This window comes from Sminthopsis crassicaudata, chromosome 3 (genome assembly GCF_048593235.1).
Source record: "Sminthopsis crassicaudata isolate SCR6 chromosome 3, ASM4859323v1, whole genome shotgun sequence".
NCBI classification, from domain to species: domain Eukaryota; kingdom Metazoa; phylum Chordata; class Mammalia; order Dasyuromorphia; family Dasyuridae; genus Sminthopsis; species Sminthopsis crassicaudata.
In genome coordinates, this window is record NC_133619.1 from 345680539 (window position 1) to 345824717 (window position 144179).

The 144179-nt window shown below is 34.9% G+C and overlaps 1 protein-coding gene and 1 long non-coding RNA gene across 4 annotated transcripts; one reads left to right on the top strand and one right to left on the bottom strand.

Moving 5' to 3' along the window:
• The first annotated feature begins 14936 nt into the window (after nt 1-14936).
• LOC141559550 (uncharacterized) lies at nt 14937-27647 on the top strand. Its single transcript, XR_012487477.1, has 3 exons — nt 14937-15095; nt 16470-16569; nt 25629-27647. It is a non-coding gene; the product is annotated as an uncharacterized LOC141559550 (long non-coding RNA).
• Nucleotides 27648-64140: 36493 nt separating this feature from the next.
• Nucleotides 64141-116045, bottom strand: RBP2 (retinol binding protein 2). 3 transcript variants are annotated; one of them, XM_074301660.1, is made up of 5 exons: nt 116024-116045; nt 88161-88292; nt 75071-75249; nt 67811-67912; nt 64141-64400 (listed from the first exon to the last, which is right to left on the bottom strand). In XM_074301660.1, exons 2-5 carry the CDS (start codon nt 88231-88233, stop codon nt 64350-64352), a joined length of 405 nt encoding a protein of 134 aa, XP_074157761.1. In that variant the 5' UTR covers nt 88234-88292; nt 116024-116045; the 3' UTR covers nt 64141-64349. The 3 variants fall into 3 exon arrangements, with proteins under 3 accessions (XP_074157761.1, XP_074157759.1, XP_074157758.1); XM_074301658.1 differs by lacking the exon at nt 116024-116045 and adding an exon at nt 100601-100731; XM_074301657.1 differs by lacking the exon at nt 116024-116045 and adding an exon at nt 92637-92792.
• Nucleotides 116046-144179: the final 28134 nt, after the last annotated feature.

Below are 144179 nucleotides of genomic sequence, written 5' to 3' on the forward strand. Positions count from 1 at the left end.
TTCTGGGGGACATACCCAAGTTAATTCTAGTAATGGAGATCTTAGAGGAGCAAGATAAATTCCTTATCATTAAATTGTCATGAGAGATACAAAATTAACAGGAACTGTAATACATAGTAAGAGTTTAATGTGTCAAAATGAAAACATTTTGAATTGTAACAAGTCTGCATTTATAGAAATTCTGAACTACTTCTCTTCCCACAAGACTCATAGTAGAGAATTGTTTACCTAGGAAAGAGAATGATTGATCCCAACTGTTAGGAGCTATATAGAACTATGGGAAAATCAATGTGTTATAGAGGTATTTGGTCCATTTTTATTTTAAGACAGTTTATTACTTGAGTAAAGCTTGCCATTTCTCTTGTAAACTATTTATTCTACTTCCAATTCTTTCCTCCAGAGCTGTAATTTCATTTTTTATTCATCAAAAATTGTTAAGCACTATACTAGATTCTATACCAGGTATTTTACTAGGTGCTGAGGATACAAATACAAGGAATAAACAATCCCTACTTAGGATATTTTTTCTCTCCAAAGATATATTTATGAAGTTATTTTCTTTTTCTGGGATTCTCTTAGTCCAAAGCCTTTCTTTATTTGTTTGCTATTTTAGTCTGTTTATTCATATCTCTAGTCTCATTGTCTGGTAAGGGAACTTTGCTTGGGTCAACATTAGCACTTGTATCCTAGAAGATATAGATATGCTCTACTTGATCTTGACTCTAGAGGCTAATATTTCTGTAGGAATTATCTGACCTTGTCTCTTGCTGCCATTTGGACCCAGACTACTTGGATGCTAACTTGGGCAAAGGTTGCCTTGGTGGTAGATGAGGTGCAGATTAGGAGTCTTTATCCATCTGGGGTTCCAAGATTATCCTCACTGCTCACTGTTTTTATGATTGAACTCTACAGTTGCCATGAGTGTGGGGCTGAAATGCCTCTTGATATACCTTTTACCTGCCCTGGCTTATCTCCATTTATGGCTTCCAAAGGATTCTGGTAGTCTTTTTGCATAGTTCTTGACTGGATAGAGAAATTTGTAGCTAATTTTCTTTGGCCTCCTTTATCATTATTTTCCTGGTGCTTGTGAAGGATTTGTGTTCTTCTAGTACCTATATGTCACCAACTTTCCTCTCAATTTCTACTCTTTCATGTCATTTATTCTAGGTATTCATGTTGTTCTTATGGAAAATCCATTCCTCCCCCCACTTTGAATCTCTGCTTGAAGCTGATCAGGACTTCTTTCTCTTTCTAGGTTGAGTCTTTCCATCGGTTCTAATTTTTCACAGTGATCTGTATCTTCTTATATTTATTCATCTTTCCATTTTTAGTTTCTGAATTGGTGCTTTATGCTAGGTAGGTGATAGGTCATCTCTGTTGTGTCTCAACCTTGGTGCCCCACATTCCTATAAAGTCTTGTAGACACATCCCTCGCTCTGAATCTTTGGGGTTCAAAGTTGGATCCAGAGAAGTTTATGGCATCTTGTAGGGGGCTGGAACTCTGAAAAGGTGTACTTGAATCAAGGTTAGCATGGTACTTATAGTTAAGTACATATTCAATGTGAGATAATGGTTCTCCAAGTGATGTAATGGTTGTGCTTGCTCAGTATGTTAAATACTGAAGTATTTAAGGGCTGGGACAGATCTCTGCCACAGACACAAGAGAAGATGTCAGATTCCTGACTCCATCTTTGACCAGCCATGTGGCCCTGCCTCCTTCACTCCTCCACTAAGACCAATGACTCGGGCTAGACCCAAAGTCCTCCAAAGAGCTAGTCTGGACTTTACAACATTTTAGGATAGAGTGCCAGATATCAGAGATGCACCCCCTTCATATCTCCATTTCCAATCATTTTGAGGAACCTCACAGGTCGATTCTGACTACCCTAGGCAAAGGCAAAGGCAAAGGCAAAGGCAAAGGCAAAGGCAAAGGCAAAGGCAAAGGCAAAGGCAAAGGCAAAGGCAAAGGCAAAGGCAAAGGCAAAGGCACCTTTCTTGCAGCAGCTTCTAATTTCATTGTTTCCTAATCCCATTAGGATGTAGAACCTTATAGGCTACATAACCTTTGAAAACGAAAATCCAGAGGTGATTTAAATAGTGTTCATAATTCAAATGAATTATATTAGAGAGAATTTGATCTTAAAGATTTCATCATTTTTTTGCTTTGTTTCAATTTACATTTTGAAGGGGACAATCAAGTCCCAAGTCACATGCATGTATACTTTAATGACTATTAGGGGAAAAGAATTCCATGAGCCCTGCAGTGCCAAGAGAGTGTAAGATCCACATTCACTCATTCTTATTTTTACTCAGGTCATTCCTAAAACATTGCTTTGAGCAGACATTGTTAGGACTATCAGATCACTCCTAAAGTACATCATCATTCCCAGATCTCCCCTATAAACTCTTCCTCTCTAAGTTTCACCTTCCAAAATATATCATGGAGGTTCTCATACTCTACACTGTTTCCCTACACACTTAGGACAACTGTCACTGCTTCTCCTCTCCCTTGCTAACAACCCTCAGGCGAGCTTCCAATCAATTTCCTGCTCAATATGCCACCAGTCTGGTTACTGATACTTCAACTATTTCACATGGAATTATACTGAAGGCTTTACTTTCCAGCAGCCCCTGTCAATACCTAGGATTGGAGACAAATTCACTGAACTCAAATAACAATCTGTATATCTATCTTCCACTATTAGTACCCCGAATAAGTACTATTAAGTACTATATGTAGTACATACACACTCACACATACACACACACACAAACACACACACACATATATATGTATACATATATATATACTATATATACTGTATAGGGTACTAAATAGAGTACACGGTACCCTAAACACCTGAAAATATTAATACAGTAATCAGTTTGTAAATAGAACTACTTAACCAACTGAATCTGTTGAACATACTATTACCCAACCTATAACTCTTTATCTTATCCATAAAGATCATGCATGCAAGAGTTTCTTTTGCTCTCAAGAATGCTTTCTCTACAGCTTTTTCCGGATCAAGTCATTCAGTCTAGTGACCTAATCAAGAAAAAGAGAGGAAGGAAGGAAGGAAGGAAGGAAGGAAGGAAGGAAGGAAGGAAGGAAGGAAGGAAGGAAGGAAGGAAGGAAGGAAGGAAGGAAGGAAGGAAGGAAGGAAGGAAGGAAGGAAGGAAGGAAGGAAGGAAGAAGGAAGGAAGGAAGGAAGGAAGGAAGGAAGGAAGAAGAAAGAAAGAAAGAAAGAAAGAAAGAAAGAAAAGAAAGAAAAGAAAGAAAGAAAGAAAGAAAGAAAGAAAGAAAGAAAGAAAGAAGAAAGAAAGAAAGAAAGAAAGAAAGAAAGAAAGAAAGAAAGAAAGAAAGAAAGAAAGAAAGAAAGGAAGAAAGAAAGGAAGGAAGAAAGAAAGGAAGAAAGAAAGGAAGGAAGGAAGGAAGGAAGGAAGGAAGGAAGGAAGGAAGGAAGAAAGGAAGAAAGAAAGAAAGAAAGAAAGAAAGAAAGAAAGAAAGAAAGAAAGAAAGAAAGAAAGAAAGAAAGAAAGAAAGAAAGAAAGAAAGAAAGAAAGAAAGAAAGAAAGAAAGAAAGGAAGGAAGGAAGAAAGAAAGGAAGAAAGAAAGGAAGGAAGGAAGGAAGGAAGAAAGAAAGAAGAAAGAAGAGAAAGAAAGAAAGAAAGAAAGAAAGAAAAGAAAGAAGAAAGAAAGAAAGAAAGAAAGAAAGAAAGAAAGAAAGAAAGAAAGAAAGAAAGAAAGAAAGCAAAAAAGGGATGGAGGGAGGGAGGAAAGAGAAAAAATAGAAAGAAGCAAAGGAAGAAAGAAAAAGGAAAATTCAAAGCTTCATTATGACAAATAAGCTCCCTTCAATATTTTTTCATCTCTACCTAAAACCTACATGAATCAATTGATAATAAACAAGATAACTATATCAACCTATGCTTGAATTTGATTTGTTGAAACTCTACATTATATATTAAATGCAAATTTCATTTTACCCCGTAGATAAACTTCTGAGCAGTTGTATGTAAATCAAGTCATATTTACAATCCATTAAGATCACTTTTTGCTGGAATCTTGCAGGGAAACACTTTTGTAAATTGGAAAATTCTTTCACAATGTAATTATTGCTTTCTAGTTAAAAAATTCTGTAACAGATAGAATACTTTGGAAAGTAAGAAATATACTTATCATTAATCAGCTTAATTCTTCAACACAGTGTCAGAATTTGGAAATCCTTCCAAGGATTTATATATTGAATAGAAATGTGCTTATCATTATAAAGCAGTCATAAAAGAAGAAGTCTTGTTTTGCACTTAAATGAATCAGGAGAGAATTAGAGTAAAGAAGGAGTACAATTTATTATTACAACTCAATTCTTCAACAATCTTCCTTACTTGTATTGATCTATGATCTTATTAATATAAGTATCCCTTTTTATGATGAAGATTGTAACCTATTCACAACTTTTTATCCATCTCTTTCTTTAAATCCTCCATTAGTCAGGACTTTACAGGTATTTCTCTAGTTCTCCTAATGTTTAGGGCTGCCAATTCAAAACTAGGGAAGGCTTATCTATCCCTCACTCTCTCTGTACATGGTTGGATCACATTAGGATCATAGGGTGACTGGATTTAGAGATGGATGAGATCTCAGAGATTAGCTAGTCAAGAACTCTCATTTTACACTTGTTTTAGAGTCAGAAAGCCCTCATTTCTATTCATTTTATTCAGTAGTCTTTTCAATATCTGTGCAATCCTAGGCAACTCATTTTAAAAATTTTAGCCTCATTTCCTAAACTGGAAAAATAGGGATAAGAAGATCACCTGTTTAGCAGGTTTGTTGTAGGATGCTGTAAACATGTTAATGATTATTGTCAGATATAATTTAGCTGAGACCCATAAAGGTGATAAGATTTGTCCCAAGATCATAGTTCTAAGGTCCAAACTTGTCCAAAAAGAAATTGAGGCAAAGTCACTTTGATAAAGTTGTTAATTGTTTCTAGTAGTTTTTTAATTGAGTCTCTAAAATTCTCTAAGTATACCATCATCTCATCTGCAAAGAAGTGATAATTTTGTTTCATTACCTGCTCTAATTCTTTCAATTTCTTTTTCTTCTCTTATTACTAAAGCTAACATTTCTAATACTATATTGACTAGTAATGGTGATAGTGAGCAACTTTGTTTCACTCCTGATTTTATTGGTAATTCTTTAGTTTATATCCATTATATATAATGCTTGCTGATGATTTTAGATAGATGCTGCTGATCATTTTAAGGAAAACTCCATTTATTCCTATACTCTCTAATGTTTTTAATAGGAATGGGTGTTGTATTTTATCAAACTGATAAACCTCATTCATATGTTTCCTCTTCCATAAAATCTTCCCTCACTGGTCTGACAGGAATCTTTCTCTCTTCTGTATTTATTGTCCATTCAATTAATTTTGAATTTAATCATGTTCTAACTAGGGACAACTTCATTTTGGTCTTGATAAGTTTTATGTTGATCTTTCCACTGAGCTCATAATACAAGTTCCATAGCCTTAAGAACTACACTTCATATTTTTTGAATTCCCCAGTGTTTATTAAACACTTTTTAAAAAATTGATTAAATTATCAATGATGCTGAGGTCATGAATTTGAGGATCATCTAGTTGGTTCCTTTTGTTCTGTTCCATGACCATTATTAACACTTGTTTAGCTCTGATCAGTGCTTGCTATTGGTCACAAGAAAAATCACATAAGAGTGCAGATGAGCTTACACAGGTCCATCATCATTAATGAAAATGCAACTCAAAGAATATACTTCATTAGTGGTTCATGGATGGTATATCTCCAAATATATCTTTACAAGAAAACAAAAAAGAATTTCGAATTGCTGCTATTATACCTATAGTGTCCCTGCATAAACTCGATAAGCCACTAGGGAGCACTGTCATTCTGTCTGTGCTAACATTTCTGAACCACCTCAGAAAATCTGCATTTTCTTCTATGATTGTGCAGCAAAATGTACAAATCTTCCCTTAGCTGAATCAGACATATTGTGGGTCTGTGGGAAACTAACATTCTCTTGTTCTTCCGTAGAGATTAATTACTTTGAAACATTTATTTGATTATACAAAAAAAGAAAAAAAAGATGCATTTAAACTAGCACTCTTTAAAATTCTGAAGATAGACATTATGGACACAAATAATTTTACATGGGGAGGGGGAGAATCAGCTTATTTAGTAGTAGGAAGAGTGTGAAATAGATACTAACTAAGTCTGAAGTTTCATGTTAATGGAAGGAACAATCACAAAACAGGCCATGGTAAAATTGGCCCAAAGAGAAAAGAGGCAGACAGATTTTGGCAGGGGGGAATCTTTTGACAGTAGGTGGTCCTAGCACTTCTGCAGCATCATTGCACTCTCAGTGCCTTATTTCTCTAGGTCAAGACTATTACAGTACATTCTTTTTCTCTTTACTTTCCCTTAGCTGTGGATTTAAACTATGATTTAGACTAATATGAAATTAAGAACTGATTGTTCCTAAAACAGAATCAAACTTCATGCCTTTTTAAAGTCCTCTAAGTTGCTTCTAAGTTACCCATTTCTGTATTATAATACTTGGATTTTGATTATTTTTGTGATAATAGTTTTTTCTCCCAAATACATGCAAAAATAGTTTTCAACATTGACCCTTGCCTAACCTTGTGTTCTAAATTTTTCTCCCTCCCCCCTCCCCTAGACAGCAAGTAATCTAATATAGATTAAACATGTACAATTCTTCTAAGCATATTTCCACATTAATCATGCTGTACAAAAAAAATTGGATTTTAATTCTTAAAGCATCTCTATCCACACAGATTTCAATACCTCCATGTCTTAATTTTTATTGTTGTTCAGTTTTGTTAGATTTTTTGTGATTCTTTTTGGCAGATATTGAAGAGGTTTGACATTTCCTTCACAAGCTCATTTTACAAATGAGGAAACTGAAGCAAATAGTATTAAATGACTTGCTTAGAGTCACACAGCTAATAAGTATCTGAAGCCAGATTTGAATTGAAATCTTTTTTATTCCAGGTCTGGCATTCTATCCACTCTCACCCAGTTGCTCCCTTCCATACTTTCGATGTGTAAACTGCTCTTCCCATCTTCAACCCCCATATGAATTCAGTGAGAATCAGCCATACATGACAGACCCACTTCCTCCTTCAGACCTGTACTCAGAGCCCTAACAGATTGTTAGGACTTTAGGATGATAGGGTTTTTCCCCCCTTTTAATAGTATTTTATTTTTCCAAATACTAGAAAAGATAGTTTTCAACATTCATTTTTGTAAGATTTTCTCCCTTCCTTCCTTACCTCCCTCCTCCCTAAGACAACAAATAATCTGACATCGGTTATACATATATACTACTTTTAAACATATTTCCATATTGGTCATGTTATACAAGAAGAATCAGACTATAAGGGAGAAAACAACAAGAAAGAAAACTCAAACAAACTAAAAGGTGAAAACACTATGCTTTAATCCACATTAATATCCATAGTTTTCTCTCTGAATGCAGATGGCACATTCCATCATGTCTATTGGAATTTCCTTGGATCATCACATTGCTAAAAGGCATTCAATGTTCTCCTGGTTCTGCTCACTTCACTCAGCATCAGTTCATGTCTTTGCAGGCTTTTCTGAAATCACTCTGCTCATCATTTCTTATAGGACAACAATATTCCATTACATTCATATGCTATAACTTATTCATTCTCCAACTGATGGGCATCCACTCAATATCCAATTCCTTGCCACTTACAAAAAGAACTGTTATAAACATTTTTACACATGCAAGTCCCTTTCCCTCATTTATGATCTTTTTTGGGATGCAGACCCTCTAGTGGCATTGCTGGATCAAGGGGTATACAGTTTTATAGCTCTTTGGGCATAGTTACAAATTGTTCTTCAGAATGGCTGTATCAGTTCACAACTATACCAACAATGCATTAATGTCCCAGTTTTCCCAACATTTATCATTATCTTTTCCTGTTACCTTAACCAATCAGATAGGTGTGAAATGGTCCTCAGAATTGTTTTAATTTTAATTTTTCTCATCAATAGTGATTTAAAGCATTTTTATATGAGTATAAATGACTTTAATTTCTTCATCTGAAAATTGTCTGTTCATATTCTTTGACCATTGATCAATAGTGAAATAACTTGTATTTTTTGAGTCAGTTCTCTATAAATTTCAAAAATCAATTTTTATCAGAAACACTGTAAAAATTATTTCCCAGCTTTTTGCTTCCCTTCTAATCTTGAATGTATTGGTTTTGTTTGAGCAAAACCTTTTTATTAAGGGAATCAAAATTTGCATTTCATAATGTTCTCTATTTTTTGTTTGGTCATAAATTCCTCTCTTTTTCACAAATATGACAGGTAAACTATCTCTTGCTCTTCTTATTTGCTTATAATATACTTCTTTATGTCTAAATCATGAACCCATTTTTTACTTTATCTTGGTTTAGGATGAAATTTTGGTCTTTGTCTAGTTCTGCCATACAATTTTCCATTTTCCCAGAAATTTTTGTCAAATAGTGAGTTCTTATCCCAGAATCTAGAGTCTTTGGAGTCATCAAATAGTAGATTACTACGGTCATTGACTATTGTGTATTGTGTACTTAATCTATTCCATTGATCCACTACTCTGTTTCTTATCCAGTATCAAATGGTTTTAATAATTGCTGCTTTATAACATAATTTTAGATCTGTTACAGCTAAGCCACTTTTCTTTGCATTTTTTTCATTAATTTTCTTCATATTCTTGACCTTTTGTTCTTCCAAATGAATGTGGTTGTTATTTTTTCTAGCTTTATAAAATAATTTTTGGCAGTTTAATTGACATAAGATTGAATAAGCAGATTAATTTAGGTAGAAGTCATTTTTATTATATTAGCTTTGCCTACCCATGAACAATTGATATTTTTCCAATTGCTTAGATCTGACTTTATTTGTGTGAGAAATGTTTTGTAATTGTATTCATATAGTTCTGGAGTTTGTCGGGACAAACAGACTCCCAAATATTTTATATTGTCTACAATTATTTTAAATGGGATATCTCTTTCTGTCTCTTGTTGCTGGGCTTTGTAGGTAACATATATAAATGCTGATGATTTATGTGGGTTTACTTTATACAGGATAATAGTTTTAAAGCTTCAAAAAACCTCAAGAATCATTTAGTCCAACACTTTCATATTTCATATGAAGAGTCTAAGGTTAAGAGAAGCTAAAACAACTTGTACAGGGTAACACATTGTAGTAATCCAAGTGGCAAAATCACATTTCCAGTAATAATTTTTATGTATAAATAGTGACAAACATGGAGAAAAAGAAAATGCATTTTGAGACAAAACTAGAAAAGATACCTGAGATCGCAGGTATTGCTATTGCCTTTCCTTTGCTATCCTAACCTTTGAAGACCAAGACCCCATCCTCATCACAGGCAGCACCAGAGCAGGATTGTAGGATGACTGACAATAGCGCCTGAGACTCTCATCTCAGCAACATAACTTGATAATTAATTATGATCAGCTTTTCTGACAGTCATTTAGCCCATACATTTATAGCAAAAGAAGTAGAGATAGTGTCTCCTTGGGCACTGAATTTCTTCGGCTCAAGGCCACATCCTCATTGAATTAGAATTTTCTGTACTAAAATGGACGTGTCAGAGTGAAGAAAAAAGAAAAAAGGCCTGTTTCAAATATACTTCCTGACTGGAGCCAGGTCTCCCACACCCTAAGAATGGTCAGAAAAAATGGTGAACTTAATCACCAAGCATAATGTTAAAGGAATCTCCTAGGAGACGAGCCCATCAAAATTCAACCCTTAGTCACCAGAGCCAGCCTGCCAACTCCTGGGCTTGTTTGTTACTTTAAAATGTTACATGATGATAATAATAAGAGTGTGCATTTATATAACATTTTACAATTTTAAAAGTTCTTTCCTCAAAATTCTGTAAGGCAGATAGTTGAGGTATTACTGTCCCTATTTTGTTTTTGATTTGTTTCATGAATTGTCATGGTCAAAGAAATGATTATCAAACCACAAGCTAACTTATAATGAGCCTCTCCTTACATAGACAATGATCCTCAGGAATCAGACAATCTGTAAAATCTCCATTTCATAGATGAGAAAATTCAGACTTAGAAGGTGACTTTTCCAAGATCAAATATGTGGAAGGTACCAGAATCAGTGGAAAAACAAGAAAAAAGCAGTGCTTTTGTTTCTTCTCACCTCCCCCAGAAGAGGAAAGCAGTATGGGGAGGGAAGGAGAAAAGAACTAATTCATAATAAAACATTAATGACTCACAACTCTCATTCATCCCATAATGATAAACACTTTGAAAAAATGTGTACTCTTGGGTCTAACAATACCTTAAACCCAAAATTTGATCTCCAGTTTTACAATTTCTAGCTTCGTGCCAAGCAGTGAAAAGTTACTTTGGTATAGGAAGTTTCCTGATGTGACAGCATTAAAGGACCATCTATTTTGCCTACACATTGCCTATAATGCTGACAAAAGAATTAGCCAGATCTATGACTTATATGGAAATAAATTAAAAATGATTTTACACATAAAACCTATATTAGATTGCTTGTTGTCTTGAAGAAAGAGGAGGTAAGAGAAGAAGAAGAAATAATTGTCCTGACTCCAGAATTTGGTACTCTGTCCCCTGCACTACATAGCTACCCTTCAGCTTTTAATCTTTTATAATACATGTTACTATTGCAGACTAGTTTAGGGACTAGAACAAAGAGGAGAGAATGCTGGGTTTTGGAGTCAGAAGGGATCCAAAATGCAAATTTTTACTTAATCCTGACCCTGGGCAAATCATGTCATCTTTCAGAACAAGTTTCAGTTTTCTAATCTAAACAAGCAAGAAAAGAATTTTTACATTTCCTGGCTCCCTCTTCAATTGTGAGAAAAGTAATTTTATTGTAGTAATTTTATTTATTTTTAATATACATAGCTTTATGAATTATGTTGAGAGAAAAATCAGAGTAAAAGGGAAAAACCATGGGAGATATTAAAAAAAAAACAACAGAAAAAAGAAGTGAATATAGCATGTACCGATTTACATTCAGTGTCCTTAGTTCTTTTTCTAGATGTAGATGGCATTTTCTGTCCAAAGTCTATTGGGATTGCTTTGGATTACTGAACCAGTGAGAAGAAGCAAGCCTTTCATAGTTTATCATCCCATATTCTTGCTGTTATTGTGTGCAATTTATTCTTGCTTATGCTTGTTTCATTCAGCATCAGTTCATGTAAATCTTTCCAGGTCTTTCTATAATCAATTCATCATTTTTTAAAGAACAATAATATTCCATTACCTTCATATACCATAGTTTGTTCAACCACTCCCCAGCTGATGGGCATCTGCTCCTTTTCCATTTCCTTGCTATCACAAAAAGAGTTACTACAAACATTTTTGCTCATGTGGGTCCTTTTCCTTCCCTTATGATTTCTTTGGGATACAGACCCAATAATGGCACTGCTGGGTGAAAAAGTATGCACAGTTTGATAGCCCTTTGAGCATAGATCCAAATTGCTCTCCAGAAAGACTGGAACCATTCACAGTTCCACCAACAATGTATTAATGTCACAGGTTTCCCACATTCCCTCCAGCATCTATCATTACCTTTTCCTGTCATCTTAGCCAATTTGAGAGGTGTGAGGAAGTACCTCAGAGTTTTAATTTGCATTTCTGAGAAAAGTATTTTGTAATGTGTTAAAAAGCTATGCAAATGTGGGCTGTGATTATTAGGAATTTGGACTTAATGACTCAACCTCCTCTCAACTGTTGGGTTTCACAAGCTCTCATTTTTTATATTCTCTGACTCAGGAAGGAGCTCTTTTCCCAGCCCTAATTGCCTCTTTAAATGAAGAAAGTGCATTTAAATTTCTCTTCAGATATATTTTGCTTAAATTTGTATAAAGTCATGGAATTCAGTGGAGTGGGACAAAGAGTTCATTAACTAACTGAAGATAATGGGAGGAGAAAGAGCGCACATTCAACATGCATTTGTAAAAAAAAAAAAAGAATCATAATATTTTGAAAGAAATTCATTTTATCCTTTGCAAGCTCATATGAGTTCTGCAATTAACATTTATTCAAAATGTTACCAAGTAGGGGCCATGTAAGTGGTTGAAAGAACAACTAGATGACACAGTGGATGGAGTGCCAGGCCTGGAGTCAGGAAGTCTCATTCATCTTCCTGAGAAGAAATCTGGCCTCAGACACTTACTAGATTGTGACCCTGAGCAAGTGGCTTAACCCGTCTTGCTTCAATTTCCTCATCTAAAAAATGAGTTGGAAAAGGAAATAGCAAACCACTCTAGGATCTTTACTAAACCTTTGCTAAGGTCACAAAGAGTGGGACATGACCAAAAAAAATCATATTATTTCTAACATGTATTATTATATTAATATAATATATTATATTATATAACATATCACTTATATATTATATTATACGATATACTACATAATAATCTTGTATAATATGTAACCTATATACATATACAAGTATATATAAAATATATAATATATGTATTTATCTATTAATGTAATTGTACATATAACATACATGTAAATTTATATACATAGATACCATATATATCATATAGAATTAAAATCATTTATAATTTGTATATTATATGCATATGTACAATTAAAATATATATGGGATATGTATGTATATATGTGTATATATCCAAAATTTCTCCATTTGCTGTAACTGATGGTTCCACATATGGATGGGGTGGTGCTGGCTGATTTTTGTTTTTTGGGGTGTTAATTATTAAGCCAAAATTAGCACAAGGAGCAGAGAATAAATTCATACTTTGTTACCTCTCAGATTTAGAGACTGCATTGAGTGCACAATGAGCTGCAAATTAAAAAGCATTTACTAATGCTCCCTTTACTTTAGTTTTGGCTTGTAGTCTTTGCAATTTGAAAATTTTACCATCAATGTAATAACTGACCTTGATGCCCTATTTGTCTTCAATGAAGGTATTTGGTAACATGGCTGAAAACCATCATGCTAAAAATCATAAGAGCAAGCACACATCTTTGCTTTACTCCACTGGTAAATGGGAAAGCATGGGAGCATTGTCCATTGTCCAAAACCTGGGCAACAATGCCATTGTGAAATTGGTATACTATACTGATGAAATTTTCTGGGCAAATCATTGATGGCAAGATTCTTCTCAACATCCTCCTTAATAGGTTGCTCTACACCTGGAAGAAGGTCATCTACCTGAGAGCCACTGTAGCTTCAGAAGGGATCTAGGAACAGTTGCTCACTGACAACACCAGGAGAAATTCCAGAAGCAGAACAGAGATCCGTATGAAACATTGGTGGATCTGACTAAGGCCTTTGACACTGTCAATTGTGAGAGATTATGGAAAATTATGTCAAAATTTGGTTCTTCCAGGAAAAAAAAAGTATATCATCCATGTTATGGTTGTTCTTCATTTTCAAATTAAAAAGACATCACCATGTTAGAGTTGAGTTACAGTGTGTCCGACTATGATTGCTCAGACCAATAAGAGCTCGGGATGCTCTGCCACAGAAAGGACACAAATAGTCCCTATGAACATTTTGGGGTAGATTCTCTAGTTCTGAGTATTTTGCATTTTCTTTGGGCTTTACTTTACACAGCACCTTCTCTAATGAGTCTGTGGGTGTGTGAGAGAGAGAAGAAAAAGAGAATGGGAGAGAGACAGAGTTGAATCTGTGAAAAGAGGCTATTGTAATACCCAGTCTCTAAAGATATTTATAGCTGGTTTAAAATCTATGATGCAATGCTGGAGAACTTTAAATGACAACTCAAAGAATTGGGATTTGTATTGACCACTAATAGGGATCCATAGAATGTTTCTGAGTAGACTAGTTATATTTTTGTAAAAATAAACTAGTGGTAGGGAGAGACTGAAGCCAGGGAGACCAATGGGCAAGTTATTGTAATAGCCCAAGTATGGTGTCTAGCTAGACTGAATAGTGGCACTGGATATAGGAAAGAAGAATGGATCTGTGAGTCTCCAGGAAGAATCAAAAGGACTTGATGATTCAACTGATACCTGCCTTGAATTTCTCATAGCAGTTTGGATTTCTCCTTTGACCATTTCATTATTGTTTTAAATGATAGCTAATTGTATATGTGTTTAATGCCTTTTGTTATAAGATTAGAATATCCTTGAAGAGAGACTGTCTTTTTTCCCAAAGTGTTTCATATATAATATGAACTTAAATCAAAGTTGCTGAATAGAATAGAATTTACAAGTTGTATGTTATAAAAGAGAGGAAAATTTTGAAGAAGATTTATATTTTTAGCTTGGGTAATTGGGAAAGTGGTAAAACAATTCATTTTCCACCCTCTTCTTCCAACATACACATTTACCCTAAACTTTTATCCTCTCAAAATGAGAATATTGACTCTTATATTGATTTAAAAAACAAAAACAAAAAATTGCTTTATTACAATTTATCATTTAGGGATCTTGAAGAGATTCTTAAGTCCAAAGAACTCTGCACTTCCTTTTTCTCATAATACATTAAACTTCTCAATATTTTTCCACATATAGTAGCTTTTGGCATTATCCTCATCTCAGTCCATTTCTAGTTTTCAGAGAGAAAAAAATGTTTCCTGATTTTAGTCAGGCTCCATTGCCAACTCAATGAAAAAAGGAAATCAAACTCTACAGCTACGTCTACAGCTAAGTCTTGCACATTCAAGACTTTTTTTTTTTTCTGTGTGGCAAATTTCCAGACAATCAGTTTGGACTTGGCACTTTTACTTATCTATATTGTCTTTGATGACTAAGCCATTTAAATACAGAAATATATCACTCATTTGGTGATCATTTTATATTGTGGAATTTGCCAAGCACAAATGTAAGGGGAGAACCACGCCATTCTTCATATGTGAACGCAGCCTGCCTGACACACCTGCAGGTTCTGCTTTTATTTGTTTTACAGATAAGCTACTCTGCTCCAGTAAGAGTAGAACTACACAAGATCAGAACAATGACATAATCTGCAAGAATGCTAGCCAAGAAGAAAAGGTAACTAACTCCCTGGTAGAAAATGTCTGGGCTTGCAAGCTGCTATGACCTTGGGCTTTTCAGGAAAAAGGTGGGGATCCACATTAGCATACTGCCCTACAGAACTGACAGAAAGAAACAAAAAGGGGACAGGTAGGTGGCGCAGTGGGTAGAGCCCCTGCCCTGAAGTCAGGAGGACCTGAATTCAAATTTAATTTTAGGCACTTTAACACTTCCTAGCTGTGTATCCCTGGGCAAGTCACTTACACTAATTGCTGAAAGAGAAGAAAGAAAAAGAAGAAAGAAAGAAAGAAAGAAAGAAAGAAAGAAAGAAAGAAAGAAAGAAAGAAAAGATAAGGAAGGAAGGAAGGAAGGAAGGAAGGAAGGAAGGAAGGAAGGAAGGAAGGAAGGAAGGAAGGAAGGAAGGAAGGAAGGAAGGAAGAAGAAGAAAGAAAGAAAGAAAGAAAGAAAGAAAGAAAGAAAGAAAGAAAGAAAGAAAGAAAGAAAGAAAGAAAGAAAGAAAGAAAGAAAGAAAGAAAGAAAGAAAGAAAGAAAAGAAGGAAGGAAGGAAGAAAGAGAAAGAAAGAAAGAAAGAAAGAAAGAAAGAAAGAAAGAAAGAAAGAAAGAAAGAAAGAAAGAAAGGAAGGAAGAAGAAGGAAGGAAGGAAGGAAGGAAGGAAGGAAGGAAGGAAGGAAGGAAGGAAGGAAGGAAGGAAGGAAGGAAGGAAGGAAGGAAGGAAGGAAGGAAGGAAGGAAGGAAGGAAGGAAGGAAGGAAGGAAGGAAGGAAGGGAGGAGGGAGGAAGGAAGGGAGGAGGGAGGAAGGAAGAGAGGGAGGGAGGAAGGGAGGGAGGGAGGGAGGAAGGGAGGGAGGAAGGAAGGGAGGGAGGGAGGAAGGGAGGGAGGAAGGAAGGGAGGGAGGGAGGGAGGAAATGGATGTGTGATGGAGTGGTAAGAACACAGAACTTGGAGACAAGAGATCTGGGTTCAGGTCCCAACTTGACATGTGGCAACAGGATTTAGAGCAGGAAGGGCTGCTTTTACAGATAAGGAAGAGAAGGCTGAACAAGGTAGAGTGATTGTCTAAGGTCACACAGCTAGCGAATGTCAGGAGGAGGGATTTGAAACCAGGTCCACATTGATTCCACATTCCACATTATCATGTAACCTTAAGTAGAAGGGTCCATATCTCTGAGCTTCCATTTTCTTGTAGGTAAAATGGGGTTAATAATCTTGTATTACTTCACAGGACTGTGGGGAAAGATTTTAATAAAGCACTCTAAAAACATGTTACTACTACTAATAATAATACTATGTTACTGTTATTGCTATTATTTTCATCATTATGACTTTTTCTGCTTTGACAGCCAGATGACCTAACTCATCTCTTAATTTTAGAAAGGAGATCAGAGGAATCTTCCCTTTGCCTAAGTCATAATATGTACTAAGATGAGCAGAATCTCTACATTGGGTCTTCCCTATGTTCCATCCAGCCCAGGTATCTATCTCTGATGGAAGAGGGTGGGGGGAAGGGTGGGAGTAAGGGTGGGAGTGGGGGTGGGGTGGGGTAGAGGTGGTAAGAGATTTTATAAAGATCAGTGTCATATTCTCTGACTGTTGTAGTCAGGAGAAGTGCCCAATATGGATCAATGATAAATATTGATATAAATCTATTTGTCAACTTTAATATGAAATCAAGAAAAAGTTTCTACTAATTAGAGCTGTTCAAAAGTTGAATGTCTTACCTCAAAAAGTAGTGAGCTCCCCCTTCTTGGAGCTTTTCAAGAAGGATCAAGAAGAACCTGATCAAATATGTCATAAAGGAATTTTTTTTCACATATGTTTTGGGCTAGATGGCTCTTACGTATCTTCTAACACTCAAATTCCATGATTCTGTTAGTATCAAAGGTTCAAGGCTTACTTTTAAGTGAGTAAGTAATAAGAAAACCCTACAACTCAGGTCCAGGATTGAAGCAGAGCCTGCAGAAGTATGAACTGCACCAATTTGTTTCCTAATAGTTAACGTGGAGTCTCTATGATCTCATTATATATGTATGTATGTGTATATACATTTATATTTGTATGTATATAAATATATACACATATATTTATATTTGCTATTTGATAAGTGTTATCCTGCCTTTGTTACTACAAACATTATTGCTAAAAAAAATGTACATAGGCATATTTGTATTAGTTTGCCTATCTATTTAGCTAATGGATTCAACATATTCCAGATATGAAACATAGAACTAAAGACTTTGAATAGAGTTTAACTTGTTTATTGTGTCTACCTACAGTATGCTTTAGAGTTGGGGAGGAGAACCTTTTTTTCTGCCAAGGCCCATTTGGGCAAATATGAAATTATCAACTTAAAAACTCAAGCAGTGGGAGGCTGTCATACCTAGCTTTCAGCTCATAATCTCCCACAGTTGCCTTGGCAGAGCCAGACCAAATAATTCCCCAGGTCCTATACAGCTTGCAGGCAGTATATTCTCTACCCCTGCTTTAGGGTCTGGACACTGGATCAGAAAACTGAAAAACAATTGGCAAATTTGTTCCTTTCATGAGCTAATGGCCACCTGTGCAAGGTGTAGACTTATGGATATGAAAACAGGTTCAAATTCAAATATGGGGATTGGTCCTCTCTTCTCTTTTCTTTTTTCCTTTTCCTTCATCCCTCCAAATAATTACTATGTTCAGAGAGCTTGAGGTTGAGATCTGAAAAATGAGTTAACAGATAACATTTTGCTTCCCCAACCATTAATGTTCTTAATCTCTTAGCAAGTAAAGCATCAACACCTTAAAGATGGTATCTTTATCCAACAAAAAGGAGAAGTTTAGAAACTACTTTTTAAGCTGCCTATTCTCCCCTTACCCCCAAATTAGATCATAGATGCAGCATTGGAATTTGTGGTACTCTCCTGCATGAGGCCTTAGTTAGCTACAAAGAACATCCTTCAATAAATCTCACTTTATACATTTTGTACATGGATCTTTTTTTCTTTTTCTCCTTTAGCATAGACAGATTTACTACAGAATCCCTAATGTGGCAGGGAATTTGCTGCCAACTATAGGAATTAAAATGAATAGATGGAACCAGATCATCTCTTCTTTTCATTTTAAGAGACAAATCCTACAAACCTAGAGAAACATCACTAAAACAATGAGGAATCATAGTTCAAATCAAGTGAGGCTAATGTAGGTCTTTCCAATCCCATGAGAACTCTCCTCTCCGAATATCCTGCAAACTGCTCTGGCTTGGTTTTTTACTTTGCATAATTTCTACCTCAGATTTTGGAGAAAGGCAGCCACCAAGATAAATGGTTTGTCAGACTTTTAAAATAATTCTGCAAAGGTGATTTAGGTCTCTCAATGTCACTGTCAAGACTGGATTCACTTTCTAGACCATTGCTTGCTAAAATCTTGTATCTGTGACCTTACCTTCTTTGGAATTTTTGTTTCAAAACTTCCTATTTCTTTGGAAGACCTATAGATCTGATTATTTGTTTTGGAACTTGATTTCTCGAGTATTATCTTATTTGATACAGAAAAACAAAGAAAACGTTGGTTTAATTACTATGAATAGAATGTGATTAAATAGTTATTGCAAAATCAGAGTAAAAAGGAAGACTCTGTACTAGATGAATTTAGCAATCAGTGAGGAAAGGTTGGATTGTAGGTTTGTAATCAGACTTGGAGATAGGGTTTGTACTTCTCCCTCAGGGTAATGGATTCATTGTTCCCAGGTTTGCACCTTTGTATTTCAGCTTAATTAAAGAGCTCAATCCCTTCACAGCCCAGAACTGAAATCCAAGTTTTATACACTGAGTTTATTCAAGTTTATTGAGAATTGCAATTTGTGTTATAAAAAAATAATTAAGCTGGGTTTACTAGACCTCCCAATGCTCTTTGAAGGGACAGCTTATTTCAGGGCACATTGAAAAGATCATCTTAGTCCTGATGCCAGCTTGTTGTATGGCATTAACAAAGCTGTTTAACCTCTTTGAGACACAATGGCCATCTCTCTTAGGAAAAATAATAGAGTCGCCCATACAGCTTTTAGAAAGAAAAAGAACAAATTAGAGTCTGGAAAACAAATGTATACACATACACACATATATTTATATATACACTCAGATATATGTGCATACATATATGCATTTATATATCTACATACAGATCTCTAGCTGTAGATTTATGTATATACATATGTAAGGAACTGATATTTATATAAAATCAACTTCGTGCCAGACACTATGCTAAGCAATTTGACAAATATTATCTCATTTGATCTTCAAAACAACCTGGCAAAGTAAGTGACAAACAAACAAATGAATAAATATAGAAAGATGATAGCTGATTAATACAAATATATAAAATTATATATATATAAACACATATATACATATATCCAGACACATAAGTACATACACACAAAGTCTCAGAGACTTTGAGTTCAAATTCTAATTCTTTTATTTGCTACCTGTGACCTACGATTAATTCCCTTTGCTCCTCTGGGCTAGTTTTCCATAAAATTAAGGAGCTGGATTAGAGCATGCCTAAGGTTCCTTCTATTTTTAAATCTGTGATTCTCATTCAAGGCATTAAGCATGTATAGTATCCTGTCAGTCTTTATTGAAATAAAGGAAGCAGAATTCATATATGTAGTAAAAGCAATTCCTCTCTATCTTCCCCCCTACTCTAATCATTTTAAAAATGCTTAACCAGTGGTTAATGTTTAAAATATATGGCCATAAAAACCTGGCAAAAAATGTGCTTAGTTAGATATAGAATCTGTGAACTTTGAAAGTATATAGAGTGCCCAACAGTAAAATAGTCAATGGATATGAATGAACAGTTTTTAAAAATTCAAAATTTTAATGACTGTATGAAACATCATGCCAAATCATTACTAAGAGAGATATAAATCAAAACACTCTAAGGTTTTAAAGCCTCACATTTAATAAATTGGCAAAAATGACACAAGATGGAAATAGTTGAGGAAAAGCAGACAGAGCAATAAACATGGTGAACCATGAATAGTTCCATTCTGGGAAAGCAATTTATAATTATGCTAAGAAAATTATTAAAACATTGGTACTCTTTAATCTAGAGATCACATGGCTGGGAGGTTGAAGAAAGATCCCATATGTACCAAAATTTTATAGCAAACATTTTTATGATAGCAAAAAAACGAAAAACAAATACATGTTCATTATTTGTGGAATGTCTTCTAAGCAAATTGTGGTACTTGATTGTAATGATATATCACTATTTTGTAAGAAATGACAAATATGAAGATTATAGAGAACTATGGAAAGATATATGAATTGTTATTAAATGAAGTAAACAGAACCAAGAAAAGAATATACCTAATGACTACAATAATATAAAAGGAAAGAATACACACACATACTATGTGGATTATCATGAGCAAGGTTAACCTGAAAGAAATTGGAAAACACATTTTCTCCCTTTCTTTGCATATGTGGATACTGTAGGTGCAGAACATTGTATATATTGTCAGACTTAGTTGATGTGTTAGTTTTGCTGAATTTTTTAAAAATCTTCCCCTCCCCCTCTTATTTTTTTGTGAGGAAAATGGAAAGGACTTATTTGGAAATGTTCACTCATTTTTCAGTCATGTCTAACTCTTTATGATCCCTTTTGGGATTTTTTTGACAAGGATACTAGTTTGCCATTTTCTCTTCCAGCTCATTTTACAGATGAAGAAACAGAGACAAACAGGGTTAAGTGACTCATAGCTAGGAAGTATCTGAGATCTTCCCCATTTTAGACCTGGAATTCTATCAACTATGCCACCTAGAAATGAGAGTGATATAAAAATATTTTTTAAAATGAAGCTATATTGCAACTTTTCCAAATTAAAATTTCCAACAACAACAAATTATTTCATTTTTGTCAGTAGAAGATTACATGAATACATAGGTTTCAAAAATCTAAATCCTTGGCATATATTGACATCTTACAAGTCCTAAGCCTTTCTTTGGTGAACCACACTGGAAGAAACTCCAAACATTTCATGTTCTCATTCACTCTAAGTTCCAACTAAACTTACTGTTCCCCAAACTTGATATTCATTCTGCTGCCTTAATGCCTTAGCAAAAGTTTTGTATCAATGCTCTCTCCCTCCACAGATTGATTTAGAGCTACTTTATACTTTTCTTGTAAGTCCATTTTATTTCCCCCTCAGTAAAATATGGGTTTCTAATATTCGGGGATGAGAGAGAGGTAGCACAATATTTTTTCCATGAAAAGGCTAAATAGAGTTATGAAAAGTCAGAAATGACTGAAGAACAACAAATGTTCTAAAAACTTTTTTTTTAATCTTTTGTCATTATATGCCCAGTGCCTAAAATGTGGTTATTTTGTCTAGAGCTGTGTGTTCATCCATGTGGGGAAATCCCTCTATTTGGAGACTATCTCTCCATATGATATAGATGAACAATTCATTTATAACCTATAATCTTAGCAGGATTCTTACCCTGCAATCCCTGAACATCTTTTTAAAATGCTTTGAGAATGCTACTTTAGTGCAATTGGTTTCTTTTGTGATTCTATGGATTTTATTCTATGCATTTAAAATCATTATTTTGAGAAGAGGTTCATAGGCTTCATCAGGCTTTTAAAGAGGACCCATGACACAAACAAGATTAAGAACCCACATTTTCTGGGGGCACTGAGAAGATAAATGATTTGTTCAATTCAAAGCTGTCAGTGTCAAAGGCTAGACTGGAACTTTGGTCTTCCTGAATCCAAGACCATGCTGAGAATGCTCCATCTTGCATAGAGTAGGTGTTTTGAAAGGGCTGGAAGGGAATTGTATTTGGTTTGAACCAAAAATCAATGATTCATTCTGTTTGTTAGAAGAATCACTTTATATACAGCTGCAAATAACCAAGAACATTAATAGCAACTCAGGTAAACAAGGGTTTTTATGTGTGTATGTGTATGTGTGTTAAGTGACCTAAAAGAACAGAGAGGAAAGATTCTGAACAATTGGACAATTAGCTGTCCTTGCAATTACACAAATTTGACATTTAGTTAAAGACTAAATCATGGTTTTAGATTAAATTGCCCATTTTGAAAGCTGCACTGTTGGATCAGTCACCATGCCAACTGGCTATTATTAAGGCTTGCCAGAATTTTCAAAAAGCAGGGCACAACTGAGCTTTACCCAGAGCAAGCCAGAGTCTTATTTCCTAATTTGTAAAGCAAGGCTGTCTGGAGGGAAGGATTCATTGTTTGGAGAGGTAGGAGGAGGAAAGGGTGTGTTTGGATAAAGGCTTTTTTCAAATTTTTTTGTTGGATGGAGAACTTCCAGAGTGTTAGGCATTTTTGGAGGAACTTTGAAAGAAGGAAACTTTCTTGAGTAGATCTGAAAAATCCTTGTGGGGTCATCTATGTCATCAAACACCATTCTCTTCTCAAAGCAGCAATGGTTATAAAGAAGGATAAAAGATATCTGAATGCACAAAGAGATTCTGTTCCACTATTGAGCATAGGCAACCTGAGATTTTTATCTAGTTTCCCCACTGGTATGTGGGTAATAGGAAGGATCAATATATTTCTGTTTTCTCTCTCTCTATTTCTTGTATGAGACCCCTACCCTTTTCCCATCCTGTTGATCCTTTGCTTGGCTCTCCTCAAGGGCAGCTATTGGTAGTATTCATCCTTCTGGAAGAGGATGATATTTAGAGTAGCAAGTGAATTGGATTTAAGTGAAGCAGGGCAGTGCAAAGTCATCAGTTCCCCTCTCTCCTTGAGAGTCATCTGGACTGCTGCTGGCTCAATGAATAGGATGTTGGACTTGAGTTCAAATCCCAGCCTCAGGCATGTACCTTGAGATCAATATAAATGATAAAGCCTTTGTTTCCCCCAGTATAAAATGGGAATAATAGTAGCACCTATCTCACTGGGTTGTTGTGAGGTCAAGTAAAATCATTAACACTGGTGCCCTCCTTTCCCTGTGTAGCTTCAGTTACTTATAATCATTCCCTATGTAAGACTTTCAATAGCTGACTTAATTATTGCTTTCAATTTCTTAGCATATGACTCCATATTTCTCCCCAGCAATCCATCACTGTCCTCTTTCACAGTTCTTTGTCCATTTTCTCATTGTTGCTCTCCACATATCACTAGTTTTTTTGCAGGTAACAATTCTTTCTTTCTTATGGAGTCCATCCCAGTATTTTGAGGAAACTTTCCTTAATTTCTCAATCCTTAAAGGAAATGTGAACTATAACTTGAACACAATAGCAGCAAAAGTCCTCTCTCTATGAAGTTAATGTTCCTCTTGGTCACTTCTGGGTGAGCCTTATTGAGTAATAGTTCAATCAATAAATATTTATTAATTATTTACTATGTGCCAGGCATGGTCCTAAACACTGCAGATACAGACAAAAATAAAAATATACTTCCTGCCCCCAAGGAATTTATAGTTATATATAATTATAATTCACTGAATAGAGTATAAACCTTGGAGCAGGAGGAATTCAGTTCAAATTCAGCCTCAGCAACTTAGTAGGTATGTGACCCTGGGCAAGTCACTTAACCCTGTTTACCTCATTTTCCTCAACTATAAAATGAGCTGAAGAAGGAAATAGCAACCTACTTCTGAATCTTTGCCAAGAAAATCCCAAATAGGGTCATGAAGAATCAGATATAACTAATTAAATAGCTTCAATAACTAGACAAAAGGGAAGCTGAAAAGCTAAAGAGAGTTGGGAAGAAGACACTCATCATGGAGTCATGATGGAGAAGTCTAAAGTCTTCCCAAAACAGTATAGCTGGTGGGGAATGAGAAATCTGTCCTGGTTCCCTCCCCTACCCCCAAACCTCTCTTGAATAGAGGTTTTGGAGTTCGTGGCTCCATCCTCCAACCAAAGGATCCAGACAGAGAGTACTGATGGGAAGTGAGTATCAAAGCGAGTTAGGTTTGGCTATAATGACTTCAAAATGTTATCTCCTCAATCCCCCCTAGACCCCAGTGTGTCTCCTACCTTGAATGAACATTCTCCATGAGTGTATAAGTTTGATGAAACACACACCCCAGTTTTCCCTCAATTGTCTCTTGATTTCCACTTCCCTCGGGGCAATTGAGTTATAAAAATTTCCTGAGCTGCTCTATTAAGGTAGAATAGATGGAGTGGAAGAAAACTGAGCATTGCCCTATGCATATGTAACTCATTTATACCTATTTGTTTGCTTTGCTGTCTCCCCCGTTAAAATGGAAGCTCTTTAAGGGCAAGAACTACCTTTTGCCTTTCTTTGTATCCCTAGTACTTAGGGTCTGGCATATAATAGTGAGGAGGTCAGGATAGCAATACCTAGTTCAAAATAAACATGGGACAAATTTACAATGGCCATTCTTTTTGCCAAAAGGAAGGTTTATTTAAGGGAAGAGTTTACAGACTAAATAGGAGATAAAATAGGTACCAGGAGTGGCAAATGTGAAATAGAGTTGGGAGAGCGTATAATTAGAAAGGCAAGGAATTTGGAAGAATCCATTAAGGAATATGCCATGAGACCTGGGGATGCCATGGACTGGCAAGTTAGATCCATGGAGTTGTTTAGCAGACTAACCAGAGTTAGAGTAAGTAGAAAGGCACCATTAAAGGGAAGGCACTATGAAGGAGAGAGAGACAGAGAGAGAGAGAGAGAGAGAGAGACAGAGAGAGAGACAGAGACAGAGAGACAGAGAGACAGAGAGAGACAGAGACAGAGACAGAGACAGAGACAGAGAGAGAGAGAGACAGAGAGAGAGAGAGAGAGAGAGAGAGACAGAGAGAGAGACAGAGACAGAGAGACAGAGAGACAGAGAGAGACAGAGACAGAGACAGAGACAGAGACAGAGAGAGAGAGAGAGAGAACCTCACAGGGGACTCAGTCCTGAAAAGAACTTAGCAAAGATCTTCATCATAAGCAGATCCATTTCAGGGGAAATACAGGCTTTTCAGGCAAGAACTCAGAAGGATCAAAGAGAGAGGAAGTGCCAGGTAAGGAGGTCAAGGAGCCAGATGGAATGCACCTGGCAGACCAGGTCCCAGACCTGTCTGAAGAAATGCTAATCAGTATTTCAAAGGTTATTTAAAGATGCTCAGTGCTTTGGTGGGATAGACAATAAAGCCTGATAAAGAGTTTCAGTCTTGTAATCACTGTATACAAACAGAATACTCTGGGAATTGGTTAAATCTGATAATAACTAGTTAGGCTTCTTCCTGACAAGGGAAAATAGTTTACATCAGTAAGTGCTTAATGGATGTTTAATAACTGATACTTGAACAATGAAGGAAAGAAAAAAAAAAGTACTTGGTACACTTAAATATAATGCTTTCATCATTCCCCCCTACTTGATCCCAATTATTATGAATGATATCAAGAAATCTATTTAATATGAAAACATATATTACTAAAAGCTTATGTGGTATTCTGCATAAAGTAAACAGCCAATTATAACTCAGATTTCCACAGCACTTTAAAGTTCATGCAAGTGTTTCCTCGTAACAACTCTACCTTGTCCTCATTTTACAGATGAAGACACTAACAGTCAGAAGAAATGACTTGGCTGCGGCTCATGAAGTCAACACCAGTTTTCAAACCTAAATCTTCAGATTTTAAGTCCAAGTTCTCTTAGCAAGTATTTTTTTAAAATGTGGTTGAAAATGCTGTTTCTTGATCAGTAGGATGCTTTTAGAGAAGCTTGGGGACACTTACATGAACTGATGCTAAGTGAAATGAGCAGAACCAGGAGATCATTGTATACAACAACATCAATATTATACAATAATTAATTCTGATGGACATGGCTCTTTCCAACAATGACATGATTCAGGCCAGTTCCAATGATCTTGTGATGAAGAGAGCCATCTATACCCAGAGAGAGGACCATGGAAACTGAGTGTGGATCACAGCATAACATTCTCACTCTCTCTGTTGCTGTTTGCTTCTATTTTGTTTCCTTTCTCAGGTGTTTTTTCCTCTTTGATTGATTTTTCTTGTGCAGCAAGATAATTGTATAAATATGTATGCATATATTGAATTTAACATATACTTTAACATATTTAACATGTATTGGACTACCTGCCATCTAGGGGTGGGATAGGGGGAAGAAGGGAAAAATTTGGAATACAAGGTTTTGCAAATGTAAATGCTGAAAAATTACCCATGCATGTGTTTTGTAAATAAAAAAAAACTTTAATTAAAAAAAAGGAATATGAAAAAAAATGTTTCTGCATCAGAGAAGAGGGGGAACATGAACCCAATTGTATATGTGTATGTGAGAGAGAACATGTAACTGGTTTTGTTAGTGATTACTTGCAGGAAATTATGACCAAATAAGGTAATGTCAAGAGGAGATGTAATTGGGGATGGACATTCCCGGTGGGGGACAGGAATTAGGTACTCTGGATAAGCTGTGACCTCTGTAGTACCCAGCCAATGGGGAATCAGGAGAGGGACTGAACTATGCCCAAATAAAGTGAATGCTAAGGAAGAAGTAATGATGTAATCAGGGTAGAGATTCACACTCACATGAGGGGATTAGGCCCTCTGGATAGGACGTGACCTCTGTAGTACCCAGCCAATGGGGAATCAGGAGAGGGACTGAACTATGCCCAAATAAAGTGAATGCTAAGGAAGAAGTAATGATGTAATCAGGGTAGAGATTCACACTCACATGAGGGGATTAGGCCCTCTGGATAGGACGTGACCTCTGTAGTACCCAGCCAATGGGGAATCAGGAGAGGGACTGGAGGTTCAGAGACAGCTTATAGAAAGTCATGCTTTAGTGATTTTTGAGATTCTGCTTCTAAACATCCATCCTTGCAAAGTTGTGAAGAAAAATTTTTTCCTGGCTTCATCAAACCGTCTGTAGAATATTTGGTAAGAGCTTGTCTCTTATATAGGCAGGCCATTCTTCATTCCCCTCCAGGTTCTGCTTCTAACCTTTCAGACTTTGTCATCATGTCTAAGTTTCCTTTTCATCCCAGAACTTCCCTCAGCATATGGGTTCTTCCCATTTTAAAACATCCTGCCACTATTCAATCTGTCTTCTTTTGTTGTGAATTCCTCATCATGCTTCCATTTTGGGGAGAGCCCCAGGGCAAACACCCTTCATTCCCTTCTTTGTTCTTCTTCTGACTCTTTGTATTTTGACTTTAAACTCTCATTTGGGTACCTCCCTCCACTTTTGCTTTCAGTCCCATTTGATTGCTCTTTCTCCCCCATTAGAATGTTACCTCCTTGAAGACAGACTTTCCTTTTGCCTTTATCTATATCCCCAATGCTTGGCACAATGCCTGAGACAAAGTATGCACTTAATAAATGGTTGTAGCCTTCCTGCCTGCCTGCCTGGTTCATCCAGAAATCTCACATGAAAATTTGCTGAAAGTGCCATTCTTTAATTGCCTTTTAATAATGGATTTGCAAAATGGGCATAGCATCATAAAAGGGATAGAAATTGAAGGGACTTCTTTTTTTTCTAGCATAATTTTCTCATTTCAAAGATGAGGAAATAAAAGCTTGATGCTCTGAGGTATTCCAAAATCCAGATGTGCCTTCTGATTCATTAAAAAATAATTAAATAATATTCAACAAAGCTTTTGTGTTAAGATCTATTTCATTCATTCATTCACTCATTCAGTATTTATTAAGCATCTGTTATGTACAAGGCACTAGAGACTACAAAGACAAGAAAAACCCAAACAAATCTAATTCTATCCCTCAAGGAACTTGTCTTCTACTAAAGAGATATAGTAGTCAGATGGTGAAGTATAAGATAAGTCAAGGGTAGAGGTGGCAGAGAGACTTAACCACTAGGAGTATTAGGGAAGGCACTCTGTCAGCTGTGGCAGCTGAGTTAAACATTGAAGGGATTTCATAGTACTCTAATTCTTCAAAATTTGGTATCATAATGTAGGATATATGGCAACTCTATGGGAAGCTGGATTAATCAAAACACCCATTTTCCCAAAGAGCAAAGTAACATAATGTCAACTGTGATGCTTCAATACTTCAAAAGATTTATGATTTCATTAGTGTGGGTTTGCACTTCATGGACACAGATTGCAACCTTTCCATGCTTTAGCAGATGTTCTCCATGAGTTTCTGAACATGAAAAAAAAATCAGCTAGAGATAAAGCTTCTGACTAGTCTCTGTGCACTTAGCTGGTCTGGTCATCTAATAAAAGTCCATTGTTGTCCCATAAGCTAGCTGTGCATAGCCTTCAAAAACCCAAAGATGACTTTATCATATAAAACAGTGATAATTGGAGAAGCTAGTAGTGTAGTAGATAGAGCACTAGCCCTGAGGACCTGAGTTCAAATCTGACCTCAGACACTTAACATTTCCTAGCTGTGTGATCCTGGGCCTCAGCAAAAAAACAAAAACAAAAACAAGCAAACAAACAAAAAACATACAAACAAACAACAAAAAAACAGATATAATTAAGTAAAACAAATATCGCTGAGCCCAGAATCAACTTTAATAATCCTGGACAGTCATCAAAGACAGAACTAGTACAGAGTTGAGTGAGTTTTTCACGTATCCATTTCTTCTCTGCTCTCCCAATCCCAAACTCCTTAAGAGTCAAGTAATCCATCCTTCAGGACACAAGATGGGGAAAAAGTTGGGTGAGGGTCTGCTGTGCCCCAGGGCCAAATTTCTTTCTCCAGAAATCATGTAGTTTATAAGGAGTGGGACCTTTTCTTTCTGAGACTAAGTTGGGGCCACCTTGGCATTAAAGCTCCCATATAAGGTAATTTAATCATCCTAAAGATGGTTGGGTTGAAAGTTTTTCCTCATTTATGATTTAGAATGTGAGGTCATTTGTCCTGGCTAATCAGGGCAAAGATCCAGCCTATAGGGAGTGTTAGCCCAGGCCCCTATATAATTCTTGTCCGTTAACTGGACCTTGACTTTCCTTGCCTGACTGCTTGTGGGGAGGGAGAGGGAATAAAATTCCTTTATGCTTTTGCCTTGAGAAATCCCTTTAATTTATTTGATTTATTTGAGCTGCTGGTCTTGTCCCACACATACAGGAGATTAAAAGGTATCTGTTACCTGGCCCCATTCTCCTTTTCACTTTCTTCCATTGGGTTTCTTGTTATTAGACTCACATCTCTTATCATAATTTAAAAGTAATTTGACTTTTTCTCCATTAAATTCTTCCTCTGTTCCTCAACTTGGTCAGAGTTGAAAGGAAACTCAGAAGCTATCTAGTTCAACTGAACACTGCTGGTGTAGCAGCATTTTGTGGATTGTAAACCTCTCTCCTTTGAAGAGGAACCTTGATAGCTATATTTCTGCTCTAGTTTGACTGCAGACCCTTAAATTTGATTTTCTACAGGAATAATGTAGCAATATTGGAACTATCACTGAACATAAGACTTGGATATCTTGCTCAAAAAGTGCTTCTGAAGATTATTTTTCTAAACATCAAAGTTTTGAAACTATATAAATCTGTCTGGAACATTGCAAACTCTTATTGGTAAAATGCTTCTGGGAGTTTCTTTCCAGTTACTCTTTGCATTGGAAATATGCAAAGCTTTGGGGAGGGTGGAGATATTTGCATGAATGTGTACATTCATTTTTTCATTTTTCCTTCTATTCCAAACAATGAAACATTCTCTCATCCCCCTTTGAGGCCTTCCCTAGAACTATTTCTTTTTTTTTTCTTCTCCTTAGAAAACCTTATATTAATTTTATGTTATATTTTCATTTATTTTGTTAAATATTTCCCAATTATATTTTCCCTTAAATTATTTTTAATAGTTTTTATTTACCAGATATATGCATGGGCAATTTTACAACATTGACAATTGCCAAACCCCTTGTTCTAATTTTTCCCCTCCTTCCCCCCTCCCCCCCAGGTGGCAGGTTGACCAATACATGTTAAATATGTTAAAGTATAAATTAAATGCAATATCTGTATACATGCCTGGGACTATTTCTTGTCTCTAGACCCCTGAGGTCTAGAAAGTCAAGTTTCTATAGTAGTTTCACAGCCTCAGTAGAAGAGGAATGGAAGGAAGTAAGAAAACAAATTTTTAATCACCTACTTATTATTAGCCAGGCATTGTGCTGAAGGGCTTTATAAATAAAATTTCATCTTTACAACCCTGTGAGTGTAGCACTATTACCCCCATTCTACAGTTGAAGAACTTGAGGCAGAAGTTAAGTTCTCAAGGTCACAGTTAGTAAATGTCTGAGGCTAGCTTGGAACTCAAGACTTTCCTACTTAGGGCTAATACCACTGACTACTTTTAAGTCTGACAGGATCCAAGTGAATGGTTTTGAACAGAAATGACAAAATACCTCTTGAGTGAAAATTGATGTGGGTGGTGTGGACACCAGATGACGGTAAGCACCAAAAGTTGGGGTTTGATCATGGGAAGAATCCACAATGGCCATTCTCTTTAGCAAAAGGTAAATTTATTTAGAGGAATAGGTTACAGGCAAAATGAAGGGATACAATAGACACCGGGAATGGTAAATGTAAAATAGAGTTAGGAGAACATATGAAAGACAAGTTCTTCAATAGAACTTACAATTAGTAGTAAGGGAGCACCCCATGAAGTTGGGGCACATCCTTAGCTGGCAGGCTAAATAATAACCTAAAAGAGTTAGTTAGTTGTAAGGAGAAGTGGGGTTGGGAAACATAGTGGAGTTAGGAGAGAGTTAGGAAAAGGGAAGGGAAAAGACGCCAGGGGCAGAGTACTGTGGTGGACGGATCCAAAGGAAGGCAGCAGCCGCGGGATGGCACATAAATAGATTTTATGAATATGCATCTTATTTTTCACCTAGTCTCTGTACTGTCCTCTTCTCTGTAGAAGTCTTCTGACAAGCTGGGCCAGGTTAGAGCTTACTCTTCTCTTGGGACCATTTCCTCTAAGAGTTCTACAGTAGTTGCCAATGTTTATTTATAAAATCTACAAGGACCCACATAAATAACTGTCTACTGGTCCATCTCAAAGATTCAAGATGCCTCAGTATATGAAATATTAAACAATATTATAAATAAATGTTAATCTATTGTATGCCTTAGAGTATGGAGATTGGATATGAGAATTTGATGTGAATCAGAAATTCAGGACATGAGCAAATATCACTTTCCAACTGAGGCCAGTAAGCCTGAACCAAAGGGATCAGGACTACTGAACCTCATGAATGTACAAGATAGAATTCAAACCTGGACGTGTTCACCTCAGGATTGATAACCTATTGTTCACCTTGATCAGGAAAGAACAGGCACAGAGGAGGTGCCCCAAACTCAAAATAAATCTACCTACGTAGGACATGTGCTTTAACTACCACATGCCCAGTGTTTGCTATTTCTACTGGGACTGGGGAGAGGTTCCTTCATTGGGAGATCTATTTGCTATGTAGAGAATCTAAAGACCAGCATCTAAGTAATTTCCTTATAAAGGTCTAATGAGAGTAGCTAGGTGGCGCAATGGATAGAGTACCAGCCTTGAATTCAGGAGGACCTGAGTTCAAATCTGGTCTCAGACACTTAATACTTCCTAGCTGTGTGCCCTGGACAAGTCACTAAAACCCAATTGTTGCAAGGAAAAAAAAAAAAAAAAGGGTCCCCTGAAGCACCAGCACTTTCTGCTTAGTAACCAATAAAAGGACTGCCTCATCATCCCAAAATTTCAAGCCATAGGCCAACAGAGTGCCCAGGAATGTTGTCGTTTCCAAAGCAATCAAGCACCAACTGAGCATATCTGGTCAGCTAGAACGAAGCTTCTTAAACTTCAGGTTGCCACCCCATATGAAGTAACAATGTGGAGGATGTGAACTTATGATTTATTATTAAGAAATATTTGATTTGTATATCTATTTTATATTCCTATATACCTGGGGTTATATAAAAATTTCTCAGGTAAAAAGGAATCTCAAGTGGCAAAATCTTAAGAAGTCCTGAGCCACATTTTCCACACAAATAAATTCAGATCTAACCAATTGGAAAAATATCAATGCTCATGGGTAGACTGAGCAAATAGAATAAAAATGACATACTATCTAAATTAATCTACTTATTTACTGCCATACTAATCAAACTCCCAAGAAATTATTTTACGGAACTAGAAAAATAATAACAAAGTTCATGTGGAAGATCAAAAGGTCAAGAATTTCAAGGGAATTGATGAAGAAAAATGGAAATGAAGGTGGCCGAGCTGTGCCAGGCCTAAAACTATATTATAAAGCAATGGTCATCAGAACCTTTTGGTACTAGCTAAGAAATAGATTAGTCGGTCAGTGAAATAGGTTAGGTTCACAGCACAAAATAATCAATAACTTTAATAACTTAGTGTTTGACAAATCCAAAGACCCCAGCTTTTGGGGTAAGAATTCACTATTTGACAAAAACTGCTGGGAAAATTAGAAACTAATATGGCAAAAACTCGGCATTGACCCACACTTAACCACCGTACACCAAGATAAGGTCAAAATGGGTTCATGATTTAGACATAAAGAGTGAATTAGAAGAATATAGGATAGTTTACTTCTCAGATCTGTGGAGAAGGAAGGAATTTGTGAATAAAGAACTAGAGTTCATTACTGAGCACAAAAATAGATAATTTTGATTATATTAAGTTTAAAAGTTTTTGGACAAACAAAACTAATGCAGACAAGATTAGAAGGGAAGCAATGAACTGAGAAAACATTTTTATATTTAAGGGTTCTGAAAAAGGCCTCATTTCTAAAATATATAGCGAATTGACTCAAATTTATAAGAATTCAAGCCATTCTCCAATTGATAAATGGTCAAAGGATATGGACAGACAATTTTCAGATGAAGAAATTGAAACCATTTTTCCTAATCATATGAAAAGATGCTCTAAATCCCTATTGATCAGAAAAATGTAAATTAAGACAACTCTAAGGTTCACTACACACCTGTCAGATTGGCTAAAATGACAGAAAAAGATAATGATGAATGTTGGAGGGGATGTAGGAAAACTGGGACACTGATGCATTGTTGGTGGAATTGTGAACAAATCCAACCATTCTGGAGAGCAATTTGGAATTTTGCCCAAAGGGTTATCAAATTGTGCATACCCTTTGATCCAGCAGTGTTTCTACTGGGCTAATATCCCAAAGAGATCTTTAAGGAGGGAAAGGGACTCACATGTACAAAACTGTTTGTAGCAGCCCTTTTTGTAGTGGCCAGAAACTGGAAACTGAGTGGATGCCCATCAGTTGAAGAATGACTAAGAAATGGCTGAATAATAAATTGTGGTATATGAATGTTATGGAATATTATTGTTCTGTAAGAAATGACCAGCAGGATGAATTCAGAAAGGCCTGGAGAGACTTACATGAACTGATGCTAAGTGAAATAAGCAGAACCAGGAGATCATTGTACACAACAACAACAAAATCATATGAAGATCAATTCTGATGAACGTAGATCTTTTCAATAGTGAGATGATTCAAGCCAGTTCCAATGATCTTGTGATGATGTGCCATTTAAAACCAGAGACAGGACTGTGGAAACTGAGAGTGGATTGCAACATAACATTTTCATTCTTTTTGTTGTGGTTTGCTTGAATTTTATTTTCTTTCTCATTTTTCCCTTTGATCTGATTTTTCTTGTGCAGTAAGATAATTGTATAAATATTTATGCCTATGTAGGGTTTAACATATATTTCTACCATGTTTAACATATATTGGATTATTTGCCATCTAGGAGAAAGGGGGAAAATTGCAACACAAGTTTTGTAAGGGGTCAATGTAGAAAAATTATCCTTGCATATGTTTTGAAAATAAAAAACTTCAATTAAAAAAAAAAAAAAAGAAAAGAAGTCCTGAACTAATAGAAGGAAGGGCTGCTCTTTACATGTTCCATGTTCAAACTTTGGCTAAATAAAGAGTTATTTATGCACATATTCCTTCTTTCCCCTTGACATTTGAAAGTAAAACACTTGAGGATATGAACTGCTTTTTTAATTTTTTTTTTATTTGCATTATCAGCACTTAGCATAGCAATTGGAACATTAAAAACTTAATAAATATCTATTGATTAATTGAGTTGGGTTAATCCCTTTCCCTCAAATATTTTGACCCCGGTAAAAATATTCCTAGTTGTGACTGATAAGAATATCAATAATTAAGGTTTTTTCCCAGTAAGCTGAAATGTTCTAGTTATATTCAATAAATTTGCCCAGAGTCCCTAAAGTGAGCAACCTTCACCTTTCACATTCATGAGAAAAATTCTTCTCTAGATAAGTCTTGTCCTAGCATTATTCACTATTCTATAGTCACTTGACTATCCATATCCACTTACAGAGAGCAAGGTTTTCACTGTATTTATTATAGTTCACTCAGCATTTCAATAGTACTTTGAAAATGATATCAAGTGCAAGGATTAATTTCATCTTTTTTCCACTTGAGTGAGGATTCCCTCATTCCTAGCAAACTGGCTCTGTTTTTCATGCAGTAAAAAGTTGTGTGGTTACCTCATGAAGCTATTAAAATTGGTCCCTTTCCCTTTTCAGAAGACATACATAATCACATTGCTTCAGAGAAACATGATTTTGCCTTATAGAATACACTGACTTAATCAATTTCTTGTTTTTCTTTGTTCTTCATCTTGGAAGAGGACCAATGATATCAGGAAGGTGATCTCTTGACATGCTCATGAACTGGATTTAAGTAAGGCAGAGCTGTGCAGTCATCAGCCTAACTCTATCCCAGAGCCATCAAAGTCCATGAGGACAGCTGCTTTAATTTGCCCTGGGGCAGTTTTGCTGATTGACTTTTGATGCTGGATAAACCTGGCTAGGTCCAGCATTCTTCAGGCACTCAGTGGTTTACAATTTGCCTTTTATAGCAAATCTGCCAAACCATTCCCTTGCAAACAGGACAGAGTAGCCTAAGAGACTCACAGAAGATTCCCAGGTAAGTGGAATCTACAACACTCTGACCCCCGCCTCAGCTCCTTCTGGGCTTGACAGACTGCCCCCCTGCCCGTTTGAAACAGACCTGTTCTAAAAATCTCCTAAGGTATCTTCTTCTGGTAATTTGTACTCCAAATATTTGTGCATTCTTTCACTCCACACCAGGCTAGAGGCTTAACCTGCTGTTGGTTTGAGAGAAGGTCAGAGGAGGTCCCAGAAAGTTGTGTCTGCTCTCTGCCATCTTGGCTCTGCCCCCTCAATCACTCAAATCTTCATCAAAAAGATATCAATTTCCATATCAGCTATCTTGATAATAGGGAGTTTCAATTTTCCCTGAGACCTAAGTAAACGTAATGAACAGGAATATGCCCATTAGCCCAAATTTAGAATCTCTTTTATTGTATTAGATATTGGCCTGGGTCAATCCCTAAGAGAGATTTCCCACAATTATTGGTTTCTGGATGAGGAAGTAACAAAGAGGAAAAACCTTGATCGTAATACTATAATTAATTATTAAATATGAGAGATATATGCATTTCTCATAGTAGATTAAGAGAAACAGAGGTTTACAGATTAGAGGTAATTGCGGTTAAGTGACTTACCAGGGGTCATATAGCTAGTAAGGGTCCGACACTCAGGTTTTCTTGACTTTAGGTCAAGTGCTCTATCTACTGGGCCACCTAATAACCTCCCCAAAGCACTTGTAGACTATATTGTTTATTCTGATTTTTAATCTCTGCTCAGTCTCTAATCATTCAACATGAAGCAATATGACACCATGGAAATTGCAGACCTCTTAGAGAAAGATGATCTTAATTTAGACCTTGGTTCTGCCACTTGGAACTTATATGACTTTGGGTCAGTCACAACCTATATGAGCCTCAAGGTCTTCATTTATAAAATGATGGTAAGGCTATAATTTGATGACCTCTACAATTCCTTCCAGCTCTCAGTCTGTTATTCCATTATCTATATTTCTAGATCCCATCTTTCTATATAAGCAAGCTCTTTGAAAGTCCGCACTATATCTTTAATGCAATTTTGGAATTTTCTGTCACCTCACTGTGCTGAATCCAGGACCCATCACATTGTAGATACTTTGTAAATACTTTGAATTGAGTTGAATGTTCATCCATTTCTCTACAACTCCAACAGGGCACTGACTCCCAATTTATTCCTGAATTTAATATGATAATCTTGTTCAAAATGTTTGTAGTAGATTTAAAAAGATAAAGACACAGTCCATTTTCAAAAAAGAATTTATAATCTAGCTTAAAAGACAAAGTATATATAATCATATAAAATCTATAAGGTCTCTGTTTACTCATCTGTTAACGAAGAGAATTGGACTAATTTACCATCGATGGTTCCTTCCAACTCTAAACTTACCATCCTGTAAGCATTGATTTCCCTTTAACCTTAAAATCCTATGGTATTGAATTTAAAATAATTACATCATAGTAAACTAGATTATCCATTTAGGATCCACTGACCAACTTGTTTAGATTGAGAAAGATTAATTCGGTTTATGAAGAGTAGCATTGCCATTATGAGCATATTTTTCCACCCAGTAGACTAGAAGGACCAGCATTCAATAGACCAAATTCATTGGTTGGATTTAAGCTGAATAGAGGATACCAATCATGGCCAAAGGCTAGAGGATATAAATAAAGGGTATAGTTTCCCTGTTTTTTTCAAGACTGCTCACACTATACCTTCTCCATATACTCCTCACCTCTTGTGTTTTCTCTTTAAAATTAATCTCCATTTGGACTCTATCTTCTATACAGAATTTTTTTTTACATGTTATTCCCCCATTAGAATGTAAGCTCCATGAGAGCAGAACCTTGTTTTTGCCTTTCTTTATATATCTTTATATCCCCAGCAATTAGCAGTTTCTGACACATATCAGAAGTCTAATAAACTGACATGTAGGAACCAGGAATACTAAAAGCAAAGCAAGGTTAGAGCTAGAGTGTCCACCAATTGGAAGGCACGGGAAGCTTCAGGGTTCATATCAGTAAACTAGGTTTGACTTTCAAAGGGTCAGGTCAGGCAAGGGCACAGGAATAAATGTCAGGAGACAATTCCAAAGATCCAGGGTGAGCAGGAAGGCACAGAGAGTAGAATTTGAGGTTTGAAGTTCCTAAGGCTCAGATCTGGCCCTAAATCTCCCCTGCTCCATAGCTTTGACATCTCCTTATTGACCCTAGGCCAAGATGACCCACATCCTTTTTCTTACCTATTCCTTCAAGCTTATTGAGTGATACTGAGTGACTGTTTTCCTAAACTCAACATCCTCTTTTGGTGTACATCTTCATAGCCCTATTCTACTGGAATGCATTCTCTCCTCATCTCAGCTTTAAGAAATCTTCAGTTCTCACTTCTCAATCGTGTTTTCCCTGAGCTTCCAGTTGCCAGTGCTCTCTCCTTCACTAAATTATCCTGTAACATACTTATAAATGTTTTTGTTGTGTTCACCCAGAAAAGTGTAAGCTTTTCTGAAGTCACAAGCTGTTTCACTTTTTTCTTTGTATCCTGTTTACTTAGCCAAGTACCTGTCTGTCACACAGTAAGTGCTTTAAAATGTTCATTAAATGGAATTGAACCTTGGAAGAAAGGAACAAAGAGAAAACAAATGTCAGTTTGGGAAAGTATTAGCTGGCACTTCTACTCTGATCTAGCTGATATACAGAACCAGTCAGTTAGCTAATCAGTCAAGAGCCATTTTTTTTAACACCTCTGTTCTGGGTCCTGTGCCCTCAAGGACTTCACATTCTAATGGAAAAGACCACTCATACATAAATAGGAACATTTAAGACACATACAAAATAAATGGAAATTATTTTTAGAAGGAAGATATTAGCAGGTAGAGGGTGGGGAGAAGCCTTTTGCAGATGGAGGGATATAGGTTGAATCTTGAAGGGACCTTGAAGGGACCTTAAGAGATGGAAGATAGAAGGGAAAATCTTAGCGACATGAGGAACAACTAATGCAAAAATATGAATTCTAGGGACTGACTTGACTAGAAGCTAATTTTAATCATAAGCCACTGACTGATTGGTAATTCAGCTACCAGAACTAAGCCCTGATTCTCTTTAGTTCCATTGAATAAGACATTGAGCACTAATTCTACAGATGAGAAAACGGATGTTCATAAAGATGAGAGACTTTTTTGAGATCACCTTGCTATTAAATATCAGAACCAGTGCCCAGACACAGTGTCTTGGTTCCCATTTTCAGGGATTTGCATAGACCAAAATAGTCTCACATTCAGGTACAATTGCCACAGCTCTAGTATAGGAACCATTGAATTAAAACACCAAAAATGAAGGACCACACCAGATCACTTTAGTAATTTGCCTTTAGAATATGAAATAGTGCTCAATACATCATGTGTGGGATAGTATAGACAATTGCAGGCTGGCTGCATTGTATACCAGAAAAAGATTAAGATGTAATTCAGAAATATTTAATAAAATAAATTAAAGAAATAAAAATGCAATAGAACATTCTTAACGTTAATATATGCTTTTCTAAGTCAATATATAGCCTGCAGGGAGTCTTATGTGCTGTTCACTGGCTCTATGTCTATTCCAATTTGACATCAATGATATACTCAATTAGCAACATGGGAGAATCTTGTATTGGTTCTTATACTCTGTGCTTGTTTATTCTATCTAACTTCACAGCCCTAAGTAGTAATAGTTGAGTCAAGGGGATTTTTTTTGGGGGGTGGGGGGGGAGAGGAAGTTGTAATATGGTGTAAAGGCCATAACTCCTGAGGAAGTTAGGGAGCTTGGGAATGGATTCAGTCTCTGGCCTAGAAAGCTTTCTGCTAGCTGCTACTGCAACACGGCAGTCGTGTAGTCGAATCAATACATTAGACAGGTCCACAAAACACAGAACCTGCAGCATGATGATAGCTCTGACTTTCAATATCCTTCCTGGCCTGGGCAAATAAGGACTAATGGGTGTATGCTGTTCCCCAGAGGAGGAAAGGCTCTGCAAGGGCTGATGTTGGTTGTTTGCCCTTAATTCTCAAATAGGGCCTTGCAAGTGAATTGGATTTAAGTGAGGGAGGGCTGAGCAAGGTCACCTGCCTCACTTTCCCCTCCAGAGCCATTTGATATTGGCAAAAGAGAGCAGATCCTCTGAAGAGCTAAGGTCAAACTTAACTTTCTTTGGGAAGTTTTCCTTGACAAGTCCAGTTCCTGGGTGGTCATCTTTCCTATATCCCATATACTACATAGTCAGTCCCTTAGCTTGGGTCTCTGCAACTTTATTCCCATCATTTTTTTTCTTCCTAAGCAAAGTTCTAGTTTTATTCCCAGTTTATTATCCTTTCATATATATTGTCTCCTAATAGTCCACAAGATGTACTATCCTTTAGGTCTCATTCTAATGGAAGTAGTTGTTGCTTGCAAGGCCCTGGAAGTCAAAGAGGGGAAAGAAGGCCAGGAAGGCAGCGGAAAAGCGAGAATTATCCAGGGTTTTCTAAAAACTCATCTTTCTTATAAGACTGGCCTTGACAGGAAATATATTGGAGCAGACCAAGAAACTTCATGTAGAGATCTTGACATCTGGTTCTCCACTTTTATGCAAAGGTGTTTATGACTTGTCAATCAAGAAGATTGTGCTTTCTTTTCAGGGTATCTCTTGTAGTCTTTAGGTGTAAAGGATTGAAAAGAAGTCATTTAGAGGGGCTCAAAAGTGTCTGAAATCTCTCCTAGCCTCCCCAGTCTCTTTTCACAGAATACTTCCAGCAGGGCGCTTCCCACGTAGCAAGCAGAGAGCCTGGAGTTCTCAGAAACGTCCCATGCTGAGAACTCTTGCCATTTCCAGGCCTTCCCTAGCATGAGAATTGTCAAGGTGTTGGACCTATTAATCAAGTGCTTGACTGGTCTTGTGACTTTTGTTGCCTGAAGGATTTTAGCATCTAGCAAGTAGCTAGCTCTGGGTTGTACATTTGCTTCCCTTCTCTTTGCCGGCAATTTGGCCCCTTTCAGTTCCTAATGCCTATTCAAATGTGAATACCTCGAGAAAGGAGAATAAATTCTCAGTTTCACATTCCTCTGAGGGGTGGTTAACATGCAGTTTGTACCTCCTGATCCTCTTTAATGGTGTCAGCCTGAGGAATCAGGCTCATTTCAGTCATTTAGTTCTCTACTTTCCCTAGTCCTGGAGCTCAAGAACTGAAATAAATAATTCTTTGTCTAAGTTTCAGAGTGCTTACACCCCCTGCTTTTAGTCTCTCCTTTAAAGTGAGTCTCATTATCAGGCAGTCTTTAATTCCTGGGGGATTTTCTGGGAGAAATGGGCTTCTGCCCTTTCAAATACCGAAGGGGTCTGCACTTTCTGAAATACATTAATGAGGATGGAAAATAACCTGAGGACCTCTGTCCCCTACTCCCTCCTGCCATCATTCTAATGGAATATTCATAGAATTTCAAGTTTGGAGCCTTGTTAGGCCAGATCCTGGAATCACTGGCCATGGCTTTTGAAGGATGATGGAGGGTAAGAGTTGAAAGACTGGGGAAGGGCAAGCATCTCAGTGTCCTAAAAAGGGAAGAAAGTGGATGCTGCAAGTAAAAGCCACTGAGTCTCCTATGGTCACAGACAAAATGAACCAGTGGCTTGGGAGTCCTTGGAAATGGACTAAAAACCAGCTTGAACTATGCCAGGATAATCACATTCTATTTTTTGAGAAAGGCACTATATCAAGAAAAGCCTATGGATATAGTCTACCTAGATGTCAGTCGGGTATTCAAAGTCCCTCCCCCCACAAATCCCCTAACATGCTTTTGGAAAACAGAGAGAGCTATGGACTGGATGATGTGCAGGTGAACTCATGACCACTTGAATAAGGACGCCCAGCGAGTTTTGATTAATGATCTACATCAGTCTAGGAGAAGGCCATGCATGACGTTGTTCAGAACTTTGTCTACAATTCCTCTCATTTTATGGGTGGTACAAACTAGGAGAAAGAATACATACTCTAAAAATACAACCAAGGTTCAGAGAGTTCTCAATTGCCTGGAACAACTGGCCAAGAGAAGGTGAAATTACACAGGAATAAATGTTCTAGAGGTGGCAAGTGGATTGAGTAGTGGATTGAGTACCCAGTCTGAAGTCAGAAAGACTCCTTTTCCTGGCTCAGTTCTAGCCTCAGACATTCAGTAGCTGTTGGACCCTTGACATATCACCTAACCCCGTTTACCTCAGTTTCCTCATATGTAAAATGAGTTAGAGAAGGAAAAGGAAAACCACTCCAGTATCTTTGGCAAGAAAACCCCAAAGGGGGGTAGAAGAGTTAGACAACTGAAAAACAAATAAAAACAACAACAAAAAAAATTCTTGTTCTTTAAAATCATGCAAGTAAAGGATGGAAAAGATGTATCTAGATAGCAGTTAATGGGAGAACAGTCTTTATGACTGAAAATGATTAAAAACTTAGTGGGAATCAAATATGTAATGTGGGCTGTCCCAAATGCTCATTGTAGCTTGGGCTTCATTAATAGAAGCATGGCATCCAGGCAAGGGTGTGTCGGTGTCAGCTAAAGCCAGCAAACAGCTCTGTAAGATCTGATTGTTAAATTTTCACTGGGAGAATTTAAATCTCAGAAATCAGCACAGAGCAACAAGTCAGAGCTTGGTTTATGATTTCAGTGCTTGGTTAGACATAAGAAAGTGATGAAAAAAAGTGTTAATGAAACCGATTAAATTTCAGAAGTGCTTGGTCTATATATCACCCACTCCCCAGAGGCAGTTGTTAATTTCCCAGCAGACCCTTGGGTGACCATCACTGTAGCTGGTATTGCCTGGATCACATCAGGACTATTATATTCTGGACACTGAATTTTAAGGAAGAAATGGACATTGTTAAGTGTTTCAGAAGAGGATGACCGGAAGGGTGAAGGAACATATAATCATTTTCTCTGAGGATGCTTCGAAGTGACTGAGAATACTTAACCTGAGGAAGAAAAGGATTAGAGGAAACCTGATATTATATTTCAAATATTTGAAGAAGAGAGATTTAGAGTTATTTACTGTGACCTCACAAGGCCTAACTAGAGATAATAGTTAGAAATTATAAGGGGACAGATTTGAACCAATAATAAGGAAAAAATTCTTAATAATTAGATCCATTTTAATTCTGAAGGGCTATCTCACCAGGTACTGAGGTTCCTATCATGGATATTATAGAGGGAATTTATATTTCAGATAAGATTGACCTCTGTGGTTTCTTCCAGCTTCAGAATTCTATTATTCTAAATGCAACTCTGCTAGTAGGCAATCTCTTGACCCCTTTAGATGTTAGTTCCCTCATTTATCCCACAAGCATGGCAATTTCTTCCCTTTCTATCTCACTGTATTGCTAACTCCTCTATCTGACATTCTGAGCCTTTTATAATCTGGCTCCAACTAATTTCTTCTCTTAAACTCTTGGTTTCAAACATATTGATAAACATACTGTTCTCTATACATCATATTTCTTCTCCACCTACATGCCTTTGCACATGACATTTTCCTTCCCTCTTCCTCCTCTCCCCCTGTGCTTGGAATATTCTCCCTATATACCTCTTGAAATTTCTCATTCCCTCCAAGGTTCAGCTTAGATGCCATCTCTTCCAAAACATTAAAGTTAGGCACCTAGTAGGCATGGTGATTTACTATTTGTGTCTCCTGGGCATCATTATTTAACCTCAATGTTATTAATTTTAATCAAACTTCATCAATCATCTTCTTTAATTATTGCTATTCTATTTGAATATAATGCCACATGATTATTTGAGGGCAGCATAAAGTGGGATTTGGACAACCCGACCCTAGAAGAGTGGTCACTCAGTCTAGCTAGAATTAGCCTGGCTCCAAGAGTCAATTCTCTGAATTCCCAGTCATTGACAGACTAGCCAATTGCTTAGACCAATATGTATTTGAAAAGAGGCAGCTGATTCCTAATTAATATTACAGTAGTCTCCAGAACCTTGCACTGATTAGAGAAAACAGCGCCATTGTTTCTAATTATCCTGGCATTTCTGAAAAGGCCATTTTCCCTTAAAGCTGCGGAGCTTCTGAAAGAGCTCCAAACTTGCACCAGCTGAGTCACATGGCTTAGACATTGACTTTCAATGTGGAATTTGAAGTTGGAAGTATATTAACATTCACAAAAGGGCCATAAGACTGATGGGACCCAAGGGAGAAGGCATTTTTGGAGGGCATCATTTCAAATGTCCCTGATAGGAAACTTCAACCTGGAAGAAAATATTTCATGGACCAAATCCTAAGTTTTGTTTGTTTTGTTGACAAGGAAGCATACCGGGTTTAGCATCCTAAACATCCTTAACATCCTAAGAGAGCTAACATGATGGGACATCTATCAGAGAGTGTGTAATGGGAACACAAACACACCCAACAGAAAGAAACCAGGAAACAAAGTATATGTATAAATTGGGGAATGATTAAACAAATTATGGCTTGTGGATGCAATGAAATAGTATTGTTCAATAGGGCAGGAATTCTAGGAAGAAACCAATGAATCACAGAAGATTGCATAATCACAGAGTGATGAATCAGAGTCAAAAGGAGCTACACAATGAAGACAATAATATAAACTAATGTCAGCCCTAAGAAGCAACAGAATTCAGGTCAAGTACAACAGTTAATGGACAGAATGTTTCTTAATGTTAACAGGTAATAAACTATGGAAAGTATAATGTGCTTTCATTTGTAATCAGTGGTTTTGTTTATCTGTTTTAATGTCTTTTTGGGGGGGTGAAGAACGGAAGAAGGGAATAAGCATTTTTTAAGCACTTACTGTGAGCCAGGTACTGTGCTAAGTTCTTTACAACTATTATCTCATTTGACCCTTACAATAAACCTGTGAGATAGATGCTATTATTATGAACTTTTTACAGGAAAGGGGACCAAGCAAAGAGAATTAAAGTGACTTGAAGTGACTGGAGTTTTGTCCTAGGGCAGCAAATGAAAGCATATTAACAACACTTGTCATTTAACATCCTGGAATGAATTCCTCCCCTGTTCTGCCTTACCTTGTGCCATCACTCCTCCATCAGTGCCTTAAATTGGTATTCTGGAGTATCTCTCCCCATTATAGGACAGCATTGCATTTCTAGGATCTTTCACATTATTTTCCCTGCTACAAAAATGTCAAGTTATGGCTTGAATCAAAAGCTTCAGTCTCATTCTCTTCATCAAATATTCCCCAAATACTTTACTTGTCCTCTGACTTCTCTAGGCTTCAGTCTCCCTTAATACTTAGAGATTGTGCTCCATTTTATGATTTAATTATGCACTGGCTAAATATGTTGATATGTGCTGGCTAATTATTTATTGACGTATTATTCTGAAAAGTTTTTATGTATAGAGGTTTTATCTCCTCTATCAGAGAGTAAACTCCCACACAACAGGGACATCATTTTCTCTTGCACATCCTCTAATATTTAGCGTAGAGCAGGGGCTAGGCACATAGGTCTCAGTACTTGCATTATAAAAGATTAGAGTTGGAAGAAACTTTAGAAATCATTTAATTCAACCTGTTCATTTTACAGAATAGAAACTGAGGACCAAGAGAGTATGAATTTTTGTCTTTATTCAGTCATTTCACTAATATCTGACTCTTTGTGAGTTCACTTGGGTTTTCTTGGCAAAAATATTGGAATGGTTTGTCATTTCCTTCTCCAGCTCCTTTTACAGACAAGGAAACTAAGGCAAACAGAATCAAGTGATTTTCCCTGAGTCATATAGCTTTTTGTGTCTGAGGGCAAGAAAAGCTTGCTTAACCTGACATTAGTGATCTATTAATAACATGATCTCTTTCTTCTCTTTTCCCCTTGCTTTTTCCTTTTACTCCATCCTCAATGGAAAATTTTACAATTTCTTAATTTTTAATTCTCTCTTTCTACTTCATCCTCTGACATTAGATTTTATTTTGCTTATGACTACTGCCTCAACAATTTTATTTAACCCCCCTCTTTTCTGTCCCTATTTTATCCTATTGTTAAGTTTAGCATGTTTACATGTCATGCTATATGTGTTTTTATGTATGTGTCATATCTTCCTTTTTACAGTTCAGATGAAAATGAGATTCATGGGAAACCAATTCTGTATATGGTTCTTGTGGATGACCCCATGTTATTTAAGGTAATGCATTTTTCCCCCTTCCACCTCCTTCACTCTCCAATATAGTCCTCTAGCCAGACTTGTGTTGGAATCACAAAACATTAGAGAACACATGGCTAAATTTTCAGTGTGAGCATTTACACTTCAGAAATCAGCAACTCCTACAAACCAAGGCTTGATTTATGGTTTTACCGATTGTCTGGATTTAAGAAAGCATTAATAATAGAGATTAAACTTAAAAGTGTGTGTGTATACATTGCCTCTGCTCTCCAGCTTAGATATTAAACATTTCCTGGCACACCCTGAGCTCAGCAGGAGTTCAGTAGAAGGCTATGGGAATAAAGTTATCACACCACCCTTGTGATTGTAGACTAATTATAATAATAAGAGAAAGTGGCATTTACTGCAAAATTCTGAAAGTGCTTTACAATCAGTTATCTCAGTGGAGCTTCATAATGCCTTTGCCTCTAACAGTACACTTTCCTTCTGTTCTCAAGACCATCAATAAAACAAAAACACTCTGTGACTGCAGTTGTATATAGAGCATTGGACATGGATTTAGGAAGTTCTGAGTTCAAATATGTCCTCAGTTTCTTACTATCTGTGTGACCTCAGGCAAGTCACTTAAACATTGCCTGCTTTAGTTTCTTCAAGTGTAAAATAAGCAAATAATGGCACCTACTTCACAAGATTTTTTGCAAGTATCAAATAAGATAGTACTTCTAAAGTACTAAACCCTGTGCTTGATACATAGCAAGAACTTAATAATTATTTCTTTCCTTCTCTTCCTTCAGCCTTGCTTAAACCTTTTCTGTAATTTCTGAAGGTATTTTGGTTCTGAGAGAACACTTATTACTTCTCTCCTATTACTATGTAAATAATTCATCTTCACATATTCCCTTTTTATTGGGAATTCTTGGTAATCTGTAGAAATATTTAGAAATCTTTTTTTCAATTAACAATTCATTGCTAGTAGGTTATTCATCTTAAGTATTTTTTGACTTTTTGAATTTATCATATTCCAAGTTTATGTCTCTTTTATGTGGAGGCTGCCACTTATATGATCTTAACTATGGCTCCTTGATTCATGCTTTCATTCTAACAGATTCATTTAACATTTTTTAAGCATTATTTTTTTATTTTATTTTTTCCTGTTACATGTAAAAAACCAAGCATTTTAAAAAGTTTTGAATTCTAATTCTAATTACCTCCCTCCCTCAAGATGGCAAGCAGATTGATAGAGATTATACATGTACAGTCATGTAAAACATTTCCATGTTCGTAGTTGCCAAAGAAAATGCACACGCCCCAAATCCCAAGAATAATAGTTTTATATATCTATATATGTATAGATATAGATATAGACACACAATACAATACATGTAATACAATTTAGACTCCATAACTTCTTTCTCTGGAGGTTTTTCATCATAATGCTTTGGAATTTTCTTGGATCTCTGTATTGCTGAAAATAGCTATCATTCACAATTTATCATGGTAAAATATTGCTATTACTATGTACAATTGTCTCTTGGTTCTGCTCATTTCACTTTGCATCAGTTTGTGTAAGTCTTCCTAGGTTTTTCTGAAGGCATCCTGTTTGTCCTCCTTTCCTCCCTCCCTCCCTTCCTCCCTTCTTCCTTCCCTCCCTCACTTCCTCCCTTCTTCCTTCCTTCCTTCCTTTCTTTTTCTTTCTTTCTCTCTCTCTCTCTTTCTTTCTTTCTTTCTTTCTTTCTTTCTTTCTTTCTTTCTTTCTTCCTTTCTTTTTCTTTCTTTTGTTCTTTCTTTCTTTCTTTCTTTCTTTTGTTCTTTTGTTCTTTCTTTCTTTCTTTCTTTCTTTCTTCCTTTTGTTCTTCCTTCCTTCCTTCCTTCCTTTGTTTCTTTCTTTCTTTCTTTCTTTCTTTCTTTCTTTCTTTCTTTCTTTCTTTCTTTCTTTCCTTTCTTGTTGGGAAATAGGTTTTTTAATTAAAGCTTTTTATTTTTAAAACATATGCATAGATAATTTTCTTTCTTTTTTATAGTTACCTTTTTTATTAATTTTATAATTATACATTTTGACAGTATATATGCATGAGCAATTTTTTTATAACATTATCCCTTATATTCATTTTTTCCAGATTTTCCCCTCCCTCCCTCTACTCCTTTCCCTAGATGATAGGCAATCTCATACATTTTACATGTATTACAGTATAACCTAGATATAATATATGTGTGTAAATCCAATTTTCTTGTTGCATGTTAAGTATTGGATTATGAAGGTATAAGTAACCTGGGCAGATAGACAGTAGTGCTAATATTTTACATTCAATTCCCAGTGTTCCTTCTCTGGGTGTAGTTGTTTCTGTCCATCTTTGATCAACTGGAAGTGAGTTGGATCTTCTTTATGTTGAAGATATCCACTTCCATCAGAATACATCTTCATACAGTATTGTTGTTGAAGTGTATAGTGATCTTCTGGTTCTGTTCATTTCACTCAGCATCAGTTCATGCAAATCTCTCCAAGCCTTTCTGAATTCATCCTGCTGGTCATTTCTTACAGGGCAATAATATTCCATAGCCTTCATATACTATAATTTACCCAACCATTCTCCAATTGATGGACATCCATTCATCTTCCAGTTTCTAGCCACTATGAAAAGAGCTGCTACAAACATTTTGGCACACACAGGTCCCTTTCCTCTCTTTAGTATTTCTTTGGGATATAAGCCCAGTAGTAGCACTGCTGGATCAAAGGGTATGCACAGTTTGATAATTTTTGGGGCATAGTTCCAGATTGCTCTCCAGAATGGTTGGATTCTTTCACAACTCCACCAACAATGTATTAGTGTCCCAGTTTTCCCACATCCCCTCCAACATTCATCATTATTTGTTCCTGTCATCTTAGCCAATCTGACAGGTGTGTAGAGATATCACAGAGTTGTCTTAATTTGCATTTCTCTGATCAGTAGTGATTTGGAACACTCATATGAGTGGATATAGTTTCAATTTCATTATCTGAGAATTGTCTGTTCATATCCTTTGACCATTTATCAATTGGAGAATGGTTTGATTTCTTATAAATTAGAATCAATTCTCTATATATTTTGGAAATGAGACCTTTATCAGAACCTTTAACTGTAAAAATATTTTCCCAATTTGTTACTTCCCTTCTAATCTTGTTTGAATTAATATTGTTTGTACAGAAACTTTTTAGTTTGATGTAATCAAAATCATCTATTTTGTGATCAATAATGATCTCTAGTTCTTCTCTAGTCATAAATTCCTTCCTCCTCCACAAGTCTGAGAGGTAAACTATCCTCTGTTTCTCTAATCTATTTATGATCTCATTCTTTATGCCTAAATCATGGACCCATTTTGATCTTATCTTGGTATATGGTGTTAAGTGTGGGTACATATCTAATTTCTGCCATACTAATTTCCAGTTTTCCCAACAGTTTTTTTCAAATAATGAATTTTTATCCCTAATGTTGGTATCTTTGGGTTTATCAAATACTAGATTGCCATAGTTGTACCCTTTTTTGTCCTTTGTACCTAATCTGTTCCACTGATCGGCCGGTCTATTTCTTAGCCAATATCAAATGGTTTTGGTGACTGCTGCTATATAATATAGCTTTAGATCAGGTATACCTAGACCACATTCATCTGACTTTTTTTTCATTAATTCCCTTGAAATTCTTGACCTTTTCTTCTTCCATATGAACTTTGTTGTTATTTTTTCTAGGTCACTAAAATAGTTTCTTGGGAGTCTGATTGGTATAGCACTAAATAAATTGATTAGTTTAGGGAGTATTGTCATGTTTATTATATTCGCTCAGCCTATCCACAAGCACTGGATGTCTTTCCAATTATTTAAATCTGACTTTATTTTTGTGGCAAATGTTTCATAATTTTGCTCATATAATTCCTGACTTTTCTTTGGTAGATGGATTCCCAAATATTTTATACTTTCAACATTTGTTTGGAATGGAATTTCTCTTTGTATCTCTTGCGGTTGCATTTTGTTGGTGATGTATAAAAATGCTGAGGATTTATGTGGATTTATTTTATATCCAACAACTTTGCTAAAGTTGTGAATTATTTCTAATAACTTTTTATTAGAATATCTGGGGTTTTCTAAGTATACCATCATATCATCTGCAAAGAGTGACAGTTTGATTTCCTCATTACCTACTCTTATTCCTTTAATCTCTTTCTCAACTCTTATTGCGGAGGCTAACATTTCTAATACAATATTGAATAGTAATGGTGATAGTGGGCAACCTTGTTTCACTCCTGATCTTACTGGGAAAGGTTCCAGTTTATCTCCATTGCATATTGTGCTTACTGAGGGTCGTAAATATATGCTCCTGATTATTCTAAGGAATAGTCCATTTATTCCTATACTCTCAAGTGTTTTTAGTAGGAATGGATGTTGGATTTTATCAAATGCTTTTTCTGCATCTATTGAGATGATCATATGGTTTTTATTAATTTAATTATTAATATGGTCAATTATACTAATAGTTTTCCTAATATTACACCAGCCCTGCATTTCTGGTATAAATCCTACTTGATCACAGTGTATTATCCTGGGGATGATTTTCTGTAGTCTTTTTGCTAATATCTTATTTAAGATTTTAGCATCAATATTCATTAAGGAAATTGATCTGTAGTTTTCTTTCTCAGTTTTCGATCTACCTGGTTTAGGTATCAGTACCATGTCTGTGTCATAAAAGGAGTTTGGCAGGACTCTTTCATCCCCTGTTTTTTCAAATAGTTTATATAACATTGGGGCTAATTGTTCTTTAAATGTTTGGTAAAATTCACATGTAAATCCATCTGGTCCTGGGGATTTTTTCCTGGGGAGTTGATTAATAGCTTGTTCTATTTCTTTTTCTGAAATGGGACTATTTAAGCAATTTATCTCCTCCTCTGTTACTCTAGGAAGCCTATATTTTTGGAGGAAGTCATCCATTTCACTTAAGTTATCAAATTTATTGGCATAAAGTTGGGCAAAGTAACTCCTTATTATTTCTCTAATTTCCTCTTCATTGGTGGAAAGATCCCCCTTTTCATTTGTAAGACTAACAATTTGATTTTCCTCTTTCCTTTTTCTGATCAGATTTACCAAAGGTTTATCTATTTTATTGGCTTTTTCATAAAACCAACTATTGGTTTTATTTATTAATTCAATAGTTTTTTTACTTTCAATATTATTGATTTCTCCTTTTAATTTTAGTATTTCAAGTTTGATTTTTGGTTGGGAGTACATAGATAATTTTCAATAATTATCCTAGCAAAACCTTATGTTCCAAATTTTTTTCCCTTCTTTTCACCTATGCCCTTCCCTAGATGGCAAGTAATCTTATATATGTTAAACATGTACAATTCTTCTATATATACTTATACAATTATCTTGCTGCACAAGAAAAATTATATCAAAGAAGGGAAAAATGAGAAAGAAAACAAAATGCAAGTAACATTAAAAAGGGGAAAATATTATGTTTTAATCTATCCTCAGTTGCCACAGTCCTCTCTGTGGGTGTAGATGGCTCTATCACAAGACTGTTGGAAATGGTCTGAATCATCTTGCTATTGAAAAGAGCCATATCCATCAGAGTTGATCATCATAAAATCTTTCTGTTGCTGTGTACGATGTTGTCCTGTTTCCACTCACTTCATTTAGCATCAGTTCGTGTAAATCTCTCCGACCTTTTTGAAATCATCCTGTCGATTGTTTCTTATAGAACAATAATATTCCATAATATTCATATACCATAACTAATTCAAGCATTCTCCAATTGATAGGCAAATACTCAGCTTCCAGTTCCTTGCCACTACAAAAAGGACTGCTACAAATATTTTTGTACATATGGGTCCTTTTCCCTTTTTATGATCTCTTTCGGATATAGGCCCAGTAGAGACTCTGCTGGATCAAAGGGCATAAACAGTTTGATAGTCCTTTGGGCTGCTTGTCATTTCTTATAGGACAATATATTCCATTACCTCCTATATCACATCATTCTCCAGTTGAAAGACATCCCCTCAATTTCCAATTATTTGTGATCACAAATAGAACTGCAATAATTATTTTTGCACATATTGCTCCTTTTCTTTGATTTTCTTTGTTCTTTTGGGGATACAGTCTTAAGAGTAGTTTTGCTTAGTCATAGTGTATGCACATTTTATAGCTCTTTGAGCATAGTTCCAAATTGTTTTCTAAAATGTTGATTAAATTCTTTCTTTTTAGCTGTGAATTATATTTTTTTCTTTGAACTGGAACCTCTGAATTTGGACTATAATTTGAATTTTTTCCATTTTTACTTGCCTACCTATCATAAGAAATCTATGTGGGTTTTTTGTTTGTTTTTTAGGAATTTTTGGTAATATTAGCCATACTTTTTTTGGAGGGGATTCCATTTTAATTTTTATGGAGTCTTTAGGTAAGGTTTTCCACTGTATTTTCTAAATTATTGATTCTCTTTCCCCTCCCTTCTCCTACCCTTCTGTTATTCCATTTTGTGTTTCTTATTTTATTTCTTCTTGGTATCCTCACAGCCAAAACATTCTTTTTTTCTGGGGATATATTTAGATTTAATTTGTACTTCCTCTCTTTTATCTCTTGGACTTTTCTCAGTTCAATGTATTTTTTTCATTCTGTGTAGTGCCTCCACTTCTGCCTCTTCCCCCTAAGGGGGGAATCATCTTTCTGGTCTCAGTTTCTGGTTTGGGGCTTTATATTTTGGACAAAAATTTGCTCCCAATTTCCTGGGTAGTGTATATAGGCCCTGCATGATCTTCACTTAATTAAGATCAGGCCCATTCTTTGCCAGAATTTAGTTTTGCCTCCTCCTGTGGCTCAGACCCAGGCTTCCTGGAGGCTAGTTTTTGCTTTTGCCATAGGTTAAGAAGGGAGATTAAGTTTTGGGGTCCACTCATAGCACAGTGAACTGGTTGTGTCCTATGTCCTGCCATGATTGAGGATGAAATCCTGAATTTTTCCTTGCTTTTCTGGTTACTGATCTGCCCTCTCCCACTCCCTTACTGCCCCTTCCCTCCTCCTCCCCCTCCCCTGCATCATCTTGTTGCTGTGTATAATGATCTCTTGGTTCTGCTCATTTCACTTAGCATCAGTTCGTGTAAGTCTCTCTAGGGCTTTCTGAAATCCACCTGCTGATCATTTCTTATAGAACATATTCCATTATATTCTTATACCATAATTTATTCAGCCATTCCCCAATTGATGGGTATCCACTCAGTTTCCAGTTCCTTAGCATTACAAAAAGGCCTGCCACAAACATTTTTCACATGTGGGTCCCTTTCCCTCCTTTAAGATCTCTTTGGGATACAGGCCCAGGAGAGACACTGCTGGATCAATGGGAATGCACAGTTTGATAACCCTTTGGGCATAGTTCCAAATTGCTCTCCAGAATGGCTGGATCAGTTCACAATTACACCAACAATGTATTAGTGCTCCAGTTTTCTCACATTCCCTCCAACATTCATCATTATCTTTTTCTGTCATCTTAGCCAATCTGAGAGGTGTGTAGTGATATCTCAGAGTTGTCTTAATTTGCATTTCTTTGATTATAGTGATTTAGAGTATTTTTTTTTATGACTAGAAATGGTTTCAATTTCTTCATCTGAAAGTTGCCTGTTCATATTTGTTGACAGGGTAGCAAATTTAAAGAATTCTGATAACACTGTCTATCAGTGGTATAAATATAAAGTTTACACAAATTAGCAGAAATAATTAAAATAGAAAGCTACCAAATTATAGGTTAGGAAGAATGTACCTACCCAATCCCCACAACATCCCCTATCCAAACCTGCTAGGGACTTCATAGTGATGGTATTACACTGGTTTTCCAGTATCTTTCCTTCTCCTCCCTTCCCCCTCCCATTACTATATACTTCATGACATTTACTGTGGTACTTGTCCTGATCATAAAATTTGTAAGTATTAGCTCTGTATTTGAAAGGCAGAAATTAAACTCTTGAAGTTGGAGCAGAGGGTTTAATATAGAAGATTACTGATGATGAGGACAGAAAGGTGAGTAGTTGTGGTCAGATTATAGAGCATTTTGAATTCTGCTTTTAAAAAAGAGGCTAACCACAATTTTTATAATCACTCTTCTGCGGTAAAATCATTACTTGTAAAGGACAACCATACAATAAGTTCTAAGTTAGAATATTTGCCCAACTACTTTTGGCCAGCTATCTCTCATCCATCAAGGGAACTTGCCAAAACCCCAGAGAAAATCTTAAAGAAAATTAAGTGGAGATCCCCACTGCTTCATTGCTTCTTAATCTTAAAACAATAAGCTTAATAAAAATAAAACATTGCTATTGAGTTCTTTGAAAATAGTGTTAAAACAAGTCAATAAAGTAATCTGCTTTTTTCTTGCTCAATACTGTTTTCTTTTATTAACTTCATTGTATTTTAAGCATTGAATTAAGATCCTTTCTGCATTTGGGAAAGGTCACATTAGTCAAAACACAGATGGACTGATCAGATCGTATAGTTGGGTAGATATTCTCACTTTAATTATAAGTATCTATATCTCCTTTCCAATTCTAATTCTGCAATTCTCTCTATCTCTGTCTGCTTATCTATCTTACACATGACTGCCCTTTGTTATACTCTAACATTACTTAATCACAGCAACACCAGAGCACATGTTTTAATTAGGTGCGAAGCTCAGAAAAAAAAATTATAAAATCTTTTCAGCTCTTAAAATTTTTGCCTGATTCTATTTTCCCTTTAATATCTCATTTTCATAAACCTAATCTTCTAATTGTATCCATCTACTTATCAAGTATAATCAGCAAACCAAAATTAAACTATTCTCAATCCTGCCCTTCTAATCAATCACAAATTAAAAGGGAGAGAGCCAGATCAAGCGGGGAAATCTGTATTAGAGGCCCAAATGTTTCTATACATTATATCAGACTCTCCACATGGAGGTTAAATATATAGACACCAATTAGAGAGAATGCAAATAAATGATTTTAAATGACTTTCTGTCTGAGATGGAATTAGTTTTAAAGGTACAGATATCGACTTAGAAAATGAAACTTGATTTAAAGGAGAATGAGAGGCAAAGATATTCTATACTAGGACAAGGATTCAAAGGCTATAGGGAGACGGTGTTTATCTTATGGAAACTTTATCACCTCCTCATCTAGTGGTGTTCTGCATATAGGAAGTAATTTGATAAATTCTTGTTAAATTGAACTTTTTTTGAAACTTTCTCTGCTGTGTGATAAGGCTTCTACTCAGAAGGCTCAACCTGCTAAAAAGATATGAAGGGACAGGGTAGATAGGTTTCAAGTCATTTTTTTTCTGATATATTTTAATGTAGTTCAATTTTTTTTTAAAAACAAGAAAGATCTTAACATTTATATGGGACATAACTTGTTGAGGGAGATAAGCAAAGCTAAATGGTGTGTGTGTGTGTATGTGTGTCTGTCTGTGTGTCTGTCTATGATGGGGGGAGGGAAGAAAGGAGGAAGAAAGAGGGGGGAGGGAGAGAAGAGAAGAAAAGAGGAAAAAAAGGAGCAGAGGAAGGGAGAAAGAAACCAAGTGAGGAGAGAGGAAGAGAGGGGAAAGGAGAGAAGGAGAAGGAAGGGAAAGGGAGGGAAGGGGAGGGAGAGGAAGAGATGAGAGAGAATTCTTTGGAGTGAGGAATTTCCAGGAGTAGGCAAGGATAGTTTTCTCTAGAGACAAGGATTCAAAGAAAGAGAGACCAAGTCAGATCTGGGATCATTCTCAAGAACAAGTGGCAGAAAGTTGCAATCCTCAAAAGATATTTTACCCCCAGGGAAGAGGAACTACATTCAATTGTGCAACTAGGAAAATGAGGACTGTGGTGGATAAGCTTTTGAAAGAGCTTGAGTGGTTTTACCTCTTATTGTCATAAAGGATGCTCTCAGTATGAGTCAAGGTGATTCTCATAAAAATTAAAAATCTCTGTGTAAGCTGTGAGAAAGTAGGTATAGAAAGTAAATCCTGATTTCTTCTTGGACACTTAAAAAAAGTAATCGAACTATTCATGAATGTTTTTCCCAATTTGGGAGGGAATGTTTCCTTATTTGAAATATCTTTATGCCCTTAAAATTTACCACATGGGAATTGTGAACTGATTCAACCATTCTGAAGAGCAGTTTGGAACTATGGCCGAAGGGCTACAAAGCTATACATATCCTTTGATCCAGCAATACCATTATTAGGTCTATGTCCCAAAAGAGTTGGAAAAAAGGGGAAAAAGACTTATTTATATAAAAATATTTAGAAAAGCTTTTTGTGGTGGAAAGGAATTGGAAATTGAGAGAAAACACATCAACTGGGGAAAGGCAAAAAAAGTTGTAGTATAAGATTCTAAGGAATATCATTGTATTATAAGAAATGATGAGCAAAATGCTTTCAGAAAACCTCAAAAGACTCACCCAGGAGGACATTGTATACAATATTGTAAGATTATCAACTGTGAATGACTACTGTTTTTGACAATACAATGATCCAAGTCTATTCCAAAGGATTCACAATGAAAAATGCTATCCTCTTCCATAGAAAGAATTGATAAGAATCTGAAAGCAAATCAAAGCTTACTATTTTTCACTTTCTTCATTGGGTTTTTTTTGGTCTGTATTTTCTTTTACAGCATGACTAATATGAAAATATGTTTGCATGGTTTCACATGCATAACCAGGGATAAAGGGAGAAAATTTGGGACTCAAAAATTTTAAAAAGCGAAATGTCAAAATTATTTTCCCACAAAATTAGAAAAACAACACAGTATTCAAAACATTAAAAAAAATTATTGCATAGATTTTTTCTATATATATTTGATCATGTCTTACTACTCATCTTGACTTCATCTTTTTCTTAAATGACTTTTCAATGACCTCACATAACACATCCTTTATCAACTCACTAAAGGGTCTCTTTTATTTCTCTTCAAACTTTCCATTTATCATTCAGATGCCTTCTGCCATTATCTCCTTTACTCCTAGTTCACATGATAAGGTGGACTTACACCTTACCCCAAACTAAGCCATATACAAGTAATTCTATTTCATTCCATTTCCTCCAATAGATTGCCTCCTTAGTCATCCTCTCTGGTACTTACTTTCCATCTCTTTCTGTCTGCTACCTCTTTATCTACTATTTACAAACATTTCCATGTCTCCCTCATCTTCAAAATTTTCTCATTGGATCCTTCCATTTGGGTTACTTGGAATTTAACCACAAAAGACTGTCTACAGCAGGTGGAACTTTCTTATCTTTCATTCTCTTTTTAATCTCTCATCATCTGTCTTCTGAACTTATCCCACTGAAAGTGTTTTCTTCAAAGTTATGAATCACATCTTAGTTACCAACTCCAATGGTCATTTCCCAATCCTCATTTTCTTGACTTCTCTAAAGTCTTTTGTCACTATTGATTACCCTCTCCTCTTTGTACTCTCTTCTCATAAGGTTTCCTCATTCTTATATCTAATTTCTCTTTCTCTATTCCTTGTTTAAATGAGATAGCTAGATGGCTTAGTAAATAAAGCACAGGGCTGGAAATCAAGAAGACTCATCCTTGTGAGCTCAAATCTGGTCTCAGATACTGTGTGATACTGTATAAGTCCTGTTTGTCTCAGTTTCCTCATCTGTAAAAAATGAGCTGGAGAAGGAAATGGCAAAAACCATTCCAGTATCTTCCAAGAAAACTCCAAATGAGGTCACAAAGAGACAAACACGCTCTCGAACCATAGAAATCCCTCAGGGTTCTGTCTTGGGCTCTCCTTCCCTCTGGACAGTTCATTAGTGATCTCATCAGCTCTCATGGACTTAATTACCATCTTTATGTTGGCAATTCTCAAAATCTACTTACCCTGCCCCATCCTCTCAGCTGACTGCTAATCTTGCATCCCCAACTACCTTTTAGACATCTCAAACTTCATATCCAGTTAGCATTTAAACTAAATATATTAAAAAGAATTCATTATCTTTTCCCTTAAACGCTAACTTTATCCAAATTTTCCTATTATAGATGGCAGCAGTATCTTTCCATTCCCTTAGACTTTCATCCTAGTAGTTATCTTCAACTCTCACTATCTCTCATCCAGTTTGTTGGTAAGGACTGTTGATTTTACCTTTGCAATATTCTTCTATATAACCCCCTTTATTCCTGCCACCACTCTAGTGCTAGCAAACCTTTATCACGTAATACCTGGATTTTTGCAGTAGCCTACTGATGGGTCTGTCTGCCTCAATTCCCTCTCTTTCCATCTTCCATTCAGTCTCTAATGTGATTTTCCTAAAGCACAGGATGGATCAAGTCACTCCACTACTCATAAACTCTAGTCACTCCCTATTGTCTCCCAGATCAAAAGCAAAGTTCTCTGTTTGGCATTCAAAGCCCCTCCTAACTTAACCCCCTCCTACCTTTTCAGTCTTCTTACACCCTATTCCCTGAAATGTACTCCTTGACACTGGCTACCTTGTTATTGCATGAACAATACACTCAGTCTCTCAGCTCTAGGAATTTTCTCTGGCTGTTCTCCATGCCTAGAACTTTTTCCCTCCCCAGCTCTGTTGGGGCATCCTTCAAATTCCAAATAAAATCCCATCTTTTACAAAAAGCCTTTCCTAATTCCTCTTAATTCTAATGCCTTCCTTTTGCAATTATTTTCCCATTCATTCTATAGATAGTTTGTGTGTATTTTTCTCCATGTTTCTTTTGCAATAGATTGTATGTTCCTTAAGGGCAGAGATTACTTCCTCCCCTCACCCCCACCCCCTTTTTTCTTTTTTGCATCTCCAGTGCTTAGCACAATGCTTGGCACACAGTAATTACTTGATAAATTGAGGACAATTATTATAAGTAGTGATATTAATAGAAAAATGCTTGCAGACATAAGCCTTTTTATATCTATTTATTGTCCTTTTAGCTCCATATATAAATATTATTAGGATAACTTGAAATTTTGCCTTCTATAGATTCACATTATCCCCCCACTGCTTTTACCTATTATATTATTTTCCATCTTTCTACTCTGTTATATTTTGCAAATGAGCTTATACTCTAAAGCAGAAGGTATAAATTGACTGCCCATCAGCAAGTTAAAAACTCCCAAATGTGGATAACACAATTCAGATAATATTAATTCATGGTTTTCTAAGTCAATATATGTTAGGTAGGGATATACATATAAATAAAAATAAAAATTTATTTGAGTTTAAAATGACTTCTCTAAAGCAATGTTGTCTTTGGTTATCATACATCTCTATACCTTGCCTGTTGATTACTCTTTTGACTTCCTTATGAGGCACTGGTTATACCTCTCAAAGAAATCAGTTGACAATGAATCAATGTCTTCACTTTTATCCATATTTCATTTTTAAGAGTTATCAACTTATTTACATAGGTTAAATCGGAACTAACATAGTTTGAAATAATGTATTTTCCTCATCTTTAGCCTTTAATAAGATATCAGTTTTGAACTTTGTTCTAAAAAGTCCATTTGTTCTAACAAACCAATCTGATTATACAGATAGCTGATTATGAAATTACTTCCTATTCTGGAACAAGTCATTTCTTAGTTATTAAGATATGGTCAGTATCACTTTAGGTTCTTTTGTTCGATGCTGTCATAACCAAGGCCTTTGGACTCTATTTCTTAAAAAAAGCTTTCATGATACCTAGATATAAGACTTCTAAGTCACCTGCAAACTACTGTTCTCTGATATATTAATTGCAAACCATATTTTCCAATGTATTTTTCATCATCCTCCCCTCTTCCCACCTTTATAATGATATCACCAAGTATCAAAAAATATTTTGATTTCCTTTGGGAGATCTTCATCTTTTGAGATAACACTGAAAAAATTTTTCCTCATAGTCTTGTTGCTTATGCTCACTGTGAACAATCTAAAGATAAAGAATCTCATAACATGATGGATTTTGGTGTGTTGATGACTGCATGATAAAACCAACTCTTTCAACCCCTATATTTAGCCCTCTGAGAAGTTAGAAGCTGGCCTTCTATTTAACTGAAATTTTGTTACATATTCTCATTTCCTTGATAGCAAGAATATCCATCATAATGTGTTTCAATTCCCCTAAAATTTCATCAGCTTTAACTGAGACTAGATTTCAAGGCTTTTTCACTGATTTCATGTCTTTAATGTTCTTTTTCCTACTAACATGTCATGAATACCTTAACTTCCTTCAAAATTCAGCTCAAATCCTACATAGTGCAGGGAGCCTTTTAGGTCCTACTTCTTCTCCCATTCCTCCAATGGCTAGCACCTTCTCTCTGAAATTACCTCCCATTTACACTACATATGCATATGCAGTTATTTTATGTTGTTTTTATAGTGATTTTTAATGTTTCTATTAGAATGTAAGCTCCTTAAGGTCAGGGACTTAACACTTAGTGTAGTGCCTGCCAAATAATAAGAGCTTAATAAATGCTCTTTGAATGACTATTGTACTTAAGCTCTGCTTACACAGTTCCTGAGATATGCAGTATTTATAGCAGGACTTTGGAGAGAGAACTTACATGAAAGGGGCTAAAGAAATGATTATCAACTGGGCAATCTGCTATGCCTGGGACTTCAAAAGGCAGGTAACTAGGGGGTTAATGGAGCTAGTTCATACCATGTCTCTCAAAAAACAATTATTAGATTTTCTTTTTTCCTCCTAGAAATCACACACACACACACACACACACACACACACACTCTTCTGGATAAGAGGCTAAAAGGTGGATATCTGAATTATTTCATATTTTCTTTTAAAAATTTGTTTTCTTTTTAATTTATAGAATAAAACATAATATAATAAAAAGATGAACAAAAAGTCAAGACTATCAAAGGAACCAATTATTAGATTTTCATTGCAAGCATTTGTACCTCAGAAATTGGTAAATGCTGCAAATTAGGACTTGATTTATTATTTTTATTGATTCTCTAGACTTAAGGAAATGGTAGAGAAAATGTTAATAATTCAGATTAAACTTTAAAATATTTACAGCCCACTTTTTGTTTTTCTTGAGATCCATTCTAACAGCATCTCCTACAAGCAACCTATTATACATGTTGAGCCCTGAATATGTTTTTCAAAAATCCTGTTATATGCTTTATTTTTTCCTTCCATCAAATAAGTTCTGGAGGACATAGGAATACCAGTCTTTGAATTATATAGCTAAGAGTTGAGAGAAAGACACATTGAGAGAGAGAGAGAGAGAGAGAGAGAGAGAGAGAGAGAGAGAGAGAGAGAGAGAGAGAGAGAGAGAAGAGAAAGACAGAGAGACAGAGACAGAGAGACAGAGAGAGACAGAGAGAGAGAGACAGAGAGAGAGAGAGAGAGTGAGAGAGAGAGAGAGACAGAGAGAGACAGAGAGAGACAGAGAGAGAGAGAGAGAGAGGGAAAAAAAGGAAATGACATATGAAGTAGGAAAGCAAGATCATATTTTTTATTTAAAATCAATATCTAGTCATCAATGTGATATAATTGCACAGATTTTAGAAAGGTTCCTTAGCCCAATGAATTTCCCCCCACCTGTCTAGATCTGTTTTCCATTAAAATTTTATGCTTTATCATCAACCATGTAGACCAATCTCCATTTCTAGGGTCTCAGCTTCCTCATTTCTAAATCAGAGGAACTGGAATAGAAAATTTCTTTCCAGCTCTAAATCCTATGAGTCTAAAGGAGAAATCAATGGACCACATGACACTAGGGAAATTAGAAAGTCTAGTGGAGGAAGAAGGTTAACTTCTATTACAGGTTATTTTATATAAATTAAATTCTATAGGTTTATTCTAATTACTGGGCACTCACTGATCAGGAAGGGGAGACTTGATTGGAACGCTGTAGTGTAAGACTCTGAGCCCCTAGGGTATAAGTATGAGAGTTTTGGGCATCACTGGGTCAGAGTTGTGTTTGTGGGACAGGTGAAGGTTTCAGATTGGGAAAAGGAGTATGGAAAGGAATGGTGGGAGGAAACTCAAGATAAGTTTTACCTGTTTCACACTTTTGTTGACAACTTTTTACAGAGTTATAGATTTGGAGATATGTTTACAAATGAGGAAACTGAGACTAAGAATAGTTAAATGCTAAAGTACAGCTTGTTACATCTTTTCTATTTCTATTCCCAGCACCCAACCCAGTGACTGGCACATGGCAGGTGCTTAAGAAATTTTTGTTGATTGATTGGTTGCTTATCCAAGGTCATGTGGCTTTAAAGTGGCAGAGCTAGGATTCAAATCCAAATCTTCTTATACCAAAATTAAGGGCTCTTTGCACTGATTCATTCTGTTGTTGGCAGGACCTGAATTTATTCCACTGCTTTTCAACTGAAGAGTTAGAAAGAACTGTGCCTATGAATAAAATACTAGTGTCCATTTTTTTTTCACTAGAACTGAAACACTAACTTTCTCAATCCCTAGTTTTTCTGATAAATAGAAATACTGTCTCTAGCACACTTGAGAATGCTTCCCAAATCTGGAGAGAGGCAGTCAAACTCTAGCTCTTTTTCCAAGTAATCAGGGGCAGCAGCCAGATTTCACCCTCCCCCAAATGAAATGAGTACAGTTTATCTCTACACACCTTCTTCCAGTCAATCCCTCCCTCCTTAGTTCTCAGGGAATCATCCAGTCTGATGAGCCAATTCATAATTTAATTCAACTCCATAAACATTTATTAAATCCCTACTATGTGCAAATCATTGTACTTTTTTGTTTATTTTTGTCCCCAGCTGAATTATGATTTCATTTGTTTAGGCAACTCCTGGTGAGAAGACATCTACCAAAGCAGATAAGCAATTGTTTAGCAATTTACAGTTTTAAAGAGTTGTTTGGTTGAGGAGGCACCAATAAATTCAGGGATTCACCCAGAGTCATACACAGAGTAGTTAAGAGCCTGGACATGAATCTAGGTCATCCTGATTCTCATCCTAACTTTGCAAGGCTGCTTTAATTTTTTTTTTTTTTTAATGTACTGTAAAGCTGAAATTAAGGAATTACAGACTTTTGATATAGAACAGAATTTAGATGTTGTTTATTCCAAGTTCTCCCCTCTCCCCGTTTTACAGAATGGAAGTTAGACTTAGAGAGGTAATTGTGACTTGTGGAAAGCCATACAGTCAGCAGGTGGCAGAGATGGGATTGAAACACAGGTTTTCTGATTTCAGGGATCATTTTACTTTACTATGCTATTTGTGGTACAGGGAGCCAGACTTGCCAGTAGCTCTGTGCCCAGAGGTCTCTGCCAACCCCATACTCCAGCCCTTGGAGCTTGCTCTGGCTGGTTTTTCTTAACCAGCAGCTGAAATGGAAAACTGCTAGGATTAATTAACTGAATGCTTTAAAAGCAGCAGGCAGCCTAGCAAATATTAAGGCATTATTACTTAGTGTCCACTCATCCAGACCCCTGGAATTGTAGATTTAGTGGCCTAGAACTAAATTAATTAGAAAATACAAGCAGTTTGGGCAAGGGCTCAATTATTCCCCTGGGCATGAAGGGGCTCCAGAATAGCCTAGGGATATTTTACACTGCGAAAATTTTGGCCCCCTGTTGGCAACTCTTTGGTTAGAGCCTGGGCTGAGGAGTTTCAGATGTGGTGGAAATGTTTCCAAAGTCATATCTTGAGCCATTCCAAAGTGGTCTTACTTGTAGCTCATCCTCCAGAGGTCTCACACTGGCCATACATTCACATGAGGAATCAGGAAATTCTGAAGGATCAATCTCATCTAGCAGGATCTTGTCCTTCCCCCACTCTGCACATATATGCAGTCACCCTAAACATTATCCAGGCCAATTTCTACTCTTCTTGTCTGCTGATATCCAGAGGAATTTTATGATAGTGTTGGCTTGTACATTAGAATTGACTATCCTGTCATTATATATAGAATTAAGAGTGATATCAGAAACCATCTAGCATCCTAGGATTATAGATTTTCAGCAAAGTTGAATCCAACATTCATTTTATAGATAAAAAAAATACTGCTGCCCAGGCAGGGATTTGCCCATAGTCTCATGGTAAAATTAAGTCAACTTTTTTGTTCTTTTTCTTGCTTCCAATTAATGACTAATGTTTAAAAGTCTTTTTTTTTTTAAAGCAAAAAAAAAAAAAAAAAAAAAAAAAAAAAAGACTAATGCTTTCATGCTCCCCTCCCTTTTACCTCTTCCCTTCAGGGAAGAAAGAGGTCCAGTAATTATTAATAAGCAATAAGGATCTAGACTTTTAATAGGTTTCCCCTTTTAGGGGAATAAAAACACAATTTCCTGGAAGTAATGATTACTTACCTTAAATGAATAAAACTCTAATGGTAGAAAATTAAGAATTAAGAAGATATGATTATTATATAGAATGGCAAAGTTCATATATTAGAAAGAACATTGAACTAACACTAAAGAGAAAAATGACCAAAGAATCTAGAACTGGGAGATATCTTGGTGGTCATCCAGTTCAACCCCTTTCACTGGGGACTTGAATTCTAAGTTCCCATTTCCATTGAGTAACAATATGATCTGGGAACTCTTTGGGATCCACTTTTATGTGTAAAGTGAGGACGTCAGACTACAAGATCTTTAAGATCAATGCCTACTCTCCAATTCAATGAAACAGTTGGGGAGGGGCAATATTCAGGGACTTTCAGATTATGTCATCTAGGCATTTGCTTACTGTATCAAGTATCTACCTTATTCTGGAAAAAATGATGCTTTAAAAGCAGGGTTTCTTCACTTGAAGTCCATGCAATATCAAGTTTAAGGGGTCCATGAGTGTGGCTGGGGGAAAAGTACATTTTATTTCAATATAATCTTCTGTGTTTTGTTTTACACTTATGAAAAATCTTGTTTTAAAAAGGGGTCCATTAGCTTTACAAGCTGATCAAGAGTCCATGAAACACACATACCCCCATACCCTGCCCCATACACAAGTTAGGAACTTTTGATCTAAGTATTTATTGATCTAAACATGAAGTGATAGACAGAACCTTCAAGACAACTCACTGAGTTGGATTTTTTAAAGTTATTTTTATTTTAAGGCCAGCTGAGAAAGAGGAAATATTTGCTTGTCGTTCTCACACATTTTCCTCTGCTTAATACTCCACACAGACATATTCCCAAAGCCATGTTAAGAGTAGGAGGAAGTTCTGAAGCTTCTTTCACAAAACACAAGAAATAATTCCTAACTGATAATTCAACAGGTTTCCTGGTCAACTGTTACTTCTTTATAAATACTTGATGGCACACTTGGTCTTCACATGTCAGTTCCTGCAATGTGAAAAATGACCAGTTAATGAGGAGCAAGCAGACTTTTATTCCCTTTCAGTGCTTTGGCCTGTACTGTGACCCTCGATTTCTCAGGGAGAGATGAAGTGAGTGACCACAGGAAAAAGACTTTCAGAAGCGTTTGTTAATGTGTTTTTCATGAATCTAGTGAACCAGCACACACTGTGAGGCTGTGATGATTAGGTTCTGATTGGAGATTGAGCTTTTACAACTCTAAAAATGAAAAATGCATTGAAATCAAGCTCTAATGGTGGGATTGCTGATACTGTATGATTAAAACAACATGGTGTAATTTATTAGAAGTAATGAAGCAACCTAGAAGGTAGGAAATAGAGCAGGAAAAGCTTTTAAAAGTGAAGGGAGAGGGAGAAGCTGCTCAATAGAGTGATGTGCCTTCACTCCATTAGGTCTTGTGTTTGTAAGGAAGCTCAGCCCATTGTGGGAGGTAGATAATTAGAACTTTGCCTGAAGGAATTATTGGCAAATTTTGGATTTATGTTGCAGAAAGGTATTAAAACCCTGCCTGTAAGCTGACTAGGACATTGGTTTTGGTTTAGTTAGAGAAAAACAGGCTTTATGTTACTCATAATGAACCTTTGAAAGTGTGAGAGAGATATGGAATCTTAGAATCTACACAAACATTGGAATTGAAGGGAAAATACAACCCCTTGGGGCAGAGACATTTTCAGATCATTTTTAATATGTAACATCCCCAGAAAAGGAGAAAAGAAAACCATTTTATATTTATCTCTAACTCAGTAAGCTGTGTGATACAATCCATAGTGAATGGTACTTTTAGACCAGGAGTTATGTGAATCATTCAAAAAAAAAAAAAAAAAAAAGTGAGGCAGCTAGATGATACTGACATGGAATCAGGACAGTTTTGAGTTCAAATTCTGTCATAATGATTTAATAGCTGTTTAACCCTAGCAAGTCATTTAGACTTTCTCAACCTTAGTTTCTTGAGACTAATAACAGTAACACACCTCACAAAGGTTAAATATGATAAAGGATAAAATGAGATACATTGAATATAAAGTACTTGCCAAAACTAAAGCACTTATTACTAATTCTTTCTTTAAGAAAATTGAGGGGAAGCTAGATGGCACAGTGGAGAGCACTGGCTCTGGAATCAGGAGGATTTGAGTTCAAATGTGGACTTAGCCATTTAACTACTAGTGTGACTCTGGGCAAGGCATTTAAGCCCAATTACCTTAAAAAACAACAACAACAAAAAGAAAACTGAACCCTGAAAACATTGCAAGACTGAAATGCAAATAATATGTTTGGTTGATGATACTATACCCACAAATTCCCTGATGGGCACAGAGAAGGCATTATGGTACTGGATCTTATTTGAGTTTTATTTATTCAGTGCCTATTTTACAATTGATTTACTTTGCATTTTGTATATACTTACGTGTACTACACACGTGCATGTTCTTTTTTTCATTCCCCAAGTTCCTTTAGGACAGGGACTGTTTTTGCTTTTGTTTTGTGTCTCTAGCATTCAGCACAGCACAATTCAGCACAATTCTCTTTTTACTAAAAATAGAAGCTGCTTATTGGTATTATATGTTTCAAGTTTTTGATATTGTAAAACTGTTATGATAGAATTCTGGGGGACCATTAATTAGGGAAATTTGAATAAGGCATCAAAGGGAACCTGGAGGCTGAGTAGAGCCAACATTCTAAGACAAGGTTTAAGGCTTTGGATATATCAGTCATCTCTATTCTACAACAAAACTGAATGTTGAAAACAGTTGAAAGGGAAAAATAGGCAGAGTAGAAAGTCTAACCTAATATGAATAGCTTCTAAAATAGCTAGTAGATAGAGGGAGATTGCATAAGATATTTGGACATCTCCTATAATGATGTCTACCCTCAAGGTTATGTATTTACTAGTGAGACTAGACCCACATGCTAGCCTAAATCGACAGAAGAAAAACAAAACCTTGCTGAAGAATAGTAAATATTCAAGATAAGAAAGAAGAAATAGTAAAAGCACAGTATCCTCTAAGTTGGCTAGCTATGTCATTTTGTAGCTAAACAAAAGTCAAATTAGGATGTAAAATCTATACTTTGTCCATTTATGTATCTTTTAATTTTAGTTTGTCTTCTAAGAAAGTTCCTGATATTTTCTCAGCTTAATAAAAAAAAGAGAAGACTTTGTCCACTCTTAGGGGAAGAGAACCAGGAAAGCATAGGAGCCTGGAAGTCCAGGCCTGGGTAGTGGAAGCAGTTCTATCAGTCCCTTGGGTAAAGTTATAAAATAGAGGCTAATGGAGAAAACTTCAGAGAATCAAAGATGATAGGCACAGCGGTGATTGTGATGGTCACTACTTTTTTGCTGTCATCAGTCTATATCAAACTCATTCATTTTATCACATTGAATTGAAAAAGGAACAATTGAATTCAACCAGATTCTGGATTCTCAGGATACTAGCAGCTATTTTTTACAATTTAATTTTCCCCTTACTAAACAGACTAGATGTTTTATGATATGTAAATATAACTTCTCTTGACCAGGAGAGCTGCAAAATGCTTATTTGTAGAGTTTTTTGTTTGTTTATTTTTTTCAATTATTTTCAATTCTATCTGAATCTTTGTGACTCTGTTTGGTGTTTTCTTGACAAAGATACTAGAATGGCTTGGCATTTCTTTCTTCAGTTCATTTTGCAGGTGAGGAAGCTGCAGCAAACAGGGTTAAGGGACTTGTTCAAGTTCACAAAGCTAGTAAGTGACTGGGACCAGATTTGAACTTGAAAGATGAGTATACTTGATTTACTGTGCCACATAGCTGCCCATCTGTACAGCAGGCATCCTTTTATGTCTTTTGATTATTTCCCAACTCTCTCCTTTCTAGCTCTGTTTCTAATTTTTTTGCATGACTTTATATGTCACTTTGCTTTTGATCCCTAGTTTTCCTCATTTGTAAAATGAGGGTATTGCATCTCTAAGTCTGAACATTGGTGATTCTGATTCTTCTCTCTGTTCCTGTTTCTGATCTCTCTTTTTCAGACAGCAGGATATTTTTGCCAATTCTCCTTAGATTTGCCTTAGCTCCATATTCATTTCTCTCCCCAGATCCAGATGGTCTTTTGCAGGTTCCTTGCTCTTCTCCTTGAATCTTAGATTCCTAACTCAGCAGTTAGAGCTTTAAAAATAATGCAACAGTTCACAGAAACTGCTATCAAGATTGTTTCCTATATTCCCTTGGGCAGGATAGAAATGGCTTTCTGGTCTGTGTGATGATGTGTCTTTGGCTGGAACTCAAGAAAGTAGAATGGGACTGTTGTTTTGTTTTTTTCTTGTTGAGGAGTCACACTGGGTGAATACTGTGGTTTGTTATTGAAAAAATATGGGGAGAGTGAATGAAAACCACTTCTTACCAAATGCAGTTTTCCTCCTTCAATCCATTGCTTCCATCCCCGGTTATTCTTCTCTCCTTTCTGCACACACACAAGCTTATCCCCTTCCCAGGTCACTAGAGTCTGTAAGAGAGTTAGAGCAATCCAGATTAGAAGACCTAGAACAAACGAATGCAAGACGACTGCTATAATTCTAAGATATTTCAATCATTTCTTCTTTTTACTTTATTTTACTGATAAAGTCTGAACTTCAAGCATTTAAGCCCTTGACATTTTAAACCTACTATCCCATTACACACACACACCAATCAAATTGGTCTAAACACTGTCTCTCCTACTCCCTCTTCCTTTCACAAATCAAACAGTTTATCAATTCTATCTGGTCTCTGTGCTTTTGTTCAATATTCTCCCTATATTTAATCCCCTTACTTTTCCTTTCTACCTATCTGGGAGGAAAGGGTCATAAAGTAGAGCTAAAAGGGGCCTCCGGTCTTATTTTGCCCAACTTTATTTTACAGATGAATACCCATGAAGTTTAAATGATTTTCCTAAGATCATAAATGCAATAAGCACCAAAACTAGAATTTGAACTCATATCCAATGATTATCATTTCAGCATTCTGAGGTGAGCCCTCATTCTATTAGTTCACCTCTCTAAATCTTACTTGACCTTAAAGGCTCAGCTCCAGATCAAAATGTAAAACCTCCTCAACCATTCATTCCACAATGTCTCCTTTTGTTGATTTACTACCCCTCTCCTTGGCTATACCTTATTGTGAGAGGACTGTGGTATAGTATAGAGATGACTGTACCTGGAATTACATTTAAATCCTCCCTCACATACTTATTAGTTGGGGGTAAAACATTTGTATACTGTTTAACCTTGGTTTTCTTATCCATAAAATATGGATGATAACCTATCCCATAGGATTGTTGTTACAATCAAATGAGATAATAAGTATACTGTGCTATATAATAATAGATCTAGAAATGGAAGCAACCTCAGGGGATATCAAATGCAACATGTTCCTCTGACAGTAAAAGGAAACAGTCCCAGGAAGTATCAAGGGATCCCCTAAGGGGATACAAGCAATAAAATTTGTGTCCAGGATCTCTGATTCTAGAGTCATGAGGTACCATGACTACTAAGACATGAGGCAGTTTTATTATCACATGTATCACATATCATGATTCGTGTTATCTTTTCATATGTCCTGGTTATCTCCTCAGCCACATTGTAAGCTTTCATTAGCGAAAGAGTGTTTAATCTTTCTTTTTTTTTTTTGCATCCTCAACCAATTACAATCTGGACCATCTAACACATTGTCTCACAAACAATAAAACTCTATATACACATTGGTTGATTTTTCTGATTTTGTCAAAATGATATTTTATATAAAAAATTGAACATTTGACTATGTTATTTGAGTTCCTCTAATAATAATATTCAATAATGATAGTTATTTTGAATAAGGAGACCACCACCACCACTTATTATTTCAAGAATTCAAACTAGAATGGTCAATTTCAAAATTATTCTAAGCAGAAAGTAACTGGTTATCAATGAATCATAGGAATAAATGTAATATTAATATCTTTCCTTCAATGTGAAACAGACAGTAGGAGGGAGGGTAAGAAATTCTTTTAATAGCATTCAATATACCACCATTCAATTCATTTTTATATGGCACCCTTCATCTCCCATATCACAGAACACTTGAAAGAGACTCAATTATCTTCAAAAGAGCAGATGGGAAAGGAGGTTATAAACAGAGATGGAAGTCAGAATCTTGCAAGAAGAAGATAAAGGAAAATCATTTCAAATAGCGCTCAGAGAGCTGGATTCACATATAGTCAGAGTAGATGACTGCCCACATGTGTAATTTGAAGGGTTCCAGGAAAGGCATCCTTCCCCAAAATCTCTCCCCACTGTCCTGTTGGGGTGTCTAAGATTTTTACCACTAAATTTATTCATTTGTATTAGGGCAATGGATAAAATGCACACCCTACCTGGAAAGGGAACAGATGTCTAGCCATTATTAGACATTAACACCTTAGGGAAAATTAGGTCACAAGATTATCAAGTCACTTAGTGGGTCCCGAGGGAAAGGAATAAGTGAAAATGACTATATTAGGATGAGGAGTAGGATGAAGGAAAGATCTGAAACACAGAAACTTGTTCAGACAAGCCCAAGTGGGGGGCTGCCATTAGGAGCTCTGAGTAGCATGAAGACGAGTATCTGTGCAGAAGAAGGAAAATTGATATTAAAAAGTAAGATAAAAAGAGACACTGCAATCAAATTGTTTTACTTTTCAGTTTGCCCTGGGACTAGTTTTAGGGTATTTAAAAGATATGTACAATGGAGAGCAGGATAGAAATATACTACCAATTTGTCCTTGCTCTTAAGAAAGTACTAGGCCCTATAACCAGCCCCAACACAACATCCCTAGTTTACTCTGTGACTTCAATATATGATCAATGATGAAAGAAATGAGGAGAGCACGGAGGTCATTATTAGAAGAGTGGACTAGATAAAACTTATAAGAAGATGAAGTCATTCAAATCAACCAAAAGGGGGTTAAGGGGGGGCTGCTGCTGCAAGTGTGAGTGAAGGGTCTGAAAGAAGATGGAGAAAGGCTCAAGAAGGAAACCATTAGGTAGTATAGCTAATCATGAAAAAGTTCTCTAAATTAAGAATCAGAGGACTGGATTTGGATCCCACTTTTGCCTTTTATTATCTAAGGAGTCTCTTCATATACAAAATGAAGGGGTTGAATTGGAAGGTCTATAAATTTCTTGTCAACTCTATAATCCTATGGGTTTAGAAAATAGCAGCAGAAGAGACTTAGGTTACAGATAAAGAAATCCTTCCTAATAGTAAAGTCTATCAAACAATGGAATAGATTTAATAAGGGCAACATCAACAATTCAACCTATAAAGCAATCTAAGGAATATAAAGCATTCTCCTCACAACAATCCTGTGAGGTAGGCTGTGAAAGTTTTATCTGTTTTATACATGAGGAAACTAAGGCTCAAAATAGAGAAATGGCCTTGCCTAGGGTCACCTGGAACAATAAATGTTGGAAATGGAATTCAAACCCAAGTCTCCTGGGTACATATATAAATGCATGTGTTCCTCCTACAAGGAATAATCTGATTTGTGTTTGTTTGTTTTTTGAAAACAGAGAGACAGAAACAGAGATAGAGAGATGCAGAAAGACAAAGAGAGAGAGAGACAGAGAGGGGCAGAGAAAAAGAGACAGAGACAGATTCAGAGAGGCAGAGATAGAGGGGAGGGAGACAGAGATAGATGGAGAGACAGAGAAACAGAAAGAGAAAGAGAAGCAGACAGAAAGATATAGATGGAGAGAGACAGAGAGGGAAACACACACACACACACACACAGGGAGGGAGGGAAGGAGAAAGGGATGGAGAGAGGAAGAGAGAAAGTGCAAAATGTTGTGTCTGCACTGGTGCTCAGTGATGTCCAAAGGTTTTCATTTTATGACACTTCCCCCCAAAGGGGGGGAGTCTGATCTACTTCCCTGCCAGTCTTTTTTTTTTGTCTACATATCTCTTTTCCCCAAAACACACATTTATACATGTATACACACACACACACACACACACACATACACTTTCATTTATAAGACACTTAAGACATTTTAAGGTTGACAGAATATCCTCCTCACAACTCTCTGAGATAGTATGATTAAACCACATTTTACAGATGAGGAAACTGAGGCTAAGACATCTATAGTGGATTGATTAGGGACAGATAGCTAGTAAAGATTGAAAGTAACATCAACCCCATTCCTCCTGACTCTAAACCTGGTCCTAATTCCATTTTCTTATGCTATCTATTATTCAACATATATGACTTAGATATACATAACATTTAGGCAAGCAGTTACTCAGCTTATGTATGTATAAGGTCAGTCCTGTTAATATCATTTGAAATTCTATTTATTTCATTCACTTTCTCCAATATTATTTATGCCTAGAAGAATGCAAGTAGGCTTTGTGGCATGGTGGATAAAGTGCTGGGCTATAAGCATCAAATGCTACTTCTGACACTCAAATCTACACAGGATTCTAACTTTATCTGAAGGCATTTAGTCAAACTTCCTCATTTTGCAGATGAGAATATGAGGCTTGGAGATAGACTTATCTATGACCAAACAACTAATAAGCACCTTAGATCTTTGATCCTAGGTCTTCCTGCCTCCAAATCTGGCACTTTCTCCACTACATCAGCCACCTCAGAATGAGGCTACCGAGCAAGTCACTCAAGCCCCAGGTAACTCCCTAACATTTACCTACTTATCATGTTCATATAATGTCTTGTGATGCAACATAGTTCAGTGAAGCCCATAGTACTGGGCTCAGAATCAGGAAACCTAGATTTAAGCTTTCCATGTGTGCAAGCCAACCTCTACAACATAACTTGCAGAACAACTAGTAGCATTCCCTCTCTGGAAGTTCTCTATAGTGATGAAAATATGCATGATTAAAAATTATAATAATGATACTTTGTGTTATATAAACATGTACCCATTTATATATTCACATATATGTGTATATTGAAGAAATGGCAAGCTCACTCTAGTATCTTTGACAAAATGAGGTGATGAAAAGTTGGATATAAATGACTGAACAGCAACAAATCTGTATATACTTACAGATATATGCACATGTGTATATGAATTTATATATATATATATATATATGAAAAGGCACACATACAAGTACATAGAAGTATATCATTATACTCCCAAATTTGAGAATCTGCTTTTGAAATAGTCTTGTAACAAATATTCTCAGGCAGAACCTTTTAATAAAATGGATAAAAAAGATTTTTGCCCAGGAACTCTAAGAGAATCCCTATACATCCCATCTTGTCTCTAAACTACCTTCCTTCCTCCCCTTCTTGTGATTGTTGTAGCGAAAAGAGAGGAGATACTGCAAAAGGGATTTCATGTGTTTGACAGGATTAGAAACTGATATTGAGGGTGGACAAGATTTAAAGGGAAGAGAGTCTATTAAAGGCTGAGGAAGAAGCAGGATGGCTATGAACAGATGGGATACTCTTACCATCAGCAAAAAATTTTGGAAAATTGATTATTCTGAAAGAAATGGAGAGACTATGTGCCATAGGAGATACTAAAAGAATAAGGCCAGAGGACTGGCCTAGTTTCTAGTGAGCAGACAACCAGATCTGAAGAAGAATGGAAATGAATTAAATGATGTACAATATTCATTTTGAGGTGACATTAGAACCGAAGAATGATGCAAATACTCAGGCAAGTTTTGGCATTGGTTCTGATTTCTGATTAATTAGCTTTCAGTCTTCATAACACAGTAACTCTTCATCTATCCAACATCATAAGAAAGTGGTGTTTCCTACAAAAGTGAATTTTCAAAAAAAAGATGGGGTGGAAAATGAAGCTTATGTTTTTTGTTTATTTGTTTTAGCTTTCTTAAATAGAATTCACTAAACAAAATAGAGCTTTTTCTTGGTGACTCAGGATCTTATCACTTGTGTTTTGCAAAAGCAGACTCCCATGTTTCACACACACTTCCTCCTCACCTACACCTGTTAGAAACATTAGATTCCTTCAAACCTTGGCTTAGATGTTACCTCCTAGTTTTGTCCTCTCTCTCCTGAAATTACTTTGTTTTATTTTTTAAAATCTCTTTTATATATGTGTCCACCTAAAAATATGATATATTAATATCATAATATTATATTAACATACTACTGCATACACCCTGAAAGCAGGAACTGTTTCATTTTTGTCTTTTTATCTCTTGGGTCTTATATGTAGTAGGTACTTAATAACATTTGTTGAATTGACGTGTTTGTTAAAGCACTATGGATTTAAGTCATTTCTCCACATTGTACATAATATTATATGATGCCTTCTGGGACTATTAAGGTGCATAGAAATCCTTATTCCTTCAGTGAATGGATGGTCTTAGACTGCTGGGTTTTTATTTCTGACTCTTTTCCATGTTGTACCATGTTGCTATTACTTTGAATGTATTACCATGTTTTATATATGATTATAAAGGTAAAGCTCTATTTTATAAGGGTCTTAAAGTCCTACCTCATTTACAGTGAAAGGGCTAAGAACATTATTACCATTAAAAGCCACTCTAAGACTTTCTTTGGTTATTTGAATTATTTTGAGGTTCTCAGCTCTGATGGTGGAAAATATTATTAATCTGCCTTTGGAACAGGTGGCTCATTTATTTACAGATATTCACATATACACATATACATATAATATATGCTTATTATTTACTAATACATACATATCTACACATAATACCAATAACACAAAAATGTATGGCTATACGTCTATATGTAGTTTTGTAGGTCCTGTTGCTGTTCAATTGTGTCCCATTCTTCCTGATCTCAATCAAGGTTTTCTTGGCAAAGATGCTGGAGTGATTTAGCATTTCCTTCTCCAGCCCATTTTATACATAAGGAAACTGAGGCAAATAGGGTTATGTGACTTGCACAGGGTCACATATTAAATATCAGGTCAGATTTGAATTCAGGAGGATGTGTCTTCCTGACTAGATTTAGTGTTCTATCCATTGCCACCTAATTGCTCACTATATGCTACACACTGCTAAGAGCTTTAAAAATTTTTATTTCATTTGATTCTTAAAATAATCCTGGGATACAGGTGCTATTATTATCCATATTTTATAGATGAGGAAATTAAGATAGAGTTAAGTGACTTGTCCGGGGTGTCACAGTAAGCATCTGAGGCTGGATTTGAACTCAGGTCCAGCTACATCACCTACTTACAATAGATAGATCGATAGAACTACAGAGATATGTAGATAGAAATATACATAGCTATGTGGATTAATATAGACAAATATACATGTGTGCATATATTTATGTATACGTGTATACATATATATAAAAATATATATGTATTCACACAATTCAACTTACTACCAAAATACCATATAAAACATATGTATAATGTTATATATACATACATATACACTGTATTTTAGAATCTAAAAATAATCAAGAAATTAGAGCCAAGTTTTAAATTCACGACCCACTTTTGCATGAGCAACACAGTTCATTCATAGCAAAAAGAGGAAGCTTCATCTGCTCCTATTCATTGCTGGCATCATAAAATCCTTCTTCCCCCATCCCAATTCACTTAATTGTTCATGTTATTTTCATATCATGTACCAGAATAGCTTGACCTCCTATTAAATACAAAATCAAAACCCAGGCTAGTACCTTCACATCTCTGTTATCCAGTCCTTTAGTGTGCTCATCAAATTCAACTCCAACAGTGAAATCCAAATCATAGTTGCGGAATGTGCTATTTGTTTTTGTCTTGAAGTTATCACCATTTTGTTCGATTATCTTTGTTTGAGTTAGGTGCTTGGCAATTTTGCGGGTGGCAAAATCAATATCTGTTGGCAAAAAAGAGCTGTTGAGTTTACAATGCTCTAAGCAAGATCATTCATTTCTTTAACAAGACCAAACATTCAGCATCTATAATAAAGATCATAGTCAGGTATCTTTCCATTATTTATAAGCTAATTAATAGTTTATCACATGAAGAGGTTGGGGGGGTAGTGGATCTAAACTCTAGTTTTCTTATGTCTTGAATGTTGAGTGAACTTCTTGCAGCAGAAAACAAGAAGTTCACAAATTCTTTTTCTCTTAATGCATTAATTCTGAAAGCAAATTGGACGATTTACATGAAATAATGAACTGAATGAGCTCAGAGTTAGGAAGACCTAGATTCAAATCTTGCTTCTGACACATACTGTGGCTGTGTGACCCTAAGAAAGTGTCTGAACCTCTCAGTACTCTAAGCAATTCTAAGATTTAGAGAAGGTGCCAACCTGCCTTGGGAGAGGGACTTTCCTCACCCAGGAGTTTCTTATACCAATGAAATCAAAGGTCCAGTAAGTACTTTCTCAGCGTCTTGCTCACAGCAAAAACTTAAATGCTTTATCTATCATCTCTCTGTTTCTCTCTCTCCCTAATATATTTAGTGAAGATTTTCTACATTGTTAATAGCAACTGTACACATAGTTTGCACTAAATAATTAGTTCATTTATATAATGGTGATTCTTAGCAAATGAAAATATTTGCATTTCCAAAAGTAGATATAAAATCTATACATCTTGCAATTTATATATTAGTCAACTTAACCTAGAACTTATGCCAATAACTCTGGTTATATCAGAATTTTATGCACTACTCTAAGTCCCCAGAACTGCTATTAATTAGACAATTGTTTTATAAGCATTTATTAAACACTTGATATGTGCCAGGCACTGTGCTAAGCACAAAGAAAAAGATACAAAGAAAGGCAAAAAATAATAATAATAATAATAATAAATTCCTGCCCTAATGAGCTTATAATCTAATGGAGGAGATATGAAAAGAAATGTACAAACAAGTTATGTACAGTTTAAATAGGAAATTATTAACAGAGGGAAGGAAGATACTCGAATCCAAGCTTTCTATAAAAAGGTAGGCTTTTAGCTGGGACTTGAAGGAAGGCAGGAAAGTCAATAAGTAGGCAGAAGTGCAGAGGGAGAGCTTTCCAGGCATGAGGGACAGCCAGTGAAAATGCCTGGAGCTGAAAGATGGAGTGTCTTTGAGGAACAGTACAGTGGCCAGTATTCTCATTAGGAAGAGAGAATAGCTTATAAGTTGTTTATTGTTCTTCCCTTGTTGTTGATTTAGTTAGAATTTGATTTCTAGCCAAATATAGCTATTAAGTCATATTTGCTATAGCAAATGCTAAAATACATATATTTGTATGAGGGAATTGCTCTAGAATATTTAACCAACACATAAAACCTCTTGGCTTTCTTCAAAATAATTACCTAGCAGTGTCTCATTCTTTAAAAAAAAAAAGCCCACTGGGACTGACTATATAGTATGGACAATAATGATTATGATAACAATAAGAAGAGTTTGAATTTTTTAAAGTTATTTTTTCCAAGAATCTAAAATATTACACTAACACTTTTAAACATTATTGTTTCAGCTAGCAATAAATAGATAAAATATTATCATATTTATTGAGAAGCTGAGGAAATAGTTTATCATCTGACAACATTTCATGCAACTCTGATAATAAAATATTCCTCATATCTTTCTTTGTCTCACCTTCCATTATTCTTTTACATTAAATTATTTACTCTTTCTCCTAATTTCAGAAGATTATAAAATTTTAAGATGTGAGAAGCCTGAGAGTTCATTGAGTAAATAAATTCATTAATAAAAAAAGTATTCTTTAAGATGAGGAAACTAAAATGAAATAATTTGGCTAAATTCACATAAGTTGTGAGTATAAGAAATGAATTTGACCCTGTGATTTCTGAGTCTTCACCCTTTACCTCAGTAAAACTAGAAGAGACAGATACCTGGTAGTCAATCTCTTCCCTTTTGTTGTTGTTGTTCAGTCATTTTCAGTTGTTTCATTCTTAATGACTATTTGGGGTCTTCTTAAGGGAGATGGAATGGTTTGCTACTTTCCTCTTTAACTCATTTTACAGATGGGGAAATTTAGGCAAGCAAAGCTAAGTGACTGGCCCACCATCACACAGACTCCAGGCCTCATACTCTAACTAGTGTGCCACCTTGCTGCCCCTTCTTCATTTTATAGACTAGACTAGTTATTACTTCCCCAAAATGGAAGATGAGGTAGTAAGTGAGAGTTCAGATTCCAAGTCCAAGTTGATTACTTTGAATAATACTTCTTCATGTCAGTGGGTAATAAAAGCAAAGAATAGAAATAGTAACTCATATAAACTACTGTAAAGAGTCTCAAATGACAGGGTATTCTATAGACCAGGACTTCTTCAACTTTTCCCACTAGCAACCTCTTTTCACCCAAGAAATTTTTATATGACCCCAGGTATGTAGGTATATAAAATAGTTCTACAAATCAAATAATTACTGATAATGATTCATAATGTCATGATCCCACATTCAGTTATGGTTGTGATCCACAGCTTTAAAATCTGGGCTATAGACAAAGGTAAACCAGTGAAAATTTTAATTAGAGTATGACATGAATGCAATGCTATTGAAGGATGACTAATCTGACCATGGTACCATGTGGATTTATGGAATAAGAGACTGGAAGTAGGGAGGGAAGTTAGAGAAAGAGTTAGGGTTAATAGTCCAGAGGTGAAATGGATAAAAGTTAAATCAAGTTGGTAGAAACAAGAAGGGAAAGGGAATGACAGATTAAAGAGATATAGCATTATGAAATGTTAATCATTGGAAGGAACTTTGGAACCCATCTATCTCTAAAGCCCTCATTTTTATGGATCTAAAAGCTGAAGATCAGAAAACCAAGTAACCTGTTGAAAGTTACTTGGTTACTGTTGAAGAGGACTTGGTAACTAGTTGGATAAAGAAGAAAAAGTCAAAAGTAAAGATGATTTAGCTTTTATGCCTGGATTCTCATACTCAGGAAAATGATGGTACAATTGACAGGACAGAAAAGTCAAAAGAGAGAACAATCTTTGTTGGAAAGTGTGATATTAGACATATTAAGTTTTAAGTGAGAGAGAAACATCTAATATGAAATGCCTATCAAACAGACAGGTGGCTCTGGAAGATAAAACTGGTGAGAAAAATAGAACTAGTAGAAATCATCATCATAAATATTTGATTATTATTTATTTATTTCAATTTATTTATTTATTTATTTTGGAGGCTGGGGTTAAGTGACTTGCCCAGGGTCACACAGCTAGGAAGTGTTAAGTGTCTGAGAACAGATTTGAACTCGGGTCCTCCTGAATTCAAGGGTAGTGCTCTATCCACTGCGCCACCTAGCTGCCCCCCTTGATTATTATTTATTAAGGAAATCTAAAAACATTTAGGAAAATGTCTCTGATTTTTTGAGATTAATTTTAAAGAAAATGACTTTGTTCTTGGTGGTGGGAGCAATATGTATCTTTAGACTGGGCTCATTTTCTGCAGGTGTTGAAAATGTCAAGATTTACACATTTTAGTTTGTCTATTATTTGTTTTTGAAATAAAAGATAATTTTATTAACAGTTCATGGCTCAGATTCTTTGGTAAGTTACATACCATCCAATTACAATTAGGGGTGCCTTTATCTGAATGGTGATTATCTTAGTGACGGCTAAGAAAAGTTGGTCAGAAAAAAAAGAAATGTGTGTGAGAATAGAGAGGTGAAGAGTGGCAATTAAACATCCTAAGAAGCAGCACTTCAGTAAACCCAAATGACTAATATAGGATGGTGACCTTGGTAAGGAGTCTATTAATAACATATGAAATATCAATGCCAGGTTACCAATCCCATCTTGAGCCATTGATTTAGCTTCCTGGTGACTTAAATGCAAAAAGTCAGAATTAGAGGAGTCAGTAACTTATTCCTCATGCTCCTGACCAGCAGACCAAGAAGCTACATCAAGCAATGGCATATCCTTGTTTGAATATCCTTTTCTTTGTTATGACAAAGCAAACCTCTTGTTAATAGTAAGGGAATCTACAAGTTGGCAGCTAAGTGACACAGTGGATAGAGCACTGGAGTCAGAAAAACCCAAGTTCAAATCCATTTTCAGACACGTACTAGCTGTATGACCCTAAGCAAGTCACTTAACCCTGTTTGCCCAAGTTTCCACATTTGTAAAATAAAATGGAGAAAGATGATAAGCCACTCCAATGCTTTTGCCAAGAAAACCTCAAGGGGGATCATGAAGAGTCAGACATGACTATAAAATGAGTAAACAACAAGATCTACAAATGCCTTATTTCATTCTAGTTTTTAATCTGAAATAATAGAGCAATCTCCATCAGGCCTAATCTACATTTTTCTACCATAGTTATGTTGATGTTTCCAAAAGAAACTATATTCTGGGCTATTGAATCATGGCTCTTATTCCATATAACATGCAATTTTAGAATGATTCTGGAGAAAGTTTTCGAATTATTCTTGAACAGTACTGGAGTTGCTCTACTCTTAAATGTGTCAAAGCTTGAAGATACACTGTCTTGGCTTATGTACCTCCTCTGTCTTGTTGAGATATGAGTGTCTTTATTGTCTGTCCCTCCCCTCATTGCCACAGGGATTTCTGTGACCCAAACTGAATTATAATTCTCCTTCTTTGGAGGTTTATTCTTTACACAGATGGATGAAAGTTATCTTACTCTTGCCATCACATACCATCCCTGCCCAAAACCAATTGCTTCCCATGCCCACGGCTCTTTCTAAAACAAGCCCCAGTTGGAGAAAACATACTTTAAACTCTTTAAATTCTCTGTCAGCTTATTTAGGAAACTTCTGGTTTAAGGAATTATCCAGTAATACTTTGAAGTATCACAGCCTGCAGGGTCAAAAGAGAAATAAGGACACGTTCTCTGTGACTTTTTTTGTACCTCTAATATTTTTATCCTTAACAGCTAGCATTTATGTAGCAGATTATATAGTTCATTTGTCTTGCCTAACACTGGACTTATATCGATATCAATATATATGCAGAGAGACAGAGACAGAGAGAGAGAAAGACAGAGAGAGAGAGAGAGAGAGAGAGAGAGAGAGAGAGAGAGAGAGAGAGAGAGAGAGAGAGAGAGAGAGAGAGAGAGAGAGAGAGAGAAGAAAGAAACCTAAGATATCTGTTGTTGGCTTTGGAGGAAAAAAATATTCTTTATTGAATAAAGTGATCAAGTATTTTGGACTTTAAATTGATACTTCCTTTAAAAATCCAATGAAGACTCTCTTTCAGATTTTAAGTATTCAAAAATCTTCCTTTGCAGGAGACAGGAAGGATATGAAAAGGACAATATTTATAACTTCACTCACAATATTCCTCTGTTCCTGTCCTAGAGCCAAACAAAAAAGAATGATGACGTCTCTCTCCACCCTCTTTTATTTTCCCTGACTCCCCAGTGCAAACTTTTTGTTTTAAATGGGCCAAATTCTCCTTATTCAGAAGATACTCTAGGTCAGATAATTCCTGTCAACACCACATTTCTCACCCTATTTCCCCTTACCTTGAATCATTTTTAAGCATTCTTTAAGCCCCAACTCCATTTCTAGCTCCTTAATGAAACCTTCTTCACTTATTTCAATATACTTTGACCTGTGCTTCCACTAGCATTCTATAGAACCATACAATGACCATATATTTAATGCTGGAAGTGACATTAAAGGTAATTTTGTCTAACCCCCTCATTTTACAGTGGAGAAACAATTAAAAATGATTGCTAGACTCTAACTGATCACTTGAGACAATCAAAGAAAAGCTGATACAATCATTTGCTCTTATCCAAAGCTGCTGTCTGGATCCTGGATATTTTGTCTATATGACTCAAGGAAGCAGTTTGGCTGAATGTTTCATCAAAATGAATGAATCATTTTGTCATTATATAGACACAGTCTCAGTTGCATAGCAGGCCCTGTGAACTGAGGCCCAAGACCTGAGTTCCAGTAAGCTGTGCTATTCAAAAATCCAAGGAGCCAGATGGGAGAGAAAGGGAAGAGATCTGGTCTAAAATGAAAGGCAATTGAGTATAGTAGAAAGAGCATGGGACTTTGAGATTTGAGCCCATATCCTAGATCTATCACTTTGGAAGATCATAAATTCATATTGCTTAATTGTGCAACTATTGGCAAGTCACTTATTTTTTGTGAATCTGTTCCTCCATTTATATAATGTCTTAAATCTCTAGATCATCTACTCCTCTCCCCTCTACTCCAAGATGAAAACAATTTTTCATTATTATCAATATTGTTATATAGCCCTTTTAAAGTGATTCCCCCCCATCCCCACAACACTATTGTTATGATATAATGACCGAAAATTGTCCTCATTTTGGTCTAGAGAGGAGAGACCTGTGGGAGAAAAACATCTTCAAGATCATCCTTACTCTTATAACTGTACTAAAATTTATGAGGAAGTTAAGCACTAAAAAGTGGACATAACAGCTACCCAATACCCAAGAGGAAAAGACCCTGATGGCCTTGTCAAAATTGAGATTCAGACTTTATGCTGGCCTTTCTCTACATTCTGCTTAGTAGGCATCTCAAAAAAAAGGCACATAATAAAAATTAGTTCTTGCCTCTGGGTACCCAAGAAGGAACCAAAATTATATACCTCTCTCCCATGACTCAAGCTGCCCTGGTCGTGCCAATATCCACTGCCAGCTACAATCAATATTTCCACCCAGCTCCCAGGGACTCTGAAAATGGAGCTCTATGCAAATGAAAACATAGTATGGGTTTTTAAGGTTTTTTTCTTTTCTTAGGGAGTGAAAAATGGCTTGGCCTGATAGCCACTCTTTAGCTTTTTCACATGTGAGTTAATCATGTCACCTCCCACTTCCTCAGGAAAATGGCACCAAATTTTCTACTGGAAGCTACACGGTGCTTCTAATCAAAAGGAGAGGGAGGTTTGACTGAAACAACTGATTACACCCCCACCTCCCCCTCCACACACTTGAACAGAATCATTTTGTTTTTCCACTTACCAGAGGGAATGGTTCTCTTATTTGGTATTTTAGTCTAATAGTTATCAAACATATTTTATCCGCTTTTATGGATTAAAGTTATCTCTGAACCTGATTTATAGCCAGGAAAAGTGAATTTAGATCTCAGAGGAAAGAATCTAAAGGCAAGCTATTTCTGAGTAATATATAATTCTTGTAGCTGCCACACATAGGCACCCCCCCAAAAAACCTAACCAGGAGAGACTTTATTGAAGCGTACTTTTCATAGCTGCATTCTGAACAATATAAGTCATAAAATTGATCTATTGGTTGGCCACCTAATATGAAAATGCTTTGTAATGGGCTGGTGGAAAAAGCTAAGGTTTCTGTTTTAAAGGGCAGCTCTCTTTGTAAATTAAAGAGCCCAGATCCCTATGTAGTCATCTTAAGAGATGTGCGAACATCCAGAAGCTCAGCTTAAATGGGCTTTGAACCTGAACTCCTTAATACTCAAAACATCAACCATCTTTAAAATCATGAGAAACAGAGTGGAAGAACAATCTTCTTCTTATTTCCATGCCATTTCTTTTTGCGGCTAACACATTTAAAGAAGGGTTATATATTTAGAATTTTAGACTGATGATGCTCTTTATTCTACCATCATGCACATATTCATAAACATGTAGACATATTTATACATCAACACATATGTCCATGTATTCTCCCATGTATTCACTATGTTCACATACACTCACACATATTTACACATATATTCACATGCCATGCAGTTTAAATAAGGTTTGAAGGTCTCAAGGCTAATAATTAACAAATGAAAGATTCAAATCTAGATCTTGTGAAGTTAAGTCATAGGATAGTAGAATTAGAACTAGAGCCTAGAAAGCCCAGCCATCTCATTTTACAAATGAGAAACTGAGGTATGAAGAGATTAAGTAATTTGCCTAGGGTAACATAGCTAGAAAGTATTTTAGTACTTAGTATTTAGCATTTTGTAATTTAGTATTTAGAAAGTAGGATTTTAACCTTGGTCTTTCTCATTCCAGATCCAGGACCCTACTCATTAGTTGATGTTATCTTTCATAATAAGTGAAACCTATGATCAGAATATTAGAAAGCTACAAAACATAGTTTTATATCAGATCTAAAAGGAAAGGTTATATAAAAGGAAGGGAGGCTTCCTTTTTTAGGATGTATCCTTTTGCCCTCTATCCCAGGGTCTCACCTGCTTCTCCCTACGAAGAAATAAGAATTTATTAAGCATCTACTATGTATACTACATTTTTCACAAATATAATTTGATCCTCACAACAACCTTATAAGTTTAAATGTTCCTCGGTTGAGGAAACTGAGGCAAACAGAGGCCAAAGTAAAACAACTAATATATGTCAGATCATACTAGAAATGGTGTTCCTGAGTAGACCCAGCTACCCTAGATGTCCAATTACTCATCCTAGCCTAAGGCAGAGAGAAATTGGGCCGCCCCAGTAGCTATCTACTTTCATTCCTTATTTCTTTAGTAGATTGTAAACTCCCGAAAGGCAAGAACTTTCTTATCTAAACTTCTCATCTTTCTAAGCATTTAGGGCAGGGATTTTCAAAGAGGCAAGAGCTTAGAGTTTAGTGAATTAAAAACCCATGCTCACTTGAAGCTTTCACCATCTCACCAGTGTAGACAGGAAAAGCAGTTTGGGTTGCTAGAAGGCTTGCCAGGTACTACAACTGTAGCTTTCCCAGGTTTTAAGAGATTTCTCCCAAATTAAGCTCATCACCTCTAATCCCATAACTCTGCTGCTAATTCAAGTCTTGACTGATATCTCCTCTCCCCACAGAGTGGAGGGCTGGAGGGTAGAATACAAACTCGTCCCATTGCTTTCTTTTATGAAGGGCAGAAACTAGACTCAGCTCCATTCACTTTGCATCTATTGTTCCCTCTAGTTTCAACTCCTTGGAACACACTTATATATGGTACATCTTACTTTCCTGCCTTCTTTTATATGTTACCAGCTCCACTCCCACCTCCTTTTAGATTACTAGATCCTTGAGGGCAGGGACTGTCCTTTTTATTCTTTGTATCCCCTAGTACCTGGCCTGTAATAAGCACTTAATAAATGTTTATTGGGTTATTTTGCGCAGTCTGCATATATTTAATTATATGCTTTTAAAAAAAGTTAGAGATGATTTTTATAGGCCAAAGTCTGCTGCCTATTTTACTTTTTTGAATTAGAGAAAAAATTTAATTTTATAGAAGCATTAACATTTGTGGGCTAAACTGTGTGCACCAAAAAAAGCATCTGAATTTAACTCATGCTCCTCTTATTTACGAGTAGCTCTAGGACATACATACAAGTTCCAGCATATGTTTGTATCATTGCTTCTTAGGATGCACCTGGCGATTCCCATTTTAAAGATTTTCTTCCTAAAGTAAGGACTGGACTCACACACAAAGTAGCTTTGATCTGAAGAGAACTTGGAACTCTTTCACACCCTTCTTCAATCTCTCCCAACTCTCTCTCTCTCTCTGTCTCTCTCTCTCTCACACACACACACACACACACACACACACACACAGCACAAACTTCTGAAAAACTTTTCCCCACCATTAACTATAAGGAATGAAATTCCTTTTTAAAATGTGAATTCCCTTTGGAGTGGAAACTAGTCAAGTTCCAAATGTCTCAAGGTGACAAGAATTTCAGATCTACCTACCTAACTATAGGGTCTGAGTTTAGTATGAAGGCCCCAGTATCCTGCAACCCACTTTAAGAACAGAACAGCCCTAGAGAAGAAAGTTGGAGGCAACAAAGACAAGCTTTACAGACTTGGCTCTTCTGTGACCAGCCAGACCAGCCTAAAGGCTCAGATTAGTGGGATCTTTTATATATGGGATTAAACTCATCTTTTTAAATTGATTGTAATAAAAGAAGAAAAAGGGCTGGAAAATAATAAACATCAAACATTTAACACTTTAAAATTGTGGATAGCTTTATTCTTTTATCTGACTGACCCTCACAATGATCCTGTGAAGTTCTATAATGCATATAACTTATTTATAACTATAGTACACTATACTATAGAAATCATCTTCGGAAAATAAGGAATAGTTTTTTTTTTTGTTTGTTTTTTTCCTCTCATCCAATTCCTTTTTCATGAGACAAGAGACTAGACGTCTGTAGTAAATTGCAAGCACATTATCCCCATTTGACAGATGAGAAAAATTAGGCCTAGAAAGGTATAGTGACTTGCCTGAGTCTTCTGCTTTGGAGAGTAGAGACTCAGGCTATACCACAATGTTATCAGAACTGAGAAGCCAAATGAAGGTAGAATAGAAAGATAGCAAAACTTGGCATCACAAGTCCTGAGTGTGAGTGCTGACTCTGCCACTTCCTACTTGTGTAACCTTGAGCAAGGCACTTAAGCTTTCTGGGTTTTAGTTTCCTCATCTATATGATGTAGGGGTGGGACATAGATGGCTTTAAAAATCTCTTCTAGCTTTAAGTCTATGATCCTATGAGTACCTCATTTCTTTTTGCCCTATCTCCTACCCTAGCAGACATTGACAAATTCATTTTTATATTATGTCTTTGGTGAATATAGATTATATTCTATCATTCCATGGCCCTTATTTCATAATAAAAGACAACTTTGATCAAAGCCAAGGCTCTACCACACATAGGAAATTTGGAGAAGAACAATTCCAGGACAGTGGAGATCATGTAGCTGGGTAAACCAAGGCACCAAAATGAATTTAGGTTCATAAATCTTCCACAGAAGCTGTCAGAGTAGCTAAACTCACTGGCCAATGGCCAAGTCACCAACCTGTTTTGTGGAGACAGGTGCATAAAAGTTAGACAATTTGTTAATTATAGAGAAATGGAAATAGTCACAATAAAAGAAACTCTTATTGTATGACTTGATAAAGAAACACATAAATTTTCATAAATATCACCTCTATACCTACTGATTAACTGATCTTAACAATATTCCTATGAGGTAGACAAGGAAGTTATCATTTCTATTTGAAAAATAAGGAAATGAAGGCTGTGGGAGGTTAAATACCAAAGATCACAGTGACTTGATAAAAGAACTTGAACTCAGATTCCTTGACTTCCATTATAATTTTTACCCCACTGCTCTGAGTCAATGGACTAGCAGAAAGAAAGTATATCCATACGAAAAATGAGACTATCATCCAGGACTTCTGATTTCCAATTTTATATTGTAAGTCTTCCCCCTCCAAATCTAAATGGAATATGAAACTCCAGCATATATTATTTCCCTTTAAAAAGTCCTTATTTCAATAACTATTTTGCTTCTATACATTTTCAAATGAAGCCCATCATAGCATTACTCAGCTAAAAAATGATGGCCACTGGTGGTATATAAGTTGAAGGTGTCATTGATTTGCAATATAGACACCACAAAGAGAATTGCCAGTGGCATTCTCCTATAACAGTTTCTGAGGTTAGGTAAAGAATATAAAAGTTGGAAGGATTCAATATCATTCTCCAATTCCTTTCTGAACAGAAATTTCCTATAGAATAGAAAAGGCAGTAAATTATAGAAGAAAAACTGCTGGATTTTAATTCAAAGCACCTAGGTCCCTGTTCTGCTATGTGATTGACCAAATCACTTAGTAATGATGAACCTTGATTTTCTCATCAATAAAAATGAGGCAACTGGACCAAATGCTCTAAGGGTCTCTCCTAGCTTTAATAGTATATAAAATTATCCATAACAAAAGGACCAAAAGGACATAGACCTAGAATTGGAAGGGTCTTCCAAAGTCACATAGATAAACGTCATTTTACAGTGAAGAAACAGACCAAGGGAAGTTAAGTAAACAGTTCAAAGTCATGTAGGTAGTAAACATCAGAGGTAGAATTCATTTGTTTCAATATAGACATACTCAGACTTTCATTTCTTTTGCTGTTGTTATAAACATAATTTTTACTTTAATATCATTTCTTTTGATCATTCAAAATGTTATAAGGTAGTACTATCATGCTGAGGGCAGAAGAATATAGTTAAAAGGAAAGGTGACCTTGGCATCAGAAAAGTTTGAGTTCAAATCTTGCTCCTGATATGTACACACATAACAAATCACTGAAATTGGTAAAGGGAAGTTCCTCATTTGAAGTTCCCAATGACAATGAAATCACAGATCTAGATCTTCTCAAAATCTATTATACTCTTTGTATTTCAAGGAGTTGATAATTTATAAAAGGTAGATGAAAGTTGAAAAGAAACTTGGCTTTATCCAAAGTCAAATGGCTGTTTAGGAAGTTATAATTATTTGTTGGTTGCTCTACCTTGGCACCAGATTTGACTCTTGAGTCTATCAAGAGTCAGATGAAAAACTTCAGAATACTAATTTGGCTCTTAGCATTCTAGGCGGGCTTACAATTCTGATGAGCAACTCATTAGCTGGTCTACACCACTCCAAAGAAAACATTGTCTAATCTTTCCCCTCTATGAATTGAGCAATTGTTTCAACATGCATGAACCTTACTGTAACACTCTTGAGTTAATCACTTATTCTAGGCTCAGTAGAAGAATTTTACAGTAATTCAAATGTAACAAAGACTCAAATAGCCAGAGGAATCTTTATCACAGCATATACATATTCATAGGATGTTAGAGTTGGAAAAGACTATAAAGAGCTATTCCAACGTCCTCATTTAATACCTGAGGAAATTGTAGTCCAGAGAAGAAAAATGACTTATTGAAGTTCTTACAGCAAATAAGTGACATCTCCTGATTCACTCACTAGTCCAGGGATCTTTCCATTATCCTAATGCTTCTATTTTCTTTACAATTTAGATAAAACATTTCCCTTTTGGATAGTCCCATTTCCCTTAGAGTATTTACATTTACCTAATGCCTTCATGTAGCCTTCAAAGTTGTCATTGCTCTCCATTTCCCAGGTTCCATTCTGGTCACTAGGCATTGTGGCTGGTTCAGACACTGATTTGAGTTGGAACAGAAGTGAAGCTATAGAAATAAGAGCTGTAGAGAGAATGAGTTAGAATGTGCTATTTTATATCCTATTAGAATACAGTTTATGACTTTAGAAATAGATAAGAGAGTTCAAAGGTCAGAAAGACAATCTCCAAAGAACTTTACTTTCATTAGCAAAGTTCAGTGGAACTGCAGGTGAATGAAGAACAAAGTTTGGGAGAGAGTCACCAAGGAAAGATCCTGTTTCATACAGTGACCCTTGTGGAGGGCTGCCACAATGCTTTTAACTATCATTTGCTTTCTATGTCCAAGTTTCTAACTTGAAATAATTTGTCTGGCATTTTAAGGAAAAAAAATGTTGATTCTATACCACATGGTCATGAGGGCAAATATTTTACTTTGGATTAGCAGGCAATGATGACCCCCCCCCATGTGAATAAAGTCATATATAAAGTGTTGAAGTACCCTAGTGAATTAATACCCAGCTGGATAAACAAATATTAATAGAGCATATACTGTATGTTTCTAAGGATATGGTGTTTAATATCTATTCTACTCCCTCAAGTAGAATTCAGCCTGAGAAAACAACACATACACATGCACAAATTCATAATAGGAATATCAAATGAATAAATCAGTCTATAAATGCTTTGAATCACAAGAGAGCATCATTGTAGGCTGGTTAATCAAGGAAAACTTTACAAAGGAGATAGGATTTCAGTTGTTTTTTCTGCACACAATAGTTAGGTATGTATTCATTAAATGAATGTAATAGAATGATAGTTTGAGGAAAATAATCTAAGGATGGTACACTACTCAGGAAGTACAAATGAATTTATTAGGAATATACAAGTATATCCACAGCGCAGTCGAGACACAGATCTGTCTAGAAGGTAAAGTTCATGTAGTTCATCTCATGGGAGCTGTTTGTAAATAAAGGTTAGTTGCCTAGATAGGTGGAATAGTGAATAGAGTACTAGACCTAAAGTGAAGAAGATCTGAGTTCAAATATGACCTCAAATACTTACTTGCTGAGTAATCCTGGGTAAGTTGGTTAGCCAATATCTGCCTCAGTTTTCTCAACTGTAAAATGGTTTTATAATAGCACCTATATCACAGAGTTGTTGTGAGGATCAAATGAGATAATATTTGTGCAAGTGTCTGTGTGCTGACACATAGCAGATGCCAATCACCTGCTTATTTCCTTACTTTCCAGTGATCACTGCCAGGCAAAGTAAAAATTTTGATTTAATCCTATAGGCAAAGGGAAGCTAGCAAAGGTTTGGCTATTAAAGTGACATGATTAAAGTGTTAAGGAAAAGATGAGATGAATTTAAATAAACAAGATTTTTAGTAGCTAGGAACAAACTCAATTACCACATTGAATGGGCCTTATACTTCATATCTCTAACATAGCAATCAAATATCATAGCTCTAAGAAATTCATGGTAATGTATGCTAATTGTTGGGAAACTGTACTGAAGGGAATGTAAAACAATGTATTCATTTTTTAGTAAACAGTTATTTAAGCTAGGTAAAAGCAGGAGAGAATAAAGAAGTACCCAGCTGTTCAGAAATAGAATCAAAATGCAGTAAAGGAAGTCAAGAGCAAGCAGAGATGTTAATGGCTTAGCAACAAACTGGAAAATCAAGTGATGGAGGCAGTAGTGGACAGGGAAATACATTGTAGAAATTCACATATAGGCATTTTCAAAGTTCAATTCCAAGCTGGGTCATAAAAAGAGAAAATTGATAATTTTGGTTATAGAAAATCAAAAGTTTCTACATTAACAAAACCAGTGCAGTCAGATGAAAGCAAGAAGTCATTAAATAGGGAAAAAAATCTTTGCAATTAAATATCTCTTATATAGAAGCACTTCTTGAAGTAGTAAAAAAAAATTAGAATTGAAGCAAAAACCTATTGATGAGGAAATTGGTAAACAAATTGTGATTTATGAATGGAATGGAATAGAATTCTGTAGGTAAAGATAGATAGATAGATGATGGATGGATAGATAGACCACTTATTACATTCAAAATATGTATCCCAACACTATGCTAGTAAGAAAATTATTATGAAGAATAGAGATGCATAGGAAGACATATGAACTAATGCAAAGGTGAAGCAAGAAGAACCAGGAAAACAATATAAAAATGATAATAATAATATAAATGAAAAAAAGAAAGCCAGCAACAAAAAAGTAATGAAACAAATAAATCCAATTATAATGATCAAGTTTGGCCTTAAAGCAAAATACATTCCTCCCTTCTCTACTGAAGTGGGGACTTATGGGTGTGGAGCACTACTTCCACTATTGGACTTGATTGACATGTTGGTTAATTGTGCTGAACTGATTTTCCTTCTTTTTAAAAAAATTCCTATAAGGTATGGTTTGATGGGAAAGGGGAATTAGAGGGATATTTTAGAAAATAAAGATTGAAATCAAAAGATAGAAACATTTAAAAAAATATGCTTGGGGGAGAATTGTGAGTTGATCCACACATTCTGTAATACAATTTGGAATTGTTCAGTAAAAGTCATGAAACTGACCATTTTCTTTGATTCATTGCTGCTATAATTGGGGTTATACCTCCAAAGAAGTCAAAGAGCTCTCTCTCTCTCTCTCTCTCTGCATATCAATCTATCTATAAATCAATTTGCATTTATGTATATATAAAATCTATATCAAATATTCATAATAGTTTTGGTGGTAACAAAAAATAGTTTTTTGGTAGCAAAAAAAAAAAGGAAATGGTGATCAATTAGAAGGGGAAAAGACAAAAAATATTTGTAGTATAAAAGAGGAATATCAATAAAATGAATTTTTTTCAATACATAAGGCTGGCAAACAGGACCAGGGGAATGAGATCCCAAATATATGTGAACAAAGGTGATTGGATAACATAAAGAAAAAATCTGTGAAAAAAAGTATCTAAACATATTTGTACCCTTACAAAAATGCAAGTGGGGATAAATAATTTTTGGTAGGGGCACCAGTTCAATTCTCCATGCTGATACAGACTCCTAGTGTACTGTTTGTGATAAGGTACACCTAACAGTTAGTTTCTGAGAGAAAGAAAAAGAATTAGAAGGTAAGCAAAAATGAAAATTAAGCTAACCAAGTCCTAGGGTTTTCTTGGTAATTTGATGAAAGCAAAAGATCCCCAAAGCCATAAAATAACTTATTAAAAAAAGAGAAGAGAAAAATTTTAGTGTAGGAAAAGAGTGAATAATGACTTCTCCCAACCTCTGCATCTATTTAGAATCTGTACTCTTCAAAGCTCAGCTGAAGAATGACTTCTTCTCCCATTACCTGATTACTTTGGCCATCAATAATCTCCCTCTCTCTGAATTCTTATAATATTTAATATAACATTTGCTATCATATTTCTACATTATACAATTCATTCATCCTTTCACATGTTAGTCTTGTTTCTTCAGATAGATTGTAGTTATTTGAAGTTAACAGTTAAAGACTCTTTGGGTTTTAAAATTAGAAGGGGGTATAAGCCCTCTAGTTCTAAATCAATCCTTTCTTAAAAAAAAAAAAAAAAAAAAAAACATAAATAAAAGATGAGAGAAAAAGAGGGATGAATGAAAGAGATAGTAATTTAGCAAAGAACTTCCTAATTTTTAAGTGTTTCCATTTTTCTGTAGATTCCATATGGTCTAGTAAAATGCTAAGCACATGACATACTTTCAATAAATACTTATTTATTGATTTACTGAATACAAGTATTTCTAAGTTGTTAAGTAAGATGAATCAGAATGAGGAATTGCCTTGAACTAAGGATGCTGGGGATTTCTCATGAAGAGGCTAACTTGGTTATCACCACAGTGCAATACATAAAAGTTTTGAGATATCAGTACCTCAACCTCATGAATCACCAAGAAAAATAGAGTTGCAGTGTTCTAAACCCATCACTAATAATGAAGAAACTATATCTACAATACTCCATTTTCCTTATAATAATCTATGGACCTCAGATACTCCACAAATGGGTTGTTGTCCATTCTCCTCTCTCTGAGTGTAGATGGCTCTCTTTATCACAAGATTATTGGAACTTAGATGATTTATTTGGCAATTATGTTTGAGCCCTAACATTTTCCTTCCTAATTTCTTGCCTAAGTCTTCTTAGTAATTTGTATGGCTCAGTCATGTATCAATCTATCTCAGTCTCTCAGGTGGGTATTACATCTGGGATAGCTCATAGGTCCAAAATTTATTTAAATTGCAAAAGACTCTACTAGGAACACTTTTTATTAATGGGTCCAAATTTGAATTCATTTAATAGAATATCCCCCTCAAATGATGTCCAGAATGGTAAGATCTATTAGCTACTTAGAGTTAATGAAAGAAAAAGTTTAAGAAAAATACCCAACCATTTTACCTTTAGTCTCAGGGAGAGTGGTTTTCCAGATGCTGGATTCACTGCATTCTGATGTCTCCAGTAAAGTATTTTCTTACCTAGCTCTATCCACACCCATACTGTCACTCTAATCTTGCCCCTTTCTCCCTTTCTCCAAAAATGCAAGGGCAGGGTTTCTTTAGCCTCACAAGGATGAGATAATAAACACCACAAACCTAATGTGGGGCAATTCCTCTAATATTTAAAAATCTGGAAAAACTGGTTCATTAGTCAGTCAATAATGAGGGTAAGAATTAGTAATGGAATAGTAACATGACTCATCTGTCACTAAAACTTTAAATCCTAAGAACCTGAAGAAGAAATGTACTTTGAAAGTTCCATTAGTCTATCTCTTATTTCTAAATATGGTTTCACCTATTTAATTTTATCCATCCAAGCTGCCTTGGTTTTAGAACCTTAAGGTTGTAATTATTCCACAAATTTCCTTCAATTAATTAAAATATTAATTGGGCACCTGCAATATACATAGCACTCTATTAGTTCCTATGGAATATATAAGAAAAATATAAGATTAAGTTCTCTTATGAGAAAATTAAATTCAGAAAAAGAAAATTAACCTTCATGAAACAATGAATAATAATGGATTATATACATCATATAATAAAGTGATATAACAAATAACTTAGAATATTAGATAATAGGCTAGTATGTAATATAATATTCTTACTTTCCTTACAATTTTGTTGATTGAATAATATGGCCAATTAGTTCAAAATTAATTCAAGAGAAAAAGAAATCATGAAAAGTGTCCATGGTAGAGTAGATCTCAATAGAATGCTTTTTACCTTTTCCCACCCTTTCATGTAAAAAAAAATTAAATTGCAATATCTTTGAAAGATAGACAACATAGGCAAAAAGGAAAAAGAGAGAAGAAATTCCAGCAGGAAAAACATCACTAAGGCCAAAATCACAGCATTGTGGAATGAAAAAAAGTTGTAGATTTGGGAATAAAATAATCTGAATTCAACTTGTGTTTCCTTCATTTGCTGGCTGTGCAATTCTGAGTAAGTTAGACAATCACAGAATCTCAGAGTTGGAATGGACAATCATGAGAAATCCACTCTTCTACTGAGTCCCTTCAAGAAAATAATCATCCAAAATTTACTAGAATACCTCTAGTTAAGGGAAAATTACTATCTTCTAAGAAGTCCATTCCACTTTAGGATAGGATCAGAGATCTTAATCTGTAAGGGAGTGTAGAGGACACTGAGTCCAACCACATATACACAAATGATATCATATAGTACGCATATGTATATTTGTGTATGTACACAGATCACATCATAATACATGCTATTTACATGTATGTAAGTGTGCTCCTGAAAGGAAACTAGATACTAGAAGAGTAGGTAATGTAATTTAGATAGATTTACACACACTTATACACATATATGCATATGTACACTATACAGTATACATTCATGTAATATATATTTACACATACATATTATATGATATAGACTATGTAAATATGTGTGTATATATGAATCTCTGTGTATGTATGAATATATTCCTTTTCTAGAGGGACTTTTCATTTTACAAGAGGATTCTTTGCAGTTTTGCATCTTTGCAGCAAGTTTTAAACATATAATATGGTATTCAACATAGGATATTTCCATTTATACATAACTTTTTACATCACTTACATAAAATAGGAAATAGGAGCATTTTTCTTTAAAATTAGTATTAGTGGGCTATTGGTATTTTGTTAATTTCTTATATAATTATTTTATTTCTAGGGATCTCTTTTGATCTATGTATATTATAAATGACTTCTTATATGTGTTATATGGTTTAAATAAAATATATTACATATGATATATAATTCTACATAAATATGTTATATAAAATAATAATATATTATATAAACATAAATAACATATTCTATATTATATACACTTACTTGCATGGGCCAAATCATATATAAAATATGCAAATACCTAGGTAAAAATCATATTCCTAGAAATATAATAATTATGTGGGAAATTAATTATATATAGACATATAATGTGTATAATTAAATATACAAATACACATGTAATACATGAAATTAATAATAAATGAAATGGATATACATATAATATGTATACACATATACATAGGCTAAATCTTATCCCTAGATATAGAATAATTATATGTGGAATTAATATAACACTAATAGCTCATTAAAACCAGTCTTATAGAAGGATGTTCCTATGTCCTATTTTATGCAATGGATGAAATGCTGAAAAACTATGTGCAAATTCAAATTTCATATATTGAATATTGTTGTATATATCTAAAATTTGATGTTGAAGGAGAAATCTGCAAAAAAAAAAAAAAAAAAACCTTCTTGTAAAATGAAAAGTCCTTCTACAAAGTGCTTAAGATAATCTCATTTTACTTTCCTAAATATTGATGATTCTTTATAGGGCATATATTCGCATGCATATATACAGATCATATCATGTAACATGTTGTTTCCATGTGTGTGTATTATGTGTGTGTGTGTGCTCATGATCCAACTTCCTCACACTCTTTTGAAAGTTAATGAGATAATATATATTACTCTCTGGAATCATGGTTCTCACAAGGGAGAACATTTCAGGCAGGGAGGAAAGCCGAAGAAAATACTGGGAGTGGAAAATGAAGTGTCTTGTTCAATGACTAACTTGGAGACCAGTGTCATCAGATCAAAAGTTCATGTAGAGACATAAGATGTAAATATACCAGAAAGGTAAGAAGGGACTATATTGTGAAAGGCTTTGAAACAGCATTTTGTATTTGATCCTGGAACCACTAGGCAGCCACTGGAATTTAGAGAGTGATAGAGGAATGATTAAATGGAATATGGATTGGAACAGGGAAAAACTTATAAACAGAAGTAGGAGAGTTGGATTATATTAGAAAGTCACAAAATAAATAAATTATGGTGCCTTTGTTTTTTTTTTGTTTTTTTTTTTGGTTTTGCCATAAAGTTCATTATGAGCTAATGGCCACCTCTTTCAGGGATCAATCAATTAACATACAGTTGCTAAGCAATTAATTTATTTGAATTTATGATAAGAACTGGGCTATAGATACAAAATAAAAGTAATTGCTACTCTGAAGAAAGTTACATTGTAATGGAATGAGAAAACAGGTACATATATAGGTATAAATGAGATACATATAGGATGAATACCCAGTAACATTAAAGAAGTACTAATAGTTAGGGGATCAGGAAAGGTCTCCTGCACAAAGTAGAGCTTGAGCTAAGTATTAAAAGAAGCCATGGACTATAAGAGGTAGAGATTAGGAGGGAGAACATTTTTAGGCATGGGATATATTCCATACTGTCTCCCATACCTGAAATGTAAAGGCATGAAAATGGGAGATAGAACACCATGTATGGGTTATAACAAGAAGGACTTTATTTTGGGACCATAGAGTTCATAGAAAGGATTAATATTTTAAAAGACAGGGAAAATAGGAAGGATACAGGTTGTAAAACATTTTACATGCAAAAGGAAAAGTTGTATTTGATTCCAAAGGCAACAGGGAGCTACTGAATTATAATGAATAAGAAGTGATATAATCAGACCTGTTTTTTGGGTAAATAACTTTAGTAGTTTTGTGGAGAATGGACTAGAGTAGGGAGGGAACTTGAGGAAGGAAGCCAAGAGGCAATAAGGTGATACTAGGGTAGTAATTGTGTGAATAGAAAAAAAGAAATGGATTAAAAATATTTTGGAGATTTGGCAATTAGTTGGGGGGATGAGTGAGAGAGAGTTATGGTTGATATTAAAGATGTAAATCTGGATCATTAGAAGAATAGTGATTTCCTTAAAAGTAAAAGGAAAGTTTGGAAGAGGATAGTCTTGAGGAGAAAGAGAATGATTTTAATTTCAGATTCTAATTGCATTTGAAATGATTATGACATATCTAGTTTGAAATGCTTGATAAGAAGTTAGTTGTAGAGGAGTGCTGGAGAAATATTGGGAATGCATATATAAATCTGTAAAATCATTTGCATAGAGATGATAATTGAATTCATGGAAGTTATTGAGCTTACCATTAGAAAAATATGGAGAAAAAAGAGAAGACCCAAACTAGAGTCTTGGGATATAGCACCAAGTATTGGATGTGGTATAGCTGAAGATCCAGAAAAAAAAAAAAAAAAAAAAAAAAACTGGAAAAGAGCAGTCAGACAGGAAAGAAGAAAATCAAGAAAGAACAGTTTCATGAAATCCAAAGAGAACAGAGTATCCAGGAGAAGAGTGTGATGGACAATATTAAATTATAGAGAAAGCAAGAAGAAAGAAAGAAAAGAGGCCACTAGATTTAGCAATTTAGAAATCAGGGCACTTTGGAGAGAACTGTTTCAATTGAATGAAGAGGTTAGAAGTCATATTGCAGAAGGTTAGGGAAGGGGAGGCACCATATGTTGATGGTTTTTCTCAAGGAATTTAACTGAGAGAGCATGTGGAAGAAGAAATGATTAAGGATCTTAAGGGGAATGTTTAAAAAAATGGGAAGGAAGAAAGCCTAGCAGAACCATCTCACACTATACTACAAAGTAACAATCATCAAAATAATTTGTTACTGATGAAGAGAAGTCAACCAGATAAACTAGAGCTATACAGGATAAAGAAACAAATGAAACTTGTAACCCAATGTCATTAAACTCAAAGTTCCCAGTAATTGGAACAAAGACTCAATATAAAATGCAATATGACAAAAGATAAGATTTAGAAGAATGCCTCACACCTATACCATGATTAACCTAAAATGAATAAATGAATTAGATATCAAAAGTCACAGTAGAAACAAATTAAAATAATAAGGAAGAAATTTACTTTCAGATCAATGGTTAGGAGAAGGATTCATGACCAAAGAGGGGATAGAGAAAATCACAGAAGAAAAATTGGAAAATTATGATTATATAAAATGAAAAGATTTTGCACAAATAAAAGAAATGCAGACAAATTTAGAAGAGAAACAATTAAGAGGAGAAAAGCTCTGCATCAGAATTCCTGGATAAAAGTCTCATTTCCAAGGCAAATGAGGAATTAATTTAAATTTTTAAAGAACCATTTCCCAATTGATAACCAAAAGATAAAAACAGACTGCAGAGGAAGAAATCCAAGCTATCATTTACGAAGAAATCCTCCACATCTGCAACAGGTGGAAAAATATAAATTAAAACAACTTTGAGATTCTGCATCATATACATCAATTTGGCAAAGTTAACAACAACCAAAAAAAGGAAAGTCACAAATGGTGAGGGAGATTTAGAAAAAATAAGCACATTGATACATCCATTCTGGAGAGCAATTTGTAACTATGCTTCAAAATCATTAAACTGTGTCTATCTTTTGACCCAGAGATACTACTAAAGAGATACTCCAAAAAGATTAAAAGAGGTAAATTACTCATATGTACAAAAATGTTTAAAGTACTTTTTTTTGTGATGGCAAAAAGCTAGAAGTTAAGGGAGTACCAATAAATTAGTCAATGATTAAACAAATTACAATCCATAAATGTAACATAATACCCTTGTGCGCTAAGAAATGATGAATGTTTCAGATAAATCTAAGATTTGTATAAACAGAGTCAAGTAAAATGAGCAGAACCAGGAAAATAATGCAAAATAAATAAAAGTTGATAAAACAAAAAATTTTAAAAGACTTAAAAACTCTGATCAATTCAAGATCAATTATGATTCCAGAAGACCAATGATGAAGAATGATACCTACTTGCTAACAGAGATAACAGTAAACTGATTATGTAAAATGAGATATGGGAATCATGGGAATCATATGGGAAATATAGGAATTTGTTTTGCTTGCCTATGCATATTTGTGATGAGGGTTTTCTTTTTCTTTTCTTTTTTCTTTTTTTTTTTTTTTTAATAGAGGCTTATAAAAGGGACAGAAAGTAAATGTATGTTACTTGAAAAAAAAAATGAAGAAAATTTACCTGAGAAAGAAAGGAGAAATGTTGGGCTAGCAAGGATAAGATATAGAATCATAAATAGGGCAATAGCTAGTAGTATCTAATGAGGATTTCTTAAGGACTGGAAAGAAATAGACTTTTTTAGGCAGCAGAAAAAATGCTAGTAGATAAGAGAAAGATTGAAGATTAGAGGGAAGGATGATAGTGGAAACAATCTGTTAGTGAAAATAGGAAGAGATGGGATCAAACACACTATAAAGGGATTGCTTTGGCAATGAGAAGGCTACCTCTTTCTTCATCAGAAACTAGAGTAAAATAGAAGATAGTGGATATTTTATCAGAGGGATGCAATATGATCAGAAAGGGAGTAGAGGGAACTCACAAAGAACAGCTTCAATTTTTAAAGCAGCTTATAAGAGAAAGTCCTCAGCCAAGACTGTTGCTATGGGAGGCATGAGGACAGAAGTTTGGAACAGTTGCTATGGTGAATGTGGTAAAGAATCAATCAGGGAGGAATAAAAGGATAAAGAACTCAACTGAGATGAAATAATACCAAGGACTTCATCAGCACACCTATTTCCAAAATTTAAGCAGGACCATGAGAACGAAAATCCCATTTGCTCTGAAGATCAACTCAAACATAAGCCATGAGAATTACAGATGTTTTTCCTTTTTCCCTTTCTCCCTTCTTTGTCCCTCAAAGAACTACAGTATTTAAAGACATCAAGGGCAGGCACATAGTATGGTAGATAGAGTGCTGGATTTGGAGGCAGGAAGACTTTTCTTCCTAAGTTCAAATCCTACTTCTGATACTTACCACTATGAGACCCTGGGCAAGTCACTTAACTATATTTTTCCTTATCTGTAAAATGAACTGGAGAAAGAAATGACAAACCATTCTAGGATCTTTGCCAAGAAAACCCCAGATGGACAACCATGGAAGAGATCAAACAAGAACAACAAAAGATACAAGGAGGGATTAAGGAGCAGAGATAAGAGATATATGCCTTTGCTTATCCACTAATCACTACACTTGAACCTTTGGGAATATAGGAAAATCTGATCAGTACATGTGAAAGATGAGACTTCCTTTATAAAAAAAAGAGAATCTAAGAAAATCATATTGACAATTGCTATTCACCCGCAACTACATAAATTAAATTTAATTCAGATATTTCAATCTCTTATTAAGCCCTCCTGAAGCCCATGTGGACTGTAATGAATATCCTTTAATAAATTCCATTTTGATAACTAAGAATTTATGTATGGGCTCTTTTCTTCCCCCTAATATGGATGCTAATTCATTAGAGAACCACTCATTTGGAAAATCATTTGCTACCAAATGACAAAATAAAAATGAGTAGGTGAATGCTAGTCTTTTTTTTTTTTTTATTTAAAAAAAAAATCCTACAAACTTAAGGAAATAGCATTAATAATCCAATCGTGGGCAGATTCTTAGAATCAGGAACTACCTTATAATCCATTTCTAAGACAGTCTTTTCCAGCTATCCTGGCAAAATGTTAATATAGCTTGTATTTCCATTTGTAGGCAGCTAGGTGGCATGGGGTTAAAACCTGGACCTGGAAGCATGAAGAACTGACTTCAAATCCTTTCTCAGATATTTACTAGCTTTGTGATCCTGAATAAATTACTCTCTGCCTGTTAGGATCTGAAAAATAGAGACAATAATAGCACTGACCACACAAGGTTGTTGTGAGATTCAATTGAGGTAATATTTGTAAAGACTCTTAGCACAATGCCTGGAACATAGTAGGTATTCGATAATTTTTTTTTCCTCCTTTCCATACCCCCCTTTATGATCATGTTATCTCTTCTTTGAGCGATTCCATCTTCTTCTTCCACTGCATAGGCCCTATATGCTTTCCATTGACCAAAACCTGTTCTCAAGATAGGACTTTTCATAAATTACTTAACCATCCATTTAAATATGCTACTATTTTCTCTTATAGGGGAAAGCAGAGGGGAAAGTTGCTTTTCTTTTACTTACCAGACCATCTCAAGGTCTTGCTTCATTTGTAGTCTGTGGAACAAAATGTTTTGTCCTCTAAAAGCCCTCCGGAGGATGGAGGGCTAAAGAAGTAGTAAAGATACATAGCTTTTATACAAGAGATTACATTACAAGGAAGAGAGTATTGAGAAGGGGAGGGGGAGACATCTAATTGGTTGTTGCCATTTGGAGAGATTGGAATGGAAGGTTTCTGTTACAAAGGATTACATCATAAATTGGGGAGCATTGAGAAATATGTGCCCTCTCCCCTGATTGAATGTTAAACATTGGTGCCAAAGGCAGATTAGAATGGGATGCTTTATTTCCCTGATTCTGAGAGGAATCATCAGTCAGATCTTCAAACTTCAGATTACTGAGTTGACAGCATTTAATAATCTAAATATTGATAACATTGAACAAGGATAAATGTCATCATTTCTAATTAAGTAAATATATCTGAAATTTAAGTAAATATTGGCTTGTACACATCGTACTTATGCAGGTCACAGAGACAGAAATAATTAAAAAAAATATAGTTCTTCACTTTATCTCTCCATTCCGCACAGTTAGTAGGTAAAAGAGGCATCTAGAGGCAAGGGAGATTTTTTTCAGGGTCCCATAAGTCACAACAGTATTATTATACTATGTCTATGTGTAAGGCCAAGTCTTCTTCCATGCTTTATTTTCAAATAGTTTTTGTAGGAGAATAGAAATAATACTGTAAGAACCAATTATTATTCTTCAATTCTACATGTTGATAAATCTAACAAGAAAGGATATCATTGACAATCATGGCCCAAATATAGGGGGAGGGATGATGAAAAATAAGACATATCTAGAAATATTTGCAAATCTGCATGCTGGTTTCAGGGTCTTTGAGACAACAGGCTATATTTAACTATCTTGTGGTCACTGAGATGCTGCATAGTTCACTCTAAACTCAAGTTTTCTTGAGAGCTGATATTAAAATTCTCCAAGCAGTCCCAGTACTGATTTTTGTAATCCTGAGAAGGGGGATCTTCTGTCCTTTCTGATCTTTCCTCCACAGGCTTTGAAAACCTGATATTTTCCAGAGAAAAGAGTGCCGTTAGCCATGACTGGAGATTCTCCTTTTGCAAGCCAAGAAGAGAAGAAAAATCCATTTAGTACACTAAGGGTGGGAGGAAAAAAAGCCCTATTAGATACTAATCATGTTCTGAACTATTGAGTATGTGTATGGAAACCACAGAAATTTTTTGTAAATTTATGATACATATGTATTTTATAAATTTATTTACAAATGTAAATGTATTAACACTTGTAAATCAAAAGTATTTAAAAATAAAAGCCAACTTAAAAGAAAAAAATAATAAATTATAAATACTATTTAAGATTATTTTTGAAATGGCATTTTAAGAGTACAGGTACTTCTTATTTTATGTAACTTTGCATTTCATAAATTTGACTTTATATGAAGCATTTTGAAGGATTAGTTGAAGTTAATGTTGTTTTCTACTCTCAGATATATGAGGAAAATGATAGTATTTTAAAAGTTAAATGGCTAACTACCAGTAATAAAGACTAAGTGTATCTATGTTCACTTTACTGTATGGCACTATGCATACTTTATCATTAACTTTCCTTTCATTTCATAATTCTGTTTATTTATTATCATGTCTCAGTATTCAATATGTCTGCATTTTGGTACATTTTATGACTTGCATAAAGGCTTTATTTTGTTTATGCTTTTGTTATACAGACTAAGTGAAGTGGGTGGGTAAAGGAAATTTGCATTACATTAAAATTGCTGTAAGTAGAGATCTACAGAAAAGATCCACTTGCAGAAAGTAAGAATTTTTGTAATTATCACTAAACCAGGATTTTGAATTAGAAGAGAGAACTTAAATTTCATCTGCCTTCTTCATTTTATGGATGATGAAAATTGAAGTTTTAAGTGATGAAATGATTTGCCTATAGTCACACTTGTTCTTGAGTTATTTCAGCCTTGTTCTTCATAACCCCATTTAAGGTTTTCTTGGCAGAAATACTACAGTGGTTTGCTATTTCTTTCTTCAGTTCATTTTACAAATCAGAAAACTGAGGTAAATTGGGTTAAGTGACTTGCCCAGGGTCACATAGCTAGGAAGTACAGAAGACAAATTTGAAAAGGAAATCTGGAGTCTTTCTGACTCCAGGCCTGGAGCTCTATGCATTATAGCATCCCCTAGCTGCTTAGAGTCACAAGGGTAGTCTCTAAGAAAGAAAAGATTTGGATCTAAGTTCTGTGATTTTAATCCAGTGCTTTTTTCTCTATGTCAGCTTGTCTTAAAACTACTATTAACATTAAAATATGCACAAAATTTTCTTTTCATAAGTAAAGCAGCTCCTGAGCTTAATGATTTTCATAGAATTTTTCATTCATATTCTATAATATCATTTTGAAAAAAAAGTTTTCCACATTGATTTTAAAATACCAATTTTGGAAAAGAAATTTCATCTTTTTCTTTGCTAAAATTAAAAAAAAAATCTATTTCTTAAATTAATAAATAATAATAAAAATAACTAAATAAATAAATAATGGAATGAATAAAATAAATAAATAAATAAACAGCATAAATTTTAATAGCAAGAGTAGATAGGAAAATAAAAAAAGGAAAGATCCTGGAAAGATGGTGCAGTACTTGTTGGTGAATTTCAAGCTCTCCAGATTTCCCACACACATAGAACAAATTTGTGCCTCAAGGAAAACATTCACTGGTGAAAAATCAAGAAGACTTGGGGCAGAACGGTGGTACTCCAGGTAAAACTCAAAAGATCCAAAGAAAGATCCCAGGCTAGGGATTAATCCCTATGAAGTGCAAACACCTCCAGATTAGCTCTTCAGAAACGCCAAGTGGGAAAGCCCTGGGGATAGCTGGGAGCCTCAGCTGGAACTACAGATACTTTAACCTTCAGTATTGGACTGTGAGTTAGTGTTAGAGTCTCAGATGACTAAGGGAACCTCAGCTGATTGGGAACATCAAAAAAAACCTTAACAGTCAAATGAGAGACATGGAGGAAACACCAAAAAATAAAAATAAACCCTCCAAGAAAAACAAGATTATGAAAAAAAAAAAGTTAACCATCTAGAAAAGGAGATACAGAGTCTCAAAGATGAAAATAACACTTTGAAAATTAGAATTGGGCAAGGGGAAGCAGTGAAGTCATGAGGCCCAAAAATAACAAAACAGGTTATAAAGAATGAAAAAATAGAAGAGAATATGAAACATTTAATAAGAAAAACAATAGATCTGAAGAAGAGATCAAAAGAGAAAATATAAGAATAAATGGACTACCTGGAAATTGTGACCAAAAAAGAACCTTGACACAATAATGCAAGAAAACTGTCCTGGAGTGATAGAACATGAGGGGAAAGTAGAAATGGAAAAAAATCTACTGATCTAAATCAATGACACCCTATGTGGAAACCACATAGAAATATTATTGCCAAACTTTGAAATCCCCAGATCAAAGAGAAAATTTTGCAAGAAACAAGGGGAAAAAAACAATTTAAATACTCTGGAGCTACAATTAGAATTGTATAGGATTTATCAGTAGCCACAATAAAAGACTGCAGATCCTGGAATAATAGCTACCAAAAATCAAAAGAATTAATCCTATGGCCAAAAATATCATATCCAGCAAATTATCCATAATATTGAATGAGAAAAAGAAAGAACATTCAACAAACTTGCAGATTTTTAAGACTTTCTGTCAACCAAATGTGAATTTAAATTTTTTATTAAAGAAGACAAGAGAGAGATTCATGGGTCAGAGGAGGTTAAGTAACAGCAAGGCAAGTTAAGGAGCAGAATTAAAGCAAAGGGTCAGCAAGGATAGGAAAGATGCGTGTGTAAGTAGGGGGTTATGTCTGAATTCAAGGATGGTGCTCTATCCACCGGGCCACCCAGCTGCCCTCTATCCTTTCTTAAATATAGCTTGCTTGGCTATGGTGGGAGTATGGAAGGGGAAAAAAAGGATAAAGTAAAAAAGGTACACAGCAAAGAACAAAAGAACAATTTACAAAGAAGTAAAGAAAAGATGGAAAATTATGAATATAATTTCTTTTACTAATGTATATATATTTTTTCTTGAATGGTAATTTGTTGTTATATATTTTGAATCCTTCCTGATGTTTTGCTGGACACATCACAATATATTCTTTTATATTGTTTTGTTGCTTTTCTTTTTTTTTTCTTATTCTGTTTTTTTTTAATAAAATTAAAAATTAAAAAAGAAATTTTATATAAACAGTGTGACATAGTGGATAAAGATCTAGCTTCTGAGCCATCTCAAGATGACTTCTTAAACTAGAGTTTCATTTCACCTCTGACACATAATTGTTGTGATACAAAGCAAGTCAAGAACTACTCAGTGTTCTAGAAAGCTAAAGACAACAAACGATAGCAAAAATACTGACCTGAATTGCTAAAGGGAGTTTCTTCATTAGGGAATATTTTACACCAATGAAATCAAAGTTCTTTTTTTTTATTTTTTAAATTAATTTTTATAATTATAACATTTTGTTTGACAGTACATATTCATAGGTATTTTTTTTTTTTTTTACAACATTATCCCTTGTACTCCCTTCTGTTCCAAATTTTTCCCCTCCTTCCCTCCACCCCCTCCCCTAGATGGCAGGCATTCCCATACATATTAAATATCTTATAGTATATCCTAGGTACCATATATATGTGCAGAACTGAATTTTATTGTTGCTGTTGTTGCATAGGAAGGATTGTATTCGGAAGCTAAAAATAATCTGGGAAGAAAAACAAAACAAAACAGTGCTCACAGTTTATACTCTAAATCAAAGTTCTAATAGCAATCGTTTTTTTTTTGTTTTTTTTTTTAAAGTTTACAATAAGCAGAGGGCAACCTAATCAAACCTAGACTATTTTTTAAAAAGAAACTTTAAAATAATGTTCAAAAATATTAAAGATTGTCTTCTAACATTTTCATGAAAAATTGTGATGACAAATTTTGGATTTTATTGAAATACATTAGAAAACATAAAAGATGTGACTATTAAAAACATGTATGATATCATTTGACTTCAATATGGTAGATAAACCAGCAATTAAAAGTTAAGGTAGGGGGTAGCTAGTTAGAGCATCTGGCATCAAATGGACCTGAATACAAATTTGACCTCAGACACTTGGCTCTTAGTAGTTATGTGATCCTTGACAAGGCTCTTAACCCCAATTGGATGGAAAAATGAACAAACAAAAACTTAAGGTACAGAATCATCTTCATTTCTTACGCATTAGTATTAAATTAAAATCAGCCAGTGCCTTCAAAATTTATCATGAAAAAGACTGCTGGACACTGGGTCAGGTGTGAAAGGTCAAGTGCTAGGAAAGAAACCTTATTTTTTGACCAGTCTGCATGCTGGTTTTAGTCTTTACCACCTAGCTCTATGCTTATACTATGGAGAATTAAAAGCAATTAACTCTGTGCCCAAAAGTCTAGTTGGAGAGTGAAAGTCTATTCTAGAAAACAATTCAAAAACAATTCTAGTCTATAATTAAGTTATATATTATGTGGTTCTTGAGAGGCTGGAATGGGATTTGAAGACATTTCATTGGAGCACTGTATCTATGGAGAGAGGAATGAAAGGGAATTTAAGTTAGACCTCAAAGAAATAATTGTCCTGGGAAAGGCAGAAGGAAGGAGCAAGTTAAACAATTAGGGTTGGTCATGTAGGGGAATTTTTTTTTCTTAAATGTTATAACCTCTTTGCTCTCCCTAAATTCAACTAGAACTTTAGCAATCATTAATCATATGTATTTGAGAATGATTAAATGCTCTAAAAAACCAAGAAATGTGTTTTAGTCTCAGTTTTGCCCCTAATGGAACTATGTGGCTTTGGGTTACTTTGACTCTCTGGGACTCAGTTTGTTTATTTGTAAAAATGAGGAGATTGGACCAATTAGCCTAAGAATTTTCTCAGTTCCAAATTCTATGGCTTTATGAAGCTATAAGGCATCTCAGTTGCAAGGAAATAAAATTAATATAAATATAATATACATTAATATAATAAATGTAATACATACACATAATATATAAATAAAGTCACACTGTTTACATTGTCTGGAATTTTGAGGAAATAATCAGAAAAATTGCAAATGATGGGAGAATTTTCCCTTAGCTATAATCAGCACAATAGTTCATATAGTCTTGGCACTGCTTAATCAAAACTATTAAACAATAATCCTTTCCCAAGGGACTATTTCACCGTCTTGTCAAATAAAGGGGCGGGGGAAATAAAAAAACAGAAGCAAATTCTGTTTTCTTTTTGAGACAGAAGTTTGGTTTTGATGAACTCTTTTATACAAAAATTCCCATGAGAGTCAAACAGAAGGGAAGAGGAAAGAGAGTAAGGATTTTGGATATCTCAGTCTCTAATCAAGGTCTTCCTTACTTTTACTGAAATTCTGTGGGTCCTGAATATGAACAATATTATCAATTATAATCCCTTATACTTGTTATTGTTGTTCAGTCATTTCAGTGACTTCATGAAGTCAGTTGGCGTTTTCTAGGCAGAGATACTGGAGTGATTTGCCATTTCCTTTCCTAGTTTATTTTACAGATGAAGAAAGAGAAGCAAATAAGGTTAAATAAATTGTCACATAGCTACTGAATGTCTGAGGCCAGATTTGAATCTAGGAAAAAGGGCCTTCCTAAATTCAGGCCTGGCACTCTAGCCAATGTGCCACTTGTACTGTACCTTTATAGTCTTCAAAGAACTTTTGCAATTCATTTGATTTTACTTGACATATAAAACAATCTTGTGAATAGAAATGTCAAGGATTATCAATATTGACAGATGGAAAAATATGACACGCAAAAGTAACTTGCCCAAGATCCACCTGGTAAATCAATGGTCAAATTAAAGCTAAAACCAGGCATGTGGATCTTTCTCTCAGTGCTCTTTGAATCTGACAGTCTCACAAATATATTCCACTCTCTGTTATTAAAAGATATATTTTCCTGATTTCTGCTAATTTGGGGCCAAAGCTGCTAAAATATGGAATAGACTTAAAATCCCAGAGTCACATCTACAGTGTGACTTTATTTTGTTAGAATTCAATTTCCATATATGATAGAGCAAAATTCAAATATGAGAACAAAAGTACATTAGACTAAGTCAGCTACAAATAAGTGGGGGATTATTTGCTCTTTTGAATCCTTTAAGGCTCATTTTATAGAGCAAGGAAGGGAAGTTTCCTAAGGGAGTTTGTCCAAGTTACTCCAGAGGACAACATGGTGTCCATGGGGGGGGTGTTATGTGTGGGCTTGAGAATATCTTAATTCAAATCTTGTCTTGATCATTTCCTTGCACTGGTCACTGGATCTATTTCCTTAGAAATGAAGGGTTAGATTAAGTAGTCTCTGAAGTCTCTTCTACCACTAAATTTAAGTACCCCTAGAAGATTGAGTCAGGATTTGAATCTAGATCTTTTAATCAGACTAATGTTTCTACTGAACTGAATTACTTGCATTTACTAGCTCAAAATTATTCTCTTCTTTAGGGCTGGGATAAGAAGGACTTCATTAACCAGTGGCTTTAAATTCCAGTCTGAGGAATTCTCTTCCCCTAAAGAAGTAGCATTTTAAATCCTCTCCCCCTTATAAATATTCCCTATTTCAAAAGCTCAGTATATTTCCCCCCAGTGTTAGGTTCATCTTCAGTGTGAATTGTAAGGCAGAGATTCACCAAAGTGGGTCAGAATGGAAAAAATGTCACAAAAAGGGATTTAGATAGGGTTTCTGCCTATAGTCAGCCCCCATTTTGGTCCTCAGGATAAACTATATTAAATTCTACAGGGAAAACTAGAATTTCCAGATCAGTAACTCAAAGAACTACAATGAAAACATCAGACTCCTAGACTCCATTGTGGCAGTGTCCTCCCCCATCCTCCCATGGGGGTGTCCTCCTGCTGTGGGAGCTACTGAAACTGGCAGCATGAATTACTTCGAGACACTTAGATTTATGAACCCTTGCCAATGCTATTCTTTTTAGCTCCTGGATTCAGTGCAAAGTTTCAGAATGTATCATTCTATTCTTGTGGCAGGTGCAGTGATCCTACAGACTAAATATTTCCTTTGTAGATAACTGCCCATCTGGTAATATTTATGTTGACTATTTAAAAACTACCCATTAGAAAGTATTGAAAAGTGTCTTTAGATTCACTTTTCTTGGAGGTTTACAAAAAAAAAAAAAAAAAAAAAAAACCAACCTGGAATTAGTCAGAAGACTTTTTTTGAGTTCAGCTTGACATGGACTCTGTGATCATAGTTAAGTAACTTAATCTCTGTTTCCTCTTGTGTAAAATGGTGATTACAACAGCAACAATAATGATAGTTGATGTTTTCCTAATGCTTTCAGGTTTACAATGTTTTTCACATGTATCAGTAACCAAGCACTTTCTTACTTTTGGGTTAAAACTATTTACAGTGATGCTCTTGAGGCCTTATGCACTAAATCTCTTCTTCCCTTTCATTGAAAAAACAAAAACAGTCTCTTGTAAAGTATGGGCTAGCTCCCTAGAGGGCTTCAGGGTCAGCCAGAGTCAGAATGAATTAAAATCCTTGATCTTTAGGGGAAGAAGTGAAGGAGGCAGGCAAGCCTTTGGCTTGCCAAAGATCTCTCCTGGATTCTGGAGTCCAGAATTTCCAGCCTCTCTCCTCCTCATCCTGCCTCTAAGTGACTCTGGCCTCTGTCCCTCCCCCTCCAATCCTTGCCTATGGTCATCTGAACACCAAACATTCAGCAAGCACCAACAGTGAGAAGAGCCATTTATCCAAATATATGCTAATGGTGTCATTGTCTCATATCGAATGGGTAAGCTATCTGATTCGAGCATACCTTTTTGGAGTTTCAGCCCTCTACAATCTATGGATATCAGATGACCTCAAATAATAGCAAGAACAGCTCCCCAAGTGTACTTAAAATCAAAAGTATTTGGTGACAAGCAAATAGTTAAAGAACAAATAGTTTCAAATATATAAAATGAAATAATTGTCCCAAAGCACCTCCTGCCACACTCCTAATTCCCATCACTCAAGTAATTAAGGTTATAAGACCAATGCATCGGGTTGAATAACTTTATTAGAGCTACTATTTTTCTTCAAGGACAGATAGGGTATCATGGACACAAAGAGTTGTTTTCTGACAACTGTGTGGATGGTGCTTTGATACTATCTAATCCCTCCTTGGTCCTATAATGTCCCATGCAAAAGACAAGGTCTCAACTGCTTTGTGGCCACAGGGAAGATTCAGGTTTGGCACCAGGCATGGGAGAAAATATTTCAATAATGGCAACACCCCAGAATTCAATATATTTATATGTTCACAAATTCAAGGGCCTCCAAATATTTAATAATGCCAGCTTACAGCAACTCCCCCAAAATGGAGCAGTCCCAACAAGAGGATGGGGGGGGGTAATGCTGGCACATAGTAGGAGCTTAATAAATGATTACTGACTGATCAGTTATAGCAGGCAAAGGACATTCAAAGCAAGGAAAGGATATTCAGCAAGTATACAACATGGACCCATCTGAGTGCAATTTTTCTGTGCTTGGGCTGGACCTGATGGTCATTTGGTCAGAAGCCTAGGGGAAGATCCAGACTGTTTCTTGTGCCCTGACTTCTTTGTACCTAAGCTTCTAGCAAGCTTTGCCAGTGGTCCATGACATTAGTACCTGCAGCAAATAAGTTTGAAAGATGGTTTCAATATTTTTTAAGGAAGAACCAGCCTATATTTCATTGATATTTTATGAAATTGCTCCTACTATGGGGTTTCATTATTAATATTGCTTTTCATCTCTATCAATTAGTTAACAAGCATTCATTAAATACTTATATACCAGGCACTGGTACATAATCCCCATGCATTGGGATGTAAACAAAGAACATATAAAAATTGCCTTTACTTTTTTCTTTTTTTGGGGGGGACAATTGGGGTTAAGTGACTTACCCAGGGTCACACAGCTAGAAAGTGTTAGCTATCTGAGGCCAGATTTGAACCTAGATCCCTCTGATTTCAGGGATGATGCTCTAACTACTGTACCACCTAGCCGCTCCTGCCTTTACTTTCAAGAAGCTTTTGTACTAATATAATTGACAACATGTAAGTATATATACATTATAGAAATTGAATAGAACTGAGGTAATATTAGAGGAGAAGGCTCAAGTGACTGTAGAGAGCAGTAAAGCTTCCTGTAGAAGATTATATTTGAGCTGAGTGTGTCAGGTGTGTCACAAAGCAGAGATGAGAGAGAATATTTAAGGCATGGGGGACAGCCAGTGTAATCAGAGAGATTGGGTGGTAGAGTATCCTGTGTGTTGTTTAACCATTTCAGTCATGTCTGACTCTTCATGATTCTTCATGGGGTTTTCTTGGCAAAGATACTAGAGTAGTTTGCCATTTCCTTCTCCAGGTCATTTTACAGATGAAGAAACTGAAGCAAACAGGGGTCAGTGACTTGCCCAAGGTCAGATAGTTAATAAGTGTCTGAGACCAGATCTGAACTCAGGTCTTCTTCAGATTCCATTTATCTGCTATGCTAGCTAGCTGTCCATCCCAGGTAAGAAATAGGAGATATGATGCTAGTGCTTGATACTAGAGTGCACAGAGACATGTATTGCTGTGAGAAGAGTAAAAAAGAAGGAAGATGTTAGGTTGTGAATAGCCTTAAAATATCAGAGGATTTTTTATGTGGTTCTGGAGATAATGGAGAGCTCTTGGATTTTTTGAAAAGTGAGTGATACAGCAAATCCTATGCTTTAGAAAAATCATTTTGGCAGCTATATAGAGGAGAGGTTCAAGTGGGAAGAGATTTGAATTAAGGCAACAGAAGGCAATTATAATAAATCAGGTAAAGAGTGATGGAGAGCTTGAATTAAGAAGATAAGTTTTTTTGAAGATAATAATTAATAATTTATTTAGCATTTTGTTTTTATAAAATATCCTACATGCTCATTTTATTTGATCCTCTGAGTAACTTTTTTGTTTTGTTTTGCATTAAATTGAATTGAATAGCAATGCATGTAAAGATAGTTTTCAACATTCATTTTTTTAATTATAGCTTTTTATTTACAAGACATATGCATGGGTAATTTTTCAGCATTGACATGTGTAAAACCTTTTGTTCCAATTTTTCCCCTCTCCCAGATAGCAGGTAGATCAATACATGTTAAATATCAACATTCATTTTTGTAAAACTTTGTGTTCCATATTTTTCTCCCCCTTTCTCTCACCTCTCCTCTCCCCTAAACAGTAAGCAATCTGATATAAGTTATAGGTTTCTTTAATTGTTGTTGGGTTTTTCCTGAGGTTGGGGTTAAGTGACTTGCCCAGGGTCACACAGCTAGGAAGTGTTAAGTGTCTGAGATCAGATTTGAACTCAGGGCCTCCTGAATTCAAGGCTGGTGCTCTAGCCACTGTGCCACCTAGCTGCCCCCACATTCACTCTCCATAGTTCTCTCTCTGAATGCAGATGACATTTTCCATCACAAGTTTACTAGAATTGCCTCGAATCATCTCATTGCTAAAAAGTCCATCAGAGTTGATCATTACATAATCTTGTTGTTGCTGTGTATAATATTCTCTTGGTTATGTTCACTTCACTCAGCATCAGTCATGTACATATTTCTAGACTTTTCTAAAATCAACCTGTTCATCATTTCTTATGAACAATAATATCAGAAGGAGGTAACTTTTGAGTTAAAAGAACAGAGTACACATAAGATATGTTATTAACATAAAATAGATTTGGCAATGAATTGAATATATGATGTGCGTGATAGTAAAGTGGAAGTCTGGAAGAGAAACAGTTTTGGAGAAAAGAAAATGAGCTCAGTTTTGGCCATGTTGAGTTTGAGATGCATGGGTCATTTGAAACTTCCCCTCTAAGATTATCTACTTTTTACTTGTTTCTACCATGTATGAACCCATTTAGTTACATGTTGTTTTCTCTAGTCCATATCAACAGGTTGTTGGGCAGAGGCTATTTTGTTTCTGTCTTTTAATCTCTAATATCTAACATTATATATTAATTATGTAATAGTTGCTTAATAAATGCTTGATTGACCTTTTTATGATCATAACCATCATTTTTGCTGAGTATCCTCTCTGTTCTGATTCTGCATTCTCTTTAGATCTTCATATTTCAAACAGATATGACTTCCTTTTGGTTCTACCTCTATCTCTCACACCTCTTGTTTCTTCACTAGTCCCACTGTCATCAGAGTAGTAAAGACTCACTACCCCGATTATCGCAATTGTCTCCTAGGTCTTCTCACTTGCACTGAATCCCAGAATTACAGAGTTGGAAGGAGACTCCACATGTATTAAATTCATTCCATATTTGAAAAAGATTCCCCACTACAACTTGGACAAATACCTACATATATACATATGTGTATATACATTTATATATATATATATATATATATATATATATATATATATACATACACATATATATGCATATATACATACATATATACGTGCATATATATATATATATAAAAAATTTATTTTAAACATTCTTTTCTTTTTAAATTGAGTTCCAAATTCTCTCCCTTCCTCCCATCCTACCCCTAAGTACCTTTGGGGAATTGTTCTTGCTATTATATGAGGTCATATGAAATATGTAACTGATTTTATACATATGAAATGTAAAACACCTCAATATTAGCCATTTATCAAAAAAGTAAGAAAATTACACAATTGCCTTAGAGCCCATTAGTTCTCTCTTTAAAGATAGAGGAGGTTGTTGGGTTGTTGTTATTTCTGACACTAAGCCTTAAATTATTTATCCCTGCAAGATATTCTTTATATACTCACCACTATTAAATTAAACTTTCTTATATAGAGATTTGGTTTTTATTCTTATGGTGCTACTATGATTTCTCACTCTCTATAGGGTCCTAGTCTCATGCAGCAGGGTATTAAGAATGCCAAATCCTCCTTGGAAGTCATAGCAATGCAGTGAAAGGTTAAAATGGGGAAGGGAGAAGAAAGGAAGGTTTTGTTCTTATCAGGAACTTAAACCAAAGCTTCAAATGAATCACAAAAAATCTTTTGCTTCCTTGTTTTTCATTTATGCTGACTCACTCTGGCTTGGCCACTTGCCAGCTTAGGTGGCCTAGTAAATACAGTTTTAGATTTAGAATTAAAAATAACTGTATTCCAATCCTGCTAGTTGTTTGACCCCATGCAGATTATTTAATCTTTCTGTGCTTTGGTTTCCTAAAATGAGTGAGTTGCACATGGGGATCTCTAAGGAATCTTTTAGATAAATCTAGGAGCATACAATGCAGACCAACCTCCCCATGAACAACCACCTTTCCATTGTGTGGTATGGAAATGGTGAGGGGTCACCATTTAATAAAAAAGCTGGAGAGAGCTCTAGAGAAAAGCAAAGTTTATTGTACATTCTCGCGAGAAGGGCGTCCCACTCTTCGAGTAGACTATCGAAGAGAGGAAGCGCCTCCTGTGGGCAGGACAGCATCTTTAATCCCTAAGGCAAAACGCCCCCTCCCACCACTGACCCTCATCCTCATTGGCTGAGAGTCTTACATTCTAAACTGGAGATCTACCCATGAAATTGAACTTGACCAATAAGTACATAGTTGCCCATATTTGGATGAAATAGGGAGATGATATCATAGGAGGGGAAGGCAATGCCCTTTGATTAAACTTCAGAGTCCTTTAGGCCTACTCAAACTCTGAAGTAGATGAAGCCTTACTCGATTTTCACAACTGTCTTGAAAGATCTCACCTCATCTCATTCACCATGAATAAAGGTGGGTGATAAATATAAACTTTTCTTTCCAAGAATCAAACTAGTTTTAAAAACTTTCTGTTAATCTTTCCTTTAGTACTCAAGGAATCCATGGATACACTGTAAAATTTTCCACCTATGAAATAGCATGGTACATGCCAAAGTCTGACCATCCTGCAGCTAACCTGGTGATGAGCCAGAGGAAATCAACTCCAGAAAAAACTCCATTAATATCAGCCCATTAACAATATCATTCCTAAGTGCCAACTGTGCAGCTTTTACTGCTCTAGATTTTAAGGAGGCAGAAGATACAATACAGATCCTCAAGAGGCTTATAATCTAGTTGGAGAGATAAGAGAAATATAGATAAAACATATAAACCAGTTCTAATCCTGGCTTTTCCACTAGCTATCTACATGACCTTGAGCAACATACTCTAGTTTCAGTTTCTCCATCTGTATAATGGAAAAGGTTAGACTACTTGAATTTTTGTATTTCTTCTAAGTTCACAATTCTTATAAGTTGGTTCTTGGAGAATGAGCCTAGGGCAATACATAAGGGAGTAAGTATCTCTAGGCAGAAAGGAGAAATTGAGACCAAGAGAGCTCTCTGGTCCCATTGAAAAGCTAGTTTTCCTAAGGATGAACTTTTGTTTTCTTAAACGCAAAAATGTCCTAGTCCTTTTTCAAGGGTAGAAACCAACTGATAAATCAAGAATTCTTTGCCACAAAACCTCGTGGGGACATGATTATTTTACTCACTTTATTGTACAAAGTGGGCCCTACAAGAAGGCCAGGAATGCTATCTCTTTCACTGGATTATAGCTTTAGAATCTTAGAGGTTCTCAATTCCACACACACCCTCATTCCAGATTGGGAAACAGAAACAAGATTTGAAGCCAGTTCCTTCAGATTCCAAATTCCACCCATTACTCTATACTACCCCTCCCTCTCCTTGAATGATCTATAATCCCCTTTGCTAATAGTTATCATGTGGTTTGACCTATATTAAGTTCCTTGCTGTCCTAAGTAGGGAGAAGAAAGGGAGAAAAATTTGGAACATAAGGTTTTGTAGGGGTGAATGTTGAAAACTATCTTTTAAAATATTTAGAAAAATTAAATACTGTTAATATTTTTTAGAAAATACTTAGTCTGTAGTATAGTAGAGCTTTAGGGTAATTAATATTTATTTGGTGGCCAAAAGTTCCCACCAGAGCTGCTGGCTCTTATCTAGGAAAGATAAGTCCTAGACTTTGAGGACATTGAGACATTGACCTCAGAGAATGAAAACCTAAGTCCAGGTTCCACAGTGTGCCATGCTGGCATCTCCCCCAGGGAGAATCTCAAACAACCACAATTTCACTTGTTAGGGTTTTATTTTCCTCTCCCTAACTAATGCTAATCTGTCCTTATTCCTAGGTCTATCAGAGAAAATCTGGTAAATATAATATCATCAATCTCACCTCTATTTTGAGGTTTTCAGAATCCTCTGGCTACTATCTCATGGAAAGTAGTTGAAGCCTAACAGAGCACCGGAGAGTTTAAATGAGCAGCAATCTTAAATTTTATTCCCGTAAATCACATCTACCCTATGACCTCCTGCACATACCTTAGTATCGACTTCCCAGTCCAGACTCCAGGTGGAAAGAGGAAGGAGAAAAGGGAAAAAAGGGAAGGGTGCACCTGGTTTCGAACTTAAATAGAGTCAATGAGGTCACAGACACAAGCCAATCAACGATGAAGTCTACATCCCGAACTTGACCAAGACTTCAGAGCAAGATATAGGTTCCCTCCATGGGCAGAGTCCCACCCACGAAGGAAGTCCCTAAGTACTCAACTCTTAAGTACATCCGGGGATAAAGACCATTGGTCCACTTACATCTCAATTGAGCTTGTCTAACCTTGGACCCTTACATTCACTGAGTGAAGAAATACACATCCAGGTCCTACCTGGCAATTTTTAGATAGGTTAGAGCCCACATTTCCACACTGCTTAATAAAGAGTTACAAAAGGGTTTTCTCTCAAGACCGTGTTACCAATAGTGCACATCTACTTTTATTCCCATAGTGCTTGATTCAAGTCCCAGTTCTACCAGCAGTGTGATCCTGCAAGAATTCCTTAACTTTTCTGTATCTGAAGGGATTAGACAAGATGATTTTCCATATCTGTGACATAATGAAGGCATATTAAGATTCACCTAGACCAAACTTCCCATTTTATACATGGCAGAAACTAAGGCTCAATAGTCATCTATGGTTATGCAATTGTTAAGTATCAGAGCTTGGATTCAAACTCTGGGTCTCCTAACTCTAAGTCCAATGTCTTTCCATTACACATTTCCTGAAGAAGATTGAGCTTCTTTTTCTGTTCTGAACTTCCTTTACTTCATTCTTTCCCATTACAAGGTCTTCATACCTTATTCCTTAGATGTCCAGAACCATCAAGAGATTTCTTCTAAAGTGCCCTACCCATTCACACTTATTTTCCATTATGAACTAGATTACAAAATCATCCCCTTCTGATCTATCACAATTTCCATTTCTATGAATAAGAGAGAGGATGTGACATAGTGAATAGGCCAAATTGGAGTCAGAAAGGCCTGGGTTTGAATCTTTTCTCATGTATTTTCTGAATGTGTGATCCTGCATAAGTCCCTTAGGCTTGCTGAGTTTCATTTTTCTGTTAAAATGAAGGAGTAGTCTCAAGGATTCCTATGTTCCTTTCCACCTCTAAAACTCTAACCCTATAACTGACTGTTGTTTATCCTTTGTTCTAGAAGAGGAAGTAACGCCATGACATGCAAGTGAGTTGGATTTAAGTGAGGGAGGGCTAGGCAAGGTCACCTGCCTCATGTTCTCCTCTTGGGCCATCTGGGTCCAGAAACCAAATATAAATGAGAATAACTGGAGATGGCCCTGGATGTAGCAGAAGACCTTGGCTTTTTTTAAGTCTGGGAGGGGGCTGGCTGTTAGGAAGACAACAAATGATAAACTCAATCACAATTTTGTTCAAAGTATAACGCCTTCTAGTGACTTTGCATGAAATCTAAACCTGGAGAAGTCCCTACCTAACTTAAAGAAATGAATCTCTAGTGGTGGTATTTTAGCTTTCGGACTAGAGATAATTTGAGGAGGGATGGTGATGCCTCATACCAAGAGGAAAGTTATCCAGTGACTTTGTTTAGTTTGACTTAGAGTACTCCCTAAACATAACTCTAAGAGAATCTTCCTCAGGACTGAGATGGCCAGTGTCCACAGGTGGCAGATTACTGTGTGATGGAAAGTTTCTAAAGTAGTTAATTTTCTGAGGGTTAAGAATTCTGCTCTTTAGAAAAGGATCCACATTTACAAAAAATATTTATAGCAGCTCTTTTTGTGATAGCAGATAATTGGAAATTGAGGAGATGCCCATCAATTGAGGAGTGGCTGAACAAATTGTGGTATATGAATGGAATGGAATCCTATTTGTCTATAAGAAATGATGAGCAGGTGGATTTCAGAAAAAAAAAAAAAAAAACTTAGAAAGACTTATATGAACTGATGATGACTGAAGTGAATAGAACCAGGAGAACATTGTACACAGTAACAGCAACATTGTACAACATTCAACTATGAACCTTTGTCAGCAATCCAGTTATCTAAGACAATATCAAGGGATTCATGATAGAAAATGCCATTCACATCCAGAGAAAGCACCAAATACAGGGCAAAAGACATTACTTTCACTTCTTTGTTGTTTTTTCTTTTTCATGGTTTTTCAAAATCTTTTGTTCTGAGTCTTCTTTCACAACCTGACTAATGTAGAAAGAATTTTTATTTTTTAAATGTTTAAAATGATTGTATGTGTATAAGCTATATCAGATTTCTGTCTAGGAGAGGGAGGAGCAAAGGGAAGGAGAAAAATTTGGAACTCAAATTCATACAAAGATAAATGTTGAAAACTATCTTTACATGTAATTGGAAAAAAATAAAATACTAGTAAATAAAAATAAGAAAATTAAAAAAAAAACTTCTGTTACAAAAGAATTTTCTTTTTTTAAAAAATTCTGTTCTTTAAATTAGAGAGGCTGGATTCTGGAGAGCAATTTGGAACTATGCCCAAAAAGTTATCAAACTGTGCATACCCTTTGATCCAGCAGTGCTGCTATTGGGCTTATATCCCAAAGAAATACTAAAGAGCGGAAAGGGACCTGTATGTACCAAAATGTTTGTGGCAGCTCTTTTTGTAGTAGCTAGAAACTGGAAGATGAATGGATGCCCATCAGTTGGAGAATGGTTGGGTAAATTATGGTATATGAAGGTTATGGAATATTATTGCTCTGTAAGAAATGACCAGCAGGAGGAATACAGAGAGGCTTGGAGAGACTTACATCAACTGATGCTGAGTGAAATGAATAGAACCAGAAGATCGCTGTACACTTCAATGTTATATGAAGATGTATTCTGATGGAAGTGGATATCTTCAACATAAAGAAGATCCAACTCACTTCCAGTTGATCAATGATGGACAGAAATAACTACACCCCGAGAAGGAACACTGGGAAGTGAATGTAAATTGTTAGCACTACTGTCTATGTACCCAGGTTACTTATACTTTCGGAATCCAATACTTAATGTGCAACAAGAAAATAGTATTTACACACATATATTGTATCTAGGTTATATTGTAACATATGTAAAATGTATGGGATTGCCTGTCATCTAGGGGAGGGAGTAGAGGGAGGGAGGGGATAATGTGGAAAAATGAATACAAGGGATAATGTTATTAAAAAAAATTACTCATGCATATATACTGTGAAAAAAATTATAAATAAAAAAATAAATAAATAAATTAGAGAGGCTGGTATTTGATACTTAGATATTGCCCTCTTCTCTGGCACCTACAACCCAATCTTATTTTCTCCTTCCAAGTAGACTTTGAATCAAAGTCTCTTCTCAAGGATTATGCCAATCCTAAAGTGTCACAGGAGTATAAGATTTAGAGTCAGAAGCAACAGTGGTGTAGTAAATGTTTTATTAACAAACTGCAGAAAAAAAAAAAAAAAAAGAAAGTTCAACATATTTCTTTTTTCCTTTTTCTTTCTTTTTTCTGGGGTGGGGGTGGGGGTGGGAATCAGGGTTAAGTGACTTGTCTTAGGTCATACAATCAGTAAGTATCTGAGACTAGATTTTAATTCAGGTCCTCCTAACTCCAATGCTCTATTCTCTGTACCACAAAGCTACCCCAATCTCAACAAATTTCTAAGTTTAATTGGTTTTATTAATTTTTTTCCCCAGCACTTAATTTAGTTTGAACATTTTACAAAAATAAATAAATAAATAAACCAAGCTCTGATTTGTAACATTTGTTAATTTCTAAGGTGAAAATGTTCACATTGAAAATTTAACAATGGGGTCTTGTGAGCTACATTACTCTTTGAAATGAACTTCATGGAGATACTACAAAGAGAGAGAAAAGAACTTGGTCCATGAAGTATTGTTCCAAATTGCATGGGAGAACAGTTTGTTTCAACCATTTCAAATTTTAAAACTACTCTTCCCAGGTACCAAATAGATGTGGACAGAAAGACCTCTGGTTTTTGTTTTGTCCTTGCTATAGCTTTTTAGTCAATACCCATTTGTAAAAGAAATTGATTTTAATTAGTTAATTGAGGTTGGGGAGATTTTAACTGGTTGAATGATATTGGAGGAAACACAATGGATGGAAGCTTATACAGAATAGTATTGAGTCTGACAATTCCTTAGATTTGTCCTCAAGAACCTTGAGGGGATTATTAGCTGGGATAGGGAATCAACCTGTTAATATTTGTGGGAGTTGGGATAATGAGTAGCAGCCTATGTTGGACTTTTATCACTATTGCTTTTACACCAGTATGATTATCACCCTGGCTGGACAAAAGCCTTCAGTCACAAAGAATTTCTGAATAAGACTTGTTTATTAATCTAGTTTCAATTGGATTTTGCACAGTTTTCAGCTCTGTACTTCTGAAGTGGTTCCAGAGTATTTCTGATCATTCATCATCTCAAAGGAAAGAGCTGTAGTCTGAAAGGTTGTAGAGGTTAAACACTCACTTTGAGGACAAAGATGGAAGACAACAGAGACATATAGTCATATCTCCAAGGTTACAGTTTCAGGAAAGAGCCCTGAATCATAGGGGTAGCTTTGAAGGCCTCAAAAATGAAGCCATAGCTGAATATCTAACAAGATTTTTTCCAGTTTATGGTGGATTTTAAAGGAAGCCCACCTTCCAAAAGACAGGGCCCTTGGCTTCTGGTATCCTAGGAGAAACAAAACATTTAATGAGCCAGATCCCAGACAAGAGAGGGAGAGAGAGCAAAGGTAATGCACTTTGAATGTATCTGAATGAGAACTTACCAAAAAGTCATGCATGATAGAGTCACTCACCATGAGTTCTATAAGAGAAGACACAGTCCCTACTTTAGATTGTAAAATATGGTTGGAAGATATAAGATACACAAACATTAAATAATTAGCAAGCAGCACAAGGAATCATGGTTTCAGATTATGTGCTTCACACTAGGAGAACTATGCATGCAGAGAAAGGAGAGACTATGTAGGTTATAATTTAGAAAATTCCACAGAAGTGCCTCTTGCATTGAGCTTGAAAGGACAAGTAGTATTTAGATCACCACTCAGATTTGATTAAAGCCCTGAATAATTGCATCTAGACATAATAGTTTGGGGCATTAGTATGACCTTGAGTTTATCACCATAGGATATGAATGATCAAATTCACAAATTGCAAAATATAAGCAATTTTCTTAAGTCCTCATAAGACAATATCCTGATGCCCTGATAAGATGTGCAAATGGCCACCTCATCTGAAAGGTAGTTTCCTTTCTTCTACCATCCAGGAATAATCTCTTTCATGGGGCAAAGATCCCTATACATTACTTCGTGGCAAGGAGATTTCTTAACTCAGTCAGATCTTCTTATAAGAACAGCAAGATAAGATTAAGCCAGTTCGAGCTAGGGCTGATAACTATACTCAGATTAGGCTACTAATTAACTCACGTGGTAACAGGTTCTTTTAAAGTGAACCTAGTTAAAAGAGGATTGGATGAGAGATATAGGAATAGTGTGTCTGAGCAGTTCTGGTCAACGTGGCTCAAGAGGGCCAGATTAGATTTGGAGAAGGTCCAGGAGAAGGCCACTTAAATGATCAAAGGAATCATGCATGATGTAACAGAACAAGGACAAAGCAATTTAAATTTAAATGCAAGATAATGGACTATAAAGAGCATGTTTTGTGCCAAAGGGACTATAGTATAAGGGTTATCTAGAGGGACTGAAGATAGTTAGAATAGGATTCTTGATAATGTTTCATCTTGAGTCAAAGCTTAACCAATTGATTAGAGAAAAAATAATGGCATTCTAGAAAACCAAAATTATACATGAACAGAGTAGCCACTAGGGATTTGGTATACAGTAGCAAAACTCCTTCTATTTTCCTACCAAAAGTCCTTGCATTAGTATTTTGTCCTTTGGGTATCTTTGATAGAGTCATTGTCCTCTTCAAAATCCTCTCTTAAATTGAAAATAGTATAGGAAAAGAAAATATCAAACATTAGTATCTCACTGTGTGAATTAATTTATTATTTTTCCATTTCATGATTTCCCTTGTGAGACAGACACTGAGGGAATGAGAATTTTGATGAGGGTAGTTGTGGGAGGCAATTCTGAACCATTAAGCACAGCCTGGGAAGTTCAGAAAGAATGAGTTCTTAAGAGATAAGATTAGAAGGGAATTGAGGCAAAGAAAGGGAAAGTGGCAGGAAACAAAAGGAAATTTTGCTACTTTTAGCTGCAAACTGTAACTTGCTAGAAGAGATCTCAATCCCTACTTTCTTCACTGATCACTGTCTCTTATTCAGGAGTATTCTAGAGTCATCTGGTACCAGTCAGCAAGAGCTAGTTTTTATATTTTCAATGTAGATATTTACAAGTCAGAAATTTGTAAATGTTATAAATAAGGGATCCTTATTTTATTAATTGTCTAGATGTAAGAAAGTGATGGAGAAAATGCTAATAATGCAAAGTAAACTTTTAAATGTGTCATGAATATATATATATATATTTTTTTTTTTCAAAAACTAGCCATTAAATATTTATCAGCATACCACTAAGCCTCATTCCAAGTATTCTGATGTTTTCCATTTAATGGCAATGAAAAATTTCAGTTCATAATTGGTAGAAATTTTGGAGGGTTCAGGATGAATTTAGATTAAAGAAATTAATTTGATTTCATTTTTTCAATTACATGGAAAATTTTAACATTTCCTTTTTAAAAATTTTAAAATCTGAATTCTCTCTTTCCTCACTCTTTGCAAAACCAAATATGCATAATCAAAATTATCCATTTTACATCTTATAATACTTTCAATCTCTTGTTTTGTCGTATACTCTTCCCTTATCTATAGATCTGTAAGGCAAAACATTCCATGCTCCCCTAATTTTCTTGTGATATCATTGTAGTAGGTAAAAGATAAAATGATTGAGTAAACAAAAGTTAGCGCTTCTGATTATATTGATAATAAGCAATGCATGAGAATTATATAAGAAATTGGGATCAGGCCTCCTCAGCTTTGGCATTGGGCACCAAACACAAGAGGAGACAGATTCTTAATACCTTAAAAATAATTAATCAAATAAAGCCAATTAATTAAAAGAAAACAATTAACTATGATACAAAATTAGGAATCTGATTTCTAATTGGAGGAAAGATTAGGGGCTTTTCAAGTTGGAAGGGAGAATGAATAAATTCAGTTCTCTAAAAATCAGAAAAAGAGGTGTTTTACTCTTCTCAAGTGACTATTGAATCAAAGAAACATGGAAACAACTGATTGCCAAGTATGGAGTCAGTTTTCAGATGAAATATATGTATATATGATAAGACATATATATATGTATGTGTGTAGATGTGGGTGGGTGAGTGTGGGTGCTATGTGTATGTATATGTATGTATGTATTTATGTACATGTATATATATATATATATATATATATATATTTTTTTTTTTTTTTGAAATTTATGTGTGTGTGTGTATGTGTATGCACAAACATATTTGTGAGAAAAATTTCTCATATCAATCTTCATTTCTAGACTGGGTTTCTAATCAGTATAGCCTAAATTCTTACTTAAGAGTCTTTAAGCAGCAGGTAATGGTGATCCAGGTTTTTAGACACATAGGGCTGGATCCAAACAAAACAATAAAGTTTTCTAACAATTTCCATAACTTAATTAAGTTTTTCCACAAGACAGAAAATTAAATTAGATCCATAATTAAATAGAAAGGGAACTGACCTAGATTCAGTATTGAGTCACAAAATGGAGTCAATACCACTCAATTCCCACCATTTTCTCAATTCCCCCTTTGGAGTCATGGGAGAGGGATCAACCAACTAACTTCTCCCATTGATCACATCTATAAACCAAATCTATTAGATTTTATATATATATATATATATGTATATATATATATATATATATTCATAATCAGAATTACATAAGTCAGACTAAAACTCAAACCACGTAGGGGTCTCATAATGTACTAATCTTGAGAGGGGAGATTTACCAAGGTAACCAAGAACACTTGGAAAACAAAAACACTTTGGAACAAAAGGTCAAAGGACAATAATCAATATTACATAACATCAAGTGTCCTTGTATCTTAGTAATACATTCCCAATATCCATTTAATCATCACATCTTGCCATGAACCCCAGCTGTCCCACATAATTGTATGGCCAATGGAAATATGTTTTCTTGGACATTCTGGAATAGGCCCTATTCTCAGAATATCTCTGAAGGGAGTTCTACTTCTCTGATTCCAAATAACTTGTAGAGATTCCTAGATAATTTAATACAATTTCTTAAATTTGTCTTTCTAAATCTGAACCTTCAGAGAACTTCAATTTTTACATGCCACTTACTATCTTTATCTCACAATTATACATCTAAAACAAACTCATATGTTTTATCTAAAAACTGGCCTCTCCTAGTCAATCAGCTTTTGTTTCCATGTTCTTTTTATTGAATACAGTCATTTGGAAAAAAGTAAGATAACTCTTTTTCTGATTTCAGGAAATTGTTCCTGCTTGTTCTTTCTTTCCAACTTAGAAAGTTCTTCTAATTAGAAGCCAGATTAATTTTGTATCAATCATTTTCTTTTAATTGATTGCTTTTAATGCATAAAAATCTGTTTTTTCTTGAGTATTCAAAAACCAGTGCTATAGCTAAGGAGGCCTACTCCTGATTTGTTATGCAATTGGCATCCATTGCTTAATAAATTGATATCCTTGGAAGCTCTATCCTTGTTTTTTTCCAGTTATTTCATCTTTTACTGCCACATTATCCTTTATGACAGCATCATGTTCTTATTTTTACCTTAACTTGGCATAAGATATGATATAGATTCTGGAGTGGTTTGTGATTTGCTTCTTTAGCTCTACTTGCCAAATTGCTTTCCAGTTTTTGAAATGATTTTTGTTAAATAGTGAGTTCTTTAGTCCCCAAAGCATCTTAGCATTATCACACACTACTTTACAAAGATCATTTACTACTTTGTATTGTGTTCCTAATCTATTCCACCGATTTATCACTTTATTTTTTTTAAATTAATTTTATACTTATAAATTTTTTTGACAGTACATATACATGAGTAATTTTTTTTTTTTATAACATTGTCCCTTGTATTCATTTTTCCAAATTTTCTCCTCCCTCCCTCTACTCCCTCCCCTAGATGACAGGTAATCCCATACATATTAAATATGTTACAGTATAACCTAAATACAATATATGTGTGTAAATCCAATTTTCTTGTTGTACAGTAAGAATTGGATTCCGAAAGTATGAGTAACCTGGGTGTCCCTACTTGACGGTAGTACAAACAATTTACATTCACTTCCCAGTGTTCCTTCTCTGGGTGTAATTGTTTCTGTCCATCATTGATCAACTGGAAGCGAGTTGGATCTTCTTTATGTTGAAGATATCCACTTCCATCAGAATACATCTTCATATAACATTGAAGTGTACAGCAATCTGGTTCTGCTCGTTTCACTCAGCATCAGTTGATGTAAGTCTCTCCAAGCCTCTCTGTATTTCTCCTGCTGGTCATTTCTTACAGAGCAATAATATTCCATAACATTCATATACCATAATTTACCCAACCATTCTCCAATTGATGGACATCCATTCATCTTCCAGTTTCTGGCCACTACAAAAAGAGCTGCCACAAACATTTTGGCACACACAAGTCCCTTTCCCTTCTTTAGTATTTCCTTAGGATATAAGCCCAGTAGTGGCACTGCTGGATCAAAGGGTATGTACAGTTTGATAACTTTTGGGTCATAGTTCCAAATTGCTCTCCAGAATGGCTGGATTCTTTCACAACTCCACCAACTATCACTCTATTTCTTAGCCAGTACTAGATTGTTCTGATGATTTCTTCTTTGCAATGCAATTTAAGATCTGCTACTGCTAAGCCACCTAACTGCATTTTTTCATTGATTCCCTTTATATTCTTGACATTTTGCTCTACCAGATGAATTTTGTTATTTTTTTTTTTTAGTTCTGTAGAATAATTTTTGGGGTAATTTGATTGTCATGGTATTGAATAAATTAAATACTTTAGCTAGAATTGTCTTTTTTGTTGTATTGGCTTAGCCTACTCAAAAGCAATTAATATTTTTTCAATGGTTTAGATCTCACTTTATTAGTATCAAAAATATTTTGCAATTTGTTTTCCTATAGTTTCTGGGTTTAGCTTAGCAGTAGACTCCCAAGTACTTTATATTGTCTACAATTATTTCATATGGAATTTCTCTTTTAGACTTTGTTTTATATATATGTATGTGTATACATATATATATGTGTGTATATATACATTTATATGTATAAATTTTTATGATTTACTGGGATTTATTTTATATCTGCAACTTTGCTGAAGTTGTTAATTATTTCAACTAATTTTTAGCTGATTCTCGAAATATATCATAATATTATCTACAAAGAATGATAGTTTTGTTTTTTCATTGAGTATTCTAATTTGTTCAAATTTCTTTTTCTTGTCTTTGTGAGAAATTATTCATTTGGACCCCTACTTTATTCTAATCAGTATTAAGCAATTTTCTATGATTCCATAAGGGTAGTGTTATAATTTCTGTATAGTAGGTCCTAGAATAGAGAGTTGCATTATAAATTCCATAGAGGGCTAGAGGGCCTCCACCCTTATTTTTCCTTATCATATGGCAGGCAGTGTGGCAAAGGTAACACAATTATATGGAAAATCATCCAACTTGTTTTTATACCTCCAGATCACTCTTTTGTCCAATACAAGCAGGTATTATAAGCATCTAACAATCACTTTCAAAGTGATTTTTTTTTTAGAAGAAGCCCCATGTTTCACCCAATTTGAGACTCCTTTGCTGATATATCATTTTTAACTGGTGCATCATTTTTTGGTCTGCAAAGCAAGACATCAATTAATGGGATTTGGGATTTTGTATAACCTCTTTGGCATGTTTGGATATCAAATCTGGTACAAACCTTATAAAAATAAAGCCCTGGAAGAAGGGGAAGATCTGAATTTTAAGGAAGATCTGAGGTCCACTTTAAAGGGACCATGGACCTTTTAATAAAATGTCATTGGCTTGGAGCTCTGCCTCAGTCTCTTTTATTATAAATTGGACAATTTTAATCCCCAAGATGGCACTGCAATGTGGAGACCTCACCTCTTTAGGCTGGCCCCTGCAAAGGACCCCAAAGGAAGTACACACCAGGTAGAATTTTCACCAATGGATCCCCCACAGACACTGACCCTGGGAGAATGAACTCCCTTGACTATCTGCATTGAAATTCTCTAAATCTGAAATAAAAGTGTGTCTACCTTAATTTATAAGAAGGGTCCCCAACTGAGCTAAGAGGGACTGTTTGAATTTGTGACTAATCTGTCTAAAGTAATAAATTCCAGAACACTCAAATTCTATTTTAATTAAAATTGTATAATCATAATTTTAACTTTTTCTACATAGGCTACTGTTTTCCCCCAACCATTTTCTTTACTTTCATTTTATTAAAACTAGGGAAATTCAGCAGTGGAATTTCTAGTTCCTCATTTTCAGCCAGCAACCACCTAGCTAATTTTAAAACTTCCTATTGGCAGAATTAAAATAGATTTGTGTATGTGTGTGTTTAAATTCTTATAAGAAGGAGTAATTAAATTATTCTTGTCAATAGTACAGAAATCTCTTGGTTGAGAGGCAACTATCAGCAACTCACAGCAGGGCAAGGAACCCAAATAGAGGACTAAAGATCAATCCCTTGGATGGGTAGAGGTTGGGGGAGTGGGATTCCCTCACACTGTGCTCTGGTCTCATCTTGAGGGAGCAATTATTCAGGCCAAATCCCATAGCCTTAGGAGAGGGATTCCCTACCTTAGCAAAGAGTTGTCAAGGCCTGTAACCATTCCAGAAGCAATCCTATCCTCTTCTGACTCAAGAAGAAGGCTCCTTTTAAGTTTTCGGAGATAAGGAAAGGAAAAGATTATTATCACTTAAATTCTTAGGATTAAGTCAGTAATTTTTTTTTTTTAATTTTTCAAAGCTAAATTTTTCGGAAGTTTTAAATGAAAACTGGTAACATTTTGCTTAATATTCACTCATAAAGGACTTTTAGTTCCCTAGTTGACTGGTTGTAGGATCCTAGAGGGTAAGTCCAGAAATTAAGAAATGGAAGTATTGGAGAATTTGTTAAAATAAATTGCTGAATATTACAGCATTAACTGCAGGAAAAGTACTTCCATATAGGTAGAACTTGGGTGGATAGAAGATTGCCTCCCTTGATTTGTAATCAAAGTGTGTATGGGCGGGTGCCATCTCTAGAATCTTCCATTGGAGAACTTCTCAGATGGAATAAGATAAAAGGCAAGTATCTTGGGAATGTAAAAAATTTTCTCAGAAGTTACCCCAAAGAGTGCCACTTCTGCTTGGGGACCTCTACACCCTTAGGAGTGATGGGATCAGGCCTAATGCATCCTACAGTATCCCCATTGGCTCAAGGGTGTATCCTTTTGGTTGGATAACTAAAGAAAGATCTATTAAGCTGTTTAAAATTTGATTTGAGAATACAAAGAGTTTAGGGTATTATTTGGGTCAAAGCATAGAACTTTTGGCCACTTAGAAAATTAGGAATTTTATTGAATAATCTCCCAAATCAGCTTAAAACAAATTGTTGATATTGCTAAATCCTTCATTAGTCTCAGCTTTTCCCCCTGTGATTATACTTTCTCAAAAAAGTCTAGAGGAATGGAACTTTAACCAGCTATTCTATATAATAAGGACTAGTTTTGAATATAAAGTGCACTTTAAATGGGTGAACACCATTGGCAAATGAGACTAAAACAATTTTGCTTTGTTACTAAGTTATATTTTTAAAATAAAATTCTAAAAGTTTTAGTTTAACTAGGAAACAGAAGAATTATCTTTGACAGAGGGACTCCAATAACAAGATTATTATAAATTTTATACTTAATAGAGAAGATAGGTAAGATGTTGACTTCAAAATCTCCTAGAGAAAAAAATTTTGAGAAGTTCAGGTTTGATTTTATTTCTTTCTTGTTATATGTTTATATATACAGGTTTTGTAAATGATGAAACTAAGTTTAGAAATAGTGCATTCTTTATTTCAGATAGAAAGGTACTTAATAAAATTAGTAAAATCTTTAAGTGAGTGGGAAACAAGTGTCTGTGTTATGCTATTCATTCTTTGGGCTAATCCATAACCAACAAGTGTTTTACCTGTGATTTTTCTTTTGGCATGATCAACCAAAAGAAACAGTCTGTTAGAAAAAAAGCAAACTTTAAAAAAAAGTCTCAGAAGAAGACAAATATCTTTTTTCTCCTTTTCCAACACTGAGGTGAAAGACAGATATAGAAACTAATTGAAAACTAAGATACAGTGGATACTCATCAGTCGGAGAATGGCTGAATAACTTATAGTATATGAACTCTATGGAATATTATTGTTCTATAAGAAATGATCAGCTGGATGATTTCAGGGAGGTCTGGAGAGACTTACAGGAACTGATGCTAAATGAAATGAGCAGGACCAGGAGATCATTATACATAGCAACAGGAAGATTATACATATGATGATCAATTCTGATGGACATGGCTCTTCTCAACAAGATAATTCTGGCCATTTCCAGAGAGAGGAACTGCATGTGGGTCATAATGTAGCATTTTCACTTCTTTTGTTATTGTTTGCTTGAATTTTGTTTCTCATTTTTTTTCCCTTTTGATCAAATTTTTCTTGAGCAACAAGATAATTGTATAAATATGTATGTCTATATTCTATTTACATTTTTTTACCACAAGTTTTGCAAGGATCAATGTTGAAAAATTATCCTTGCATATGTTTTGAAAATAAAAAGCTTCAATAAAGAAATGAAATTAAGATACAATAAAACCAAACTTGTGAAAAAGGAATAATTAATTTTTAAATTTTGAGCAGAAAAAGATATTGCAAATTATTTCAGGACAAATAAGCATTTTAGAAGATGAAATATGGAAATTTAAAATATTAAAATTTTTTTTATCATTTTGAAGCTTGTAAAGTCATAAAAAAGCCCAGTGATTTGGAATCTCTATTAAATTATAACTTTTGATAGGTTTAATAGTTTTGCTAAAGGATTAGTAATTTAGAAAATTAAAAGGAATTGGTCTGGATTTTTGAGTAACTCGAAATAAAGAAACTAATAGGAATTTGCAAGTATCAACTTGATTTTTTTTTAATATAAGTCAACTAAAAATAATACAACTTTATGTGAAATGATACTATTAGTTATTACCACTACTAGTTATTGCCACTAGTCTTTATAAATAAAAATTGGTGGTTTGAAACTATTATAATCCTAATCAATTGGAGAATAGAATCAGTCCTTTTATGTACGAAGGGGATAATAAATATTTATACCTGTCTCCCAGGATTGTTGGGAGAAACACAGTTGTGAACAGCTTAACCCAGTGCCTGGCTTATGTAAAGTATGAACATTGTAGTGTTCTGACCTTAAGTCCTTGTAGGAATACAGTTGTACAAAAAGCTATCCCTCTTCCAGGTAATTTTGCTAATTGGCATGGAATGTTAACAAATTGAGATATTGGAGACTAAACATTTTACTAATTTTTTTTTTCTAAAAACTGCCTTATGCAACTTTTAAAAGAGAAAAAACCTGGCATGTAATAGGCATGTAACTATTATGGTTAACACGAAAATACTAGAGGTAATAAAATAAAAGTGAAATAAATAATTTTCTATGAAGTGATATGTAAAAGGAATTTAACTAAATTATTATTATTACCTGCTTGGTGATGTTTAAAATACAAGAATGCTAAGAAAAGTTGTTAAAGCAAGTTTCTTCTTCTTTTCAAATATATTTGTTATGTAATTTTTAGAGTACATTTTTTTGGCATAAAAAACCTACATCATTATGATGATGATAAATGACTTAACATTAGGAGAAAAACATCTAAAATCCTCTGAGGAAATCTTTGTAAGGTTTCTTGGGATGAGTCCTCCTGACAAGGTGTCACGAAACTGTACAGCATTACCATTTGAGGAACTCAGCCTTCTCCCACTCAATATGAAGAAAGGAAACATTTGAATAGTAAGTGAGTATCATTTAGGATCATTTGGAAACTCATGAAATTGTATCTTTTAATGGTATAATTTTGAGCCAGCTACTTACTGTGTATTAACTTGAGGTGAAGAAGTGGAAACAGTAAGACAATGCTAAACAGGTGTTTAGTCTGAGTGGATTGAGAAAGAGAAGCCACTCATCCCCAGAACTTCAATCACCAAATGTGTATTTTTAGTTCATAAGGGAGAGGTGGTGGTATCATTGAGGCATACAAGGAATAATAAATTCAATCAAGCAAGAGTAGGTTATTCTAGACATTACCTCAGTGGCAACTTTAATGAAAGGCACTCATCCAATTTGTGTAGTTTTTAATCAGCTAACATTTCAAGTCACACTGGCCATCTGTTAGTTTATACCCCCCTTTTTAAAACACTTTCAGAAAGAAATTAAATTTGTGTCCAAGTTAGTCTTTGACCAAGATTGAACTATTCCCTGGTTCTAAACTCACAGCTTCCTCTGATATTATAGCTTTCATCAAGGATACTGTGCTCAAACATGACCTATTTGCTTACATGGACTCTGATGGGGGAATTCCATCTTTTTCTCATCCCACTGTATTCTAGAAATCATTTGAGTTCTCCTTTTGGCTTTATCTGCAGATCAACATGGGAAAGATAGTTGTGAATAGATAGAATTTATGAGTACTTAAAAATTCTAGAGATTTTAAGGCTAATGTTGGGGGGGGAAAAAAAAACAGAAAAATACACCAACTATCTAACCCTAAGCTATGATTAGTGAAAGTTTACTGTTTGAGTAAAAGTCTCCTGGGGCTTCAATTTGCTTCTCTTTTAAGTCTTAAATCCAGGTATAAATGTCTTGACCCTGTATAAGACCGCTGGTTAATTATTCAGGGGAAATTCTTTGTATTGCTGTAGTCTGGGGATTCACACAGATACCTATCTGTCCCTGTGAATCAAGAGAATGACCCTGCAAAGGTGAAGATAGGATTATCTTGCCCTATTCCCCATCATGTAAATAAGGAAATTTCCCATGTGGTTAATTCTGAGGCTGGCTATAGCATTGTGTCATACAAATTGGCTGCCGTGAAATAAAACAGAATACTATTGCTTTCTCTTCATATAGATTCCATTGAGAAGGACAAGTGTTAAAAAAAAAAAAAGATGAATTCTATTGGTGATTTTTGATTGTTATATGTGCTAATATAATGAGGGTTCATTCTGAATTGTTATTTGCCTTGCGAGAGTTATCCAGCTTATAAGATATCACTTTATAATAATTTTTCATTATAAAAATATGATTAAGGGGATTTGTCACTTAGGGGAAATGTGACAAAATTTTCAAAAAGTAGAATAAGAATTTTACATGCAAAAGTTGTTTGAAACCTTTATATAATATTATTAAAAGAAATACAGACTTATTTTCCAATTCAGGCACTCATGATGCAACAATTGAAATTCTCTCAAGTCTCAAGTGAATTATGTATTCTTAACATGATGATTCTGTTTATAGCTCTATTTTATATAGAGTTTATGTTAAGTCTTGGCATTTGAGACACAGATCTAGAAGGAAGAAGCCCTTTCAGGGCTGACTTTAAGAATGTGGCTTATTTCAAAAATATAAAATTATTGACTCTGGACCTTTTTCATTTACGTCAAGGATATATGAGTCTAAATAACTGTAGCCATCTAAAGCTATGAAGCTATGATTATTAGAACTTGCTGTTAGATCTCATGGTACTGTAATTGATATTATTCTGAGTTTGATTTCAGATATGATTATCAAGGAATCCCAACAGACCAACGACAACAATTCCAATAATCCTATCAGGTTGATATCCATGAACTACAAGTGGAGCTCTCATGGGGAAGGCTGGGAGAATCATTCTTGGCATGGCTAAAATAGGATTTATCTGACTCAATTTATCCAGAATGTTTTTCCTTTTAAATGGAAAATATCCACCTATTAAACCTAGCTCAATAAAAGTGACCATTTATATGACTCTAGCCTGGAATTGACATGAAGTTAGGGGAACATTTTTTCCCATTACTGTATGACATCCCTATTTTCTTTCTGTGAAAAATTTTTATAATCATGGAAGACTACCAGCATGAATACAATATGAAATCCTTATTATCAAAGGTTGATATTGGAGTACATATGAGCTATTATAATAAGATACAGGTATAAGATTTGAGCTATTTAGCTTCCACTTTTAGTTCTTCCTAAAATGAATGTGATGATAATTGGATATTGATGGAACAGTTTATGGGACCAAATTGTTGTTTTATTATTTATTAAGCCTAAAACAAATATATTTAGTTTTTGTTTGAAGAAAAGAATGTTAGACTATTTAGTATTATCAAAATGAGAAAAGTTGTTTTTATTTGAATTTACTATTACCCCTTGGATATTGAACATGTCTTGAAAGGCAAACATGTTTTACATGTTTTATTATAAATAACTTAATTAGTTTTTATTGTCTTGAAATTGACTATTCAACACACACACACACACACACACACACACACACACACACACATATATATATACATATATATATATGTATATAATTTCAGAACTTTTCCTCAACCTATTCCTAATATTTTTCTCACTCCCTATGTTACAACCATTTTGGTCTGTTTGTGTTGTCTACAAGAATGTGGCCTCTAGTCACCATAATGGAGTAGTTGTTTGTCAATATTGTTTGAATTATTTTTTGTAAACTCAAAAGATTTCCCTAACTTGTACGTAGGGCAGATAATGCTTACATTTGAAGAAATGACCTATGGACCCCCAATTTATATGTCTTATAGAACATGTTTTACCAGGAGGTACCTGTCCCTTGTGGTTCTTGGTCAATGAGTCACTTCAGACATTTACTGTATATTTAGCATATTATAAGTTAATATGTAATTGAATGGAACATAATTATATGTTCTAAATTGTTCCCATTTCCCTTTTCTTCAATATCAACCTTTATGACTTAGTGCTCCCTTCTGATTCTGTTGCCCATAGAAGACTGCCCTCCATGCATTTAGGTTGTAAAGATTCAAAGACTGGTCTTTTGGTTAATAGAAAGAGGGATGTGAGAAATAATTCATTTGGACCCCTATTCTATTCCAATCAGTATTAATCAGTTTGATATGATTCCATAGGGGTAGTGATTATAATTTATGTACAGTAGACCCCAGAACTATGAACTACAGATTATAAATTCACTTGCTTAATCATAGGAAGCTAACTAGAGGTCCTTTACCCTTGTTTTTCCTTATCATAATGAACAAGCCCAGTGTGGAATAGGTGACTCAAAAATTATATGAAAAGTCCTGCAACTCATTTTTGTATTTCCAGACCACCCTCTCATGTCTAATATGAGAAAATGATTACCTTATGACTATCTTATAACCATTTAATGGAGATAATCCATACTTCATTCAACCCAAAGCCTCCTTGATGACATACAATTTCTAGCTGATTCATCGTTTTTAGCCCCCAAAGCAAGATCTTTCAACTAATGGGATTCTGGACTTTATAGCACTTCTTTGGAAAGTTCAGGTATCCAACATCTAACACCCTATAGCGAGATAAGGTCAAAATGGGTTCATAATTTAGACATAAAGGATGATACTATAAGCAAATTAGGAAAGCAAAGGATAAGTTTATCTGTCAAATCTTTAGAGAAGGAAGATTTTATGACCAAAGAAGAAGTAGAGAACATTATGAAATGAAAAATGGATAATTTTTATTGCATTAAATTAAAAAGATCTCGCACAAACAAAACCAATGTAGCCAAGATGAGAAGGGAAGCAGAAAACTAGGAAAAATATATATTTTTTTATAGCCAGTGTTTCTGATAAAAGCCTCATTTCTAAAATATATAGGGAATTGACTCAAATTTATAAAAATTCAAGCCATTCCTCAATTGTTAAGTGATCAAAGGATATGAATAGACAATTTTCAGATGAAGAAATGAAAGTCATTTATACTCATGAAAAAATGCTCTAAATCCCTATTGATTAGAGAAATGAATATTAAGACAGCTTTGAGATATCCCTTCACACCTCTCAGATTGGCTAAGATGACAGGAAAAGATAATGATAAATGTTGAAGGGGATGTAGAAAAACTGCCCAACTGATGCATAGTTAGTGGAGTTGTGAAATGAACCAACAATTCAGAACTATGCCCAACGGGCTATTAAACTGCACATACCTTTTGATCCAGCAGTCTCACTACTGGGTCTGTATCCCAAAGTGATCATAAAAGAGGGGAAAGAACTTGAATGTGCAAAAATATTTGTAGCAGCCCTTTTTGTAGTAACAAGAAATTGGAAATTAAGTGTATACTCATCTGTTAGGAAATGGCTAAAAAAGTTATGAATGTAATAGAATATGATAATTCTGTAAGAAATGATGAGCAGGCTGATTTCAGAAAAGCCTGGAAATACTCACATGAATTTCTGATAAGCAGAACCAAGAGAACAGTATTCAGAGTGACACAAGATTATGTGAGGATCAACTGTGATGCACTTGACTCTTCTCAACCCTAGTGATTCAAGGCAATTTTAATAGACTTGTGATGGAAAATTCCATTGTCATCCAGACAGAGAAGTATGGAAACTGAATGTGAATCAAAACAATGTATTTTCATCTTTTTTGTTTATTTGTTTATTTTTTTTTCTTTCTCATGATTTCCCCCCTTTTGGTCTGATTTTTCTTGCACAACATGATAAATATGGAAATATATTAAAAAGAAAAGTACATATTTAACTTATGCCAGATTGCTTGCTGTCTTGGGGAGAAGAGAAGGGAGGGAGGGAAAGAGAAAATTTTGGCACATAAAATCTTACAAAAATGAATGTTGAAAATTATCTTTACATGTATTTGGAAAAACAAAATACTATTGGAAAAAAAAAGTTCAGATATCAAATCTGGTACAAGTCTTATAAAAATAAGGCCCTGGAAGAATGGGATACTTTACATTACATTTGAGGTTACTTCATTGGAGGGACCCTTCAATAAAATGCCATTGGCTCAGAGCTCTTCTTAGTCTCTTTTATTGTAGGTTGTAGGTTATTGTTGGTAACTTTAATCACCACATCTTACTGGAATAATCAGTGTTTCTAGTACAATATTGAATAATGGTAATGAAAATGGGCATCCTCATTTCACTCCTGACATTACTAGTAAAACTTCTAGCTTATCCCCATTCTAGATAATGCTTACTAATGTATAGTTCTGGGCTAACTCTTTAATGTCCAGTCTAACTCTCTGGGGGGCCTCAGGATCAAAGTCCTTGGCCTTTAGGGGAGAAGTGAAGAAGGCAGACAAGCTGCCATGCGGCTTGCCAAAGATGAATCCTGGACTCTGAAGAGTGGAGCCTGAAATCTCTCTCCTCCTTGTCCTTCAGCAGAGCAACTCTGACCCTCTCCCTTAGCCCTCCAATACTGGCCTAAGATTACCTCACCACCACACATACAGCAAGCACCAATGGTGAGGAGAGCCAACACTTCATATATATAGAACCATTATCTCACATCCAATAGGTTATTAGCCTTAAGTGCTCTGCTGTCTGATTCAAGTACACCTTTTTAGAATTTCAGCCCTCTACACTAACGATTGTAAATAGATGCTACTTATCATTTTAAAGAAATATTCGTTTATTTGTATATTTTCTAGTAATTCTAATAGGAATGAGACTTTTATTTTTTCAAAACCTTTTTCTACATTTTTTGAAATAATCATATAGTTTATGTTAGTTTTGTTATTGATATGTTTTATCCTTATAGTTTTCTTAATGTTGAACTAGGCCTGCTAATAACTTATTTAAAATTTTTGCATCAATATTTGTTAAGAAAATTGGTCTATAGTTTTTTTTTCTGTTTTTGTTCTTCCTGATTTAGATTTCAGCATCCTATTTGTATCATAAAGGAATTTAGTAGGATTCCTTTGTCTATTTTTCCAAAAAGTTAATATGTTTAATATAGATTAAAGTTGGAATTATAGCTTAATGTTGAAATTAATTGTTCTTTAAAGGTTCACATATGAATTCACATATGAATTCATTGGGTCTTGGGGATATTTCTTAAGGAATTCATGGCTTATTCAATATCTTTTCCCAAGATGGTTATTTCTAAAATGGCATTCTGTTTCCTCTTCTGTTAATCTTGGCAAATTATATTTTTGTAAATGTCTACATATTTCATTTAGATTGTTAGATTTGTTGGCATATAATTGTGTAAAACAGAACCTAGTATTTGCTTTGATTTTGTCTTTATGGTGGTAACTTGCTTTTTTAAAATGTATATCAAATTAATCAATAGTTAATTTTATTGTTCTCCCCTCACCCCCATAAAACCAACTCCTAGTTTTATTTACCAGCTCAAAGATTTTCTTACTTTCAAATTAGTTTGTTTCCTTTGAGTTTCAGGATTTCCAATCTCATCTTTAATTAGGGATTTAAAATTTGTTCTTTTTTCAGTTTTTTAAAATTATATGCTCAATTTATTGAAATGCTCTTTCTCTAATCTATTGATATAAGCATTGAGATATGTATTTTCTCCTAACTGCTTTGGCTGCAATCTATAACTTTTGGTGTATTGTCATATTGTTGTCATTCTTTTTAGTGAAATTATTGATTATTTCTGTGATTTCTTCTTTGGACCACTTATTCTTTAGGATTAGATTATTTAGTATCCAATTAATTTTTATTCTATCTTCCTATGGCTCTTTGTTGACTATAACTTTTATTTCATTTTGGTATGAAAAGGATGTATTTAACATTTCTATTTTTTTCTATATTTGGTTGTAAGGTTTTTAATGCTCTGATACAGGTCAGATAAAGGTGCCATGTACAGTTGAGGAAAAGATATACTTCATATTACTATTCAATTTTCTCCAGAGATCTATCATATCTAACTTTTCTAAAATTATATTTATCTCCTTAATTTCTTTTTATTTATTTTTTAATTAGATTTACACAATTCTGAAAGGGGGAAAGTTGTATCCCACTAGTAAAATTTTGCTATTTCATCTTGTAACTTATTTAACTTTTCCTTTAATAATTTGGTTGCTGTGTCATTTGGTGTCTGTCTATGTGTATTAGTATTAGTGATATTTCATTGTCTAAGGTAACTTTTAACAAAATGTATCGCTTTTAATTAGGTATATTTTTTATTTGTGTGTCCCTATGCTTCAAGTATGTTTTTTTTTTTTTGAACAACATATTATTGGACTCTGTTTTTTAATCCATTCTTCTATCTGCTTCTTTTTATGAATGAGTTCATTGCATTCATGTTCACAGATATGATTACTAATTTCCTCTGTTGATAATTTCCATCTTCCCCCTCCCTCTCTCTCTATCTGTCTGTCTCTCTCTCTCTCTCTCTCTCACCCTCTTTCTCTCTCACCTCTGTTTCAACATTGGACTGTGCTCCCACTGTCCTAAGCTACAGGTTTTTCATACTATTTTTCAGTTAGTTCTAGAGGTCCATAAATTTGCAGTGCTTCCAAACTGGTGTAATTGAAGAAATACGGTCATTGCTGTCCTGGCTTGTGTTCTAGTTTTTAACAGATAAGAACCTTATTGCCCTGAAGCCACAAATGTTGGCACTCTTATTTATCCAGGGTTCCTACTTTCTTGTAGCTCCAAATGTTGGTGTTCTGCTCTTGTAACTGAGCCCAAAGCCCCTACTCTCTTGTACATGAGTATAAACACTTTTCTCCCCCCTAGAACTTTGATCAGAGTCCCTGCTCCCTTCTTGCTCCTTTTCAGCCTTGAATTGAAATCTAGACTTAATTCTGGGCAATGCATGAGGGTCCTAAATCCAGCACCACAAGCATCCCTTCTAATCTCTTTCTGATTAGTTTCTAACTCCCTTACTGTCTTATTTGCTGAGAGCTCCCAAAATTGCTGGTGCAACTGATGCAGTCATCTCTAAAACCTATTGTTAGCATTGATACACTATAGCCTGCACTGCATTTCAGAACCAACCATCCCTCTGGGGTGACAAATATTTTCTGACCACTTCCTAAATTACGTTAAGCTGGAAAATTGCTTCACTCTAAACTTTTCTTAGCTTTGCCATTCCAGGATTTATTTTGAATTGTAATTTTAAAGTTGGTTGGAATGGAACTTGGGAGAGTTCAGGTGAGTTCCTGCATCTGCTCCACTATCTTAACTCTGACTCAGGATAAATTTAAGTTAAATTAAATTAAATATTTAAGAGTCTTAGAGGGAGTTCACATGATAGCAATTCATATTCATGTAAAAATTGGCCTAGTTAACCTTCCCATTCTAATTTATAATACTCTAATCCTACAATAACCTCTGACCACCAATCCCAATTTCTAACATTTTGTATATTAGGTTATATCTTCAAGACTTCTTAAAAATCTTTATCCCATTTTCCTATTCAGTATTTCCTCAGTGAACTGCAGAATTTGGATTTTTTTGCCCCATACAGGATTTCCTCTGGAAACAGCCAGGGGAAATAATTTACTTTTCACTGAAATCTCCATGGAGATAATATTGAACCCAATGAATTATGGCCCTGTTCTCCTGTGGATTTTCCTTTTGTCTTTTCATTAATCTTCTGAGGAGCCAGTGGAGCTAAGACAAACATCTCCAACATCCTCCCAAATTGTATGTGGATTCAAAATTGTTCAAATCTATCTAAAACCAGAGTAATGAAATAAAATTGAAATAAAATGTGATTTTGTCCTGAGAAATAAGAATTATGAAGTGTGCAAAGAAATATGGGAAAATTATATGAGTCAAAGTAGAGTGAAAAAGTCAGATCAGAACAATGCAGTGACATGAAAATATGTACTGACTGCAGTGGTATAGATAATTAATAATCAGCATAATCATTATCATCATAACAAGAAAACAGATAAATATAGTGAAATTAGTTGAGAAAGGGAAAAAGAAAAAATAGGAGAGTTTTGTAACTATAGTTCTATAGTTAACATGCACTTTAAAAAGTAAATTATGTTTTAACTTTCATCAAAAAGGAAATGTTTTCAAATATAAAATTCAGAACAAAGGAAGATGAGAAAATTGAATAAAGGAAAGAATAAGGTAGTAAATGAGTGTGCATGTTTCAGTTTCTCTTATTGATTGTTAAACCCAAGACAAAAGATATACATGTCGACTTTAATTTCGCAGTCACCAAATTGTCCTATTTGTTTCAGGGACCTTTCAACTTTTTGTTTTGTGCTTTTTACATGGATTTGTTATTGTTATTGTGCCTTTAATTATTTTGTTGTGCTCATTGTACATTTTCTTTTGCTTCTATTTTCTTTGCTGTCACTTTATGTCTTCCTATATTTTCTGAATTTTCCAAATCTACTCTTTATATTAAATTTTCTTTTTATTATCAACTTAAATATCAGAAAATATGAGTGTTGTTACAAGAAGAGAACAGAAAAGAAATTTCAAATGAAACTATGAACTTCTTTTACATTATTTTTAATTTCATATTAAATGCAACAGGATAGTAACAAAATTATATTGCTTATGTTATCCCCTCAGAATTTCCTTCTGCTCTTTTTTGCATAATGACAGTGATGATAGCTAGCATTTATAAAGTACTTTAAGGTTTTCAAAATGTTTTATAATTTTTATAAATTTTATAATTTATATTTCCTCATTTTATCATTTCCACAATCGTGGGATATAGGTGCTATTATTGTCATCCTCATTTTACAGATGAGAAAACTGAGGTAGACACAAGTTAAAGTTAAATGACTTGCCCAGGATCATACAACTAAAAAGTGTCTGGATCCAAATTTGAACTGAAGTTTTCTAGACTTCCAATTTGATGCTCTATCTACTGCACCACCTAAATATTTATGTTTTAAATATTTAACATTTGCTTATTACTTGTCTTTTTTCTTTTGAATCATATCTATTTCAACCTATAATCTCTCTTACCAAGTAGCATCCTTTATTTGACCTATCAATATAGCCAAACAAGTAAAATCAGCACTTTGGCTATATTTCAAAATGTATTTCTCAAAAACAAATAATTTACTACATGAAACTGAAAAGTTTCTTCATAGACAACATGATTGCATTTAGATAAGAAGAGAGGTAATCAAATTAGAAAGGATTTTTGTATCAAATTTCTGTGATAAGAGTTTTGTATCTAAGACACAAACAACAAATAAATATCGACATATATGTAGCATATATACATATATATGTGTGTATGTACATATAATAGCCATTCTCCAAAAACTAAATGATCCAAGATATAATCAAACAGTACTTTAAAGCTCCAAAACACTAATAATAGTAGAAATATAAATTAAAACTAGGTTTCACTTTATACTTTTCAAATCATTAAAGATACAAAAAATGGCAATATTCTGTGTTGAATGGGGTTATAGAATGCAAAGCACACTGACGCATTAGTGAAGTTATGAGAAGGTACAAACCATTTTGTAAAACTATTTGGAATTATGCAAATAAAATTATTTAGATGAACCAGAGATCCCATTACTGGAATTATAACCCAAGGAAGCCATCAATAAAAAGAAAGTCACCCTATACATTAAAATATTTATAGTAGAATTTTTTTGTGATAGCAAAAGTTTTGAAGCTATGTCCATCAGCTAAATATAACTACATTTATAATATAACTATTATATATATTATGTATAAAAATATAACTAAACAAATTGTGGTACATGAAGGTAATAGAATATTACTTTGCTATAAGAAATGATATATGTGATGCAAACAGAGAAGTATGAAAATTTTTTTAACAAACCAATGCAGATTAAAATAACTGTTTCTAATATTTTGGTAGTATTTGGAAATATTTGGTAGTAATAATTTGGTAGGTATCAAACATATATACTGCATGATTTAGTGACTTGGGGATTATTATTCCAAATAGCTTTTCACAGTGACTAGACTAATTCACAGCTCCATCAAAAGTATATTATTCTGTCAGTCTTTGTACAGTCTCTCCAGCAATTATCTTTTTCCTTTTATTTTTGCCAATTTGATGGGTATGTGATAGAACTGTATTTCTCTTTTTATTAGTGGTGCTCACAATTCTTCATTTGAAAGCTATCTCAACGGATATTATATCAATGGACCATTTACTTATTGGAAAATAACTCATTTCTTTAATTTTGCATCAATTTCTTGATACCTTGGATATAATTTTTATAAGAGAAATTTGTTAGATTTTTTTCTAATTAACTATCTCTTCTATTTTAAAATGCATTCATTAATTTTGTGTAAAAGTATCTTCAGTTTTTTATAATTATAATTATCCATTTAATTTCCTATGGTCATCTGTATCTTTTTTAGTTGAGATTGCTTCTCCTAGCAATTGTTATGATAGATCTCACCTCTCTAATTCCTTTATGATATGTTTGTTCTTTCATGCTTAGGTCATAGCCCATTTACAAGTTATTTTGATATACTATATGAGGTATTTATCTAAATTTAATTTCTGCCAGACTGCTTTTTTGTTTGTTTGTTTTTTATCAGTTATTTTTGTTAGAGTTCTTATGCCAAGTCTTTGAATTTATTATACATTATTATGATGTTTGATTATTTCTTGTTAACCAAATTGATTTTTTCCATTTTTAAAACTTTTATAACTATTATTATAGCTTCATGTCGTGGTTTCATATCTAATATCAGAAGGATCCTTTCATGTCTACTTTTTAAAATTTTCAGTGAGATTACTGAACATTTGTTCCACTAGATTATTATTTTTTAAAATTTTGTTCTATTAAGTTATGCCCTAGTAGTTTAGAATTACAAATCTGTAAATTTATTTCAGTAACATCATCATTTTTATATTTGCATAGACAAAACCAAGAAAATTTTAATATTTGTTTCATTATTTGCCTTGATTTCTATAAAGATTAATTTTTGTAGGGTTTTTTATAGTTTTTTATTTATAATACATATGCATGAGAAAATTTTCAACATTAACCCTTGCAAAACCTTTTGTTCCAACTTTTCCCGTCCTTCTCCCCACCCCCTTCTCTAGATGACAGGTAGTCCAATACATGTTAAATATGTTAAAGTATATGTTAAATCCAATATATGTATACATATTTATATAGTTATCTTGTTGCATAAGGAAAATCAGATCTAGAAAGAAAGAAAAAACCTGAGAAGGAAAGCAAAAATGCAAGCATACAATAAGAGAAAGAATGGAAATGCTATGTTCTGCTCCACCCTCATTTCCCATAATTCTCTCTGGGTATAGCCAATTCTCTTCTTTAATGAACAATTGGAACTGATTTGAATCATCTCATTGTTGAAGAGAGCCACATCCATCAGAGTTGCCATATATAATAATCTCCTGATTTTGCTTATGTCACTTACTATCAGTTCATGTAAGTCTCTCTAGGCCTCATTGAACTCATCCCATTGGTCATTTCTTCCAGAACAATATTTCATAACATTCATGTGCCACAATTTATTCAGCCATTCTCCAAATTGATGGACATACATTCAATTTCCAGTTTCTAGCCACTACAAAGAGGGCTGCCACAAACATTTTTGCACATGTGGGTCCCTTTCCCTTCTTTAAAATTTCTTTGGGATATTAGCCCAGTAGTAACACTGCTGGGTCAAAGGGTATGCACAGTTTGATAACTTTTTGAGCATAGTTCCAAATTGCTCTCCAGAATGGCTGGATTCTTTTACAATTCCACCAACAATATATCAGTGTCCCAGTTTTCCCACATCCCCTCCAACATTCATCATTATTTTTTCATATCATCTTAACCAGTCTGAGAGTTGTATAGTGGTATCTCAGAGTTATTTTAATTTGCATTTCTCTGATCAATAACGATTTGGAGCACTTTTTCATATGACTAGCAATAGTTTCAATTTCTTCATCTGAAAATTGTCTGTTCATATCCTTTGACCACTTATCAATTGGAGAATGGCTTGATTTCTTATAAATTAGAATAGATTCTCTATATATTTTGGAAATGAGGCCTTTATCAGAACCTTTGAATGTAAAAATGTTTTCCCAGTTTATTGCTTCCCTTCTAATCTTGTCTGCATTAGTTTTGTTTGTAAAAAAACAAAAAAAACCTTTT

What these genes read in the sequence shown, in the direction of transcription:
- RBP2 (XM_074301660.1), bottom strand. Translation starts at nt 88,233, where the DNA reads ATGCCTAGTGACCAGAATGGAACCTGGGAAATGGAGAGCAATGACAAC. An exon ending in TGGATAACAGAGATGTGAAG is followed by an intron (nt 67,913 to 75,070) that starts GTACTAGCCTGG and finishes ACTCTCTTACAG; the next exon opens with ACTCTAGTGACCTGGGAAGG. An exon ending in AAGGAGGAAAACTGCATTTG is followed by an intron (nt 64,401 to 67,810) that starts GTAAGAAGTGGT and finishes TTCACATTGCAG; the next exon opens with GAACTGACATGTGAAGACCA.